At 37.2% G+C, this 144179-nt stretch overlaps 5 protein-coding genes and 1 long non-coding RNA gene across 12 annotated transcripts; 3 read left to right on the top strand and 3 right to left on the bottom strand.

Moving 5' to 3' along the window:
* Nucleotides 1–37276: 37276 nt before the first annotated feature.
* Nucleotides 37277–38016, top strand: LOC120418257 (probable 39S ribosomal protein L49, mitochondrial). The gene is made up of 2 exons (XM_039580575.2): nt 37277–37433; nt 37492–38016. The coding sequence occupies exons 1-2, from the start codon at nt 37356–37358 to the stop codon at nt 37960–37962; spliced, it is 549 nt and encodes a 182-aa protein (XP_039436509.1). The 5' UTR covers nt 37277–37355; the 3' UTR covers nt 37963–38016.
* A 56-nt stretch (nt 38017–38072) lies between these two features.
* Nucleotides 38073–39346, bottom strand: LOC120418256 (breast cancer metastasis-suppressor 1-like protein). Of its 2 annotated transcripts, XM_039580574.2 has the most exons (4): nt 38998–39346; nt 38688–38932; nt 38348–38622; nt 38073–38287 (listed from the first exon to the last, which is right to left on the bottom strand). In XM_039580574.2, the coding sequence occupies exons 1-3, from the start codon at nt 39191–39193 to the stop codon at nt 38356–38358; spliced, it is 708 nt and encodes a 235-aa protein (XP_039436508.1). In that variant the 5' UTR covers nt 39194–39346; the 3' UTR covers nt 38073–38287; nt 38348–38355. The 2 variants fall into 2 exon arrangements, with proteins under 2 accessions (XP_039436508.1, XP_039436507.1); XM_039580573.2 differs by having other exon boundaries at nt 38073–38622; nt 38998–39345.
* A 4846-nt stretch (nt 39347–44192) lies between these two features.
* LOC120418282 (protein PALS1) lies at nt 44193–112134 on the bottom strand. Of its 4 annotated transcripts, none has more exons than XM_039580609.2 (16): nt 111388–112134; nt 106794–106973; nt 106668–106725; nt 96499–96629; nt 91811–92536; nt 91571–91692; nt 65973–66103; nt 65814–65908; nt 63361–63567; nt 48939–49125; nt 48664–48878; nt 48304–48603; nt 47363–48239; nt 47168–47299; nt 46924–47105; nt 44193–45407 (listed from the first exon to the last, which is right to left on the bottom strand). In XM_039580609.2, the coding sequence occupies exons 1-16, from the start codon at nt 111439–111441 to the stop codon at nt 45228–45230; spliced, it is 3777 nt and encodes a 1258-aa protein (XP_039436543.1). In that variant the 5' UTR covers nt 111442–112134; the 3' UTR covers nt 44193–45227. The 4 variants fall into 4 exon arrangements, with proteins under 4 accessions (XP_039436543.1, XP_039436544.1, XP_039436545.1 ...); XM_039580610.2 differs by having other exon boundaries at nt 63361–63564; XM_039580611.2 differs by lacking the exon at nt 63361–63567.
* Nucleotides 49219–54247, bottom strand: LOC120418285 (uncharacterized). Its single transcript, XR_005605573.2, has 2 exons — nt 52700–54247; nt 49219–49463 (listed from the first exon to the last, which is right to left on the bottom strand). It is a non-coding gene; the product is annotated as an uncharacterized LOC120418285 (long non-coding RNA).
* On the top strand, nt 53410–70515 carry LOC120418284 (uncharacterized). Its single transcript, XM_039580612.2, has 3 exons — nt 53410–53609; nt 69942–70017; nt 70091–70515. Exons 1-3 carry the CDS (start codon nt 53410–53412, stop codon nt 70127–70129), a joined length of 315 nt encoding a protein of 104 aa, XP_039436546.1. The 3' UTR covers nt 70130–70515.
* A 1746-nt stretch (nt 112135–113880) lies between the features above and the next one.
* LOC120418232 (mitogen-activated protein kinase kinase kinase 11) lies at nt 113881–139564 on the top strand. 3 transcript variants are annotated; one of them, XM_039580532.2, is made up of 11 exons: nt 113881–114817; nt 123991–124153; nt 124230–124396; nt 124548–124723; nt 124972–124992; nt 125950–126147; nt 126217–126364; nt 128023–128205; nt 133285–133756; nt 133833–134188; nt 135397–139564. In XM_039580532.2, exons 1-11 carry the CDS (start codon nt 114133–114135, stop codon nt 136344–136346), a joined length of 3519 nt encoding a protein of 1172 aa, XP_039436466.1. In that variant the 5' UTR covers nt 113881–114132; the 3' UTR covers nt 136347–139564. The 3 variants fall into 3 exon arrangements, with proteins under 3 accessions (XP_039436466.1, XP_039436468.1, XP_039436469.1); XM_039580534.2 differs by lacking the exon at nt 124972–124992; XM_039580535.2 differs by lacking the exon at nt 128023–128205.
* Nucleotides 139565–144179: the final 4615 nt, after the last annotated feature.

Genomic DNA, 144179 nt, shown 5'->3' with positions numbered 1-144179 from the left:
TTTTCAAAAAAAGTGGTTTTTGCGAAAATCGACGAAAATGACCATTTTTCAGACCACCCTAACACGGCGTAGGCCACCCTAATGGCCAAACAAAAAAATACGGGTCTAATTATTTCGGCCAGGGAACCCCCAGAAAAATTTTGAGCCCGATCCGAGCACTTTTGTTTTTTTCCATGCTGTTTTCGTGGGGAATTGCTGTATAAGTCTACATGAAAATGTGTTATGTAGATTCGGTTAAAATCCAAAATTAACAAAATTTACTTATAGCTGATCATAAACCCAACTAGTTACACTTTTCTGCAGTGATTTGTATAATCAATGGACCCAAAACATTTCTCAAAAAAGTATTCATCAAAATAATGATTTGAATATCAAAAACATTGCGGTTTTAGGGAAAGAGGGTATGCAATTTTATCAGAAAATAACCCAAATTTCCAATAAAACCTTTATAACTTTTTTCCCTTATTTTCAATCACTTTGCGTGTTTCAGGAAAAATGTTCCCTGCATCATTTCCCATATGAAATGATATGCTCTGAACTATAAAACATGTCCATGTGGACTTATAACAATACTAAATTGCAATAGGCAAAATTACGTCCCATAGTAAAAATGTTCAAAAAGTTAAAAAAAAAAATTAAAAAATATAAATATATAAATAACAAGCCATAGTTTCAACATTTGCACGGAAAAAGTGTTTTAAAGTGCATTTAACACTGGTTCAGTTGTTTTGCAATCATTAGTTAGGCCGTTGCAAATATTTTTCAAAGTAAATGTCGCCCCTCCCCCCTTCCCCCCCCCTACAAAATTGGTCCGAAAAATCAGGGGACAAAAAAAATATTCTCAAAAAAATATCAAAAATTCTATGGAAATAGAAGTTTAATCAACCGAGAACAATCTAAAGTGCCTTTTTCTACATTGATATAATCATATTTAACATGTTTGGACTCGTTTTAAAATATGTTGAACTTTGATGGAATAACCATGTACAGCACCGCAAAAACTATTTTTTCACGCAAAAATAAAATTTTCGTCAGTACTTAGACATTTTGGAAATCAATGATTGCAAAACAACCCGAGCATGGGTAAATAACAAGAGAAATGCGTAATAATACCTTTCGCTGGTATCAAACCAAATGTTGGTATTCCTGGACCCTTTAAAATTTGTCTTAAGGATTATGCATGAGCAAAATGTGGTATCATAACAATTTAAAGTATTGTTTTGATATTGCAAAATTGCAGAATTTGTCAATGGTCGAACACCACATTTTGGTATTCTTTTGGTATTACAGTATTTTATCAAATTCTTCTGAAACTATGGGAAAACTTTGACCAATTTTGACAAAATAATTAATTTTGCGCTAAAATGATGTCTCAAAGCGAATGCTTTCATTGAAAACCGGAAATTTCAAACTTGATTTTAAACAGTTTCGATATACCCCCTAAAGAAATGACTTGAAATTGTGGAAAATTTTCTATCGACTATGTATTCCGATTTTTGGAAAAAAAAAATAGTATTGATTAAAAGATTCATAACTCGGTCAAGGATTTTTTGCACAAACTGGAAATTTCAGAAAAGTTGGAAATTGATGTCCACTAAAACGTATCAAAAAAATTAAAAATAGTGTTTTTTTTGCAAATCAAGTTTAAGAGACAAAAAGTGAAATTAAAAATCACAATTTTTTTACAGTGTATCAATTTTTTTCAGTGTTGTCCTTATCCATACCTACAACTTTGCCGAAGACACCAAATCGATTAAAAAACTCTTCAAAAGATACAGATTTTTGAATTTTCATACGTCATTTTTGTATGGACAGCTGCCAAATTTGCATGGAAAATTATATGGACAAACTAATGATGCAAGATGGCTTCTTTGGGCATACCGAAGGCACCAAAAAAGTTTCAGATGAATTAAAAAATACAAAAATTAAAATTTAGAAAGAAAGACCGAGAGGAGAATTGCTCATTACGCATTTCCCTTGTTTTTGCTCGGAGTAATCAAATGCCTAAAATTCAACAAAAACATATATTGGACCTCTTTTGATCACGCTACATCTTATCAGCAGCCAGATAGCACCAAACTATTTGCAAAAGTTCTGAATTTCAACTTATACCTATGTATTGGCTTTGAAGTTTATTGAAAAAAATACAAAGATCAACACTTTCATCTTCATTTTCTTGTGTTTTAAAAAAAAGATTATATGTTTTTATGGCCTCATGAAATAGGGTAGTCAGTCATGTCAGTATGATTTTATGTGTTATCATTTCTTGTTTTTTTAAACATTCTTAAAGAAATTTTTAATGCATTTGTAGTCATGTTATAAAAAATATAAACAAAGGAAAAAAATTATGAGACTTACATTTTTTTTTACAACATTGAATTAAAAATTGTGGTTCTTTGAAAATCCATGGCACACCATAGAGCAAAAAAGCAATCTAACTGCTGTCCTTGTTTCGATTGAAGTGTAGATTAGCACTATTGAATGGTAATGTGTAATAGTATAATTACAGTATGCAAAAAAAAAAGTATTTACACAAGGGTTTCCAGAAGCGTTTATTACTTGCCAGTCTGCCAATTAATTACTCAAATTACTGGTCCAAAATGGTTAATTACATAAATTACTTAATTACTTTTCACTACAATAAAAACATTTAATTTAAATTCAAGTACCGTAAACCGGGGTGACTTTGATAGGATTTCAATTTGTTTTTAGAATATTTTCCAACAGGTAAGGTTTTTCTCAAGATTATTATTTTTAAAACATGTACTGGGGTAGAACACACAAAGTCTATGCACTATTTCGGAAAAAAAGTTTTTTCAATAATGTTTAGAAAAATAGTAACGTTAAAAAATCTTAGTTTGAATTCCGGGGTGACTTTGATAGTCATAGTTTTTCTTGGTAAAATCATATTTAAGATGTTAAAAACTTCATTTGTACGTTAAATGTACCATCACCAAAGTAGCTGGTATAGTTTTTAAGAAAAAAAATCAATGTTTATATTAAGTTAACTAAGTGTATAAGCTTTTAAGCAAAATACATATAAATTTTAGGTAAAATTGTTAAAAAAACGGAATTTTGCCTGAAATTTGTTAAAACTAGTTTTGTTTACAAAATTATCGATTTATATTGCATTTTATACTGAACTCGAAGCACGAATCACAAGTTTTCACATTTTACATGAAATTTGTTCAACTGAAATTGCTTATAAATTTAGAGAGTTTTTATAATTGTGTTTCAAAAACACATATTATTTACTATTTTCAAACTTTTTTAACCTTCTCCTAGTGGAAAATTGTCCAAAGAATCCGAAAATTCATTCCGTTTTCCGATTAAAAATCATGTTCATTTAGAAAATCATGACACTTTGAGAAGTTTAAAATAATGACTTTCATCAACATTTTCTTAACTATAGTTAACTAACTTTTTAAACTTGTCAAAATTTTATGAAAAGTTCTTCTTGAGGTACTTTGAACACTTCTCTACCACGGTCAGTATGTTTCTAAACCATTCCTTACGTATTTTAATTGTACTCTTCATTTTGCGGAAAAATCGCAAACCTATCAAAGTCACCCCGGCTATCAAAGTCACCCCGTTTTACGGTATTCATTTCTACGGCTCAAAACTAAATTCTTTATAAAAAGCTCATTCGATAGCTCTTTCAAAAATTATGCTGTTTGTTTTTTTTTTGTACCAATCTGGATATTGTGAATTTTGCGTATAATTTTTATTGAAAATAGCTATAGGCGATCAAACGTCAAAAATGACCCGCACTAGAGGGCGCTGAAGCTTTGGGTGATGTTTACATAATATCCTACAACGAGTTAATTGGTTTGAAATTTGGAATTGTTTTTTTTATTATAATATTGACATTAGTATTTAATTATACCATTTTCAGGTAAAAATAAGTTGCTCAATTGATATGAACAATAATATTTGCTTTATGGCCAATTTAACCTGGTCATAATCTGATTCGAAATTCCATTATGTTTCACGTTTTAATCAATCGTACCCTTATCAATCAATTGCAAAAGATGAAAAAATACTGTACTGCTTTACTTCAATATATGAATTTTAATATAATTAATTAATAATTTAAAATTGTTTTCAGTTTATTGCAAGCCAAATGCCATTAACATATAGAAGTTGTTTGAAAAAAGGCCCCCTGATTTTTCGAGCCAAAAAAAAAGCTTTGACAAATATTTGCAGCAGCTCTTCATGAAAATTGTGAATTTCATCAAAATAACGTTAAGTTTTAAAATGTTCTTCAAACATTGGTTTGACATTACTTTGCATGTTTTTTTTCTCAAGCAAATTAAAAAAAATCCGTTACTGAAAATACGAATAATGTGAAATGTGACATTTACATTGGATTTAATTGCTGCATCGATTTTGATTTCGCTGAGTTTGATTTTTAACATTGAAACATTTGTCTCAGAAATATTAGGAAATTTTTCGGGAAAATAACATAGCTCTTAATAGAGAGATATTACAGAACTGTCAATTTCTGCAGATTATGAAAAAATATAAAATACATATTTTATTTTTATGATTTTTAAATGGCTATCACTTGAAATCTTAAACATTAAATAAATATTTGATCCACATAAACTTCAAATAATTTTGACTGCCTATCAGAAGGAAAAGCATAAAAAAATAATCAATTCTAATGTAGCACCAGCAAAAAAAAAAAAACATATTTTTATAATTACTGAATGAAAATGAATAGATTTCGGTTTCACAAAACATTTTTCGCTGGGTAATATGTCATGGCGTTGCCTTTTGTTGTTAGTCAGCTTCGATAAACAACATGATAAAAATAAATTTTAGGAGAGTTTTAGGTGAATAAGGCTTTCGACATACAGAACCAGTCTTTTTTAATCTTTGTGTTTCTTTCTTATCTGAAATTAATAAAATACTGTTATAATAGATTATATATAAAAAGTAAATAGTTTCGTTGTAGAAGCACAATTTAAAAACTTTACTTTAATTACTCAAAAATTACTTTAATTACCAATTTATTACTTAAAATTACTCTGATTACCATGAATTACTAAGTTATTAAAGAATTACCTAATTACCAGTTAAAAATCAAAGTAATTATTAATTACTTGCCAGTCTGAGGCTTTCCTGGAAACCCTTGTATTTACACCCCTTGGGCACTATGCACATTTTGTGATGAAACATGTAAACAATTTAAAGTTTGACAGAAACCTAGCTCTACGTTTTGTTCAGAAACTCATGCCGAACATTTTGCTATAAAAAGCTCATGAAAAGATGATTACCATAAAATGTTCTTTAACAAATACTATTACAAAAATCAAAAAAGGTGCAAACAATGTTTGTACGCCTTTTGAAAAATTTACATAAATAATGTTATTTGTTGACAAATCACCATAAATCCAGTTTCCCAACTCCAAATAGGCATCCTTGACTGATAAAAAAATAATTTGGATTGAATATAAAGTTTACTAACTACCAGGTTTATATTACTCTGGAAATGCTATATAAAACTTATCTAAACTTAATTTTGCAAACTTTTAATTCAACTAAATGTCAATATATTACCATAGAATTGCTAAATAAACATTTGGGAGTGGGTATAACACCGTTTTGAGGGTCTTTGTATCGATAGAATAGATTTGTCGTTGGAATTTCGTACCAACCCGGAATTACGTCGTCGGAATATCCGCCAGCATCCAAACCTGTCCACAATTCACAAGTCAACCTATGTGGCATCGGAAAGGGCATACAATTTCCGATCTTTTGATACCCATACATCTAGAAGACCCCAAAACGGTGTTTTACCCACTCTAGAATGTTTATTTAGCAATTTTATGGTGTTATATACATTTAGTTAAATTGAATGTTTGCAAAATTAAGTTTAGATAAGTTTTATATAGAAGTTCCAGAGTTATATAAACTTTTATACTAAGTAATTAGTAAACTTTATATTCAATCCAAATTATTTTTTTAATCAGTCAAGGATGCCTATTTGGAGTTGGGAGACTGGATTTATGGTGATTTGTCAACAAATAACATTATTTATGTTAATTTTATTATTATTATTATTATTATTATTATTATTATTATTATTATTTATGTTAATTTTTCGAAAGGTGTACACACTTTTTTTGCACCTTTTTTGATATTGGTAATAGTATTTGTTATATAACTTTTAATAGAAAACATCTTTTCATGAGCTTTTTGTAGCAAAATGTTCGGCATGAGTTTCTGAACAAAACGTAGAGCTAGGTTTCTGTCAAACTTTAAATTGTTTACAAGTTTCATCACAAAATGTGCATAGTGCCCAAGGGGTGTACATACTTTTTTACATACTGTAAGTTGTTGTGCTGTATCAATTATTGCGTATGCATTATCTACAATCTAATATTTGTTAATCCATTTGATTAATAGGTTTTATTTCAATATAAATTATCACACCTTGGAAGGATATTAAGAAGGTCTCCTCGATTCGAATGGAATGCGATCGCTGCGCAATAAAAAGCAAAATTTCACCTAACACGTAGCAGCAGCTCCACCGATCCGGAATAATATACTGCGCACAAGTGTGCAGCAGACATATGTACAAGCCAGAGTGCCAGTAAATACATGTACAAAACTGTTAACCAGCTGACGTAGCTACACCGAACCAAGCGAGTACACTCGTTCAAGCACGTTGAAAACGGGGAGCACCAAGCGCGAACTGCGCAATTTAAATCTGCAGGCGAATTTTCTTTTTTGCTCAAACATTCTACTCCATCATGAATTCGTGAAAGAGAGTTAAATAATGTCGATTGAATATTAACGATGATAGCCTTTCGCCGTTTGTAACAGAGATTGTTCCATTTTATTTAGGCGCAGTCGAATTGGCAGAAGGGAAAAGTTGTTATCCCTTTGGCCGTGAGCAGTTGTTAAACAATCAGTTTTATTTTTATTCTCCAACTTTTTTTTATATGTATTTCATGTCTCATCAGCGTGGGGGCATTCACGCTTTTTGCTGCACACAGCGATATAGAATGAGTCTGCTACTAATGAAAAGACAGTGCGATTTTTAAACGCTCAAACCGTGTTGAAGTGCCGAATGTACCTTGCTGCTTCGGACTCCTGGTTGTGTCTTTCAGTATTTTTATTTTATGTTAGAAAACATTTCCTATTTTTATGTTGATCAATGTCAAGTCATCCTGGATTTATAGTCGAGGATATAAGGGCACAATTTATAAAAGTTTCACAAAGCTTGTATTCCAATGGTTCCAATGGTTGAAATAATTATTCTGTAAAAAAATGCATTCCTGAAAAGAATCAAAGTTTGGTTACATCTGAATGAAAAAAGTGTTCCGAATTTGTGGATCAAGGGTCACACGGAAAATAGTCAATTTCGGAAATTGTGATTTGTGGTAATGAAATTGAGAACCACGAATGAATATATTCACGTTTATAGTGCAAATACACCATACTCATGAATAAGTTCCTTCACGATTACGGGAATTGTTTTTTTTGTGCAGTGTTTTTCTTCAAAAACTTGGAATAAAACGTTAAACTCCATTCCAGCTATCAAATGAAAGTAAAAGCGAATCATTATGTTCATAAACGATTTTCTATGATTTTTAAACATTGTGTGATCTGTAAACTGTTCCAAATAGGGCGTCCAATTTTCCCGGGAAATTTTTGAATCAGTAATAAAATTTATGTTTCATTATATTTGTTATGTTTTCAAGCTTAAAATCATAGAATTAGCTTAATAATATCAAATGATGATGATCCTCATTTCAATCTAAACAAAGAAGACAGTTTTAAAATAGCCTAAAAGATTTTTTTCGACCCGCCCGTGTGGATCAATCGGACCGCGCACTGGACTCACAATCCAGAGGTCGCTGGTTCGAATCCCGCGGCGGGCGCTCTAAATTCTTTGTGTAAATATGGGTATTCGGCGCCGTCGCTCCGTGCCATACTTTCATACACTTAGGAGCCCAGGGCGGCGAAGTCCTTGTAGATAAAAAGGAAGACACTAGTGGTTGGTACTAGCAATGGTGGCCGACAGCTATAAAGTCAACTTCGTTTTTAAAAGATTTTTTTTTGTCTTTGTGGTGTTTAGGATTTTATATCAACTACTATTTTTAATACTAGTATGATTAATTATTTTTTTATTTGCGAATCAAATTACAAAATTCTTGAGTTTTTTTTTGTTTTTGAAAAGGTCCAATAAGCTTTTGTCTTCCATATGTTTATAGGACCTATTAAAAAACTCTGGAATTCTTTTATATTTTTTTCTATTATATATTTTTACAAGCCTTACCCGACAAACTTCGTTCTGCCTTTTTTTAGTTTGTTGACGTTTTTTGCTCTTTTATTTTTTCAGCCTCCTGTGATCAAAATTTGATTATACGTAACTTTTCCCATACAATCGGCAGATTTTCCGGAATCGGCCAAAGTTGTAACTTTTTGGCGTAAGAACCTTCCTTGGGCCTACACGAACCTAATGCAACAAAGAGCACCCCGTTCCCTATTGAACTGATTCGCGTTCGAACAAAACCATCGAAATTTTTTATATATATAGATAGAAGATATGACATGACTAAAACAGCTTAAAAAAATTATTTTATATGTCTAAAAAACAAAAAAACGACAATAAATAAAATGATACCAGTCAATGTAAAATTTTAGATAAGTTTTGAATTCATTGTTTTATATAAAACATATTTTACAAAATATCTTCAAATTACTACTGCCAACCGAGGGAAAATCAGAATTACTGTCTAAATAGGTACAGGAGATTTTAGAGCAATACATTTGGAAGTACAAATTGTTTTGTTATGTTCCTGTTTTAACCGAAGTCATCCAAAACGTCATGCAATTATTTTTTGCTTTAAAAGCTGTATTTATTCGTTACATTTCTAGAGTTTTTTTTGATTAGGTCCTATAAACATATGAAAGACAATAGTTTATTGGTCCTTTTCAAAAAAAAACTCTGGATTTGTACTTATTTGCCCTAGATGCCGGTGTTTGATTATAAATAATTTGATATGAGATTGTTTTTTTTTTCAATTTAAAATCGAAAATATTCGTAAATATATCCAGTCTATAAAAAAAAGAGAAAAAAATTTAAAGCACTGGGCATTTCGCGGACCTGTTAATTAAAATTATAATATTTTTTCCTAAAAAGCCAATTTAATGCTGAGATTTGCTGAATACAAATTTTAATTCATTTTATTGTTCTACTATTTTCACAACCAAATCTGAATTTCCAGACCAATGATGATATGATATTTTTTTCAATTTCGGGAATTCCCGGGACAAATTATAGAAAATCCCGGGATTCGGAAATTCCCGGTTTTGGAAAAATCCCGGGATGGACGCACTAGTTCCGAATATAAGTGATGACTGAACTATATGCAAGGAGGAAAAAGAGTTCCCAAAATCGTGAACAAGCGTTCATTAAAATGAGAACCTCGAACAAAGTGTTCAAATCCCATGGTACGATTTTGAAAAACGTACCATGAAATTTGAACACTATGTTCGTGGTTCCCATTTTCATGAACGTTTGTTCAGGATTTTGGGAACTTTTTTTTCTCCGTGTGTCAGTTTGTTCTAACAAAAAAATCTAAATAAAAAAACAAATTGTTCGCTCTACAGCTTTGCCTTGGCGTTCTTGATTGCGAGATTCCAACTCTTAACTAGGTGTCCGAAGGCTTGATTGTTGAGGCAATTGCAAACCTCTTTTTACACCTTAGCTTCCATCCACCCCGGGATTCGAACTGACGACCTTTGTATTGTGAGTCCAACTGCCTACCAGCGACTCCACCGAGACAGGACCCAGGGAGACGACCTCCAGGTTAGACCGGGGCCAACATTTACTTCCCCGTTCGACGGAAGGCGTGACCAGACAAACCTCGTCTCGAAAAATGCCACCGGGACCTTCTGGGGTCTTTGGGAAAGTTGTATAACACCTTCTAGAGCGACCGAACATGAATCCGGTTTTAAAATAGCGTGACACGTGGATTTTTTAACCTTCCTACGGTATTGGGGTCCTTTTCGGCCTTTTTGAAAATTAAATTTGCCATAACTTTTACTATATACATGCTAGAGCCTTGAAATTTTCTGACATTAAATTTATAGTATAAATACACATTTCACAATACAAATAAACCTCGGCCGACCCCTAGGGGAGCATCCATAACAAAAGTTACTTTAAAGGTATTGGGGTCCTTTTCGACCCCAAACTTAAAAAAATCGGCAAAAATCCAGTTTTTGACCGATTCCGGTTCTATTGGTCACAAGTGAAAGCTTAGAACGTCCCCTTTCCGATACCGACCTGGAAACCCGGATTTGGTCACTGTGGCCACCGGGAATCGGCTACAACCGAAAAAAGGCCTTTTTGAGACCCCAACTTTGACGACCTGTATCTCCGGCAAATTTCAACCAATCAGGATGCTCCGGGTTGCATTCGACTGGAATATACCTGTACTTTGACCACAAATATTAATATCAGGGCCAGGTGACCTACCGGTTCCGGAAATCCGGAACTTCCGAAAAGTTCATATTTTACTGTTTTTCACGTATATGTGATACCAATACTCTCATGATAGTTGAAATTGATCCATAAAACTTACTGCAAATACAATACACGATTGCCAGAACCACTCTGGAGTGTTAGTGGCCACTTTCGGGTAACCTGGAACCGGTTCCCGGGTACCCGATGAACGGCCAATTTGATTTTTTGTTGAAAACCCATCATGTTGCATATCAAACTTCATGAAATTGCAAGATATGTCCATCTTTGATAATGCCGTTAATCGCTGAGCCATCCTGGCCAATCTGGAACCGGTTACCGGTGGCGCCTTGGGGACACTTCCGAAATATGAGATAATCCCTATCATCCGACATATCAAACTTCATGAAATTGAAAGATATGTCAATTTAACGTCATGCTGGAACCGGTTACCGGTGGCGCCTTGGGGACACTTCCGAAATATGAGATAATCCCTATCATCCGACATATCAAACTTCATGAAATTGAAAGATATGTCAATCTACGGTCATGCCGTTGTTCGTTGACCCATCCTGGCCAATTTGGAACCAGTTACCGGTGGCCCCTTAGGGACACTCTCGGAATATGAGATAAACCCTATCATCCGACGTATCAAACTTCATGAAATTGAAAAATATGTCAATCTACGGTCATGCCGTTGTTCGCTGACCCATCCTGGTCAATCTGGAACCGGTTATCGATGGCCCCTTGGCGACACTTCTGGAATATGAGAAAAACCCTATCATCCGCCATATCAAACTTCATGAAATTGAAAGATATGTCAATCTACGGTCATGCCGTTGTTCGCTGATCCATTCTGGAACCGGTTACCGGTGGCCACTTTGGGACACTCTCGGAATATGAGATAAACCCTATCATCCGACATATGAAATTTCATGAAATTGAAAGATATGTCAATCTACGGTTATGCCAATGTTCGTTGACCCATTGTGACCAATCTGGAACCGGTTACCGATGGCCCCTTGGCGACATTTCCGGAATATGAGATAAACCCTATCATCCGCCATATCAAACTTCATGAAATTGAAAACTACGTCAATCTACGGTCATTCCGTTGTTCGCTGACCGTTGGTTGACATATCTTTCAATTTCATGAAGTTTGATGCGTCGGATGATAGGGTTTCTCTCATATTTCTGGAATGTCCCCAAGGGGCCACCGGGAACCAGTTCCAGAATTCTTAGAATGGATCAGCGAACAACGGCATGACCGTAGATTGACATATTTTTCAATTTCATGAAGTTTGATACGTCGGATGATAGGGTTTATCTCATATTCCGAGAGTGTCCCCAAGGGGCCACCGGTAACCGGTTCCAAATTGGCCAGGATGGGTCAGCGAACATTGGCATAACCGTAGATTGACATATCTTTCAATTTCATGAAATTTCATATGTCGGATGATAGGGTTTATCTCATATTCCGAGAGTGTCCCCAAGTGGCCACCGGTAACCGGTTCCAGATTGGTCACAATGGGTCAACGAACAATGGCATGACCGTAGATTGACATATCTTTCAATTTCATGAAATTTCATATGTCGGATGATAGGGTTTATCTCATATTCCGAGAGTGTCCCCAAGTGGCCACCGGTAACCGGTTCCAGATTGGTCACAATGGGTCAACGAACAACGGCATGACCGTAGATTGACATATCTTTCAATTTCATGAAGTTTGATACGTCGGATGATAGGGTTTCTCTCATATTCCAGAAGTGTCCTCAAGGCGCCACCGGTAACCGGTTCCAGCATGACGTTAAATTGACATATCTTTCAATTTCATGAAGTTTGATATGTAAGATGATAGGGTTTCTATCATATTCCGGAGGTGACCCCAAGGGGGCCCCCCGTAATCGGTTCCAGATTGGCCACAATGGTTCAGCGAACAACGGCATGACCGTAGATTGGCATATCTTTCAATTTCATGAAGTTTCATATGACGGATGATAGGGTTTTTCTCATATTCCGGAAGTGTCGCCAAGGGGCCATCGGTAACCGGTTCCAAATTGACCAGGATGGGTCAGCGAACAACGGCATGACCGTAGATTGACATATTTTTTCAATTTCATGAAGTTTGATGCGTCGGATGATAGGGTTTCTCTCATATTCCTGGAACGTCCCCAAGGGGCCACCGGGAACCAGATCCAGAATTCTCAGAATGGATCAGTAAACAACGGCATGACCGTAGATTGGCATATCTTTCAATTTCATGAAGTTTGATATGTCGGATAATAGGGTTTCTCTCATATTCCGGAAGTGTCCCCAAGGGGCCACCAGTAACCGGTTCCAAATTGGCCAGGATGGGTCAGCAAACATTGGCATAACCGTAGATTGACATATCTTTCAATTACATGAAATTTCATATGTCGGATGATAGGGTTTATCTCATATTCCGAGAGTGTCCCCAAGGGGCCACCGGTAACCGGTTCCAAATTGGCCAGGATGGGTCAACGAACAACGGCATGACCGTAGATTGACATATCTTTCAATTTCATGAAGTTTGATATGTCGGATGATAGGGCTTCTCTCATATTCCGGAAATGTCCTCAAGGGGCCACCGGTAACCGGTTCCAGATTGGCCAGAATGGGTCAGCGAACAATGGCATGACCATAAATTGACATATCTTTCAATTTCATGAAGTTTGATATGTCGGATGATAGGGTTTCTCTCATATTCCGGAAGTGTCCTCAAGGGGCCACCGGTAACCGGTTCCAGATTGGCCAGGATGGCTCAGCGATTAACGGCATTATCAAAGATGGACATATCTTTCAATTTCATGAAGTTTGATATGCAACATGATGGGTTTTCAACAAAAAAATCAAATTGGCCGTTCATCGAGTACCCGGGAACCGGTTCCAGGTTACCCGAAAGTGGCCACTAACACTCCAGAGTGGTTCTGGCAATCGTGTATTGTGTTTGTAGTATGTTTTATGGATCAATTTCAACTATCATGAGAGTATTGGTATCACATATACGTGAAAAACAGTAAAATATGAACTTTTCGGATGTTCCGGATTTCCGGAACCGGTAGGTCACCTGGCCCTGATATTAATATTTGTGGTCAAAGTACAGGTATATTCCAGTCGAATGCAACCCGGAGCATCCTGATTGGTTGAAATTTGCCGGAGATACAGGTCGTCAAAGTTGGGGTCTCAAAAAGGCCTTTTTTCGGTTGTAGCCGATTCCCGGTGGCCACAGTGACCAAATCCGGGTTTCCAGGTCGGTATCGGAAAGGGGACGTTCTAAGCTTTCACTTGTGACCAAAAGAACCGGAATCGGTCAAAAACTGGATTTTTGCCGATTTTTTTAAGTTTGGGGTCGAAAAGGACCCCAATACCTTATGTGTAATTTTTTTTTAATACCAAGGGAAGGTTAAATAGGCAAATCCAAAAAAAATTGTCCCATACAAATTTCCATACTAAATTGAATCGCTTTGCGCAAAGTGGGGAATTTTTCAATCGTTCCCAAACTTTGGGGAGTTGTTTATGACCTCAAAAGGACTCGAAAAAATGCTATGCTGAACAATCGATTTTGATATTGCTCCCTAATGGGCAGTGTACATGTGGGTTTTGTATGATCCCCTTCGAATGTCACATATTTGATAATAATATATGATGTTTTGAGCTTTCTAAATCTTCATTTCAAAGAATAATAAAGCCGTTTCCAAAGCACTTAAGGTGAAGCCGTCATTTTCGAAGAAAATTGATCATCTCATCTCTATAAAATATTCTGTATTAAATTCAATTCAACGAATTTCTGCACCAAAAGGAATTAGCATGTGCCGGGTGTTGAGTTCTTGAAGACACTGAAAGATTTTTTGATCTAAATCTAATGCGTTTAAAAATGTATATAGTTTGGTGGAACTTCATTGACGCCCTAGTTGATTATTGATTAATGACGATTTCCATAACTTTGCAAGGAATTGGATAATCGTTACCAAAAAGTATCAACACATGTAGAGTACTATTCTGAACAACTTGTTGAAGGAAGTTTGTCAAAATATTGAAAGCGACGCGAAATTTAAATCTTTGAACGGAAAATCATGGCAATGATGGAAGTGGCAACCAGCAAAAAAGAAAAGTTCACTATTTAAGAACCCACACTATCCGGATAACATCGCATAACGGTACACAGAAAAAAATAATGTAAATTTGGAAGCTGTAATTTTGGAAGGTTGAATATTACCGCTTTTATGATGTAATTTTACCTCAATTTAGACTGAAAAAGTGACATTACACCAGAAAAGTGGTAAAATTACACATTTCCAGAGGTAAAATTACACCTTTTTTCCGACATAAAAGATGTACCCCTTCCCAGATGTAATATTACCATGATTTTTTTTCTGTGTAGTTAGGTGAGTTGTTTTGTTGTGGTTGAACCAGGGCTGGGACCGTTTGTGCTTGTGTGCATATCACGTTTCGTTTATGTAGTACTTCAGCATGCTATGTAAAAATAGCTTCATCGCAGCTCGAGCTCCAAGCACCACTTTTATAGACTCTTGATGAAGTCGAATCGCGTTGGCATGAATCATGTTGCATGGCTGTGTTTGCTTATGTGCGAGAAAAAAGCTCGCACTCTAAAGCTTTCATGAGATTACATAGGCAATGTTCTGCCAGTGATTTGTTATATTGATACTGTAAATTAATTAAGAAGTAGATTAACGAAGCCCTAAACTTTGTGAATTGTAATCACCCTGGTAAATATAATATTGAAAACAGCTTATTTTCCAGAAACTTTTTACAAAGAAACACTTTAAAATTTTGTCAGCTAATTAAATAATTTGAAATTAGTTGATTTATTGGATTTGTGACTTTACACATTTAATCAGGTCAAGGTGGGCACTTTAGGAAGTCTTGAGAACGGATTATCTGATTTCCAATCTTCCCCAGTTTGAAAATGGGTAATTCTCTACCAACTCACACGAAATCGGGAAATGTTGCCCCGACCCCTCAAACTGTTTCTCTTTTTTGCCTTCCTCACCTCAATGAGGAAAGGCTATAAAATCACTCGAAAAATGAACTTCTTTATTTGACCTCGTAGACCCACCTTCACGTATACCTATCGACTCAGAATCAAATTCTGAACAAATGTCTGTGCGTGTGTCTGGATGTGAGTCCGTGCACCGAAAAAAATGCACACAATTATCTCCGGACTGGCTAAACCGATTTGGACCGTTTTGGTCTCATTCGATCCGTCTTGGGGTCCTACAAGACCCTAGTTTATATTACTAAGTTTAGAAAAGTACTTCAAAAGTTATGCTAAAACACAATTTTAGCTAAACTTCGGAACATTGTGAAAAGGGTGGTTTTTATAAGAAAACCCATCAAAAGTTATGAGCACTTTAATGTTATGTATACACTTTTTTGTGGTCGGATCTCCTATATTTTGTTGAAAAGTTGTCCGGATCTATCATGCGACCCATCGTTAGATAGGTAAGCAAAAAACCTATCCAACGAGCCCAAAAGATTGAAGATCTGACAAACCTATCAAAAGTTATAAGTACTTTAGTGTTTTTAATACACTTTTTTGAGGCCGGATCTCAGATATTTTGATTAAAAAAAATCAGTGTTATTTATACACTTTTTTGAAGCTGTGTAGTGAAATCACTTTAAAAATGCGAGGAAGGCACCAACCACCTAAAGGTGGATTAAGTAACGTGTTTTTTTTTCGTAAAATCACTTTTTTCGTAAAATCGCTTTGGCTCGTGATGTTTATAAGCAAACCCCTTATGTTTGTAAGTCATTTTTTGTAATTGTCTGCTCTACAACTTTGTAAAACATTATTACACTCTAAAAATTTACCCTGCAATGTTAGAAAAAACAAGAAATTTTAAAATGAAAATTTTTGTTCTAAATGAAACAAATACGCCCTTCTGGGTCAATGTTGATTCAAAAAGTATATTAAATTTCCCTTCAAATGACATGTTCCAAAGTTGTGAAAAATGCCAGAGTTTTTAAACCTTTTTATTATTTTTTTTCGATGAAAAATACGTTTTGAGTAGGTCCAAATTTACATAAAAGTCCCTTTGACACCAAATTTCCATCTCATCACCGTTTCAGGCTGGAAATTATTGAAAAACACGTCTTTTTTTGCATGTTCAAAAATGAAAGGGGAACCGCCCCTCCGTCACGAGATATCAAAAAACGGACCTCGGTTTCGTGATTAGGCACAAAAGTTATCTCTTAGGACAAAGTTTCACGAAAATCGAAGAGGGATCGGGGCAACTGCTCATTTTCATTTCATTTTCTTTATTAGGAGGTGGACAAAAGCCCCCTTGAGATGTGTCTAGCATATCCAAGACACTCTCTCAAAAAGGCACAAAACCACCTCGTCTTTTCGCATCAACAAGTACACAAAACTCAAATGATACAAGACGGGTTCACTTTTAAAACTAACTCAATAAATTAACAAAAATATCACAGTGTTCTAAAATCTACGTGTGTATCGTCAGGGAAGGGACTTGAGGAAATTAAGGAAACGGATTTTGATTGTGTCGCGGGATAGGTCAAAGTCGAAATGGTCAAAGCACAAGTTAAAAATACGACACATACTAGAAACTGGTTCGTTATGTCCGTAATTAGTCAGAGCTCGGCGAACCGTCAAAAAGGAGTGGTTGCGAAGTACACGCCGGCGGGTGTTAATATTGATCAGCTGCAAAACAGCGGGTCAATCAATGGACGACTGCAGGAGGTCAGCTACAAACACTGCCTTTGCAACATCTCGTCTTACCGAGAGAAGATCAAGATTAAGCATTTTGCAACGCTCAGCATAGCTTGGAGGATTTAAAGGATCAGGCCAGGTGATGTGACGTTGGGCATATTTGACGAACTTTCGCTGCACCGACTCCACGCGTTGAATGGCGTTCTGGTAGAAGGGAGCCCAAACCGTGGAACAGTACTCGAGCGTAGAACGAACCAGCGAGCAGTAAAGAGCTTTGAGACAGCCTAAATCTCGAAAATGCTTAGCTATCCTAAAAACGAAACCTAAGGTTTTGGATGCTTTGGAAACCATATACGTAATATGGTCAGTAAACGTCATTTTGCTATCCAGCATCACGCCTAAATCTTTCACACAGGAAGTCCGAGGTATGGTGGTGTTTGAAAGTGTATAGTGAAAGGAAATTTTGTTGCGCTTGCGGGTGAAAGTGATTACTGAACACTTAGTTGCATTAAGAACCATTCTGTTATCGAAGCACCAGTTGGCAAACCGGTTGAGCTGCTCTTGAAGAAACTGGCAGTCTCTGGTCTCATCGATAACAGTGAAAAGCTTTATGTCGTCCGCGTAAGATAGCTTGTGACATTTAAGCAGAGGATGCACGTCATTCATATAGAGGAGAAAAATCAGGGGACCCAGGTGGCTGCCCTGTGGGACGCCTGCTGTGTGATTTGGCGGTGTGTTACCCAAATAATCTTCTATAAAATATCCTGTAACAAATTATGAAATATTCAAACTAATTCAGCATTCAAACTATCCCATTCTCCCCACACACTTTAAAAATTATTCCTTTAAATCAGGGGTGCTCAAAGTTTTCGAAAGGCGGGCCAAATTTGAAGCTCACATGAACTTGCGGGCCAACTGTGGAAAAACATGTTTATTTAAAAATTGAACCAAGTTGTTACAATTCATTAGACTGAAAATACATTGATCAGCTGAAATTGTTTTAGAATAATTTTAAGTATTTTTTTACATTTTCATCATTTAAATATTGGAAAGCAAAAACAAAATTCTGCAAAAATTGTGTTCAAAAAAGCTCCTTATCAGTTTATTCCAATTTATTAAAATCAACAAAACTTAAAAAAGGCAAATTCAAATTATCCATGAGCTTTTCAATACAATTTGCATGCAAACATTTAAATCAGGTTAGGCTGCTGCAAAAAACACGGACTGGTCATGTTCGAGGGGTGGTTGATAATTTTGTGGCTGGAGACGATCGTTACACAGTTCAACAAAAAATCAAATGTTTCTTGTCTCTGAGACGAAAATATGTGTTCCTAGTAGATTTTTGCCTGCTGAATCCGAATCCGGGTCCAGAATTGCTCCAAATGGTCCCAATTTTGAGATACACCCATTTGAAATGTTAGTTTAGGCAAAAATTAGCTACTTTGTTGACTATTTTACAAAAGAACTATTGAATAAACAACTAAACCAATACATGTATCTTAAAGTTCACGTTTTCCCCTTTCTGAAACACCCCTAGTTTTTAAAATTTGATTGTTTCTACGCATATTTATAGCCATTTTAAAATTAGAATTTGACTTGCATGCAAGTTGGAAAAACTTGAATGAGAACCAACTGAAAATATAATTTTAAAATGGCTATAAATATGCGTAGAAACAATCAAATTTTAAAAACCAGGGGTGTTTCAAAAAGGGGAAAACGTGAACTTTAAGATACATGTATTGGTTTAGTTGTTTATTCAATAGTTCTTTTGTCAAATAGTCAACAAAGTAGCTAATTTTGGCCTAAACTAACATTTCAAATGGGTGTATCTCAAAATTGGGACCATTTGGAGCAATTCTGGACCCGGATTCGGATTCAGCAGGCAAAATTCTACTAGGAACACATATACTCGTCTCAGAGACAAAATCTTGTTGGACTGTGTTATTTTTCAAATTTAATAAAAACAGGGGTCCCCCACAGACCGTTATTATGAAAAAAAAAATTTCCACCCAAACCAATGATTGGACATGGTTCCTGGGACCATTCTGCACCTCTGGGCCGAGTTTCAAAATATTTTCCGTCAGAAATTTCGAATACGGTCAGTTTTAGTGTTTCGAGTAGAAATTAAGGAGAAATCACATGTAAAATGCATTGGAAAAGATCAAAGTTTCAATGTTTTAACTCCAAAACATTACTGGTCATGGTTTTAAATTGTACTAACATGTAGCAGAATGATATAAAAACGATTTACAGCTCTGACTTAGCCGGATTAAGCTTAAGTGAAGTGACTTAAGTTTATAATTTACAAGTTTATACCTTAATATTTAAAAAAACTCCTACATAAAGGAAAACTAGATTGCACAAAATAATTTAAAATGGGGTGACTTTGAGCAAAGGGGTGACATTGTACCAAATTTTATGATTTTATAATAGCCAGATAGCTTAACAACAAGCTCGATAAGCTTGAATTGCAAGGTATAATCGTTGCAAATATTGTTCTTAGATTATGTTGTCCTCTGCCATAAAAAGTTCAAGAAGTACGAAACACTAAAAAATAGATAAAGCTATAGTTTCATAAGCCTTACCGTTTGACCCCGACAAGAGTTTTAGGACACAAGCCACATTGAAAACATACATCGCCTGTACATACTTGACAATACCGGGTTCAGTGATAGAGTGTTAAACGTGGTTGCCTCTCACCACAGTTTGGCTGGAAATGTTGTAGAGCGAACAATTTGATTTGATTTGATATTTTACTGTAGTATTTTCATGTTTTCATAAGATATGCCAAGCTTGTTAACAGATTGATTGTGTTTTCACATTGGACAGAAGTAGGATTTGTTTTGATGAATACTGTATTAATGAACGTTCTTGATGATCAATAATATGTTTTATTGAATCCTAATCCCGCCCGTGTGGATCAATCGGACCGCGCACTGGGTTCACAATCCAGAGGTCGCCGGTTTGAATCCCGCGGCGGGCGCTCTAAAATTCTTTGTGTAAATATGGGTATTCGGCGCCGTCGCTCCGTGCCATACTTTCATACACTTAGGAGCCCAGGGCGGCGAAGTCCTTGTAGATAAAAAAAGGAAGACACTAGTGGTTGGTACTAGCAATGGTGGCCGACAGCTATAAAGTCAACTTCGTTTTTCGAATCCTAACTATGAGTGTATCAACATTATTTTATTTTATTATGAAATGTTATTTTATTTTATTTTTTATGACGATAATTGCAATGTTGGAAAATAATTGGTTGGTTTGAAATATTAATCCTGTGGGAAGTTGAGTCATTAAATTTTTGCTAATTATAATTATTACACAGGACAACAAAAATATATGAGCTAAATGATAGCTAGAGTACTCTCCGGATTTAATTCGTAAGGTTGAAATTTGTAATCGATTTTAGACAAAAAAAAAACAATTTTATTCTAATTGTAATGTTACAAACTTGCCACGTCACAAAATTTGTTTCCCTAATATTTTGGTTGTTTTATTTGATTTCAGTGGAATTGATTCAGAACTGAAAAATGTGAGCACTATTTTCAAATTTGAAGGATTCCAGGAGATTTTAAATTTATTTTAATTATTTCAATTTTAAATCAAATAAAATAAGCAGATTTGCGTAGCAATATCATCAAATTGCTTTGTGGGAACATAAATAGACCAAATTAATCCGTCTACAAGTAAATAATTTACATAAAATTCAAGCTTATCAAAGCAATCTTTATGCGTTTATTGGTACAATGTCACCCCTTTGCTCAAAGTCACCCCATTTTAAATTATTTTGTGCAATCTAGTTTTCCTTGATGTAGGAGTTTTTTTTTTAAATATTAAGGTATAAACTTGTAAATTATAAACTTAAGTCACTTCACTTAAGCTTAATCCGGCTAAGTCAGAGCTGTAAATCGTTTTTATATCATTCTGCTACATGTTAGTACAATTTAAAACCATGACCAGTAATGTTTTGGAGTTAAAACATTGAAACTTTGATCTTTTCCAATGCATTTTACATGTGATTTCTCCTTAATTTCTACTCGAAACACTAAAACTGACCGTATTCGAAATTTCTGCCGGCAAATATTTTGAAACTCGGCCCAGAGGTGCAGAATGGTTCCAAGAACCATGTCCAATCATTGGTTTGGGTGGAAATTTTTTTTTTTTCATAATAACGGTCTGTGGGGGACCCGTGTAAAAATGAATAGAAGGTATTTAATTGAATGCACTTTTATTTACTCTAAAATTTTAATTATTAAGTGAAAGAAAATTAAAGAATCTGTATTAATTATTTTTAAATTAAATGAAAAAAAATCAAATCGTTGCAAAAGAATTTTTCAACAATTCTTCATCCGATTTCATCAAAGTTTAAATACATTTTTGTATGTCTGCATCAGATGTTAGTCAATTAGATTCATAACCCAAATGTCACGAGTTCAAATCCCGTGAACCGAAAGGTTTCTAAGTGCAAAATAAGTTTGATGCTCAGCTCATGAAAAAGGTGCGTTAAACTTTTTAATTAGTATGGAATACTCATGTTTTAGCTATTTTTACAGTTTTCTACTTTAGTAAAATTTTAACGTTTTATAACTCATTTCCAAAATTTTTTGATCATTTTTTGGACGAAATAACAATTTTTAATCACATATAAACTTGCATTAAGATAGATTTTTCAGCAAAATATTTGTGTCGTATAGTCGGGAAAAAATCTTATCTAAATCAAAGTATGGATAAACCATTTCTTTACTAAGAACAAAAATAAAATGGTTTGCAAAAAAAAAAGTTTATACTGTGAGAACCAGTTATCCTCCGGGAAGAATCCCCAACACCGGAGGGACTGCAGCCGCCGTTGCAGAGAGAATGTGCTTGCTGGCTGGCCGTCGGTCCATCTGCCGAACTGTCATTTGGCTCTATTTACAGCGGTACACTAGGGTCCTATACATCAAGGTTGGCATAATACTCACATCTTCCCTCTTCTCCGGGATAAAAGTTGAAAAATAATATTATAACAAAATAATTAAGTCATCATGACTCCTAAAAAAAAGTTATGTTGATACTTAGACTGCGTATCACAACAATGTACAAAGACGCCTGGGAACATTTTTTAATAGAAGCAAAAAAGGACAATCGTTTTATGCTACCTCCGCCAGGCTTAACCAAGATTGTCTAACCACTCTCTCTATCGAGAAAAATCTTAAATGTTACAAGTGTCCTTACAAAGCATACGTACGCGACTGTTCAAGGGTTATGACTTTTCCTTTATATCGAATCTGTTATTTGCCTAAAAAATGGAAACCATGTAAAGGCAAATAATTTTATCGCCTTATTCCAATTTTTCTATCTGTAGTTTTGATTTCTTCTCTTTGAATACTATTAGAAAACATGTTTTCTATTTCTTGAAGCGATCGTACCAGATAAAACTTCGTATAAATTTATCGACATTTTTAAGAAATTACTTGTATCTATCGAAATTGAATCACATTACTTTACCTTTGTCAAGGAAACATTTCTTATACAACCGAACTTTTGATGAATTATATGAAATCACCCCACCTTGTACAAGTAGTCCTGTTCGTCACGTGCATCTCTCTACGCGATCAATCCGTTTGATTCCCAATGATAACCAATCCTGCGTCCGTTCTAAACAAAACTTATCTCTTCCATGTATGTAGGTATCTCTCCCACGTTTAGACCGAGTACCATGATTGTGGGTATCTCTCCCACGTTAAGACCGAGTAATTGGTTTATTGGGAATTGAATCCCGACTCAGATCAACTAAACTGGAATGTTATAATTGACACTAAAACATGTTAACATTCATTGAATAAAAATTGCCATTGAATCCGCTTTGTAAATGCCGGCTTCGATACACTTCGAAGTTACAGTTCAGCAGGCGTCCTATCACGTTTTCGGTTCAACTATTACTTGTTCCATTTTGTATCTACTTTCTCAGCTTGCCGTGTAGCGCAATTCTTAAATGTGGTGTGTTTCCTATAGGCGTCCCATCGCGCTTTGTTCCAGTGAATCTTTCCTAGAAATTCGTAAATGCGATGAGTGAGCATTCTAGTTCTTTCCGTAAATGTACAATTTCTGGCGTTCCTGTCCATAACCAGTATGATTTGTTAACAGACATTTCCAAGTGACCGTCCCAGTCCGCAGCCAATCTGATTCGTGAATAGACATTTTCTAGAAGCCTTTCCAGTTCGATTCGTAAACAGACATTCTTCAGTTTTTCTTTCCCGGCGGCTCAAAGGTGTCGTCTCACCTACAATCTCGCAATTCGTAAAGGCGTTGAAACTTTCATTGGGATTTTCTTCCCGACGGCTCAAAGGTGTCGTCTCACCTCCAATCTCGCAATTCGTAAATGCGTTGAAACTTTCATTGGGATTTCCTTCCCGACGGCTCAAAGGTGCCGTCTCACCTCCAATCTCGCAATTCGTAAATGCGTACAAATTTCCATGGGACTTTTCTTTCCCGACGGCTCAAAGGTGCCGTCTCACCTCCAATCTCGCAATTCGTAAATGCGTTGAAACTTTCATTGGGATTTCCTTCCCGACGGCTCAAAGGTGCCGTCTCACCTCCAATCTCGCAATTCATAAATGCGTACAAATTTCCATGGGACTTTTCTTTCCCGACGGCTCAAAGGTGCCGTCTCACCTCCAATCTCGCAATTCGTAAATGCGTTGAAACTTTCATTGGGATTTCCTTCCCGACTGCTCAAAGGTGCCGTCTCACCTCCAATCTCGCAATTCGTAAATGCGTACAAATTTCCATGGGACTTTTCTTTCCCGACGGCTCAAAGGTGTCGTCTCACCTCCAATCTCGCAATTCGTAAATGCGTACAAATTTCCATGGGACTTTTCTTTCCCGACGGCTCAAAGGTGCCGTCTCACCTCCAATCTCGCAATTCGTAAATGCGTACAAATTTCCATGGGACTTTTCTTTCCCGACGGCTCAAAGGTGCCGTCTCACCTCCAATCTCGCAATTCGTAAATGCGTACAAATTTCCATGGGACTTTTCTTTCCCGACGGCTCAAAGGTGCCGTCTCACCTCCAATCTCGCAATTCGTAAATGCGTTGAAACTTTCATTGGGATTTCCTTCCCGACGGCTCAAAGGTGCCGTCTCACCTCCAATCTCGCAATTCGTAAATGCGTACAAATTTCCATGGGACTTTTCTTTCCCGACGGCTCAAAGGTGCCGTCTCACCTCCAACCTTGCAATTCGTGAATGTTTTTTTTGAGTTTGAGTTTGAACGGGATGATTAGTCGCACCGTGTACACGGACCACGCGAACCGGTGGCAACGAATCGAGTTTGTAGTCGGACATAGGCGAACCTGCCGCACGCTCGCTCGGTATCGCGATCTAGACTGACCAGATTCTCACTCTCTCCCCTGTTTGCGCGTGTGCACACCCGAGTGACGAGTACGCGTAGAAGCTAGGCTGTTAGTGCGTGCTCACAGAACAATTCATTACACCTAGCATTACGCTCTCGCTGTCTCCTCCCCTTTTCCAATATTCACCATCACCATCACTCCCATCCTGGTCGAGCTTTACCACATTTGCGCTTTTAAAAACTTCTACAAAACTTGGCTCATCGATCAATTAAATTTACATGGGCAGCTGAAGGTTAGTAGCTGCCAACTCAAATCCAGCATCCCAACCTATGGTATTTGAGGGTTAACTCGGTCTTCTTCGCAAACTGCAACACCTCCATGGCATTGTCGAAGATGCGCAAACCTTCTCCTCTCCGGTTCCCTTCCACTCGAGAACAACAAACACACTTACCAATCCCAAAACGACAAAGACGCAGTTCACTCCGACGCGAAAATCACTAAACGCCACAACACTTTGAAATCTCCGGGTGTTGGGGATTCTCCTGGAGTCTCCAACAGGTCCCAGAGTACCACCGAAGAACCGGTGATCAACCGGCAGGATCGCCAAATGTGAGAACCAGTTATCCTCCGGGAAGAATCCCCAACACCGGAGGGACTGCAGCCGCCGTTGCAGAGAGAATGTGCTTGCTGGCTGGCCGTCGGTCCATCTGCCGAACTGTCATTTGGCTCTATTTACAGCGGCACACTAGGGTCCTATACATCAAGGTTGGCATAATACTCACATATACTAAACCAACATTTTTCAGAATTAGGTATAAAATCATTATACAGATGGGTCAAAGGGCCACTTTACATGATCTTTCAAAATGAGTCTGCGGGCCACAAAAAATCACCTCGCGGGCCACGTTTGGCCCGCGGGCCATATTTTGGTCACCCCTGCTTTAAATTATTCCGTTCATCCATTTAGTTTATGCATCCATTTGAATTGATTTTGTGCTGAAAGATTGTTGGTCGATTTCATCAAATTTATCATGAACATGCACGGTGTATTTTTCTGAGAACATTAAAAAACAAAATCGGCTGGTCTGATAAATTACACCACGAAAAAAGAGCTCTTTCCCGACATTTTGCGGAGTCCATTGACATAATACGTCGGGAGGTCTAGAGCTACTCTAGAAGTTTTTTATTCGATTTTTAGGATTTAGAGCAATTCCAGCTCAAATCAGGAATTTTTCTGGTACTTTTGTACCCGACCCTCTCCGATTTCAATGAAACTTTGTAGACATGTTATCCTAGGCCTATATAAGCCATTTTTGTGTATATGGAGCCAATAGTACTCGAAAATAACATTTGAGAAGGGCGTAAGGTATTTAAATATTTTTGTATTCTGTAATTTAAAAATTACTGTATCTCGAAGCCATTGCGTCGTATCAAAAAGTGGCCAAAGACATACTTGTAGGAAATTGGACGGGCTTTCTGAAAAAAATACACTGAAACAAAAATACACGCCACATCTATGAGATTTTTTGATTTTTAGGTCTAAAACTTAAATTTAAAGGTGATGTCACGATTTTTTTTCGTTCAAAATTTTTGAGGAAATAGCCTGTTACCAAAAGACTGAGGAAAAATGCAGGATGGTATGTCTCTCCTAAAAAAATACAAAAATCATTTACTAAAACTGTTTTTTTGAAAAATGGTCTAAACGTCAAAATAATTGAAAACTGGCAGTGAGAATCGATTCTCCAGACAATTTTACATAAAAGTCTCCATATTGACCATTTTCCTATCTCCAATCCTTGGGCAGATACAGCGGTTTTAAAAATAAAAATGTTGAAAAAACGGGTTTTTTTGTGGTTTTTGACAATTTCTATATGACAGACTTGGTTTTTCAGTCTCGAAAATATTTTTACCGGAAAGCTCGTCCAATTTCCCATAAGATTGCCTTTGACAGCTTTTTGATTTATATCGTTTTTATATTTACGTAAGCAAATTTACTATCCAGGTTTCTACCACACTGAAAAAAATATTCTATTTTCAGTTATTAGCAATGTAATAAAGCTTATATCTGTAAGCCCATACATCCAATTGAAAAGTGTTCAAAGACAATCTTATGGGAAATTGGACGAGCTTTCCGGTAAAAATATATTCGAGACTCAAAAACCAAGTCTGTCATATAGAAATTGTCAAAAACCACCAAAAAACCCGTTTTTTCAACATTTTTATTTTTAAAACCGCTGTATCTTCCCAAGGATTGGAGATAGGAAAATGGTCAATATGGAGACTTTTATGTAAAATTGTCTGGAGAATCGATTCCCACTGCCGGTTTTCAAATATTTTGACGTTTAGACCACTTTTCAAAAAAACAGTTTTAGTAAATGATTTTTGTATTTTTTTAGGAGAGACATACCATCCTGCATTTTTCCTCAGTCTTTTGGTAACAGGCTATTTCCTCAAAAATTTTGAACGAAAAAAAATCGTGACATCACCTTTAAATTTAAGTTATAGACCTACAAATCAAAAAATCTCATAGATGTGGCGTGTATTTTTGTTTCAGTGTATTTTTTTCAGAAAGCCCGTCCAATTTCCTACAAGTTTGTCTTTGGCCACTTTTTGATACGACGCAACGGCTTCGAGATACAGTAATTTTTAAATTACAATATACAAAAATATTTAAATACCTTACGCCCTTCTCAAATTTTATTCTCGAGTACTATTGGCTCCATATACACAAAAATGGCTTATATAGGCCTAGGATAACATGGCTACAAAGTTTCATTGAAATCGGAGAGGGTCGGATACAAAAGTACCAGAAAAATTCCTGATTTTAGCTGGAATTGCTCTTTATTTAAACAAAGTCGCTGAAAATAGATAGGTTCATTACATATCCATCAATTTATTTATCATTTTACTTTGAGAGACTCTAAATTGCATATTTGACCACTAATAAAAAGTATCCCAAATAAATTTACCGTTTTTCTCAGCTTGCTGTTTTTTGCATATGGGACATTTACGCGAACATGGGCAGTTTATTACCCATTAGGTTCCTATTTTTTTTTGCAATCCTCTGCCATATTTCATTCCGTCATCAGGGGCGACATTGGGTCTGAGGGATGAGCCAATTTCACCCCCCTGAACCAATGTCAACCCTGATGACGGTTTTGAAACATTTTCGAATCAATCCATTGTATTTAGAAAACGGTTTGCAGAACATATTCTCTAATAACTAACTTAATCCACCTATGTGGTTGGTACCTTCCCCACTCTTTACCAACAATGGGTAGAATAAAGTAGGGTGGAGTAGTCATCAATGAGACAATGATAAAATGGCTCTCACTAGACGTAGTTTCAACCAATCAGGCTCATATTTGGGGTAAAGGTGTGTCTACTAGATACACGTCTGCCATAATAGTGGCTTTGGTTATGGAAGCTCCTTTGCAAAGTTATTCATACATGTTTGATTCTGGGGTGTAAAAGTAAATTATGACTAAAAATTACATTTTCGCGCATAGGCTGCAAAAACTAATATTTCTCCAAATTTCTTTCGTCATTTCACAGGGCATGAGTCGGGCTATTATGTCCTTTTATTAGGTTAGACCAACATTTAGAATATACCCAGAATCCAGTGCTGTCTCATTTTTCCCCACTCTTTTCGGCTCATGGGTTACAATGAGACACTTTGATTTTTCTTCATTAAACTTTTCAAAATCTATGGAAATCTTTCAAAACATGAATTGGAAAAAAAAAATATAAAGTTATTTGGTAAAATTTATGAATTTTACAAAATTTATATACTCTTTAGTATAACTTTTGTATACTCTTTAGTATAACTTTTTAAAACATGGAAATGAAAAAAATGCAAAAATCGTTGAAGTTTAAAAACCAAAAGTGTCTCATTGATGACTACCCTACCCTACACAGATATTACTTCAGTTGTCATAACCTTAACCATGGTTGCCAGATCTTCAAATTTTTAAACTCGTTTGAAAAGCCTTTCGATCACCTACCCAACTATGGTTCGGATGATGGATCCGGACATAGTTTACATCCATTTAAGTGAGATCCGGCTTCAAAAAATTACATACATATCAATATCATATCACACACAGACGGGTTGACATTTGTTCAATTTTCGATTCTGAGTCGTTAGGTATACATGAAGGTGGGTCTACGAGCTTTCTGTAAAAAGTTTCTTTTTAGAGCAGGATTATAGCCTTACCTCAATGAGGAAGGCAAAAAAAGTATCAGGTTTGGTCCAATACAAGCAGAGATATACCCGATTTCATAAAATAAAAAAGGGACTTTTTTATTTGTGGATTTAGGATTCCCTTTCACATGATGAACGCCGTCTACTCAGATAATTTAAATGATGGTAATATGGGATAATATTTTGTTGAAACATAAAAATAACATCAAATTTAGATCAAATTTATGAAAATTGGTTTATAATAATCATTAAAAAAAATCAGTATGTTTATCAAGTGAAAGCGAATTAAATCCGGAAATGTTGGAGAAAGTCCTTTTTTTATTTTACGATATCGGGCATATCTCTGCTTATATTGTATCAAAACTTTAACTTTTTTTAGAGAACTTGTTCTGAAAACCATTCTTTAAAATGTGATTGATTCGAAAATGTTTTAAAATGTTCCTAATGGTGTAATATGGTAGAGGACTAAAATAATAATAATATTGGGAACCTATTTAGTAATAAATAGTTGTATTTTATGAAATACTTTAAATTTAACATTGTTTAATGCTCAAATTTGTATCCTGCACGGAGAAAAAAGAGTTCCCGAAATCGTGAACAAGCGTTCATGAAAATGGGAACCACGAACAAAGTGTTCAAATTTCATGGTACGTTTTTCAAAATCGTACCATGGGATTTGAACACTTTGTCCGAGGTTCCCATTTTCATGAACGCTTGTTCACGATTTTGGGAACTCTTTTTTCTCCGTGTGGCAATTACACGGAGAGACTGTGCCCAGAAATTTTAACAATTAAAATTGTTGATTTTACTTTGGAAAATTTTAACAAAAACGTACTTGTTACTGCCTCAGGTTAACTAAAATTCAGTAATAATTTAATAACCTGTTTGTTGAAAATACTAGAGGCAAAAAGCTAACAGATTTCCCGAACTCGAATGAACGTGCTCGACTGTTAGCTTTGGTTTTAGGAAAATCATAAATTTTGTTGGTTGAATATAATTAACAATTGGTTGAATATTTAAAAGATGAACTTGGGTTTGTTTACGTCTGTCATTTGAAGTCAGGATTCGAACGAGAGCGGTCGATTTGTTGAGTTTGTGTTGTAAATTATGAAGTGAGAGGATGTGAAAGGTGAAAATTACACTATTTGATTAATGTTGAAGTGGCAAATCAAAGTGTTCGACTGGGGAGGTGGAATTGGTGAGTAGGTTTGTTGATGATTTCTTTGCAGGTGATAAACTATGAAAAGCAAGAGGACGACCTTCGCCATGAGGACCTCTAATGCGAGGGGACTTGCATAACAAAATGTTGGTTAATCTAAGTAAGTATGGGTTTAATTTTACACAACAATTTATCTATTGTGATTTTAATTAGAAAACTGGATCATCAGGAACCTTCGTGCTTACGATGGATACAATTTAAATGAACCATTATTTTTTCAGAATCATCAACCATAAAATACATGGAAATGCGTACACATTATATCAAAATAAAAATTCGATGGTAGGAAATTTCTAAAAAAAAATAAAATTTATAAAAGATATAGAAAAGAATATATTAATATTTTAAAAATGCTGTTGAAAAAGACTGCTCAATAAACTGGTAAGTAAAACTCAAAATATTGTTTTCAGGAATCGGAGTACGTTGAATAAATTGAATCAAATGCAATGAAAGTGTGTTGCCAAAAGTAGTTGTTAAATTAGTGCAAACTTGGTAAGTAGCATTATTGATATTTCTTGTTAATAATTACATTTATTTACGTTCCTTTTATCAGTTTAGAGCCGAAATTGATTTTTTTTATTAGATTAATAATAAATTTCATCTGTCTATTTGCAGCAAACGGTTCGCCTTGGTGTAAATTGTGTGTCCAACAACAAGAAAAATTACTAAACATGAGACCGTTGTAGATGATGACGACTTATCGGATGATTTCACAGTGATGGTAAGTGAATACAACACTTAATTGTATACAACATAATAAAAATATAAGCTTAAAACTTGGTGAAAATTTTACTCGGTTTCTACTTTTAAGGAATTTACGAGAAATTAAACATCTTTTTTGAACATGTTTAACAAAATTTGTAAAATGCTTTTTTTATTATAATTTTTTTAAACATTAATCAAACTTAACATGTTTTATAATAACAATTAAAAAAATACAAATAATACAAGTACAACAAATTTATTTGTGAGGCATTATTACAAAATTAACTGCAAATTCAATAAAAATATTGCTAACAACAGCTAATTACTGACTACATGTACGAATATTTTTCTGTATTCAAGTAAGACATTTGTTAAAAATATAGCTAGAAATTCGGCCCAGCCTGTATCGTTCAATAATTAAAGAAAATATATATAGACACTAACATAAATTATGTTTAAATAAGAAATGTTTTGTTACAAACCACTAATAATTTGCTGCATGCAAAAATATTTCAGTTGATACAACGAAAAAAAAAATTTTAAAAATAGTTGAAAAATATTGTCCAGCCTGTTTTTTACAGAATATTTAACAATATTTCAGCTGGAAACAAAAAAAAATAGTTAATGTTCTGAAAAAAATATTCTAGGAGTCGACTGCTAGAATTTTTTTTCGGTCATTTAACCAACAAAAATGGCAATTCTAACTATTTTTTTAGTTACTTTTACCTACTGGTGGTCAGCAATTTCGAGTTAACAAAATCAACAATCGATTGTTGAAAAAAAGCTGTGTAAAAAATTAACCCATACTTTTAGTTAAATTAACCAAGAATTTCTTAGATTTGCCCTGGCCGGTCTCTCCGTGTAGTTGCCATATTTTCATAACAAAATAGTACGAATATTTTTTTTATTTGGTCGCCTTGGTTCTTCCAGATTTGATGTTGGGATTATTTCAAAGAAAGCTAGAAATGTGGTTAATTTTGTTCAGAATTGGACAAGTATAAGTCAAAAATGTAGTTTAAACCAGACATGCATTGGCACCAGGGCCGTGTACAAGGGGGGGGTTTTAGGGGTTTAACCCCCCTCCCCCCCCTGGTCCCTCGGCCCGAAGGGCCGATTTTTTTAGCTATGTTGCTAAAATGCCAAAGAGATTTTTTTTTCAAATCGATATGAAAAATTTGACTGGAGGCGCCCTAATGACTAAAACATTTTTATGAAAACTATGAAAATTTAACTGGAGGCGCCCCTAAGACTTATTTTTTTTCAATACGAATATGCCATATAAAAATTTGACTGGAGGCGCTCCTACGACTTAAAAAAATCATGCAAATTCTCGATATGAAAATTCAACTGGAGGCGCCCTTACGACCTAATTTTTTTAAACATATTCTCAACATTAAAAATTTGACTGGAGGCGCCCTTATGACTTAAAAAAATCATGCAAATTCTCATTATGAAAAATTTTACTGGAGGCCCCCCCCCATGACTAAAACATTTTTATGAAAATCATGAAAATTTAACTGGAGGCGCCCCTACGACTTATTTTTTTCAAATACAAGTTCACAATACATACTGTATATAAATTTGACTGGAGGTGCCCTTATGACTTAAAAATATCATGCAAATTCTCCATATGAAAAATTGAATGGAGACGCCCCTACGACATTTAACGGTGCACATCAACCAGAGCTTTTGCACCCAGATTTTCGTTACAGACATTTTAGTATCTTCAAAACTACGTTATTATCGACATATTTTTTTTATTCATCCCCTCAAGTACTGCCCACAAAGTAATTTACAACAAAGTTTGACCAATTTTACAATCCCGTTGTTGCAGGATTGGGTCCGTAAGTTTGACAATTTTGGAATAAGAAGATAACAACTTCCTTCGTTGCTGTGCACCCTTAAAAAAAAAAAACATATTAATTATATTATAAAAATTGACTGGAGGCGCCCTTATGACTTTAAACAAAAACATGAAAATTCTCGATATTAAAATTTGATTGTAGGCACCCCTATGACTAAAACATTTTTATGAAAACTGAATTGGAGGCGCCCCTACGACTTAAAAAAATCATGCAAAATCACGATATGAAAAATTGAATCGAGGCTCCCCTACGACTTTAAAAAATTCATGCAAATTCTTAATATGAAAAATTTAACTGGATGCGCCCCTATGACTAAAATTATTTATAAAAATTATAAAAATTTAACTGGAGGCACCCCTACGATTTATTTTTTTCCAATACAAATTCTCAATATAAATTTTTAACTGGAGACGCCCTAACGACTTAAAAAATCAGGACAATTTTCGATATGAAAAAATGAATGGAGGCACTCTTATGACTTAAAAAAATCATACAAATTCTTATTATGAAAATTTTACCTATGACTATGAATGAAACATTTTTATGAAAATTCTCAACATGAAATTTAACTGGAGGCGCCACTACGACCTAATTTTTTTAAACATATTCTCAACATTAAAAATTTGACTGGAGGCGCCCCTGGCACTGAGAGCTCTTCTTAACGGCACACAGCTTGTTCTAGGTGGCATTTTAGTTTAAAGTAATGTTATGCTTGTTACCCGTTACGACTTGTTTTTAACAAGAACAATGTGTGGAAAAACGGATTTTAGCCATATTTTTATGTGACTGTGCTCTTAAGCTCTCAAGAAGAGTTCTTTGAGTGCACTTAAAAGTTCTTACCATATATCTTATTTGGTTTTCATTATAATCTCTCCAGGCAGGGTTGCCAGGTTGCCAGATAAATCTGGGAATGCCAGATTTTTCAAGTGTCAGCCAGAATAAAGATTTATCCTTCTCAGTGCCAGATTTTGCCAGATTTTACCAGATTTTCCACTTCATGCCCATTTTGTACAATTTTTTTGATTAAATCAAACGAATTTAATTGAAAATAAAAAAAAATAGAATGAGTTTTTCTTAGAGAAAATGTAAATTAAACATTTTTGATGGCATAAAATTAATTAAACCACATGAATTCTACAATTTTTTCAATTAATTCATATCCTCTTTCCCCTTCACCATTGAGAATGGTTAGATTTTCGTCTGCCAGATTTTTCCAGATTTTTGATCGATACATTGCCAGATTTTCCTTATTTTGACCTGGTAACCCTGTCTCCAGGTCTTCAGGAGCTTCAAAGATTAGCGTAATTAGTGTACTCTAATCACTGGCACAACATGCTTAGGATCATCTACGCGAAATGCCAAACAAGTTCTTCTAAAAGAGGAGTAAGAGCGGATGCTTGTCTGGTTCAGTCTCTCAAGGCATATTCATAAGAAATTTGATGGATACGTACATCGTCGCTGTCGTGTTAACTTGACACACGTGCATTTTGGGCAAACTTGAGTTAAGCTCGCTATTTTGTGCTGCTCACAATGCCTAACCTTTTTCAATTTTTACAGTTTTTTTCAGTTTCATACCATTGGAGGGCGCATTAGTCGTCCAATCTTTATCAATTCTCACATTATAGGACTTTCATTAATTTTAGAACAACTTTCTCGAAGACACCATATTTTTTGGATTTTTTGCTGAAAAGTTATTAGCATCTGAAAATGAAATTTTTGGCGCTCTAAGGGGCTACCTATACAATAATTTTAAAATGCACGTGCGTGCTCGCTTGCCTGCTTGCCTGCGCCTTTTATGTTGCCCCTTCGAGCCGGCTGCACAACAATGGTCCTTTTCGGAAGCTAATAACTTTTCAGTACCGTAAACCGGGGTGACTTTGATAGGATTTCAATTTGTTTTTAGAATATTTTCCAACAGGTAAGGTTTTTCTCAAGATTATTATTTTTAACACATGTACTGGGGTAGACCACACAAGGTCCATGCACTATTTCGGAAAAAAAAGTTTTTTAAATAATGTTTAGAAAAATAGTTACGTTAAAAATTCTTAGTTTTAATTCCGGGGTGACTTTGATAGTCATAGATTTTCTTGTTAAAATCATATTTAAGATGTTAAAACTTTATTTGTACGTTAAATGTACCATCACTAAAGTAGCTGATATAGTTTTTAAGAAAAAAAAAAACAATGTTTAGATTTAGTTAACTAAGTGTATAAGCTTTTAAGCAAAATACATATAAATTTTAGGTAAAATTGTTAAAAAGTCGGAATTTTGCCTGAAATTTGTCAAAACTAGTTTTGTTTATAAAATTATCGATTTATATTGCATTTAATACTGAATTCGAAGCACGAATCACAAGTTTTCACATTTTACATGAAATTTGTTCAACTGAAATTGCCTATAAATTGTGAGATTTTTTTTAAATTGTGTTTCAAAAACACATATTATTTATTATTTACAAACTTTTTTAACCTTCTCTTAGTGGAAAATTGTCCAAAGAATCCGAAAATGCATTCCGTTTTCCGATTAAAAATCATGTTCATTGAGAAAATCATGACACTTTTAGAAGTTTAAAATAATGACTTTCATCAACATTTTTTTAACTATAGTTAACTAACTTTTTAAACTTGTCAAAATTTTATGAAAAGTTCTTCTTGAGGTACTTTGAACACTTCTCTACCACGGTCAGTATGTTTCTAATCCATTCCTTACGTATTTTAATTGTACTCTTCATTTTGCGGAAAAATCGCAAACCTATCAAAGTCACCCCGGCTATCAAAGTCACCCCGTTTTACGGTAATCCTAAAAATATGGTTTCTTCGGGAAAGTTGTTTTAAATTTAACGAAGGTCCTACATATGAGAATTGATAAAGATTGGACGACTATTACGCCCTATACAGGTAAAACCCAAATCAGTTGCTTTTCTCCATACATTTTGACGATTTTCCCATACAAACTTCAAGCGATTAGAGGGAGGTGTTCCCGTGGTCAGAATGAGCTCAAATTTGGAATTTAGCCTAGTGATGATTCAATAGGGTGTAATATGGTTGTATGGAATAAAATAAAGTTGTCCAAATTTAAATTTAAAATGTGTTTTTTGCTTTAAAATCACGTTTTAGACCAGTTTTGAACACGCTGTATCTTTTTTTAGGGGCAAGCTAGCACCATAATCTCTTCGGGAAAATTGTAGAGCACCTTTCAAAGCATCCGAATATGAATCCGGTTATAGTACAGCGTCAACGTGAATTTTATAAAAATCAAAATCCAAAAAAAAAAATGGTTTTTCCCATACAAATTTATTTGGCAAATTGAATCGCTTTGCGCAAAGTGAGGACTAAACCAATCGTTTCCAAACTTTGGCAAGTTGTTTAGGTCCCCAAAAGGATTTGAAAAAGTGCTGGACATCATTATTTTTTTCCATACAACCATATTACACCCTAATGTCCCATCCCTGAGGGTCCTGGAGCACCAAAACTTCTTAGCATGGTGCTCCCAACGATGTATTGCTCTAACGTGGATCCCCACGTTTCTTCCTCCCCTGTAGATTCAGAACTGTTTTGCTGTTTTATCATTCGTCGTCAAACTCAATCCAATTCAACGAATCATCTTTACGGTTAACTTTACGCAGTTGGCCTTGCCGTTTTAACGTTTGTGATGTTTCAAAACAATTTATTGCACTGGGGCACTGTAAATGTTCATAATGTCAAGAGGATGCTAAGGCATTTTCCATGATGCCCTCGAAAGACTGGCTGCGAAATGGTTAGATAAGATTAGATCCTGATGATGACTATTCCGGATAGAGACCATCTATTAACGACGTACCGTAAACTGGGGTCAATCGGGACACATGGGGTGAATTGGGACAGCAGTTTTAACCATGTTGGAGCACAATATTTTGATTTTTCTGGTTGGTTTCGGTAAGAACAGACTCAGGCCAACAAAATGTGTACATCCGTTTCCAAATTTAAAAGCTTTAAGTGCTCTTAAAACTGCTGTCCCTTTTCAGACTGTAGTCCCGATTCACCCCAGATTACGGTACTCACTTTTTTTTGAAAATTTCGAAAATTTCGTTATAGATACAAAAAAGAGCGTGGACAATTGGGTCCTAAAATGAAGCTTAGATTGCTGATATTATTGCTTACAGCGATAAAGCTTATTTTTCTGAGTACAATGACCCTTTGTACGACCACAAAGAGTTTAAAATGGATTTTTAAATCAATTTGGAAAAGTTAACCTCGCGGTCCTTCTTGACAGTAAAGTTCCTACTTGACAGCTCGTTCCAAGGGGACCATAGTTGATCCATCGAAAAAATGTTGTCTTGTCAATATTTTTTTTTTGCATTAAAATGAAAAAAAGTGATCAGAGATGGTTTTTTATCGTGTTTTTTACCGTTGTACATAAAAATTAACATAGGGCTTTAGTACCCAATTCCCTTAAGTGTTTCCGTGGTTTATGGGTGGCCACATAAAGTCCATTCCGGGAAATGGTATTTCGGAAATTGTCGTCCAATTCTTCCTTGCCCTCATTTAAAGTCTAATAAATAGAATACCGTTGCCAAGAAAAATTACCGTTGCAAGATATTTTTAAGGGAGAGTTTGTCCAGTGGCATATGATGGACTATTTCGATGGAGACGCATGGTGGTTCTGTTAAAGTTGTTCTCCATTTCTCGGAGTGTAGGTACCACATAACGCACAACCATTTAGGTTTGTGCCTTCGCTTAGTTGTGGTTTATATGCTGACTGCTGTGTAGATTGTGTTTTTGTGGATCACGTTACATAAGAGTTTGACACTCGCACACGGCAAAAATCAAAACAACTCAACGTTTTCGACCAAAAATGATGGCCCGTGCGCTGTTCCGTTCGCTGCAGCAAAATAAACCTTCTAACTGGAGTAACCTACTCCGGAGTGCAGCGGTGAGTGTGTTTTGTGTTTTTGCAACTCAGGACAGTCGAAAATATTCTTGTTTTGCAGGCTCCAAATGTGGACTCTGTGCGACAGTCATCGTTCCGTTCCTCCGAACCCGTGGGAGATCTGGGCCAGTTTCCGGAAGTTGAGGTCGTGAGGAATCCACCGGAATGGAAGCACGTCGAGCGGTTACTTGCTCCCCGGATCGTCCCGAAGCCGCTGGCACAGGCAGACTATCCATCCGGGTGGAAACCTCCCATGGCCGCAACGGTAGACAAGAAATACTTTGTCGCACGTACGAAAAATTTTATGCTTCCGGTGTACCTGCGACGTTCGTTCCGTGGCCAACGCATCGTGACGGCGGTGAGACGCATCGACGGGGACATTTGGCTGCTGGAAGCGGAGCTGCGGTATTTGATCGAGAAGAAACTCAATAAACAGATTATCACACGGGTTAACGAAATGAACGGCCAGATTGAGTTCAAGGGAGATTTCGTGACGATTGTTGAGGGTTTTCTGGCGGAGAAAGGTTTCTAGATTGTAGAATGGAGCGATTTGTAGATAATAAAGATTGTACTTGGACTACTCTTAGTTTATTGCTAAACATGTATGCTTTTCTTCAACTATTTGAAAAAAAAACAAGTCTGTCTTAGAACGCGATTATTTTTAGCTATTTTATTCATTGCCACGTTAGAAAAAGCAATACAAATTTGACAAATTACATAAAAACAAAAAGAGAAAACTCATCCGATACACATTCACTTTTTCGTATCGAACTTATTAAGGGTTGGACTACGTGGTAGAATTAAGAATATCTTAATGTGTAATTCGATTGAACATTCTCATTTATACGATCTCTTCTCTGCTAGCAAAAAATAAATGTTTAAAATATAATCTTAAAATGACGCAAGGCGATTATTACACTAAATATCAGGTAGCTGCCGCCGTCGAACGTTTCAACGCCTTTCTTATCGCCGTCCAGTCCTCGAGGATGTCCTCTTCGCGCAGCATATAAACGACATAAGGTCCTGACACGGTAACGGCCTTCTTGCGGCCCGGGCCTCGTACCTTTGACGTTCGTGTGCTGGTGCCCCAGTCGGCCCATGAAATGTCCACGTTGTGGCGGTCCTCCTCGAGTCTTCGAATCTTCTCCATCAGCTCCTCGTAGATGGCGTCCATGGCAAGTTGCTTTTCGCTCTGCGTGCAACAAGGGAAAGGAATTAGCCTTAGTTTTGTGAATTAAATGTAAGTCCAAATCTCACCTCGAAATGCTGTCGTGCTGCCTGCAGTTCCGACTCAAACTTGTGCCGGATGTTGTCCATTCGGAAGTTCTTGAGGATTTCCGCCACCTCTTTGCGACTGTTCATTTGGTCCGAAAGCCGCTGCAGTGGCGCCAGATACTCCTGCGACCGACCGCCCCGGATGTCCTGCAGCTGCTGGTCCACCTGATTCATCTTTTCTTTGTACAGTTGTTCCTTCAGGATCGTGAATTGCTTTTCGAGGTTTGCTGCAAGTGAATAATGCTAAATGTCAAATCTCAACCCAAAACAAGCAAGCAAAATCATGACTTACTGAGATTGTCCAGACAGTCGGACCGACGCCGTTCGCACTCGCCCTCGCTCATCTCGGACGAATCATCGGAATCGGGCTCGTCCGCCTCTTCCGCCGAGGAATCGTGAGCGGATCGAGCACGGCTCGAGGCCGAGTGGTCCGACTCGGCCCCGGACATGTCGCCGTCACTTTCGCCCTCATTCTTCACTGGAGCCATTCCGGGAGGACACGTTCGAGCAGGTTAGTTAGCCTAAATATAGCACTTGTAGTAAATAAATCACTATTTTTCACTTCGATTATCGCGCTCTCCCTGTTTTAGCAGGAATGCACAGCAAAAAGATGCGTCGATCTGTCGGAGGGAGAGTTTTTGCATGACGTTTTGGGTTTGTACACGGTCGACGATAGATGGCCTTTGGTTGGATTTTTATTACTCAAACGGAAACTATTGTTGGACTGAAGAAATAGTTGAAGAGAACCTAAACCGAGTTCTTTTGAAATATATTTACATACGAAACGTGCAGATATATTATTAAACAAAACAAAATTTAACAAATTATCACCTTTCACAAAAAACACCAAAATTATTAAGAATAAGTTATACAAACTTAATATTGGCTAAACTTTTGTAAGCGTATATCAATATTGACATTTTTTAGCTGTCATTTTCTGATCGCAGCATAATTATAACGCAAGACATGGCGTTACTATTTGTAAACATTATTGTTTCGGAACGTTATGCTTTATAGCAGTGGGCCAAATTTTGTTGAAACACCATACCGTCAGTGGGGGTGACTATGGGTCAAAAAACGATACACCTCTCGTATTTGCTTAATAACAAAAACAATTTAAATAACATTGAAAATCTTTCAACGTAGATTTGTTCTTAGATAGTTTACTGACATTTTCTCAAAATATGGTGGATTTTGATGAACACTGCCTTAAATGCCAATTGTTTGAAAATTGACCCAATCTCACCCCTTAGAGGGGGTGTCATTGGGTCAAATGAAACTAAAATGATGCTCAAATACAACGATATGGTAAAAACAAGTCATGCAACAGTGTTTCTTGTTCGAGGGAAACGTATTGACACGCTACAATGTTTGAAGTGGAGATTTTCAAACATTTGGGTAGTTTTCGAGCAATTCTTCCAAAATTATTAGAAAAATGATTTTTCGAGAGGTCATTTTTGGCCAAAAACGTACCCCAACTTTAGACATCTGCCCAAATAACAGGATTTGTTCTAGGAACGAGATTTTTTCAGCGAAGTCATCTTAATATGTCCCCTACACAACCCTTTCAAAAGAATTCATTTTCATTGAGAAGAACCTGAGAAATGGTAAAATCCGTAAAAAATCACTTTGACCCAATCTCACCCCCCAGACCCAATGTCACCCCCACTGACGGTACTAAATATTTCTATATTTTACAAATTTTGCAAAATATAACTAAATTTAACTGAAATCTGAAATAAAATCAATTGTACACAATTTTAATCATTAATTTCTAAATTTAACTAACTCTAACTAAAGTTAACTGAATTTAAATAAATTTCACTTAATGTTAACTAAATCTTACTACTAAAATTAACTAAAATCAAATTACTAAAGGAAACAAATTTGAAATTAATTAAACTTATTAAAAAATGAACTAAATTAAAACAAATAACGAAATTTACATCAAATTAACTTAAGTTTACAAAATTTATATTTTTTTCTAACTTTATATAAATTTAACAATTTGTTACTATTTTTTTATTAAATTTCAATAAATTTCACTGAATTAAAATCAAATTGACAAAACTTAACACAATTTTAATTAATTTTACTAAATTTTACTCAAATAAAGATAAACTTTTTAACTTTATTCAACTTAATTATACTTAACTTAACTAAATTTAGTTGAATTCAACTAAAATTTGCTCAATTTAACTTAATTTTACTAAACTTAACTTAATTTCACTAAATTCAACTTAATTTCACTATATTTAACTTAATTTAACGTAAATTTACTTAATATAAATAAATTAAACAAAATGTAACTTAATTTTACAGATTTAACTAAATTTTACTTAATTCATCTGCATTTCGCTAAATTTAAACATTTTCAATCAAATTTAATTAAATGTAGTAAAATTCAGCTTTATCATTTTTCTAAATTTAAATAAATTTTAGCTAAATTTAACTTTATTTAGGTAAAGTTAAGTAAATTTTACTAAAATAAATTTATTTCAACTTAATATAAACTAATTAAACTTAATTCAACGTAATTTAACTTAGTTTACCTAAATTTTACTAAATTTAGCAATATTTAGCATAATTTTACTTTATTTTACTTAATTTAACTTTATTTAAGGAGTTACATACATGTAAATTGGCTAAAATGTCAGAGGTTGGTATGAGCAGATATTTCAACTTTTTTAAAATTTGTTTTCAGGGTATTAAAATATACATTTTCATCTATTAAAAATATAAATTTTAAGACATTTGGATGTATCATTGCCGAGATATATTTTAAGCTGGCAGTTTCAAAAAACGTGTGCCACGATATCTCAACCAAATCGGCTCAAAAAATTGGTGAAGACTCACTAAACGGGTCCTGTGTGCATGACGAAGGCCGATTCTCAAAAAGTTTATTTTAAAAAAAGATAAAAATATTTTTCTGTTTTTCATATAAAAAATCAACAGTTTTTGATTTTTGTAATTTTTTAAAAACCTAAATTTCAAAATCGGGCCTAAAAAACCTAAAATGCACACGGGATATGTCTTGAGAGTCTTCACTCCAAATTTCAGCCAGTATGGTCCATCCCATCTCGAGATATCGTGGCACCCGCAAATCAACTCGGTGTTTTGAGAAAAAAAACGCTCAAAAAGTTTGACGGTTCGCTTTGCGCATGGCAAAACTTTAAACTTAAATCGTCTTCGACTCACTTAAATCATGAAATATCTTTATGAAACTTTCAGGCATGATTGGAAATCATATTTTGAAAGGTTTTAGTAAATAATCGGAAATATGATTTTTTGAGATTTTTTACATGTATGTAACCCCTTAACTCAACCTTACCTTAATTCAACATAATTTATCTAAATATATCATAATTTAACCTAATTTAACTTAATTCACTATATTCAACCCCCCATCCCCTCGGACAAATTCTGGACTACGCTGGAATATGAGACGAGAAAAGGCGAGACGACAACGAGAAAGACTACATCATCTTGTGGAGAGCCCGTAAATTTAGCGTAGTTTTTCTTTTAATTGTAATTAAAACGTAATGACACCGGAGGTAGCAATTTAAAAAGGTGTAAGCCTTAAGCTATGAACAAGATTGTCCGTTCGACGCAGTGGTGAACGCAGAACGCTGTGCCAGTTCGATTTTTCCATCAACTGTCAGTCGAACAATCTACAGGGGTTGCTTTGTTCAATGGTCGATGACTCCCAGTCACGAAATATTCTAGCAGAGCTGGTTCTGTCAGAATCCTGCTAGAACGGTAGAACATTTCAGCTAGAATGCTGTAAGAATATCCAGCTCTGTAAGAACTCTGCTAGAATCCTGCTAGAACGTCGTGACTGGGCTGGCAGGCTATGATGACAGGCGCAAAAATTTGCGTTTGCGTTCAGGCCTGACGGACAATCTTGTTCTTACCTTTACGCTGCGTTTTAAATAAATAAACAAACAAACAATCCAGGTTTTTAAGCGAAGATGGCGTTCGAATGTTGAACGTCCGAAATGTCAAAATCGCACAGTAGCACCAACATTAGAAAAAAAATGAAACTGTCATGCCATGGCACACTTCTTTCGTAATGTTGGTACCACTGCGTGATTTTGACATTTCGGGCGTTCACCATTCGAACGCCATTTTCGCTTAAAAAGCTGGATACAACTCTGTTGACCCCCTCCACTGAAAGAAAGGCACATGGTAATATCACATGTTTTACACATGAATCTGCCCCATACGACTTGGCATATGAACGTCACGTGAGAATCACATCGAAAACATCCATCGCGTAACACGGCGAATTCATATGAAAATCACGTTAACTTCAAGTGTCATCACACATGAGTATGAAGAGAAAATCTTATCCAAGTGTAATGAAAATCACGTTAGCTTCACGTGTTCCTACACATCATTATTAAGTGAAATTCTTGTCTCTTTTTTTCTCGTCAATCTTAATAAATTGTGTTTACAAAATTATGTTTTTTTTTAAATATTTTTATTCAGTTTTAGTTCACATTTCCGAGCCACTTATAATTTGGAAAACACAAATAAAAAAATCCAAAAACACTCTTGAAGTTGACAATTGTGCCGGCCTTTAGCGCTTTCCCTTCTAATTTGTAATGCACCTGCTAGCTCCCAGCATAAGTACACCTGGACATAGTGGACACGTTCCGAACAGCCAAAGGAGTCAAATCAATTGACCTTGATTCGATTTCCCTGGAGTTAAATCCGCGCTGAGATCCAGCATTCCTTGGTGAATTTCTGATTTCCTGTAAAAATATTAGAAATTATCTGTTAAAACATTGGTATTAGCGGATGACAATGTAGTTAATACTTACCATGATTTTTGGAACTCTTTTTATTTTTTTCGGTACAAACACTTTCTTTACAGCAAAATCTTAAAAGAACCTGAGAAATCTCAGACCGTTCTTCTTGCTTGTCGCCATCTTACTTTGTGATTTTTTTCGCCAAAGATGTCTAAAGCCATAACACGTAATTTTAAAGTGAATTCCACTTGAAAATCAAAGGATGAGTCGAATGGGGCAAATCGATGTGCATTTCATTTGAATCTAAAGTGAACATCATGCGAAAAAAGGACGGAAGGTTTTTCGCTAACGATCAGCTGATTTCAAATGATTTCCACATCTATCTGACATGAATAATATGTGTAGGTCAAAGGAAAAGCATGTGAATTTATCGTGTTGATTTTTTGAGACACTCACGTGAAATAACACTTGAGATTACTATGTTGGATTCTTTCAGTGTCCTCCCTCTCGTAACAAAACATTCACACACAAAATGTATGGAGCGTAACACGGACTCCTCCCCCCACCCAACTGTGTTACGAAATGTGTTACGCTTCTCTACCTCTCCGGTGAGAGGAATTTGGTGAGGGTGAAAAGGGTCAACACAACTGGACAATTTGGAAACTCCAAAGTATCGGGCATTGCACTGGTATCTAAATGAAGTTTTCGGATAAATAAAGCACATATTTAACACTCACATTTTTCAGGTTATCATCATTTTTCTGACTTTCTGGTGGTTTATTATTCGTTATTACGACTATACATGCATAATATTGAGCGTAATAATTTTTTTTTTGTTTTTATGTTGTTTTTTTTTTTCACGTTCGAAGGCGGTTTTATCGGACCGGAGAGAATGTTTTTCTTTAATGTCGCAAACTAATCGGCAGCTAACTGCAAACGATCTTCGACGTTACTTGAATACGTATCAAAAATATCGATTTAAACCCTTTTTGTGGATGAATTAAGCTGGATTTTGTGTGTGTTTTTTTTTAGTTTCACTATGTTCCTTCTGTTGTTTTCTCAATTTGTTACTGCTAGTTACGGCTATTATGTTGTTCTTTTGTTCTTCTAGAGTAAGTTGTGAACACGAATATTTTTGTATGCTCTCATATATTTTTGCGAACTTGATTATAGAATACTTCGCGCTTTTTTTTCGACTTTTGTTAAGAGTGAATATTGTGTAATGATTTTTGTTTTAGATTATTGAATTTCATGTAAGGGGTTTTTCTGTGTTTGACTATTTTGTTTTGCTAAATTTATTTGACATTTAGAAATTGCTTTTATTGTGTTCAGTTTTTCTCTCAATAATTGTACAAATATATGGACAGATAAATAAAATTTACATATAAAACAATGGTTCTACGTACTTTATACAGACAATAATTCTAAATATAAAATAAACTTTCTATACTCTGTTTCAAAAACGAAAATAACAACGTTTCTTATCATAACTATTAATTGGGGTTTCTTTATTTGCGTCTTCCTTAACATGTTTTGATTTGCAGCATTTTAATCACCCCAACTGAACCAAGCAATGCAAGGAAGCAGTTTCCTTCTCAATTGTATGGGGAATATGTTGGGGATGTCTACTTACATAAATTACGTTAATTTACCTTCCATGCTCACTAATCAGTATATCAGACTTAAAGGATAAAAGGTTTTTTCTTTCTTTACAAACAACGAAAAAGAATTATGTGTAGAAAACGTATCGCTGACTTGAGTAAAGTTGTTAGTTGTGTAGCCAGCTACTTGGCACCCATTGTGGTTCCCGCTCGAGGGAGTTGATTTCGGCCAGCAGTTGATGGTAGGCCCGCTCGGTATCATTGTTGATGATGATCATGTCGAACAAGTGGCCCCACCGCGCCTCCATGTCACGTGCCGTGGCGATGATTTCCTTCAGTTCCTCCTCCTGTAAATTAGTGAAAAAAGGTGCAGGTGGTTATGTTCTACATGACCAATATGACAAAGAACTTTGTACAAAACTCTAAAAATCATGCTATTTTTATTTATATTTTTTTATTCTTTGCCGATTTATTTAATCCTGAATAATTAATTCTAATTAAATTTATTCAATCAATGGCACCTGTAGAACCTTCCCTCAGGGCCATGGCCACTCCGGGTGTGGCCAATCCTGTCAAAATGGCCATTTTCATCACCAGTATCAAAAACCATGAATTTTGATACCCATATTGCCCAAAGTCATATGGTTAGATAAATGTCCTCCCGATAAAACCTTCCCTCAGGGCCATAGCCACTCCAGGTGTGGCCAATCCTGTCAAAATGGCCATTTTCATCACCAGTTTCAAAAATCATGAATTTTGATACCCATATTGCCCCAAGTCGTATGGTTCGATAAATGTCCCCCCGGTAGAACCTTCCCTCAGGGCCATGGCCACTCCGGGTGTGGCCAATCCTGTCAAAATGGCCATTTTCATCACCAGTATCAAAAACCATGAATTTTGATACTCATATTGCCCCAAGTCGAATGGTTCGATAAATGTCCCCCCGGTAGAACCTTCCCTCAGGGCCATGGCCACTCCGGGTGTGGCCAATCCTGTCAAAATGGCCATTTTCATCACCAGTATCAAAAACCATGAATTTTGATACCCATATTGCCCCAAGTCGTATGGTTCGATAAATGTCCCCCCCTCCCGGTAGAACCTTCTCTCAGGGCCATGGCCACTCCGGGTGTGGCCAATATCCTACCAGTTTGGTCCCAACCCCATTGCCTTGAATCATTCTGGTTTCCGAGTGACCGTTCTAACAATGTTCTTTAGAACAGAATTCCTCCCAAGTTGGTGCACAACCTGTGTCTTTCAATGTGTGTATGTGTGTGTGAGCAATAAAATTACCACCGTCGATCCGTCTCTGACGGATTTTCTACTTTACTTAGATGTTCTAAGCTAAGTGATTGTAGATAGCCCATAACTGAAAATTTCAGTAGTGCAGTTTTCAGTTAACTGAAAACGAACATCAGAATTTGCTGTGTATGTTTACGTATCATGCTAAGAGGTATCAAGGCTGTATATCATAGGTACTCGCGATCTTGCTTTGCATTAGTGTGAGTGGATGACTCCGTGCCACTAAAACCAAAACAATAACAAACGAACAATGCCAGGAAAACCAAAACATAAACAATGTCAGTGTCAGTGGAGTGAGAGAGTCGGAGATAACGATTTTGACAACCGCACTACTACACACTCAATCGCGAGTACCTTAGGTAGAAAGCCATGAAGAGGTATCATGTATAACTGTTGATAGCAATCAGGTAAGATTGGCGTTGAAGTGTATGAGTTGCATTTGGGCCGGCTATCGGTGTCCAGTACACGACATCACGGAAACGGACATGAGGTCAGTGGGTAGTTGAGTGGTTAATGATCGGCAGCAATGGTGCGGCGTCCGGAACTTCGTTTCTCAGAACTTACCTTGTACGGTTCACCCGTTCGTATTCGCTTCTGGCGAAGCTTCTCCAAACTGGGTGGCGCAACCAGCACGGTGTAGGGCTTCAGATCGGATGATCGCAGCAGCTTTAGGCTCTGCGGGTGCAGGTTCAGTACGCAAATCTTTCCACTGGCCACAACGGCACGGATGGCTTCCAGAGAAGTACCTGAATAGAGAGGAACTATGTATTCAACTGAGCTTGCGGGGAATTTATATGCCATTGCTAACCGTAATACGCCTTTTCGTATTCGCCGTGCTCGACAAACTTTCTCGCGAGTATATCTGATTCAAACTGTTGCCTTGAGATAAAGTGATAGTCTTGTCCGGGTATTTCACCTTCGCGCTGGGGCCTTGAAGTATCTGGAATAGGAAAAGTTTTGGATTTGAGAAAATGTTCAAAGCGATAAGGTTTGAAGAACTTACGAGGTATGGCAGCTGCAAATCGTTCGGAGTCGGCCATCAGTCGTTGCCGCAGCTCGTGCCGCCCTATGTTGGGTGGACCAATCAGCACAATTGGTCGTTTGTGGGATGCACGTGGATAGTACAGGGCGACTTCCTCGTAGGTGAGAATCTCCTCCGGATCCGGATCTTCGGCGGTTGCCGTTGCGTACAACGGGTAACCGTGTTCGCTGCTAGGCTTCTTCTTCTTTTTCCGGCCCTTGCGAGCACACAGAAGCGTCGAACCGCCCGCTTTTCCGTTGGCGTCTTTCCTCGTTCGGAGTCCAACCTCACCGGCGATCGCAAGCTTCATCGATTCTCGTTGGTGTTGGAACGACTGACTCGGTATAAGACCGGCGAGAGTTTGGTCCTGTTCGCCCTCGCGGTATGCTTGCCACCAGTTTGGATCATCGCGAGATATCACATGCAGAACGTCTCCTTTTTGGAAGCTGATGCCCAGCTCACGACACGGAATATACAGATCGTCCTCGGGATCATAGTCGAAATGGGCTCGCACATGCAGCACCGGAGGATCGCGCATTCCCGGAACCATCGGTGGCATCCCGGCGGTCACCACGAGGAACGTCAACGTTCCACTCATGGCTCCAAGCAGGGCACAAACGTCGTTAACGGATTTACCACGCATTTCGATCCCATTGACCTCGAGCAGCTCATCACCCTCGTGCAGCAATCCGGACTTTTCAGCAGCTCCACCACGCACCACCCGGCCAACGACCACGGCCTCACCCTCGTTGCGAACGGTCGCTCCCAGTGGTTCCGAAGATTTCTCGATCTGTATTATCCTAATGTGGTCCTGACTGCCGTCCCGTAACACACCCAGTGGAACGCTCATAGGTTCGCGCTGCAAAGAGAAGATGCATTTGATTAACCGACCTAGGATCGGATCAACGACCGGGATACCGTACCTTGGCTATATTATTGTTATTGTTGTTCACTAAGCTAGTGTTATTTGGAATTGATGGCATAACTGACGTCGGTTTGACCGGAGTGGCCACCACCCCGGCCATTGTATTGTTATTGTTCAATGGCAATGGAACCACGGGACTTGCACCGCTGGCCGCACTAACGCCGAACGCCGGTGTCCGGTCGGTGGTGGACGCGATACGATCATGCGCCAGCAGCAACCCCTCCATCTCGTACGTCGACAGTAGATCACACAATTCAATTGCGGCCGGCGAACTGGATTGCGCCAGGGATTCGACACACTGGAAGTAAGGATAGGGTTAGTTTCAAGGGCTGACCACGTGGAAATCCAAACAACTTACGTCCTTGACCAGTGCCTGAGCATTTGAGCAAATGGGGTTCTGTACTTTGGGTCGCCGCCTTTCGAGGACGGCCGTACGTGCGGCGAGGGCACGCGCTATACCCGGCCCAAGCAGCAGACTCTGGGCGGCCGTAACTCTGCCAGCGAGGGCGGCCAATCCGTGCTTGTTGAGGTGACCCTGCAATCGCTGCAGTGCCGACACCAGCTCAGCGTATCCTGCAATATCAATTCATTAAATACCTAAAAAAAATCTACTTGTCCAAGTCCCAATCCTACCGATGATCTTTTCCGGCTCCTCGTCATCAGCGTACGCCTCGTTGTCCACGCCGATGGCGGGCTTGTCCGCCGCGACCGGATTATCTTGCAGTGCTCGCAGCCGCTGGGAGCCACGCAGGCTGTTCCGCAGAAAGTCATTCTGGGCGGCTATTCGCTCCTCCTCCTCTCGTCGACGGCGGAGTTGTTCCTGTTTAAATAGAACAAAAATATCTGAATTAGTGTTCAACCCTCCAAAGGTTTTTAAACTCTTTAAAGCTTCACAGAGTTTCTGTAAAACTCGCCTGTTTCTGCATGTAGAACGAGTTGGAGTGTATCAGGTTGTTGCCGCTGCTACCGTTGGCAACTTTTCCGTTGCCACCGTAGTCGGTAACCATCGTAGGGGTTTAAAGTCGATTTGTTCACTTTTTCCGAATAGCTTGGACAGCCCTATCTACTACAAAGTCTTCGTGGCACTTGGACACTGTTGGTCATTGCAGTCTCTTGAGGTGTTCAAGAAGTTTCAAATATCGTTCTAAATCCCTTTGTCTAAATACGCAGCAACATATTTTGTTAAATCATCCAGGAATAGAGTTATCTACGTGCGCATGTATTGCGTGTACGTACACGAAAAAGATTGAGGTTAAATTTTGTACCAGTCAGCAAAACAAATGGTGTGCTAGTGTGCGTGAAATCGGCCTTAGATAACTCTATATGGGTTGCTTCAACAATTCTTGACTTTTTTTTGATAAGGTCCTATAAACAAATGTAAACATTGAGTGTATCCCTTTCACACCTTATGTCAAAGTCCATCGGAGTAAGCGGGATACACTCAATGTTGCATTTGTTTATAGGACCTTATCAAAAAAAAGTCAAGAATTGATAATTATGCATTGCATCGGTAAGCTTCGGTTGACTTGTTGAAACGATATGGTTTATTCAATTAGGCATTATTCTCTACGTTTATCTCAAATATTCAAAACCAGACAAGAAATAAGAGATAGGTTTTGGAAAAAAAATCCAAAAAGCCTAACCAAGCTCGATCAAAAAAGGTAAATTTATATGTGGCACTTGTTTCTGTATGGTTGAGATGGAATTGGGCATTTTTATCATTGATGTTTTGATCATTCAAGAACTCTCAGAAACACAAAGTTTGGCTTTGAACGCCCAGCAAAAGCAAGTGGCATCGTTATATTTCCAATTAGGTTTTACGCCGACTCGATTTTTAGGTTAGAAATTTGACAGTTCGGCTGCACTGTTTACATTTTTTGCACGTGTGTCTAAGTAAAAATGTGTGTGCGTGTGCGCTCGTGACGTCACGCTGTAAAACCTAATTAGGTTTTACACCGTGACGTCATTTGACAGCTCGTGTGCACTGTTTACATGGTCTTCGTCGATTGTCGACGAATTTCCCCGAACAAAATCGACGACCGCATCGAACTGTGCTAAGTCCATGTAAACAGTGCACTCCTTTCTAACCTCCAAATCGAGTCGGCGTAAAACCTAATTCGACGCCGTCGTGCTATCATGTCGTTTGTCGCTTTTTGACGTTCCGAGCAAAAGGCGTTTCAATATTTGACCTTGAATAAACAAAAACGAGAGCTCGCAATGTAAACAATAACAAACACGTTTTGTTTGGTTGATCATTCTGTGCATCGTCCTGAAGTTTGGTTGAATTTGGTTGCCGGAGTCCCGAAGTATAAATGAAAATGTTTACGGTAGTCGAGCTCGTAGCTGTGTCAAACGCGTTCTGACCTGAAATCCCTTTGGCCAATTGTCGCACTTACATCAATTTTTTTTTAAACTTCTTTCATATGAAAGGTGACAAAAACGCACGGAGTTTTTTCGGATTTTATGGAATATCTCAGGATTGAAATCGAATTTTGAGGATCTGTGAAGGCCAAAAGGTGAAGCATTGTGAGCGGCACAAAATGGCGTTCTTAACTTAATCTGGCTCAAAATGCACGCATGACAAGTTAGCACGACGGCGACGAAATAATCTAAGTTTAAACATAAAAATTATACTGCCCTCCAAAACTGGTTGGTTATTTTATGTTAAAATTTGTGAAGTGTGAAGTTTAATCTCATAATTAGAGAAAGTAAAGTTTCGCAATTTTTTCGCCTTTCTTATTTTTTTTATTTTTTTATTTGGATGAAACCTTGTTCTTGTATTCGCTATGTCAAAAGAAGTCAGTTTGCATCATTTTTTCCATACAAATGATAAAAATTATCTATTTGTGGACCTTTTCAAAAGAGTTGGTCTCAAAATTTGAAATTATATATACTGATGAGATCAGAAAATTTCACAAAATAATGATACAAAATTGCTTCTTTTGACATAGAGAATACAAGTACAAAGTTTCATCCAAATAAAAAAAGGAATTAGGGAAAAACTTCAGTCCCGTATATTTGACCATTTGTCATAATGACATTTAGCATAACGCCGTTTGGCATAATGGCTATTTGGCATAATACATTGATTCAACATTAATTCAGTATTAAAATCGCTTTAAAGAAGACATGGTTTACTCAAAAGCGTTTTCACATCTTTAAAGAAGGAAAAATCAACCTTAAAGAGAAAATTTAACTTTGGTCATCAGTTATCACAAGGAAATGTTCCCTTTTTTGAAGAATCACAAAAAAGCGAAATCTTAACACTTCACACCTTAAAACTGATCGCTTTTTGAAATAAATAGTACTTTACGCAATATAATAAACTTTTCTGGGGAATAGAATTTTGGGGAATGGGATATAACTATTTCTAGCAGCGGCTGACTTGATGAGGAGGCACAGAATTTATATTTATAAAAACAAAACAAAATAAAAAAAAAACTTGAAAATAATTGTTTTTGCAATTCCGTCGTGAAACTAATTACTTTTCCTGTCATTCTTGAACGACGAAATAGCCTACTTTTCTGTACCAAAAATAACAGAATCGAATAGCAACACTTTTCAAAATAAATGCTGAAAAGTTCTACTTTTCAGCACTGAAATGGGTGCTGAAAAGTTGAACTTTTCAGCACTTGTTTCGAAAAGTAACACTTTTCAACATTTTTTTGATTTAAACGATTTATTGACAAAATACATGAAAATTCGACTTAAAATTTCACTCAATGGGTGTTTTTCGAAATTGCAAAAAATGTTGTATGGAACTCGTTTCAAAACTTGATTTTTTTCAGCACTCGTCGTATTTATCCAACTCGGTGAACCTCGTTGGATAAATGTACGACTCGTGCTGAAAAAATCCTCTTTTTGCAACTTGTTGCATAAACTACTATTTAACATTTTATATATATATGTTATTAAAAGTTTTTCTCACATCGATAATCTAGTTGCTGTTATTTATAAACACACTCTCGTTTTTAATTTTTTTAAAGAATAACTTTTTGTGTTTTAAACTAAACTTAATAATTTTCAATAGGAACTTCCAATTCAATTAAATACCCAACAATTTTGTCGAGGGATGCTAAATGTATTAAATTTCAGTTGTAAAACTGGTTGAACATTAAAAAAGTTTTCGAGATCTCCACAGATTCTCGATGACCTGCAAGAAGTCTTTCAATTCCAAACATAAATTAGTGTTGAGGAATTGAAACAACTCAAACCCTGATTGAACCAAACCTCAACTGTACGGTTCATAAAACCCACTAATTGCAGCTATAAAATAAATTGACACACAAACAACAAACTCCAGTTCGATATCACTCCTTCCCGTGCGCTCGGGCGCTCTCCGGATCTTAAATTTGGCAGTGACTAAGCACACACTCGCGCACTCAGGACTTAACCTTGTCGCAAATCAATGCCTCACGCGGGCTGCTCTTTGGTGTCATTGATGAATACGATTAAAACCTGCCGCTTCTACTTTGAAAAATTCCCCGTTTCCTCATGTGTTTGTGCGTTGAGCGAGGTGTTGGTCAGAATTGTGCGCCGCGACGACTAAATGTCGATCCGCGATGACGTCAGTCCTAAACGCATTCGAGAAGCATCATAAAATTACATTTAAGCCACACACTGTAAAGTGCAGGGTTGTTTTTTTGCGTTGGTCAAGTATTGCACGTAATTTGATTACTGGCGTGGGGGATGAACACTGTTGGCTGCTGGCGCCCCAATTGGGGTTGTGGGGGTGTTGTTTTTTGTTCGACTAATCACCCTAAGGAACCACACAAGTCGGCTGGATTAGACGAATTCCAAGTTTGAAGTGATTTCATTCTAGCATCAATAATTTAATTACACTGCTCGACGGTCGGCACAGCTAGTCATTGACTTGCCGATTGATTTTTTTCTTGCTTTGAAGAGTGTGTAATTCCTAATTCAATTAACACCTCCTTGATTAGAGTGTCATTGCGAGGTTCTGGAAGAGAGCTTCTTGGACGTTTGATGACAAGTCGTGGTATTGAATGGTACTGGATTTGGCCAACCACCCACGGGGTCACACGCAGCTTTCGAGGGGGAAAAAAACCTGAATCGAAATCATTTCGAACACTTTCTTCGAGGAATGTCCACAAAACTCACGAAAACACAAACGCACACCGACAAACACACGCACGTAGAGCTCAGCGGGTCACATCAGTTATATCGAGTGTTGGGCTGTGGACCAGCGAACGGACGGAAGAAAAGTGACCAGACGACAATCGCCGTGCCGCGACGACTGACTGCTGCCGTGGACACGCAGCTCAGAGCCAGCGAGAGTGGAAGGTATGTAGGTACAACAACAACAATAATACTAGCTTAGTTGGGATGTTTTGGAACAGGTATACAAAAGGGGGAAAACGGGGTGAAATAAAAATGTAAATACTACGCGCGAGAACACACTCACTCGAATGAGCGGGGGTCGTCGTCGACGGTGGCGGCGGAGTTGTCGTATGGGTGCGTTGTGAGTCGCGTGTTGAGGTGGAACAGGGGTGGTCAAATGAAGTTTGATTTAGGATTTTTGTTCTGATCAACATCTGTTTTAAATATCATTTATGTCAACTCGCCATTTCATAACGTAAATCGGAAAGATGATTCATAAAGTTTAGAATTTCATTGAACAAAAACAAACTATTTCAATCAATTGTTAGCTTGCTTCCATGACTTGGACGATTTTTTTATTTGTAGGAAACGTTGTCCATTGATTACTTGTCCATATCTGAGCAACCAAAGGTCGGATCAACAACGTCCAAGAAAGCAAATTGTAGAGAGTTTTCTCAGCTTTTGGAATATTTTTTTCAAGTTGGACAGGGATGGAAACATCCGGAAAATATAAAATTCTGTTAACAAATTTAACCTTAAAATGGCTACAACTTAAAAACTGCTTTTTATCTAAATTTTACAAAATTACATTTCGATTTGGAATTCAATTGTCGCTTGTTGTCTACTAAGGCTAGTACACATATTTATAAAAGTTTTTGTCACCCCCAATTTTATTTTGAAAAGTGTTGCTACTCGATTCTGTTATTTTTGATACAGAAAAGTAGGCTATTTCGTCGTTCAAGAATGACAGGAAAAGTAAGTAGTTTCACGACGGAATTGCAAAAAAGCATTTTTTTGCAATTCCGTCGTGAAAATACTTCCTTTTCCTGTCATTCTTGAACGACGAAACAGCTAGTGCGTCCATCCCGGGAATTCCAGGGATTTTTCTAAAACCGGGAATTCCCGAATCCCGGGATTTTTTGTAATTTGTCCCGGGAAATCCCGAAACCCGAACAGACGGTAATAACTAAATTCATGCCATTTCAATAACAAATACTGTTAAAATAACAGAAAGTGTTATGGAGTATTCTTGCAAAATCCAATTTTGCATAAGAGTTTACTAACAGTCTATGTTATCATAACAAAATTTGTTATTGGTATGATATTGATTGCAAGCCAAAACAACTTAGGAATAACATTTTTTGCAATGGAAGAATATCTCAAACTGTTATTGGGATGATCGGATTAGTTGTTAAAATAACAAAAAATAATAACATAGATTTGTTCGAAGAATAACTAAACATGATGTTAGTCTGTTATTACAATAACAATCCAATAACAAAAAAATCATAACGGCGAATAACAAAACTTGTTATAAATAATATAAAATGTTATCCCGGGCAGACGGTAATAACAAAATTCATGCCATTTCAATAACAAATTCTGTTAAAATAACAGAAAGTGTTATGGAATCTTCCTGAAACATCCATTTTTGCATAAGGGTTTAATAACAGTATATGTTATCATAACAAAATTTGTTATTGGTCTGATATTGGTTGAAAGCCAAAACAACTTTGGAATAACATTTTTTGTTATGGAAGAATAACTCCAATTGTTATTGGGATGATCGGATTAGTTGTTAAAATAACAAAAAATAATAACAAAGATTTGTTCTAAGAATAACTAAAAACGTTATTAGTCCGTTATTACAATAACAATCCAATAACAAAAAAATCATAACGACGAATAACAAATCTTGTTATAAATAACATAAAATGTTATTGGCCTAGTATTTTCAAATATCAAAAGATGTTATTCCCAAGTTATTTCCGTCTGCTCGGGATTGGCCTAGTATTTTCAAACATCAAAAATTGTTATTCCCAAGTTATTTCCGTCTGCTCGGGAATTAAAAAAAAACAAATTTTGGTCTGAAAATTCAAATTTGGTTGTAGAAATAGATGAACAGTTGAATACATAGTAAGCGATACGAATTTCAAAGCATTAAAATCTCAAAAAAATAAAAAAAGAGTATTATATTTACTTATATTTAGGATATTAAATTTAAAAAAATATCCTATTAAATTATTTTTCATCAAATACCGGCAAAATCTGGGGCAAATCAGGACAAATGTAACGAATTAAGACAGCTATTGAAGCCATTTTTTGCATAATGACTTCGGTTCAAACATGAACAGATCATTATAATTCCTAGTATTCGATTTCCAATTATATTCCTCTAAAATCTCTTGTATCTATTCAGACTGTAGTCCTGATTTTCATCAGTTGATGGTAGTAACATAAAAGTAATTTGTAAAATATGTTTTATATAAAACAAGAAATTCAAAACTTATCTAAAATTTAACATAGGCTGGAATCATTTTATTTGTTGTCGCTTATTGTTTTTTTAGACATTTTCAAAGAAAATTTTCGAGCTTTTGTAGTCATGTCATATAAAAAATATATAAAAGAAATATAATCATTTAAAACACTTATTCAATTTGAATCACATTTGAATTACAAATTTAAGTTCATTTAAAATTCAAAGCCCAACAGAGGATAAAAAAACAATTTTTAATTTCTTTTAATCTATTTCAAAACGATCGTCCTTGTTTAGATTGAAGTGTAGATTGTCACTAATTAATATTGTTCTGCTTATTCTATGATTTTAAGCTTGAAAACATATCAAATATTATGAAAACATAGATTTTATGACAGCTTTAAAAATTTCCCGGGATCCCGGGAATTCCCGGGATTTCAAAAATATTTTTCCCGTTTCCCGGGAAATTCAAAACCCGGGAAAATTGGACGCCCTAGAAACAGCCTACTTTTCTGTACCAAAAATAACATAATCGAATAGTAACACTTTTCAGCACTTGTTTCGAAAAGTATCACTTTTCAACATTTTTTTTTATTTGAACGATTTATTGACAAAATACATGAAAATTTGACTTAAAATTTCATTCAATGGGTGTTTTTCGGAATTGCAAAAAATGTTGTATGGAACTCGTTGCAAAACTTAATTTTTTCAGCACTCGTCGTATTTATCCAACTCGGTGAACCTCGTTGGATAAATGTACGACTCGTGCTGAAAAAAATCCTCTTTTTGCAACTTGTTGCATAAACTACTATTAAAACACTTTTTTCGATCAAATGTTAAAACAATGGCTTGCTATTTCAATTTATATATTTTTTTCCCCACCTCTTTTCCTTTGGATACCCCCCAAATTTTATGAAGACTTGTTTGATGAAACTAATGCTGTAAAAAGGTTTATTTGGACCAAAGGAATCGATCGTTTTCATACAAATAAAAAAAAAACACGCAATGAGAGTCGATTTGACAGCTTTGATCAAATAAAAAACGCTGTAATTTCAACATTACAAATTATAAAGTAATTAAAATGTTTGGTTCAGCGATATGTTTACAATTTTCAATAAATTGGGGTTCTTTTCAACGCCCTCTTTTAAAATGTTATGCATTGTTACTGTATGCTTCACCGCTTACACCATTTAAAACCGTGGCTAAAAAAAACAAATTTTATGTTCAAAAATCGTGTTGAATTCTGGTTTGAGAACTCTTTTGGGTATGTTGGGTAATTTTTTTCCAAAGAATCCGAGTAAAACATCTAGATTTACTGTTATGGATCGGATACAATCGTTATCAGGGTACACGGAGGTTCAATCAGGGTATTATGCATCAATGATTATCCGGATATTTATCTAGCTTAAAAAAATGTGGGGTTCACGTGAACACATGGCCTTGAGATTGTTTTGAATCAAATTGCATTCAAATTTCAATGTTTGAAGACGTGCAAAAGTGTTCATTTAGAGTTATATTTTCTGTTATTTTTGATACCTGTTGGTTCCAATGATATCCAGAGATTCGGATAACCGCATCACTAAATTTTATTCAAAGTATTTTGTTATGTTGCGATGAATAAAAATTGCGAAATTTGAAGTATGCTAAGTGTTTTCCAATTAGCCCTAGTTTTTTAACTGACGATTCTCGGCAACTCCCTATTTTGCAATCTTTCGAAAGAAAAATATTTATAAATTTCAAAATCAAGCGTAACATTTTAAAAAAGTACTTCTTCAAATCTAGATCCAGTAGTTTTGAAACAAACTGAAAGTAACGAATACACCACTGAATAATTTGAGAACCCCTGGTCTAACCCACCGTGTCGTGGTGGTGACCGACACCTGACTACGACAACAAACACACAGTCGGCCGTCCAGTCCATCTGAGTCAGAGCCACCTTAACTCTATGCTGAGCGTTGTAGGTATAGGTTGGTACCAGTTTGGAAGAGACCAAAATAAGCTCACCTTTTTGGACTGCAAGCTGACCCGCTGAAACACGTGTCTGTATGTGTGTTTGTGCACCCACTTTTGTCTCGGTCAAATTGAGTACACTAATGCAAAAGAACAATTGAAGTTATTTCATTTATATCGAAATGAGCCCAGTTGGTTTATGAATGATTTAATCTGAGACACTATACTATCACAGCTGGTTAAATTGTGTGCGTGTTCACTTGTTTGTGTGTTCGTTACAGGTGAGATTGTTTTGTTTACACACCTTTACGGCAACTTCTGCTTTTGAGTGGGGGTGCGTTCAGTAGAGTAATTGTGAGTGCGATGCCATTGCTCTAAAAATTTTGTTAGCTTTATTCTGATCGATAGAGTTTTTAATGTATGGGATGTTTGAGACTTCGCCAACACCTCTATTATTTCATTGTATTTTCAACAAAATGTGCTCATTCAAATTGATTTTATTTTTTGCATGGTGGGACGGATTCAAACACATGGTGTTCAAAAGTAAACGGTTATGGGAGCGCCAGAATCACTATGTTTGCGATTACATATCAGATTTCTCGTCAACAATATATTTATCGATCTACATTATTTAATGTTAATCTGATCCCACTTAATTTACATTAAATTTGGAGAATGTAACTTAAAAGCGTTACTTAATCCACCTTTAGGTGGTTGGTGCCTTCCTCACATTCATAAAATGAATACAGCCTCAGAAAAGTGTATAAATAACACTTACTTTATCTAAATATCAAAATATGTTAGGTTTAATAAAAACACTAAAGTACTTACAACTTTTGATGGGGACTATTTGGAAAGATCTCTTGATTACCCATCCAAAGATAGGTCGCATGGTAGATCCGGACAACGTTTCTATCAAAATATGTGAGATCCGGCCTCTAAAAAAAATCAAATTATTCGCTCTACAGCATTGCCTTGGCGTTTTCGATTGCGAGATTCTTACTCGAAACTAGGTGTCCGAAGGCTTGATTGTTGAGGCAATTGCAAACCTCTTTTTACACCTTAGCTTCCATCCACCCCGGACATAACTTTTGAAGTACTTTTCTAATCTTCATAATATTAACTAGGGTCTTGTGAGACCCCAAGACGGATTGAATGAGACCAAAACGGTCCAAATCGGTTCTGCCAGTCCGGAGATAATCGTGTGCATATTTTTCGGTGCACGGACTTACAGACATACTCACGCACAGACATTTGTTCAGAATTTGATTCTGAGTCGATAGGTATACGTGTAGGTGGGTCTTCGAGGTCGAATAAAGAAGTTCATTTTTCGAATAAATTTATAGCCTCATTCATTGAGGTGAGGAAGGCAAAAACATAAATAAATCGTTATTATAAAAATGGATACAAAACTTATTTTCAGGATAGATAATAAATAAAATATATATTTTTAAATAACAACAAGCTTTTTATTGAAAATAATAAGAATTGTGACATGGTATGTAAATAAATATAAAGTGACAATTTGTTTTCTTAAAAAACAAATATTATTTAAACCACACCTCTAATAACTAGCCATAGGCCCACCAAACGCACCCCTCTACGTAGCCCTGAGAAGACACCTTTCCAAGGGGTGAAACAGAATACTAATCTACCCCAAATAGCAACCCTCTTGCCGTCATGCACCCACACATACACACACCAACAAACCCCAGCACGGTGATGCTTGCGAAGAGGGTCGCGTACATTTTAATTGCATACGTTTTCCTTGTACGCTTTTCCATTATCTGCTGGGAAACAATCGACAGCGCGCGAAAAACGACGCAAACTGTCGAAAAAATGGAAAGGTCTACTATCCCTGGTGGGTGCCATGGTGTAGGGCTTTGCAACTATTTTTAAGGAAAGTTTAGTGCTCAGTTATAATTGCGTTTAAAAATCACGTACTCCGAAATTTAAAATAAAATATTGAGTTGCAACTTCGTTCAAATGCGGTGTCAAAAACCAGATGATTTCACTCTGAGTAAAGAAAAGGAACACAAAAAAGCTATTTTTCGTTACGTATTACGATTAGATAAACAAGTCGTGGAATTATCTCACAGAGTCACTTAACGTGGAAAGTGTCGCGTTCCCGTAAAATAAGCCGTTTAATTAATTCTTTTGTTGTTTGGTCAAAACGCGGCAGACTGTGCTGGCAAATTCGGGACCACTTTCCGAGGTGAGTCTCTGGCTTTCGTAATAAGGGTTAACATTCAGTTAGCTCAGGTTTTCTGAACTTTTGAGGGTTTTGAAATTTTGGTACAACGCTTCAGTAAAGGTTCAAATTATAAAGGTTTGGATTTTACACCCATTGTACTGTACACCATAATATTAAGGAAAATTTGGAGTGATTTTGACTAGATAATTGAACTGTTCAAATACTTAAAAAAAGAACTTTTATCATCAGGCTAGTGATCAGCTAGTCCTCTAAAATCTGCTTGAAATAAATGCAAAATGTATTATTTTAGAATTTTACTCTACACAAAAAGTTACCTTAAGAATTATCCATAAAATGTCTCTGTGTTCTCTTATGCTAACTGGATATGAAAACCAGCAAGCTCAGTACAAGAGAGCACAGAGGCATCGTATAGTTTAAATCAAGATACAAAATATTGCTCAATGCAATTTTTAGATGATTTCAACTTTGTGAAATTTAATGAAGTTTTCAACATCTGAATTTATGGGAGTGTTTTTCGTGTTGTGTTTTGTTCGCATGCAGTGGTGGTGTTTTTTTTGTCGTGTTCGTTTTGTGCTGTATTCGTGTTCAAAGCTAGCATGTTCATTGCGGTGATGGTATTGTTTTTGGTGGTGGTGGTGGTGATGGGGTAAAATAAAACAAACATTCAATTTTCTAATATTGAGTCCAAAACCTCCCAACACACATCTATACCACTAGGTGGCGTAGAAATCTCTGCGCATTCTACATAGGTGTTTACTAACATACCTTCCCATCCCCGAGGTTAGCAAGGTACCGGCCAGGAGCTCCTTATCTTACTGGGTAGTATCACACGCTCATCTAAAGATGAAAACATGGTATCTCCCGTGTTGGAATATTGTAACCGGATGAGAGTCTAGGGCTATTATACGTTCAATTACAGTTAAACAGCAAGATAAACGTTGTGCAGCGATCCAGAATTGTGCGACCTTTATTGCTAATGCTAATGTTAATATTAATTTCCAATATCTGAATTTATGGTTCAGCATTCTGCTTAGGCTTTAGAAATTTAAATATCAGAATAATTTGCTAAAACCTCTCCACAAGAAGACCGTTCTTAGTTCACCAACAGAAGAATCAGTAAAATAAGTGAAATGACATTTTATCTGTTTTCGTGGTTTTCAGCAAAAGGGTTAAAAAGGTTAGGTAAAGTTTTTTATAACATTTGGTATTGATAATATCAGAAAATAACAAAACTCCTAGGCCATTACCAATATTTTTCAAAGTTTATGCCCCCCCCTTCAAAATCGGTACGAAAAATCAAGGGGCAAAAAAATATTTTTTCAAAAAACTTTGACGAAAAATATCACTACTTGAATACTTTGCAAACTAATGATTGCAAAACAACTGGGCAGGTGTAAAATGAACACTTTTTTTATTCAAATGTCTATATGCAACTTGTTCACCGTTTTTACTAAGTTATTTTTTTACAGAGATTCAAAAATAAAACAATTGAAACTGCGTTGCGTTTTCTTCATTATATTCAACATTTTATTATCCACGGTATGTAACAATCAAAGCTACGCTCTATATTTATAATAATTGATGACACCGACCAATAAAATTTATGCGCAGGCTCAACTTGAGGAGAAGCATGAACTTTGGAGTCACCAGAAACACGAGCAATTTAATTTGTTTAAAGCCGAATGGTTTTTCTCCAAAGTTTGTTTGGAAAATTAGGACAGTCCTTCACTGTTACATGTTACAATCCAAAAATTGCGTGCAATATGTAGGAGAAGCGAACCGCCCTAAATCTTCATACCAACTTTGGAGAAAAAACATTCGGCACCGTCTAAATATTTTTTGACAAATTCAACAAGCACGTGTTTTAGGGGAACCCAAAGTGTTTGCTTCCCCTCCAGTTGAACCTACGCAATCATTTTTGTAAATTTTTGTAGTTGTTTTCTGAATTTCGTTAAAAAAAAATGCAATGTCTTATATAAATTAGATCTTAATTTATTATGCAACAATTTTAAATTTATTTTGACAACTGCATCACAAAATGCTTGTCTTGTGGTTCGATTCAATTCGAAAATTAATGTTTTGATACACAGAGGAGCACTTTTTCGAGTGATTTCACGGCCATGGCCGAATTTCACGGAAACACGGCTTCCTCGTAATCGCAAAAAATTACTAGCCTTCACTTTCATCATAGAATTGAAAATTATATTCTTTTATCCAGAGAGAGCAATTTTAATATTTTTGGACAATTATTACAATTACACCTCAAAAATACTTTAAGGTCTTGAAGGTGTAATATCGTCCCGGCCATGTGGATCAATCGGACCGCGCACTGGACTCACAATCCAGAGGACATAGGTTCGAATCCCGCGGCGGGCGCTCTAAAATTCTTTGGGTAAATATATTCGACGCCGTCGCTCCGTGCCATACTTTCATACACTTAGGAGGCCATTGCGGCAAAGTCCTTGTAGATAAAAAGGAAGACACTAGTGGTTGGTACTAGCAGTGGTGGCCAATAGCTATAAAGTCAACTTCGTTTTCAAGTGTAATATTTAATAGTGTAATTTTACCTCATCAAATTGTGTGGAGTTTACACAATTTTTAATGAATAACATATTTTTCTGACACAACATCTGGCTATTTTTAGTACTGTGTACAGTTGAAAATAAAGATGAGTGTTAGTCAGATGTAACTTGTCAATTTCCTATTTTTGATGATGTGTGCACCCGGTTTATGCTTAATTAAAATTGTTATTCAGAGCGGATTCTTTAATTCGAATTCAAACGTATTCGAATTGAAAAGCACTCAAACGTCAAAACCAGTTTTCAGACTGGTGTTGACATTTCAACCCCATTGCTTGACGATTTCCGACCTCATTCGAATTAGCTAATACGCTCTTTATGTGAACATTTATAATTGAATGCTTTACTGAAACAAATACATGCGAAATATGTATGCTAGATACAACAGAATATAGAACTTATCGTCAAAATTGATCCAGTTTTCACGAAAAAAAACAAGTTCCATGCTAGTGATTTCTTGTTCACTAAACGATACTTTTAAAATCATATCAAAAATATATTCATCTAGAGCGTCTAAGCATCTACAGCACATATACAAATCTATTTTGAAAAAAAAAATGGTTTTTGTTTCTTTGATTCGATAAGTGAAAAAGGCTTTTATAAAACGATCCTTTACCTCGTATTGAGTATCGAACAAGCTGTTAGCACAGCTCCTTTTGAGTCACTCCAACTCGCGATCACTTAAGCTAATAAAACAAAATCCGTTTTACTAACCTGGAACTTTTTGATGCTGTCCAGCTGGTCGGGCGTGGGTTCCACCACCTGGGCCACGTGTGGAAGCTGGGGTGGTGTCACGGGCACGAGCTTCCGGTCCGGAACCTGGGGAGCCGGAACGGGCGCTCGATTCGTCAGCCGGCCATCCTTCTCGATTCGCAGATGATCGCGTGGGGGTGGAATCGGTTTTACAGACCCATTGAGCTGCTGTTTGGTGGGAACATTGAGGACATACACGGACATATACGGATGCACACATACACAGTTACACAGAGACACATACATGCGCGTAAGGAGAGAAAAGAAAGAAAGAAAGAAAAAGAAAACGAAATCGTGGAACGGCGTTTAATAAGATTGGACACGTTTGTCGTCTCGCCGCAGGCAAAAAGGTCAAAACTAGTCATTCAGTGTTGCAGTTAAGAAGGCTACATAGGAACAGTGTTGGTAGGAGACTAAAAGGATTATCCTGCCTGCACATCTAAGCTACTGCCAGCGGGATACTATTGTGGGAAGGGGTGCACTATCTAGACATACTTCAGATGGAGAAAATAGATTCAATTGCAGTTGTTTGCAGATTAGCTGGCTAGAAGACTGGGGTGATCTTTCTAGACAAGGGACATGGTAATTTGGCTTAACACCTTCTCGCGAAACAATGTCTTGTTGCTGGCTTAAGTCGGCTCAGTCAGGGTCAAGTCGACGCCTCTTTTACAGCTTCAATTTCTAAGCGACACTTGATGTTTGAGCTGTATTGGTTTTTTTTAACACTGAGTGTTTAGAAATTTCTCATTACCGAAAGTTCGAAGGACTTTCGCAAAGTTATATTTTAGAAGGCATTAAAACCGGGATCAAAATGATAAATTACAATAAAGTTTAATGTCAAAAGAAGACATTTATTGTCTCTTTATTGAATTTTTTGTTTGCAAATTTTTGTGAGGTAAAGCGATTTAAAACCATGAATTTGATTTAAAAAAAGGAAAAACAAATTCACTACCGATGCAAAAAGGAATGAGAATGGCATCGTTTGCGGGAGTTTGGAGAAACATCAATCATCTTCAAATATTCATTGTAGCATACTGTGTAAAATTCTGTGTGTAAATATGGGTATTCGGCGCACTTAGGAGCTTAGGGCGGCGAAGTCATTGTAGATAAAAGGAAGACACTAGTGGTTGGTACTAGCAATAGTGGCCGACAGCTATAAAGTCAACTTCGTTTATACTGTGTAAAGCTTGTCTGAGCGACGTAATACTCCTATTCTATGCCGAATGTTTTTTTGTTTTGCATAACTAGTTCAGTTATCTAAGGTGCACGGTATCATTTTACATTCTAGATAGCGAAGCATTGACCATATTATCTTTGCCTTCCTTGAATCTTTCGCGCGTTAGCTCGAATACACATTCTTGTAGATATCGCGGCCAAGATTGAAAAAAAAACAACGGCAAATTATAAAAAGTTAATAATGACATGAAAAATGGAATGCTGAAGTGCACACAATGCAAATAATGTTTGTGAATGGGTGTTTAATGTGTCTGTTGTCTGTATCGCTGATGGCGGGTGGCGTAGGATGCAGTTATTATAAATCTTGACTTCTCCTGGGACCTATGGGCGGAGACGTCGCAGAATGCTCGGTATTGTATTACGATGCGGCCGGGAAGATTGTCGCGTGTGTGAAACATGTATGAATCGATGCTAGGAGGGGAGATTTCCAACCTCACGGGGAATAATGATGATCTTTTCTCACTTCAGTAAAGCGAGTTGTGTAGGCAGAATCTTGACGATGAAGAATGTGAGAACAGAACAGAATCGTAGGGAGTGTTGGGGATGCTCATTTTTTTGGGATTACATGATGAGGACAGACGGTGGGTGTGTGTGACAGCGGGAAACGTAATAATAATAATATGAGAAGGAAAACAATACACAAACTAAGTAGAGTAATAAAACTAAAGAAAACAATAATAATAATGAATGGATGGATGATGAAAAAATACCTCATTTCGCGTCGGTGCCTGCGGTTGTGGTTTTGGCTTATCGATAGATTCGTCGGATGAGGATGATTCTTGCTTTTTGACAACCTCTTTTATGATCAATGCTTTTGGCGGTGGGTAGCGGGGTGGTGCCTTAATTACTTCAACAAAACTATCCGGAACGTCTACTGGAAGCTCACGATGCGGACCGATGTCGTACTCGGGCGGACCGAGATCACCCGACGAGGAGCTCCTTGTACTGAACGAACCTCTTGAGTTTTTCAAATAATTGATCGAATCGAACCCGATCGACTCGCAGGCGGACCCGAGCGAGGACGGCCCCTTGCTGGAATTTTTCTTGAAGAACTCATTGCTACTGTCGAGCGAGGACGAGTTCTTATCGCTAAAGCCATCAAGAGGTTCCAGCTCCAAGGAGACTCCTCCGTTTACATGTTTCGGTACTTGAGGCATTGCATTGGAAACATGATTTACCTGTGTTGTGCTGCGTGGTGGTGGATATCGTGGTGGTGTTTTGTTGCGCGCAATAAATGATTCAGGTACATCGACTGCCCTCTCCTGATGTGGTCCTAAAATAAACCAAGAAAGCATCGTTTAGAATTTATCACAGCATCCAAATAGCAAATTTCTTACCGTTGTCCTGATTCGTTGAAATCATATTGTACATTTTAAACTCCTCCTGATAGTCATCAACGGGCAGGCCAGGCTTCAGGCTATCATCGTCGCCCAACGCAACAATGCTCGAGCGGGAACGACGGCGCACCCTGTAAAGTGGGAGAGAAAGCAAAAATAAGCGGTCAGACATTAGGATCAAACTTTTCACCTAACTTTGGTTAACATTTTAACTAAAACAAGAAGAAAAAACACATTGCCAGGCATAATCACAATCGGAGCGAGGGAGTATCAGTCGTAGAACTCAAACAGTGGAATGTCGTACATAACTAAGCCAAGCAAAGTGAGGGGCGTTTTTCGATCGACACAGTCCGACTCTGGCAATCACCATGGCGCGATCGGTGACACCATGTGAGTGAAGCACTGTGGCAGTGTTGCGATTTTGAGCGCTCATCCGCTCATGAGCGAGCATTTTTCGCTCATTCGTGAGGAGGAGCGCGACGCGAGCTACCTCACGTTTGCTCGTGCTCGTGTTTGCTCATTTATTTTATGAGCGAAAATGCTCATTGCTCGCGTTCGCGCTCATTTTTGCTCATTGAGCAAAATGAGCGGTATTTTTTTACCTGTGACGGGTAAACGATAACAACTTTTTTTTTCAGCAGAGCTTCGAGGTGTAATTTTCGGTTTAATTAGATGCACATAACTGGAGCGTCAAAACAAATCTAATATTGCGTCAAATAAAACGTAAAATTACACGAACCAAACACCAGCTGAGATCGTGTAATATTACATCAAACGACATTTTGAGAATAAATCTTATTAGAATTTGTTAATTCCTATTGGAAGAAATAAACGTGTTTGTATTTTATGAAATCAGCGCTATGTTTATTTCACCAATGATATAACAATTTTCACTCATAGATATCACTTTTCCTAAACAATTTTGAACTTTGATATTTTGGACCCCTAAAAATACTTGTTGCTATCCGGTTTTTATGTCACTTGATTTTTTATCGACCACTTTTCTCCAGGATGCATCAAGCTGAGCGAACTGGAGGGAACCCGCCTCTTGCACTCTTTAGTCCTTTCCGTGAACATTCACTTAGCATAGTAGAATAGCCAGGTCAATCAAACAACAGCTTTCCGGATCAACTTTACCTCGGTCATCATGGCTAGGATCGTATCTTGGCTGGACTGGATGGCTAAACAAAAACAAAACAGAAAAACGAAAATGAATGAACTGTGACCTGTTTTGGCACCTCAGAAAAGCTCAAACTTACCTCTATCAGATATTTTATCATCTTCTTTATACAACGGCATCAGATTTTGTCAAGAAAAATAATGATTTGAGGAGTTCTAAGGAAAAGTTGTTGCTGCAACAATTTTATTCGCGACGTTGAAGATGGCTGACGTTTTGACAATTCATCGCTCGGACAAACGTGTTCCCGATCAAAAAGCGTGATATTGGGTTTGATTTGATGTAACATTACATCTAATTTGATGCTCCAGTTATGTGCATCAAATAAAACGTAAAGTTATGTTTTTTAAGATGTAATTTTAGGTTTCGCATGATTATTTGCTGTACCAGTGTGATTTTTATCAACTTACGTCAAAAGAAGCCTAATTTTACATCGAAAATATGATTACGTGATTAAATAATACGTTAAATAAGTGTTTACGTCAAATGTAATATTAACAATTTTTTAGTGTGTATAAGGTCGTTGCAAGAATCTATGACATTTCCCCGAAACCCATATTACCGAAGGGATATTCCCCGAATGCCACTTCCCCGAAAAGACACTTCCCCTAATAGTCATTTCCCCGAATTCCATTTACCCGAATTTCCCATTTCCCCTAATCGTCCACATCCCCGAATGCCATTTTCCCGAATGGGTCACAATCCCGAATGCCACTTACCCGATTAGTCATATCCCTGAATAATCATTTCACTGAACGCCATTTCCCCGAACGCGGTCAAGCGGAAATGCCCGGTGCACCGGAGCGCGCGCGCTCCTGGGCACCGGCTAGTTATCAGAAATGGTGTTTAATCGTGTTTCTTTCCGTTGTTCATAAAAATTGACAAAGGGCTTTACTACACTGAAATAAAAAAAAGTACCAAATTCATAAATTCTAGGAATTTTGCCTCCTTTCCTTATTAAGTAATCCAAAAAACCCGATTACTAAATAAGGAAAAGTGGCAAAATTCCTAGAATTTAGGAATTTGGTACTTTTTTTTTATTTCAGTGTACCCAATTTACAACATTTAATCAACAGCATACTCGAAAAAGCTGCTTGTTCGGTAAAATTGAGAAAAAAATAAGCCATGGAAAATGGCTTAAGCGAAAATGATGATTACACAACAAAAAATCCAATGGTAAAATCGCATGCAAAAGCATGCACATCACCTTTGTGAGCAAAAGCATTTAATATTGTATGAGAAAACGTGTACACAAAAAGCATGTATGTACCAAAGAAAAAAATCAGGTCTGCTCACCCCAAAAATAACATGAAACCGGCGAGAGACATATTCAGATTACCAAGTCCGCGCCCCAACCCTCGAAGCTATCTCTTCGCTATGTAAATAGGTGGATCTTCACCGATGTACCTGTAGGTTCCCCATACATCGTATATGTTGTACATGTCACAGTATATGTTGTACGGAAAACCTACTGTTACATTGGCATTGATACGACCATTTTCACAGCGGCGAGATAGCCGAGCGGGTTAAGGCGCGGACTTGGTAATCTGAATATGACTCTCGCTGGATTCATGTTATTTTTGGGGTGAGCAGACCTGATTTTTTTCGGTACATGCTTTTTGTGTACACGTTTTTTGTATGTATGTATGTATGTGTGATCCCCATACCCGCAGGCAACTTGGTCCTGGAACACATGTGAGCGCTAGGTGAACAATTCGATCATCTTTTACTCCGTAATCTGTACACCCACGTGCATAAGTTTTTTTGCACGAATTTTAGTGCTACAAATACCGGCGCATAGAACAAAATGGTTTCCCTCTTCCCTCCCCCAAGCGCCGGAAATTTGTAGCGGGTGTAGGGACACTTTGCATAGACACCCTTGTTCCCATCACGTCACTGAGGGTATGGAGCGACGAGAAATTAATAAGCATGCCCCCTCAGTCGAACCTTCATTAGAGAAGCAGGCAATCCACAACTCACAGCGAACGACCAAGGGAACACCCTACCGCGTATTTAGTAAAATTGGCGTGGTTGGTCTTAAATGGATTGCATGAATGTTAGAGTGAGTGAAAGTATATTTTGAAATTTATACAGGAAAGATCTCACCAAATCGGGTAGCTTCAACTCCGACATCATCGGTCTTGAATCTGACTTCAATCTGCTGGGACTTCTGGCTTTGATTTGCTGGACTGCCGAAACCGGAACTGGCACATCACAAAAACAGCAAAAAACTTCCTGGTTGCCAGTTAAATCTTGAGAGGCCTAGAGCTCGAGTTAATGAGTGCTACCGATCCTGGCTGATATCCGCCGTTGCTGTTTATCCGCCGTTATTTTCCGCAATGGCCATTTCCTGTTCGCCATCCAAGTTTCACCGTTATGGCTATCACTGGCCACAAACAGATTTGCCGGCGTAATATTAGTATTTCCACTAACTTTTTGTTTTTGAAACAAGAATTTTAGGGTTGAAAAATGACAGCACGAAAAAGTTACCTGCTTTTTGTGTACACGTTTTTTCATACAATAATACATGCTTTTGCTCATAAAGGTGATGTGCATGCTTTTGCATGCGATTTTACCATTGGATTTTTTTTTCAATTTCTGAGCAAGGTGATTAATTTGTTGGCTTATTGCTCATCAGGTTCCTTATACCATCCGGGTTTATCCGCACAAAGAGTGACAATTTTCCCATGAAGTAACAATAGGAAGCAAGTCCCGAGGGATTTCGTGTAACTTTCCGAGAAAGGATAGTCTAAAAGATATAGTACCTTTGATTTACAATATTATTTTTTCAGGAATTTCCCAGAACAACAATGTGTGTACACCAAATGCTTCTTCCCGCCTGCCCGTCAAAAGGAAGGATGGAGAAAGGTGAGGGATTATAAATAAAGTAAAAAAAAACTACTGACATGCTTTTGAATCATAATTACGTTACGCATTGCAGCGCAGAGAAGCACCAGGAGAGCCTCGTCAAGTTGAATGAAACAGCTGTATAATGAACCTCTACAAATTTGGCCGACCTGCGTGCGCGTGTGTGAGTGCTGAGTCAAAGGTACGACTTCAACGACCAAGAGTACGGGGGAGGAATCACCAATTCCGTTCTTGGCCGTTTCTTTCCTTCCAAAAGCCACATTCTTGGGCACGGTCGACCGTAGAAGAAGTGGTTAAAAGAGGAAAAAGATCATATTTTTCCGTCAAAATTCACCTCACAAAGCAGAACATCCATCCGTCTAAGCGCAAACACAGACAAACAGACCAACAGACGGGCAGATAGAGCGAGAGACAAAGTCGCGAGAATCACTTGGATGGGAGCGTTGGCTTCAATCGTCGAGTCCACCACAGAAGCCAGAAGCCTCAGCGTGGTTTAGTGTGTTAGTGTTGGAAGAAGTTCTGGTCAGATCAAGAGGGGAATAGGAGAGGGCTGTAAAACACGGATGGAATACCAAATCAACCTGTATTTTTACCTGCCGCTCTGGATGGGAATCTTAAGTTACTTCGTCATTCTTGTGCTATTCCCTTTTGTGTGATTCTTTCTTCAATGAGCACTAGGGTGACAAGAAAAAAAAATAGCCCAAAATGGCTCGTAAGATCAAACTTAAATGAATCAAATTGGGCAAAATTACAGGAAAGGCGAACCATTTCAAATCGTGATATCTTGCAGTACCGTCATCAGGGGTGACATTGGGTCTGGGGGTGAGATTGGGTCATACAAAAATGCTGAAATTTATATGACCCAATCTCACCCCCCAGACCCAATGTCACCCCTGATGACGGTAATCAAAAAGTGAATTTAGCTAATTTTGCGAAAATTGCAAGAAAAAAGTTGACTGGAACTGCAAAATAACTGTCAAAATCTGCAAATGACAACTAGCACAATGTCCAAATTGGATTGAAAATCTAGAGTACTTTTTCAAAAAGTCATAGTTTTGAAAATGAACTCTAGAATGGCTGAACATTGATTCTCAAGGCTGCATATTTTTATTCCAGCAATTATGGCAGCACTGGCTTCTTTTGCCGAAATAATCGATGTTAGAGCAGTTGCTAAGGTAAGCTGCTGATGCTTTATGGAAAAACAACAATATTATTTTACCAAAAAAAATCCTGTTCACAAATCAATTTCAGTAATGGACGGTAAAAATCAATACCCTTTACTGAAGAACGGAAAATGACTGAAGTAGAACTAAAAAATGAACTGTTGTGAAATTTTTCCACAAAAAAAGAAATTACAGCGGAAAAGATAAATCAATAGCGAGTTTAATCTTTGCGTCACCCTAGTGAGGTCCGAAAACATTTACGGTCGCCATAGGAATTGTGCTGTCGCGGTCCCGATGGATGAGACGTCCCCTGCTCAGTGCCACCGGGGAGAACCAGTGCCGAACGACGATCGTAAGAGTCCGTGGAAGGGAAATAAATATTTTTAACGTCTTTTCTGCCTCTCGATCACGAGCAAACCACCGGCCCCGGCCATCAACGCGAGGCAGAAGGAGTAGTAAACCAACGATTTGGCGCTGCGAGCTGCGACGAACCGTAACGCCTGAAGTCGGTACTTCGCGGTTCTCTCAATGAATTGTTGAACAACTTTTTTTTATGTACGTTTTCGATGGAAACGCAAAATTTGCAAGCCCACGTGAGCGCACACACACACGCAAGGTGTAAGAGGTATTTTCGCTCTGTTAGGGGGATTGGAATGTTTTTTTTTCGCTTCACTTAAGGGCCTCAAAAATGTTGGGTGAAGGTGAACAGGTGAGTGAGGAGTGCTCTACGTTTGAATAATTTAATTTCGTTCAATTGTCTTGTACATTATTCAGAAGAAGACGGCGGAAGTTATGACGGAAACCGACGTTTTATTCAGTTTTTTTTTTGATAGTTGGAAGTGTAGAACACAGTGTCACTAAAATATCGAAAGTTAAATTTGTTATATGTAAATATTATTAATGTTGCAATTGCACAATAGAGTCAAACATTATGGCATCCAATATCGTTTAAATTTATTTGCCAATTAACAACATAGCTATATGCTACGTCATATATATTTCTATGATTTCACCGGATGTTAAATTCATTTGTGTACTATATTTGCTTTGAAAAAAAAAAAACAGTTTTCAAATAAACATGCTATGATTTCGTGTATACACTATTGTGGGATGGGTCAATGTTTTAAACGCTGATGTATTTAATTATGGCAGAAAAAACGATCCAACCCTGCCCTTACCCTTCGGAATACCAGACATGAAAAACGTCACAATTTTTAACACTGTTTGGGCTTTAGTGTTGACAGCAATACATTTTTGAAAAAAATCGCAATAGAGCAATTCCATGTCAAATAGGGAATCGGTTGTACCGACTCTCTCCGATTTCAATGAAACTTTGTAGACATGTTATCCTAGGCCTATATAAGCCATTTTTGTGTATATGGAGCCAGAAGGGCGTAAGTGTTTTAAATATTTTTGTAATTCGGTATTTAAATATTTCTGTATCTCGAAGCCGTTGCATCGTATCGAAAAGTGGTCAAAGACAAACTTGTAGGAAATTTGACGGGCTTTCCGAAAAAAATACACTGGAAGAAAAAAACACTCCACTTTTATGAGATTTTTTGATTTTTAAGTTAAAAAGTCAAATTTGAAGGTGAGCCCACGATTTTTTTTCGCTCAAAATTTTTGTGAAAATAGCCTAAGATGTTACAAAAAGACTCACGAAAAATGCAGGATGGAGCAACTTACCTAAAAAATACAAAAATCATTTACTGAAACTGTTTTTTTGAAAAGTGCTCTAAACGTCAAAATTTTCAAAAACCGAACACGAGAGTCGATTCTCCAGACAATTTTACATAAAAGTCTCCATATTGACCATTGTCCTAAGTCCAATCCTTGTAAAGTTACAGCGGTTTTAAAAATAAAAATGTTGAAAAAATAGGTTTTTTGATGGTTTTTGGCAATTTCTATATGACAGACTTGATTTTTCAGTTTCGAAAATATTTTTACCGGAAAGCTCGTCCAATTTCCCATAAGTTTGTCTTTGACCACATTTCAATTGGATGTATGGGCTTACAGATATAAGCTAATTTATTATCCAGGTTACTTCACTACACTGAAAAAATATTATGTTTTCAGTTATGAGCAATGTAATTAGCTTATATCTGTAAGCCCATACATCCAATTGAAATGTGGTCAAAGACAAACTTATGGGAAATTGGACGAGCTTTCCGGTAAAAATATTTTCGAAACTGAAAAATCAAGTCTGTCATATAGAAATTGCCAAAAACCATCAAAAAACCTATTTTTTCAACATTTTTTTTTTTTTTTAGGTAAGTTGCTCCATCCTGCATTTTTCATGAGTCTTTTTGTAACATCTTAGGCTATTTTCACAAAAATTTTGAGCGAAAAAAAATCGTGGGCTCACCTTCAAATTTGACTTTTTAACTTAAAAATCAAAAAATCTCATAAAAGTGGAGTGTTTTTTTCTTCCAGTGTATTTTTTTCGGAAAGCCCGTCAAATTTCCTACAAGTTTGTCTTTGACCACTTTTCGATACGATGCAACGGCTTCGAGATACAGAAATATTTAAATACCGAATTACAAAAATATTTAAAACACTTACGCCCTTCTCAAATGTCATTATCGAGTGTTACTGGCTCCATATACACAAAAATGGCTTATATAGGCCTAGGATAACATGTCTACAAAGTTTCATTGAAATCGGAGAGGGTCGACAAAAAAGTACCTAAAAAATTCCTGTTTTGGGCTGGAATTGCTCAATAGTCAGAATGACCTCTTTTAGTGCGTTGTATAGAATATCCTGTACCCACTCACAGTTCAAAAAAACATTCCATCAACGTAATGCATTTACCCTGGCTCCTCCGGGTTGTTTGTTTTTTCCTTTGTTTACGACGCATACCGAGATTTTCAATCCCACCGGATAAAATAAAAAAAGTTTCACGCAAATAAATGAAGAAAGGTATGAGATTTCGTCGAACGGAAGAATCCATTCTATCGAAACGAATAGATTTCATGATGAAACATGAAAAGGACATGGGATGATTCTGGAGAAGAGAAAAAACTGTTTGCCCGGAGCGACTTCCTTTTGTTCATCACGGCCAAGGGAGGAGCAGCAGTGGTAAAGTGTGTGAAAAATTCTTGATTTGCAGAGCAGTGTTGGTTAAACAGAAAAAAAGTAATGGTTCATTGATATTACGACATTTGCAGTTATTATGCAGGTTTGTGCGATAATTTGCGAACTTAATTTTCTCTAGAGTTTGATTTTCCTGAAAATTATACCCTGAATTGTGATTCTGGTTGAATTGAAGTACTTGCCTGAATAGTGATGTTCATGTTTTAGGTGGAAACAAAGCCAGTTTAAGTAGCAACATAATATTCTTTATTGAACATGAGAGGAAGTATGATAAAGTGTTAGGGATACCGCATTGACGGAGGGGCGGTACGGCCCCTTTCATTTTTGAGCATGCGGAAAAAGATGTGTTTTTCAATCATTTGCAGCCTGAAACGGTGATGAGATAGAAATTTGGTGTCAAAGGGACTTTTATGTAAAATTAGACTCCCGATTTAATGGTGTAATCAGAATTCAGAAAAAACGTATTTTTCATCAAAAAAAAACACTAAAAAAGTTTTAAAAGTTCTCCCGTTTTCCGTTACTCAACTGTAAAATTTTTTGGAACATGTCATTTTAAGGGAAATTTAATGTACTTTTCGAATCTACATTGACCCAGAAGGGTCATTTTTTCATTTAAAACAAAATTTTTCATTTTAAAATTTCGTGTTTTTTTCTAACTTGGCAGGGTGTAGAGTGTAATAATGTTCTACAAAGCTGTGTAGCAGATAAATATAAAAAATATATATATGAACATAAGGGGTTTGCTTAAAACATCACGAATTATCGCGATTTTACGAAAAAAAGTTTTGATCATGGCCGTTCATCGTCACCCGCGACAGTCACGGACGACGAAACAAAGAGACACGCAAAAAGTAACTTTTTCAAAACTTTTTTTTGTGAAATCGCGATAACTCGTGATGTTTTTGAGCAAACCCCTTTTGTTTACATATCAAAATTTTTGTAATTGTCTGCTCTACAACTTTGTACAACATTACTACACTCAAAAAAATATCCCTGCAAAGTTAGAAAAAACACGAAATTTTAAAATAAAAAAAAATGTTCTAAATGAAAAATTTATCCTTCTGGGTTAATGTAGATTCGAAAAGTACATTAAATTTCCCATAAGATGACATGTTCCAAAAAATTTTACAGTCGAGTAACGAAAAATGGGAGAATTTTTAAAACTTTTTTGATGAAAAATACGTTTTTTCGGAGTTCTGAGTACGCCATTAAAGCGGGGTAGGGGCAACTTTTCCCGATTTCGTGTGAGTTGGTAGAGAATTGCCCAATTAAAATATTCAGTTTTTTTTTCAGAATTATTAGATTCTTTTTTTAGATTCATGTTAATTCCCCAATTAAAACATAACTTTTGAAAATGCATATGACAAAGCAGATCGATTTTAAATATATTGTGAAAAATCTTGATTTCTTGAAATAAAATTTTAAATTATCATTTTAAACTGTGTCCTTGATTAAAACAGTCAATAAAACGCTTACATTATGCAACGCCATCTGACCAATTCGATAACTTTTACTAAATGTATTTGCAATAAACATTTCCAAGGTTTCATCCTTTGGTAGTAAATGCACAATTGTGCACATCAAAAAGGTTGCATCACAGTTTGACCTTTCGTAATTTACGACTCTTCGTTGTCTCCTGACAACTGAATCATTTTCAAGAGAAATACTCGACGTGGTAATCAATGAGTCAACGCATCGCGCTAATGGATACAGGCATGATTATGGTGGCAAGGAAGGAAAGTGAGTTGTAATTTACCAATTTTTCAAAATCCTCATTTTTGCTTTTTTGCCGTCTTTCATCGGCTCTGGCAGCTACGCGGAATTCAATATTTTCCTTCTTGGCGTTTGTGCACTTTGCACATTGACTTTCTTCTTCGACGGGTTTCTCAGGTGAGCAGCAGCACCAACGATATCATTTCCACCACCAGCGCAGCAGCAACCACCAATAACACCTTCCAGCATCCAAACAGCAGCAGCTGCACCAGCACCAGAAGCCGTACCAAGGCACGCGAGAGAGCAACTTTTCACCAAACAAACTGCATCCACGCAAAACTTTGTCTTCGCGCCGAAGCCGATTTGTTTCTTCCTTTACCGGTCACAACACAACTTTTTCAAGTAATTATTCACGCATATCGATATCCTTCATTGCATTACTGCTGCACATCGTGATCATCACCGAGGAATCGAAAGTTTCACTGAACCACGGTGGTGCTGAGTTGTTGTGCTCCTTCGCGAATTCACCAATGTAGGCTACTACTGGCTGTTACTTAACAGCACTCTCTGGTGGAGATGGTGAAGAAGCAAAAACTAGTAACTTGATAGTGACTGGGGGTGCCGCCACTCAATCATCATCGCTCAACTGGGAAGGAAAGAAAGTCCCTTATAGCGTATATTCACTTTGATTTATCATTGGTCACTAAACGGCGTTGAGCGATGGTTGAGTGACTCTGAAAGCCAAGCCAATTAGAAGAGGGATAGAGTTCACTTGCAATTTACGATACTGCTGATAAGTCACATGCCCTCGGCTTTCTTCAAAGTAGCCCCCCGAAAATTCGTCCAATCTCCTCGTTAGCGCTGTCGTCAGGAGAAAGATTTGAACGAAGTATTAGAAAGTTGTTATGTTTGCCAGAAGGTCTGACTGTGAACCGCTCAGGAAGTGCTCTGAAAACGGCACACAGCAGAGGCCATTTCCAGTGTGGCAGTGTCCGATCAGTGTCCGGCCAAGTAAACAAACGACCACGTCAACGGCGACGCTCTGCACTACAAACCGACAGCCGAAACCGGTCCCGTGTTTCTCCCCTTCAGTACCTACTGAGAGGCAAGCACACTGCCATCGATCAAACATAATGCTGCTGACTGTGGCCGCGGCCACGGTGATGAACAGTGGAAATGGCCGATCCGATGCAAAAAGTTGGTAGAAAATGCTAACTAAAATTTCTTTTAATTCACATATTTGGTAATATTTCGCTATATAAAAATTATTGGTGGGAATCATTTTGCCAAAAAACGGTAGAAAATCAAAAGTTTGTCTGCAATTTGAATATTTGAGTTTTAATCAATTAGTTAATGAATGGCATAGCACAGGGGTGCCCAAAGTATGGCCCGCGGGCCAAACGTGGCCAGCGAGGTGATATTTTGTGGCCCGCGGACCCATTTTGAATGATCATGTAAAATGGCCCGTTCACCACTTGTAAAGTGATTTTATACTTTTTTCAAAATTATGGTTTATTTTAAGCTTTTATATGCTAATCTTTTTTTATTTTTTTGTTAAGGCTGGTACAAATATTTTTAAAAGTTTTTGTCACCCCCCCCCCCCCCTTCAAAATTGGCCCAAAAAATCAGGGGGCAAAAAAAATATTTTTACAATAAACTTCAAAATTTCAATGAAAATTCAAGTGCAACCAGCTGAAATCAAATTGAAATACATTCTCCTGCGTTTTAAATAATTTTTAGCATGTTTGGGTTTATTAAAAAATCTTAAGATTTTTTGAAAATTTTCGATGCAAAATCTTTTTTTTTTCGATAAAATTTTTGTTTTTGTCAGATCTTAGATTTTTTGTAAACTAATGATTGCAAAACAACTGAACTAGTGTAAAATGCATTTTAAAACACTTTTTTCATTTAAATGTGAAGACTATGGCTTGTTATTTAAATTTTTATATTTTTTTATTCCCCCCCCCCCTTGACCTCGGCCAGGGCCGAGGGACAAAAACTTTTTTAAATATTTGCATCGGCCTCATAAAAAAACTTATGATTCATCAATATTTTAATCCCCACTTTAGGATACAAATAATTTGTTCAAAATATTTTATAATTCAAACAATTTCACACGTTTCAATGTGAGTGAAACTTGTAAATATCGTCAAAACTTTCATCAAACATTTTTAGAATTATAAAAAAAAAAACCTTCAAGTTTGATTTAGGTAGAATTCTTTAAAAATTGCAAAAATAAAAGTTTTCTTTATTAATGTGCAAGTCACCTCAAAATTACATTGCACTTCTTTAGGGATTTGAATTCATTACAGTTAGATAACGAATCTGATGGACCAAAAACTGATTCAGGCAGACAAAATGTTGAAATCGGAGGATCAAGTTTGCAGCAAATATTTTACAAAGCTTTCGTCGATCCACCATTATTTAAAAAAAATACTCGAAAACCCATGAGCAAAAATATATTTTCAAAAAACTAAAAAAAATGAAATTTAAGAGCATTCACAATACCGATAGAAACTCGTTATTTTGTGGTTTCTATTATTTTGAAAAGACATTTTTTTAAATAACAGAAATGTCCGATCTTTTAAATTAAATTAACGTAATTTATTTTTTTAACAACCTTTTTTTATAAATTTGGCCCGCAAGCTCATTTGAGCTTCAAATTTGGCCCGGCTTTCAAAAACTTTGAGCACCCCTGGTATAGCATGTTATTCCTTTTTATATTCTCCTTTTTTAAATCAGGAAAAATAAATAATAAAGCCTTAAACAATGGATATCAATTTTCTGGTAAACTTTCCGGTATTTACTTAACTGGTTTAAATAAAATTTTCATAATTTTTAAAATTTTAACCGCAGAACAAAAAAAAGTTTGGTAAAAATGTGCAGTTTCCATGAATCAATAAGTAGCATAGCAATTATGTGATTCGTTTTGCAAAAAGTTTAGCGAATAAAATATACAACTAAAAATAGTTTATTAGATTATAAATTAAATAGCAATTTGGATGTCTGCGAATTTCTGAAAAACCAACACTTCTCCATAATTTTGATTAATTTAATTCATTTTAACAGCCTTTGAGTTGAGTGCCCTTTCCAACTTGAGTGGTAAATTTCAGCACTATCATTGGATCGTCCTTTTTACGGCCACCTTTCATCCCACTATGCGCCAACTTGATAGGAAGTTATGTTTTCGCGCGAGCATGTCTTCTTCGCGGAAAATATCTCCCACCTTCCCTACAAACCTTCCCTCCTTCCAGGGCCAATGTTGCGTGCCTTCTGGCTGTAAGTGCCACAGATGTGTGGCCGGTTAACGGGCAGCGACAATCTGGTCCAGAGGAAAAGCAACAACGGGGCCGTCATTTCTAAGCAGAGTGATCCGCCGCGGACATAAACCGGTTCCAGGGCGATGGAGTCACCGTTGGAATCGGTCGGTCAACGGGCGGCAGGTGGGGACGGAAGAAGCATTTAAACAGCATCAGTGAAGTGAACAATAAAAATTACTGATACCGTACGCCGCAGATGATGATAGTCGTGGACTGTCATGTGACGACAACAGGTTAACAGGTGTTCTTTTTCAACCAACAATTTTCAACAGATGGTTACGATAAGGGTTCGCTTTTCCGATTATCGAGGGCACACTACAAATTCATTCTTGAAATCGATATTTGAAAACTTTTTATTCAAACCAAATGCAGGTTTATAATGTTATGAGTTCAGATCGCAAAAAAACCATAATTTTCCCAAAAATTTTAAACATTAGTTTAAATATTAGTTTGAAACTTTATTTTTTTTTTAAATCAGTTCTAACATTTGGAAGGATTAATATGAAAGTCCAATCATGAATTGAATTAAACTATCCTATAGGATCGATGCAAGAAATAAAAATCGTAATAATATTGAAATTTTCTTACTTTTAACATCAAATAGGAGTCCTTCGACCGCATTTTTTTTAATTAGAATGGTTGATTGCCCTTTGAATTACCAAATGCATTTTTTTTTTTAATATTTCATCACCCCTATTTTGGCCGCCAACTAGGATCTAAAAACTCTAAATCCCTAAATTCAATAACTTTTAACCAATAAAACGCACATTGTTTTTATTGAAGAACTGCTAATCTTCCACATCCTTTTTAAAAGCATTTTTATTTTTCATTTTATGTTTTGTGCTACACAACTCGGCATCTTCGAAGTTGTAAACGAACAAATAAAATTGTAAATTTCGTGTTTTACTGATAAACGTGGGCGAGTGAAAGTTTGATTATAAAATATTGTTTAAGGAATGGATTTTTATTTTATGTCATATTCTTACAAAAACTTCAAAAACTTATATTTTGTCATATTTAGGTCGCCAATTTAAGATACTTAATTAAAACTCTCCAAACCAAACTCCAAACTCTATAAACCGGGACCGTGGTGTAGGGGTAAGCGTGGTTGCCTCTCACCCAGTCGGCCTGGGTTCGATCCCAGAAGGTCCCGGTGGCAGATTTTGAGACGAGATTTGTCTGATCACGCTTTCCGTCGGATGGGGAAGTAAATGTTGGACGCGGTCTAACCTAGAGGTTAGGTCGTTAGCTCAGTCCAGGTGTAGGATTCGTCTCCCTGGGTCCTGTCTCGGTGGAGTCGCTGGTAGGCCGTTGGACTAACAATCCAAAGGTCGTCAGTTCTAATCCCGAGATAGATGGAAGCTTAGGTGTAAAAAGAGGTTTGCAATTGCCTCAACAATCAAGCCTTCGGACACCTTGTTTCGAGTAGGATTCTCGCATTCGAGAACGCCAAGGCAATGCTGTAGAGCGAATAATTTGATTTTTGATTGAATTAAAACTCTCTAGAGCAATCAATAATAATTTTAGATGTAAAAGCGAATTATTATGTTCAATTATCCATTTTCGATGCTTTTTGAACATTGACCGATCTGTAAACTGTTCCGATTATAAGAAACGACTTTACTTTAGATTTTTTAGTTTATTTTCACATAATAAAAATCAATTCTGAAACATATTTAAAACGATGGCTATTTTCCCATTTTTTAAAGTTTGTGAAAATGAAACTGTAAATAAAATGACTCTTTTTTACCCAAGTGCATTTCTTGACTTTTATTTGAAAGGTTCTTCAAGTTATGGAATTTCCTAATTTTATTGGACATCAAGATTTGATGTGTATAGCAAACTAATAATTGTAAACACACAGTCCATCCCACTTACGTTAGTGAATGTTTGCATTAAGAATGAGCAGGATAGACTGCCCATTCAGGATGATTTAAAGAAATGTTACAAAATTAAATACCCCAACTAAACTTTTGAACAACATCCATGGCTCCGTTCCACCCTCCAATTAGAAGACACGAATCAGAGCACAACACGCCTCGGCGCGGTGGCAGTGCAAAATTTGCCCAGATTGCACAAAACAATCGGCCGCTCTGTTCCGTCTGAAATTACGTATGCGCTCGACCAACAAAGTTCAGTTTTCGTTTTGGCCGTTGGTTTCGGGTGTGCACGCCACCGGGTGCTGGCACACCGTACCATGCAACCTGACCGTGCAGTTTGTGCCTGGCCAGTGGCCATCAATAAGCCCACTCAAACCAGAGCCAAACCATCGCGGCAGTGTGCGTAAAATTGATTTCGTTAAATAGTTTGTTTTGTGTTCTGTTTCACTAATTCCATAATCAATTTTTTTTCGTGTGAGTGTTGAACACTCCATGCTGCGTTGGACGGAGCCAAACCTCAAACCCCTCGAGTGGCACATAGTATCGTATCGGGTTACACCATCATCCGTCCGTCCGTCCGAGGCATCGCGCACTCTATCGACTCTTGGCGCGCGCAATCGGAACATGCCGGCTCGGTTCGGTTCGGCTTTGTGGCAACAATTGGCGGGCTCTGAATTTCACCGACTTTGCGCCCACCACGTCATAATGCATGCATGTAAACATAATCGCACACTTATATTGCACATTTTGCACAAAACCACCACCGCACCGGGTTTACTACGGCATAACGATCGTGCACGGCAATAAGGCATTCCGAAATTCTTCGCTACCCTCGAACGACTTTGGCGCGCAGGCAAATATGACACGTGAAAGTAAGTCTTTCAGTAAACAGCATAAGTAAACAGTGAAACACTATCCCTCCGTGTTGACAATGGCTTTGTTGGACACTTGATCGGACATCGGTTCCGCCGAAGTGCAACAACAAAATCTTCTACGAAATGTTGAACCAACCTAAAACCTGACTAGTCGTGGACTAACCAAAAAACGCACAAATCCACAAAAAAAAACAGCTAGTTAAGTGCACATTTCACGGGAAGCAAAAATTACACACGACGAGTAGCATTAATTAACCGACGACGACGACGATCGCACGAGACGACGAGAAGCACTTTGGTGAAGAAATTCAACCGTTCACTTTCATTCTTCTTCCAAGACTGACGAGCAGGTCTGCCGGAAAAATGTACCTGCCTTAGCCAGCAACCATCGGGCCAAGTGAAGCGAGAAAGACACTAGCATATACACAAAACGGCGGCGGCGGCGGCTCAGCCGAGGCGAATCCACCAGCAGCGAAGAAACCTTAAACCATCGCCATCGGTTGAGAGGGTATTTTTTAGAGCTGTTTGCGTTTGCGAGAGTTACTGCTGCAACACGGCCGGCCATTGCCGTATGTGTGTGAAGGGTGTGTGGAGGGACCATAGAATTTGAACACGGGAAGTGGCCAAGGAAGGCCGAGGCAAGAAATGAAAAAAAAGTAAAGCGTATCTTATAGGTGTGTACCAACACAGACGCAGGAAGGACCAGCACATGAGAACGATCTTCCACGGAAGAAAAGATGAGCCTACAATAACGTTTCTAGCTAGAGCTAGTTTCTGTGAAGAATAGAGTAAACAGAATACTGAGCAATAAAGAAGGTTGAAAAGCCACAGAAAGGTAAGTCTGGAGGCAGTCAGTGTTTTTGGGTCTTTCGCAAATGACGTTGTTCAGTATATTGAATGGTGTCTTGGGAATATTGATCCACAGGCAAACGGACATGAAAAAAAAATCATAGCTTCATAAACGATCATTTCAAATTCGCAAATAGTCGTAAACGAAAATGATAGATAGATGATTACACGAACTTTTGATTATAACCCAAATACCAAAAGCTAAGCATCATTCTCCGACAATCATGGAATCCATTGTTACACTACATCAACAACTTTGACATGGACACTGGACAATGTAGCTCGTTTATATCACACACAAAAAAAAAATTGAATTTTGGATGCTTGAAATTTTGATGGTTGATTTTTAACTCATTCAGTTCAAATTAATTTGTAAAAAGTGAAATTCAATAGAAACATATGAAAAGTGTGTTAAATTGCACATTTTTCGACACAAAACCTTTCATGAAATCAGTCCAGGAATTTTGGAGAATCTCGATATGAGCAATTCTCTACGAAATCGGTCTTTTTTCTTCAATTTTAATTTTAGTATTTTTTAATCCGACTGAAACTTTTTTGGTGCCTTCGGTATGCCCAAAGAAGCCATTTTGCATCATTAGTATGTCCATATAATTTTCCATACAAATTTGGCAGCTGTCCATACAAAAATGATGTATGAAAATTCAAAAATCTGTATCTTTTGAAGGATTTTTTTGATCGATTTGGTGTCTTCGGCAAAGTTGTAGGTATGGATATGGACTACACTGGAAAAAAATGCTACACGGTAAAAAAATTTAGTGATTTTTTTATTTAACTTTTTATCACTAAAACTTGATTTGCAAAAAAACACTATTTTTAATTTATTTTATTTTTTGATATGTTTTAGAGGACATAAAATGCCAACTTTTCAGAAATTTCCAGGTTGTGCAAAAAATCATTGACCGAGTTATGAATTTTTTAATCAATACTGATATTTTCAAAAAATCGAAATATTGGTCGCAAAAATTTTTTAACTTCATTTTTCGATGTAAAATCAAATTTGCAATCAAAAAGTACTTCAGTGAAATTTTGATAAAGTGCACCGTTTTCAAGTTAAATCCATATTTAGGTAACTTTTTTGAAAATAGTCGCAGTTTTTCATTTTTTTAAATTAGTGTACATGTTTGCACACTTTAGGAAAAAATATTTTTGAAAAGCTGAGAAAATTCCCGATATTTTGCTTCTTCGGACTTAGTTGATACGACCTTTAGTTGCTGAGATATTGCAATGTAAAGGTTTAAAAACAGGAAAATCGATGTTTTCTAAGTTTCACCCAAAAAGTCCATCATTTTCTAATGTCGATATCTCAGCAACCAATGGTCCGATTTTCAATGTTAAAATATGAAACATTTGTGAAATTTTCCGATCTTTTCGAAAACAATATTTTTAAAATTTTCAAATCAAGACTAACATTTCAAAAGGGCCAAACATTCAATATTACGCCCTTTTAAAATGTTAGTCTGGGTTTCAAAATTTTAAAAATATTGTTTTCGGAAAGATCGGAAAATTTCACAAATGTTTCATATTTTAACATTGAAAATCGGACCATTAGTTGCTGAGATATCGACATTAGAAAATGATGGACTTTTTGGGTGAGACTTAGAAAACATCAATTTTCCTGTTTTTAAACCTTTACATTGCAATATCTCAGCAACTAAAGGTCGTATCAACAAAGTCCGAAGAAGCAAAATATTGAGAATTTTCTCAGCTTTTCAAAAATATTTTTTCCGAAAGTGTGCAAACATGTGCACTAATTTAAAAAAAATGAAAAACTGCGACTATTTTCAAAAAAGTCACCTAAATATGGATTTAACTTGAAAACGGTGCACTTTATCAAAATTTCACTAAAGTACTTTTTGATTGCAAATTTGATTTCACATCGAAAAATGAAGTTGAAAAATTTTTGCGACCAATATTTCGATTTTTTGAAAAAATCAGTATTGATTAAAAAATTCATAACTCGGTCAATGATTTTTTGCACAACCTGGAAATTTCTGAAAAGTTGGCATTTTATGTCCTCTAAAACATATCAAAAAATAAAAAAAAATAAAAATAGTGTTTTTTTGCAAATCAAGTTTTAGTGATAAAAAGTTAAATAAAAAAATCACTAAATTTTTTTACCGTGTATAATTTTTTTCCAGTGTAGTCCATATCCATACCTACAACTTTGCCGAAGACACCAAATCGATCAAAAAAATCCTTCAAAAGATACAGATTTTTGAATTTTCATACATCATTTTTGTATGGACAGCTGCCAAATTTGTATGGACAAACTAATGATGCAAAATGGCTTCTTTGGGCATACCGAAGGCACCAAAAAAGTTTCAGTCGGATTAAAAAATACAAAAAAATCGAATGACCGAAATCCTAGAGAACTGCTCATATCTATTTTACGAAACTGCGCACATCCATGTTAATCCAGTAGGCCAACATGGGCAGTACAGATGATTTTATTTTTGCCACGTGTGTGTGTTTTTTTTTAAATCAAAATACGAAGTTACGGTGCCAAGATATGACGAAATCGGATGGATTTGGGCTATTTTAAATGTGTTAAATGTGAATGACTCCACACTAGGGTGCAAAGAATATGGGACTTTTTCTCAAAACCTCGCTCCACAAGCCGAATATTGTTCCTTAAGCCATTTTAGGACTCTGGGCAAAATCGGTCAACATTTAGCCATTGATAATCAAAGGTGAAGTTTGTATGGGAAAAATCGAAAAAATGTATGGAAAACCCAATTTTCTTACGTTTTGGTCTGCAGGTGGCGCTACTTTCATCAAATTATTCCCAAAAGTGAGATTCTAATTGGAAATTTAATGCACTACAACTTTGTAAAATATCAAAGCTGTAAAACTCGATCCTGGAAAGTTATCAGCGATTTAAAAAAGTCATTTTTGAATGAAAACTGTTTTTTATTAACAACTCTAGGCTTGGGTATCGATGGGTTAGTCGCAACCAATTTCGCTCAAAATTTGCACAGATGCTTAAAATAACCAAAACGCCCATTTTTGTACCACCCTATATCAGATAGGTCCTCCCTAATAATCAAACAAAAAAAAGTTCAGGTCTAATAATTTTGACCAAAAAACTCTCATGTAAAATTTGAGACAAATCAGAGCACTTTTGATTTGGATCCTACTTGTTTGACTCATAATTGGGAAGAAGACTTGCAATTGTAGTCCTGTGTTTTTGCCGATGGCCGATTTAAAAAAGCTTATTTAAAAAAAATAATATAATCTAATCTAAATTACTGGTACCACATTACTAGTAGACTACATTTAAATGTCGACTTCATCCTGCACACGGTTCATCTCAAATTTCCGCCAATTTGGTTCAACATAACCTAATCTCATAGAGTGTCATTAAAACAGATTTAATGAAAATCATTACAGTTTTTAGCATCATTTTCTTGGAGACAATTCGTCATTGTCGTTATATCTTGCCGCACGTGCATTTTGGGCCAAATTGAGTTCAGAACACCATTTTGTGCAGCTTTCACTGCCTCACCTTTTGACCTTCAAAGATCCACAAAATTCGATTTCAATCCTGAGAAACTCCGTGCATTGATGTCACTTCTGGAGCAACACGAGAAAAGGGCGGATAAGCATTATGACAGCTGGAACTATTTTGCAAATTCCGAGCCAACAGGTAACTTTTTCACAAAACTCGAATAGTTAAACAATAGTTGGCCTTCTCAGCTACCTTTTTACACTGCGGGTTTTGTCAAATAGTTACTTGTTGGCTCGGAATTTGCAAAATAGTTCTGGCTGTAAAAATGCTTATGCGCCCTTTTCAAATGTTGCTCCAGACTTTTCATATGAAACAAGTTTCAATCATGTCGTGCTATCCTGACACACCCTGAAAATTGTTGTAAGTGCGACAACTGGCCTAAAGAATATCAGGTCAGAACGCATTTGAAACACGTACATGCCCGACTACGATAAACATTTGTAATTATAACTCGGGACTCCGGCAACCAAATTCGACCAAATTTCGGGACAATGCATGAAATGGTCAACCAAACAAAACGTGTTTGTTTTTGTTTACATTGCGTGCGTAGTTTTCGTTTACATTAAAACATTAAAACGCGTTTTTCTCGGAATGTCTACGTGTGATAAGATAGCATGACAACGTCGAATTGATCCCAAATTTATGAAATGAAATGCTTATCAATAGTGGAAAATGTCTGTTCTTATGACTACCTATTCCCAACTTCGGAGAGCCTATTTTTTACAACGCATTTTTTTGTTATTTATTAGAGTGTAACATTCAAGGGTGAGCATACTGAGCCCAAATCCCAAATATGAGCTTGATTGGACGTAACAGGAGCTGGCGCTCCGCCCTTCAATTTTAAATGGGATTCAACCCGGAAAAAAAGATTTTTTCAAAAATGTCAAATTTTTAATAAATTAAAACATGTTGTTGTTTTTTTTTTTACAACTTGTCCCATCGATAGTGAATCCAAAATTTTGCCAAGCTGTTCGTGGGAATCAATAAAAAACAGGAAATAAAATTTAGTCAATTAACAAATTAGGTTGGGAAAACGAGCAAATTGCCCAGCGTTTTACGGACGACCTGCGACGTGACGGGCCAACGAACGTGTTGCCTTAAAAGTGATGCAGTTTATTGATCTCTCTCCGTCCAGCTAATTATCCAATCGACCATCGATTCCCATTGTTTCGCGATTCTGATCGTTTCGCGTGTCCCAATACCTGGCACCGCTTACACAGCGCATTAATCCACGTAAAAGTGTGCATTTTTCCTGAATATTTTTTTTTGTTATCCAAATAACACTTTATTTTGAAAATTTCCAGTGTCTAAAATATTTGGTGTGCTATAAATCTTCATTATAGGAATGGTTGAAACATTGGAATCGTAACACTTTTGGAAGTATTCCGTTTGAGGTTAAACCTCAATTAAAGGTTGGCTAAGAAAACATTTTTGTTTCGACACGTGAGAAAAAAACGTTCAGGCACAGAACCTTGACACAACTGTCCAAATAATGGAGAAACTAACATCCAACACCAGCCATCAGATCTTTTTGAGACAACTCCCATGATGGAAATTTGCTCCCACAAAGCGTCATTCGGGCGATGATGATGATGATGTGTTATTGAATGAATTGACTTGACACACATCTTCCACCCACGCCAACGCCTTTTCATCCTTTTGTTGGTCCTAAATTGGAGGAAATGTTTGCATTCCTTCTTTCAAAGCGAAATGAGAACATGCAGAAATGTAAAATGCATGATGTTTGAGCCGGGCGAGCTTGAAAGTAGGTACAGGGTGTAACAGCTGTGGAGAAAAACACTATGCTTTGTAGTTTCAGGGATGAGAAAATGATTTAAAATTAACAAAAATTCACCACATAAAGTGTATGCTAAGAATCAATTGATATATGTATTAGTAAAAGTAAGATATGCTATGTATTAAAAAAAAATCAGAAAAAAAACGTTGGTAGATGCATTTGGTCCCATTTCTGTAATGTCATATTTCACCTAGTTTTACCCCTTTTTGCTTCATTCATCAAGCATGTCATTGACTCTTGCATTAGCAATGATAGTATGTTGATTTTTTCTGGAAATAAGTTTTTGATGATCCAGCTGAGCACTTCAAAATTGTTTTTTAGATTTTGAGTATTTTTTCCGAAAAAAATTTTTTTTTGCTTAACAAACATTCAGAATCAGTCAGCCATGCTTGTTTACAAAAAAAACAGTAATCAGGAACAGAAACAATCTCAATATAGCGGGATTGGTTGATGTTTACAGAAGTACGGCGAGAATAATCTTATCCTGCGAACATGAAAACAAACATTCAGCATAGAAATCAAAATTAAAACTTCGGTGGCAGACTGGCAGTTACATTCTTCTGGCGTCCACTTTTTTTTGACAAACTGTTACTTAACCATACCTCTACAAGCGGCGACAAAAAAATATAAAAAAACATTACTTAATCCACCTTGAGGTGGCTGCAGATGCAGATACAAATACAAAATCAAACATCATGTACTCATATCTTCTGACAGGGTTGGTGGATCTTTAATATCCTACCATGATTGATCCGGACTTCATTTTCATAAAAAAAATCTAAGATCTGGCCTCAAAAAAGTATATAAATAACACTTAAGTCATAACTTTCAATATGGCTATCATATCTTCGGCGTTTTAGGCTCAAAGATCTTACAAATTCCTTTCTAAAAATATATAATGACACGGGGTTTCTTACAAAAACCACCCTTTTTACAACTTTCTGACCTTAAGCCATAATTGTTTTGAAGCATCACTTTTGAAGTACTTTTCTAAAGATCGTTATATTAACTAGGATCTTATGGGACCCCAAGACGGATCGAATGATACCAAAACGGTCCAAATCAGTTTAGCAAGTGAAATAATTGAGTGCATTATTGGACAGACATATGTTCAGAATTTGATTCTGAGGTAGGTAGGTATTAGGGTGGGTACGGATTTTGAAAAGTTTTCAAATCAAGTTCTGGTGTGGTTCCCCTTGTAGGGCATACCCATAGGGACTCTCACGCCAAATTTCAGCTCTTTTGGTTGAAAACTGGCTTGTCTCAAGCGGGTTCAAGTTTACATGGAAATTACTATAGGAAATTTTGAATTTTCGTTCATTCGCTCCTACAGGCCTGGGGAAAACATGTAGAAACTTCTAGGATGGCCAGAAATGGGCGGAATCGTCTGGAGAACAACTTTCTCTAAGAGACCAGGTCGATTCGTTCAACCCCCATCGAGCTCAACGGCAATACATCCGGAGTTTACGGAACCAACGGTTTTCACCAGAAAAGCATCAAATTTTCCTTAGCATGCTATGAATGCTTGATGTACACCGCGACGCCACATGTCAAACAGCTACCACGTGATTGTAAAATTTGCACCATAAAAGTTGTTTTCTTACTTGGAGGTTTAGAATACATCTAAATAGTATCAGGATCACCATAAATGATAATTCTATAGTTCAAAAAGTAATAAAAAGTATTTTTTTATAGGCGATGCTTGTCCACGTGGTAGCTGTTTGACATGTGGCGTCGCGGTGTTCATCAAGCATTAATAGCATGCTAAGGAAAATTTGATGCTTTTCTGGTGAAAACCTTTGGTTCCGAAAACTCCGGATGTATAGCCGTTGAGCTCGATGGGGGTTGAACGAATCAACCTGGTCTCTTAGGGAAAGTTGTTCTCCAGACGATTCCGCTCATTTCTGGCCATCCTAGAAGTTTCTACATGTTATCTCCAGGCCTGTAGGAGCGAATGAACGAAAATTCAAAATTTCTCATAGTAATTTCCATGTAAACTTGAACCCGCTTGAGACAAGCCAGTTTTCAACCAAAAGAGCTGAAATTTGGCGTGAGTGTCCCTATGGGTATGCTCTACAAGGGAAACCACACCAGAACTTGATTTGAAAACTTTTCAAAATCCGTTCCCACCCTAGTAGGTATACATGAGGGTGGGTCTACGAGTTCGAATTAAGAAGTTCATTTTTCAAGTGATTATATAGTCTTTTCTCGGTAAGGTGAGGAACTCTTTTATTTTCAGTTTTTTTTAAATAGATACAAAGCATACAAGATAAAAAGCAGTTTTGTAATAGCCTAGTTCAGAATTTATTGCATAGTCATAGTTTAGAGTTTTATCTGCCATTTGAGGATTTAGTTATTTCTTTTAAATAAAAAAAATAATAAAAAGATGAGTTGAGATATTAAAAGTGATTCATAATTTTGGTTGGTTGACGAGTCCATAAAAAAATTAAATGAGTTTTAGGCCAGCAGGTGCATTTCATGGGTCAACTATTACTAATTGATAACAACAACGTTTATTCACGTTTACCATCATATGGTTTATTCCAAAACTAACTTCATTCTGCGCATTTCGATGCCAAATTTATTACAGTACATTCTCGCGTACCTACTAACAAGGCATTCCAGCCAGAAATAGTAGACCAAAATGTATTGCAAAGCTTTTACGTGAATACAAATCATATTATAGCCTTGTGCAGTGCTACACGCACATGTGGTCCATTAACGTGACACGGGCCAATGGGTGGAAGTACTTTGGCCATAACGAATTTCATTAACTGCCGTAAGAGCCAACACTGAATGTAAGCCCTACTCATAAAAATAACTATTTTTTTCCATGAGTTCACATAGATACACACACTTTAGGGTACAATGCAGCTGCGTTTAACTATCCTCGGTCCCACCCACCTGCTCTGATTCAATACCACTTGTGGACGACAACTCATTATGATACACGATATATATACGTGTGACACATTTACGAACTGCAAGTACAAGATTCAGAACATCACCGGCGGTGCCGGTGCGACGATGACAGACAGGAAATAAACATCAGCCCCGCCGGAAACATCGTGTGTGGCACACGTTACGGTTCTCCGGGCCGGGCTCCCACTTTGGCGATAAATTCATTGGCAAAAGTGCATTATATACGACTCATCTATTCATGTTCCCGTGTGCTGAATAGTGATGTTCCACATGGACGATCTGGCACTCCGTGGTGTATTTTTGTTCTCATTGAAGCCATGCCTCCAAACACTTGTGGCTTGGGTTGGAAGCATTGAGGTTCTTTACTATTGGAAATTATAAATATGAGATTGAATAAGAATGGTGACTTACTGATTTCCTTGTCGTAAGCTTTGGTCGCCTAGTAGTACTTCGGTGCCTCCCCTTGATATGTTACTGCTCGTCTCATACGGCTCCTCCTGTGGCTCGAGTTCACCCTCGGAGAGTGTGGCCAGCTGAGGAGGAAGGTATGAAAGATATATATAAGAGAGTGCACGGTTTAAACATTAAGTTGTACAACATTTTTACATGCCGTTAGTAAAGGTGATGGTTAATACGGAATTATGAGATTACCTCTCGCTTGGGACCGTGACCGTTCGTAATGATCGGATTCGTTAGATTACTGTAATAACTACCACAAGAACTGCTACCAGCACCAGTTTTACTTATATTGCTATTAATGCTGTTGTTGTTTAGGAGACTATGGTTCAGGTTAACAATATTGTTGTTGATGGCGTTAGTGTTGTTATTCAGATTGAATTGTTGCTGTTCGTTAGGTTTGAGTATGGTCCCTGCGGCCCCTGCCGGTGTGCCACGGAACGTGGACGTCGATGCTACGTTAGGTGTCACGACGGCGGAGGAGGCATTCGGCAAACGGGCGGACGCCGACGAGGAACCAACATTCGTGTAGATACTGACGTTGGAGGACAGAGGTGCAGCTGATTGGATTTGATTAGTGGTTGGCTTTGGGCCGACGTTGGAGTTGATCACATTTTGAGCAGTTTTCGCCACAGCTGCTGCTGTTGACCCAGCCACCGGATTAGTTGCGGTGAGAGCGGTCAACGCGGTGGTTGCTGTTACATTACCTATTTGTTTCACCGTGTTATTGTTATTGGTTGCAGTGTTTTGTAAATTGGACCCAGCTGAGCAGTTCGACTTCGTTCCTGCCGTTACCGTTGTGCTGGTGTTGGTTACGGAAACGGTGTTGCTCGAAAGTGACGTTACGTATATTGGCGAGGCTTCCTTCAGGAAACTTAGATCTTGTGTAGTACCTCCTTTTGCTTGACTTTGCTGATTCAGCTAGAAATAAAAAAGGAAGGAAAGCAAAAAAAAAAATTGAAAATGTTTTAAAACAACCCAACTTTTTTTAAACCACATCTGCGCTTTAACCCTCTACAACCTAACCCCGCCTCTAGACGGGCTTCGATCTAAAAAATCGCCAAAAATCCATTTTTCAACCGATTTCTGATCTTTAAAAAGCATTGGAAAGAAGAACTCTTTAAATTTTAGAAAATTTCAGGGTTGGAAGTTAAACTTGTTTTATGTGACTTTGCCAATGTTTTTAAAAATGTCATTTTTTTAGGGGTCAACTTTGGCAGTGTTTTTTACTAACATTTCCTATATTTTCAGTAAAAAGAGGTATGCAGTAATTTTTGTAGTGTCCCAGACTATGCCTCTACGCATTCTTTTGCAATTTAAATGATGATGGTGTGATTCTATAGCAGAAAATGTGAAAAACATGCAAAAAATTGATAAAGTGACTGTAAAAACATGAAAAAAATAGATAGGCGAAATGTAATTATATTAGGTGGTAGAGTAGGCCAAATACTACCAAAAACAAACATAAACTAAACAAGATAAATGCAAATTAAAATACTAAAAATGAAACAAGAAAAACATAAAACAAGAAAAGTAAAGTTTTTCGTAGAACAAAAGTTGCTCAAAATGACCTCCTAAACACGGGATAAATAAATATTTTCGAAAAAAAAATTTGGGCAGTAGAGGGTTAATCTATTCTGATCACATGCTATTTACTCAAAAATAATGAAAATACATATATGAGCCTGCATTCTTAAATTGGCTTAAACAGATGACTCAATGCACCCCATGTGTCCCGATTCACCCCAGATGACGTTAGATTTTACATAACCTATACAAAAACAGTGAGCCGGGACCGTGGTGTAGGGGTAAGCGTGATTGCCTCTCACCCAGTCGGCCTGGGTTCGATCCCAGGCGGTCCCGGTGGCATTTTTCGAGACGAGATTTGTCTGATCACGCCTTCCGTCGGACGGGAAGTAAATGTTGGCCCCGGACTAACCTAAAAATAAAGGTTAGGTCGTTAGCTCAGTCCAGGTGTAGGAGTCGTCTCCCTGGGTCCTGCTTCGGTGGAGTCGCTGGTAAGCAGTTGGACTAATAATCCAAAGGTCGTCAGTTCGAATCCCGGGGTGGATGGAAGCTAAGTGTAAAAAGAGGTTTGCAATTGCCTCAACAATCAAGCCTTCGAACACCTAGTTTCGAGTAGGAATCTCGCAATCGAGAACGCCAAGGCAATGCTGTAGAGCGAATAATTTGATTTGATTTGATACAAAAACAGTGAAGTTTAATCAACATGATTTTGAGATGCGAAAACAAAAACTAGGTTTTTTATGCAACTCGCGCAAAACCCAGAAAACTGAAAAGAAATAATAGATTTTTTTCTCGCTAAAACAACGATAACTTGATAAATTATACGATGACCACTTGTTGTAATTTTGGATTGACACCGTAGAAAAACCTCACGACGCGGTTAGTTATTTAATGCACCGACCCACTCATTGGAGGAATAGTTGAAATGTATACGAAAGACTATTTATCCTAAACATATTCTACTAAAAAAATGAGGTTTCAGCTTTTGATTCATTTTATTTTTTCAGATACTGATAGGATCCGCATGGTATTTATTTTTACAACATTGGTCATTTTAAAATTAGTAAGATTTTACTATGTAAAAAACCTGGGTGATGAATAGAAACAATGCGTAACGTGATTTTCGAATGATTCCATTTTGTTTACATCTACAAACTAGGAGGCTGTTCAAGCACAAGCATGACTTTTTTCTTAGGTAGATGAGCTGTTTTATAATCAGTGGTATGCGTTTTATTTTGTCTCGAGTTTTGTCTAATTTTCTACATTATTTTGCTGGAAAATTGTATGTGTTTTCAAGTTTCGTTCGGTTAGAAGAGGTTTTTCTTTTTCACGGGTGACGAAGAACTGCGACCAGACAATTAAGAAGGCTTCTGGATGGTACAACCGCATCGACTCTATAAACAACTTTCATTCATAATTATAAAAAAAAATGATGATCTCGCCTTCAATGTTCTTAAGATTACTTGACTTCAACTTCAGGTCCTCAAAAGCAAAAAAAATCATTCTTGCAAAAAAAAACAATGTTCGATCGATAACAATACTCTCCACTTTTGGCGAACAGTAAATTGGTTCCACTTTGACAGTTCAAAATTGAGGCCGTTTTGCGAACCACTATTCAGCACCCAGTAAAAAACCCACTATTTTAAAAATTTCGATTCACTTAAAAAACAACAAACACACAATAACTAGTTGCACACTGTTCAAAAATTGTACAATTTGAAGAAAGGAGAAAAAAGTGAGCCGGTAAGATGTTTTCTGTTCTATTTTATGCTTTTGTGGAAAATTTGAATCAATTCGATCAAAATAAACCTTTCAATCACTTCGATCAAAATCAATCCTGAGCAACTGGGAAAATGAAATATTCTTTTAACTCTAACCAATTCATGCATTTTTTTTAAACGGGACTCACACTTACAATCAAATCAAACGTATGGTGGTCAGTGTAAAGAGGGTTTTAAACTAAAAGTAACCCGGTTCGTTCGACAACAATTAGGTTTTACAGCGTGACGTCACGAGCGCACACGCACACACGTGCAAAAAATGTAAACAGTTTTGATGAATATTCATCAGGTTCACATTTTTACACATTTTTTCAGTAATATTACTCAAAAATAGAGTTAATATTCAACCTACCAAATTTTCAACATTCCAAAATTCAACTTTTTTCTGTGTATAATAAAAATCAAACAAACTTATCCAAAGTTCATTTCTCTATGATTTATGATTGCGAATGTCAAATGATCTTGGCAACACTGTCATGATAAATCTGGACTTAATTTAATTTATGTAGTTTTTAATTGATTTAGTTAAAAAACTCGCAAACATTATTGCATAAAAACGAATTGAACCTTGTATTTACAATTACAGAAATTCAGAGATTTTATTCATCAAAAGAGATTCAAACTGTGTTGGTTGGTCTCCAAAGATTAGTTTCACTACTTCATATCACCAAACACGGTCGATGCCTTGCATAACTTTGAACAATGCATTCTTATCTGTACGGAAATATGTAAGTAAATCTACGCTCCCCACACAGCGATACTATGTCACATGGACAGGAAAGTGAACCGAACTCATGAACATCGACCCACAGTTGTCTAGACAGGTTAAAGAGCCAATACACATGCTCATTATGAGCCCGTTGTGATAATAGACATTGAACAACGCAGCAAGTATAAAGTTGGAGGAGGTATCACATACTGCTTAGGCCTTTCTTTGTCACGTACCGGCGTGACCGCACTTTGTTTGTGAGTAAAGTGAACATGGTAAAGAGACAGTAAGAGCGGCCAGTATCAAGCAGAACGCGGTGTGAGACAAAACGTGAGACAGATATACATAAAAGTATAAAGCCATCTGGAAATCAAACCAAAAGAAATTGAAACTCATTTTATTGCAAATATTTTGAATCATTTTGAATGTTATAAAATAAAAAAAAAACAATGCAATGTTGATTTTTAGTTACAATTGATCAAAATATGAATTCGTTATTCGAAAAAAGAGTAATTTCGAAGTCACCCAAGTCATAAAAAGGATAGTAAGGAAACAGATTTTCACAGTGCTCAGGATTCGGGAAAAACAAATCATTTGCATTTGCAAACTTTAACCCTCGTCTTGGCAAGCCCTTGCCCCAGTGCTCCCAGTTAATTTGAACATTCCTCCAAAGGATATTCCTTTCTTTTTTTGTATGAAAAAATATTTCTTTGCAGCTTAAAATAAAGAAAAAATGATGTCAACTCAACATGAAAAAAGTGTAGAGAAAATTAAAAAAAAATATATCCTCCAGTATCATCTCCCGTAATATCTAGAACACAATGTTAAGAAAATAGCCCACATCGTTGTCCGGTATTTTATCTTACCTTTATAGAAAGTTGGGACATGTCCACTGGTGTGATCCGTTTGAGGGCTGACAACCGCTGCAGCCTTTCTCTAGCTTGCTGTTCAACTGCGATGACGAATGCATCTTGAACGGCGTTTCCCAACTCGCCAGCTGGAAAAGGGAAAGATGAGAGAAAAAAATCTGTCAAACCGAGACAAAAGAGGAAATTAACTTTCACGATGACAGCAAAAAAAAACTAGATTATGTGCGACATACACGTAGTGGCTAAACCACCTTACATGAGGGCCAGTGTTTTGCGGACAGAAAACGCAAAAAATAAGTTCCCAGTAATGACTCGCAGAAGATATTATTGAATGGATCAAATTTCACACAGCCTCCATCCGAGTTTGGTTCACACGAGAAAAATGTGCGAGCGCGGAGGACAAGTGTTTTGTCGAATGTTTTGCGGTTTTGTGAAAAGATTAAAGATTTTTGAAATTTAGAAAAACTATTTATTAAAGAAACCCAATATAGCGTACATAGTTCCTTATAAATAAATTGCAAAATTAAACCGGAATGCACCTTTATGGTGTAGTGGAACGATATTGAACAATTAATTTTTGCTCACGGTTAGCGGAGCCACACGTTTGTTATGTGTTTCTTCGGTTGATTGTGGAGATACATGTACAAACAAACACGGGATGAAGATAAGTGGTAACATACAAAGCAATGTAGGTTAATAATTTGCACTGGCCAATTTGTTACCGGCTTATTATATTGAATTTGCTCGTGCCACAGTTATTTTTTCATTAATGTTTATGCAAGCCATCCAAGTAAATCACTGGAGGAAATATAAGAAGAGCAATGACATTAGGGAAAATACAACTAAATAAAATAGAATGGTTCTAATAAAACAACAACAAAAAACTATATTTTTGCTACGTTTTCACGGTTTTGTGGGGGTGAATATGTGTAAAAAATGATGCACTTCTCGTAATTTCTGAATAACAATAGTAGTTTATGCAACAAGTTGCAAAAAGAGGATTTTTTCAGCACGAGTCGTACATTTATCCAACGAGGTTCACCGAGTTGGATAAATACGAAGAGTGCTGAAAAAATCAAGTTTTGCAACGAGTTCCATACAACATTTTTTGCAATTCCGAAAAACACCCATTGAGTGAAATTTTAAGTCAAAATTTTCATGTATTTTGTCAATAAATCGTTTAAATCAAAAATATGTTGAAAAGTGTTACTATTCGAAACAAGTGCTGAAAAGTTCAACTGTACATCCATTTCCAAATTTAAAAGCTTTAACGGTGCACATCAACCTGAACTTTTGCACCCAGATTTTTGTAACAGACATTTTAGTATCTTCAAAACTACGGGTACTATCGAAATAATTTTTCTATTCATCCCCTAAAGTACTGTCCACAAAGTAATTTACAACAAAGTTTGACTATTTTTACAATCACATTGTTGCAGGATTGGGTCCGTAAGTTTGACAATTTTGGAATAAGAAGACAACAACTTCCTTCGTTGCTGTGTACCCTTAAGTGCTCTAAAAAATGCTGTCCCTGTTCAGACTGTTGTCCCGATTCACCCCAGATTACGGTAGTTTACCAAAATTTTCCCAAAATATGGTGAAATTTGATGAACTCTACATTAAATGCCTATCGTTTGAAAAAATTGAACACTCTCACCCTTTAGAGGGGAAACTAAAATTACCGATTCTTAGTGGTGTAGCACCAAAATGTAACTCTTTTCAATTTACTATATGATTTTATAAATAATAGATTGCATTTTATTATGATTCATTATTTGCAATGAGCATTAAATGCGTTTTCTTACTGCAAACGCCAAAAATATTCACCAAAAGAGGAGTTTTTTTTTTTTTCATAAATCTGCTTCTTTCGTTGTCCCGTCACGCAAAGAAATGGCTGAAAAACTCAAATTTCAACCAATTCGTTCAATTCAAAGAGCCAAAGATTCGTTTTCCAATTTGTAAGAATCAAGCTGGTAAAACTGTACCGATTGTTTTGGTGTGCCTTTTAAAAGCCCAGATTTATGATGATGTCACTACAGCCTAAACGCTGAGAAAAAATGATTTTTTTTAGGAGTCGAATAATCGGTCAAATTATGCTCAAACATGAAGAAAGGGTCAAAAGAAGTCATCCAACAGTGTTACTCGTTCGAATCGTATTCACATGCTTCAATGTTGGAAACAGGAGATTCCTAATAATTTTTCGAGCAATTTGAAAAAAAAATCTAAGAAGCTACCAAAATGGCAGGAATTGTTCTAGGAACGAGATTTTTTTCAGCAAAGTTTTCTCTAGATGTCCGCTTTAAACAGAATTAAGTTTAATTGAGAAGAACCTGAAAAATGGCAAAAAGATTATAATGAAAATTGATCTGCAAATAACTGTTGCAAACTTCATGCGAAATATTTTTCATGAGTACGAGTGTTCAAAGAATCAGCTGTATTATAGTACCATCATTCGGGACGACATTGGGTCTGTGGGGTAAGATTGGATCATACAAAAATGTTGAAATTTGTATGATCAAATCTCACCACCCAGACCCAATGTCACCCCTGATAACGGTAGTCTTATAAATTTACTCTCTTTTAAAAATCCTTTTCAAAACCCTTGATTATATTTTTGTTCTAATGGTTTGGAGTAAAGGTTTTTGTAAGTATTTTTTTGTTTATGTAATGATGTAACATTTCATTTCAGTTTAAACTTAAAATATGTTTTGTTTGTTTGTTTGTTTATTAAGTATCAACAGGCCACCAATGACCCCAATGATACTGTGACTATGTTACACAATAATAATTTAATTACATCTAAAAAACTCTAAAAATTGCTTTTTCAAAATATCACATGACACATTAAAATCAAAAATTGAGGCTACTCGATTGAAGGTCCGTTTAAGTCCGATGATGGAGCCGTGTGCACTGTAGTTGGCAGCTTCAAGTGGGATTCGGAAGAAGGCACCTCCGCGCAGCACACGAGATCTAGCTTGCAGATTCAGCTCACCGAGTAGGGAGGGGCAATCAATCCTTGATGTGAGCAGGTCGGCAACAGCGGTTACACGTGCGGCGTTGCGACGAAGAGCCAAAGAGTCCAGATGGATAAGCTGACATCTGCTTTCGTAGCTTGGGAGACGATGGGGGTCTCTCCATGGAAGCAAGCGGAGTGTTTTTAAAGGTGCTTTGGAAATTTTGAATTGCAAGTATTAAATTTGTTTGCTTATTTTGAAATCCATCAACAGCAAGTTATGCTATACGGGAATCGACATAACACCTTATAATGTGGCCCTCTTAAACCTTGCGGTTTCGTCAACGGATCCACAGGTGTGTATCGTTCTTTTTGCGACAAGACTCCGCCTCCAGGGTCTCCAAAGTGTGAAGGTATGGCACGGGGAGAGGGCACCGAATACTTATAGTAACACTTAGAATTTTTGCACCTGCCTCGGGATTCGAACCGGCGACCTCTGGATTGTGAGTCCAGTGTGCGTTCCGATTGATCCACACAGGCAGAACTTATGTTATAGTTTTATTTATGTCATACTCATGAAATACATGTCTTTTAAAGCTTTCAACAGTAATGGACTATAACATTTTCAATTACAAAACATGTTTTGTATCCTTACAACTGGTTTATGCTTGGTTAAGGAAATATCAAATTTATTCTTAAAAATCCAGTAACAACATCTTACTTGACAAAAAAATCAATTATATCAGCTAAATCATGTTATTTAATATTTGTACACAAAACAAATGTAAATGATTTTCATTTCAGAAGTAATCCCACATGTTCAAAGAGTCAGCCAAGAAAAAAATATTTTTTGTCATGTCTTATTTTGCAACCTTTGACGAGTAATTGACACATGAAAGATAGCATTTTATAAGTTTCCTGAACTATTTAAAAAGTTCTTAATAAATAATGTCTGAAAAGCCTTTTTTAGAAAATAGGCCGTGGGTTTGATTCAGTAAAAGTAAAGTATAGAAAATTTTTCTCATGACCCATGAAGAGTATCGGGGACGCATTTACAAAGCGGTTTCAGTGGCTTTTTCCTAACTAAATATTAACATGTTAAGGTTAATGCCAACATTCCGTAGATCGCCTTCCCTAAGGTGTCATGATAAGGTTCAGCTAAGCTAAGCTCACCAGTTGCATTGGTCCGAGCCGGGATTTGATCCCCGATCTACCGCTTACGAGGCGGAAGCGTTACCGCTAGGCTTCGTGGCTCGACCGCTTATGCCAATGAAAATAATTTGTAAGGCTATTGTCTTTTTTTTTTGCCGGGTCCGGTAGTTTAGTGGTTAGCGTGGTAGCCTATCTCCTCAGTAAGGCCTGGGTTCAATCCCAGATGGCATTTTTCGAGACGAGATTTGCCTGATCACGCCTTCTATCGGATGGGGAAGTAAAACGACGGTCCATTTGCGTAAAAGACGTTTTGGGTGACTCACCCCACATAACCTTCGGACGCCTATGCCATGGTTTCAAAATGCTTTTAGCTTCTCTCGTTTTCTAAAATTTCTCAAAATTGTCATCATCATTTTTTTTTCTTGATTAGGACAGTACATATATATCGAAATTAAATGTGCCTTGTTGGAATATTGGAATTATTTATTTTGTTTTCATTACTTTTACCTTCAAGTCCTATCAGAGCCAAGGGACAAAACCTTTGTAACATATTTGTAAAGGCCTTAATCTACAACTCAAAACAACTGTGTAATAGCAAGATGATTGATACGAAAATTTGTTCACATCTTTATTTTTCTATTTTTTTCATGTTGAAACTTGTATTAACTCACTGAAAACCAAAAAATGTTTTTTTTTATTTCAACTTTTCTTGACTTGTGATGGCTTTACAATGATGATATTTAATTAAACTGTCCCGATTGTCGATTCTCAATAAGCAGAGCAGAGGTAAATAATAGGGGAAATGCGATCAATCCTTAAAACAAATGTTAACATTGAGCTATCCCCCTCACACCTTATGTCAATGTCTGTCGGAGTAAGCGGGATACACAAATTTGTTTATAAGACTAAAAAAATCTTGAATTGTTCCTTTTGCCGCATATGGCCGTTTGCCCCACTTTCCCTACTTATTTTTTCAATCAAATAATTTCAGCATTATCATGTTAGATTTAAGGTGAAGCCGTTGATCATTTTTGAAGAAAATTGATCATCACTATAAAATATTCTGTATTAAATTCAATTTAACGAATTTCAGCACCAAAAGGAATCAGCATGTGCCGCTTGTTGCCTTCTTGAAGCCACTGAAAGAATTTTTGATCTAAATCAAAAGTGCTTCAAAATTTATATAATTTTGTGGCACAGTCATTGACGTCCTAGTTGGTGATTTCCATAACTTTACAAGGAATGGGATAATCGTTACCAAAAGGAATCAGCATGTGTAGGGCACTATTCTAAACAACTTGTTGAAGGAATTTTGTCAAAATATTGATAGCGACGCAAAATTTATATCTTTGAACGAAACATCATGGCAATGATGGAAGTCTTCACGCTAAGTCAAATGGAAATCATTTTAATTATGAAATCGGCTGTTATCATTTTGATCTAGCATCACTGTTAATTCAAAGTAGTACAAAAGTACGGTCCACCATACTTTGTCATTTAGCTTATGAAACGCGCGACGGAGTCTTTGAAAGGAACAGTAGCAGAAGCAGCAGCATACCTGTATAGAGTAGTTGCAGTGGTGATTATTTCAAGCCCAACACACCACCAATCGTCATTCAATTAGTTTCGATTACACTCTCGTTGTTCGGTGTTAATTCACACTCAATGCACGTAAAGGCTTCTGCTGCCTCCAGCAGACGTAAACACCAACACCACGATACGGAATTCGTCGGAAAACAAAAACACAACACAACACTTCTTGCCGTTGAGCAACTTGACGTGGATGCACACCAAAATTTCATAACATTTGGTTTCCTTTTCGGTAATTCTCAGCAAAAGGTGCCCGCACGAAACTTATGCTACTTTTGGAAAAGGCAAAAAAACTGCAAACACAGACAAAAACCGATGTGGTTTAGCGTAATTAAAATATGCTTATTTTACTGTGCGACACGTTCTCACTACAGCAAAATTCACGATTAATCATCGGTAAAATATTTTCCTTACATTTTTCTTCGAACGCAAATCACACCCTTTGGTACCTATTAGGTATCTCTCATTTAGGAATGGTTGTAGTCTGGAAATCCATCGGGAATTGGTGACGACGACGAGTTGTGTGTTTCGCAAAGTGAGTCACACTTTCCACCTCGTTGCAAATCACGCTGATCACTGATACACTGAATAAACGATTTGTGGGACAATTTTCCTTTGGTTTGCCAAATTAACTTTTAACTTTTTCGCGTGTGACTTTTCGCACAACAGCCCTCCAGCACCATTGAGGGGTCTGCTCATATTCGGATTAAGTGACGTCGACAATTTTTACAGAAATGGCCCGTTTTCTCTCGCGCACTCACTCACTGAAGATCAGACCGAACGCGCGCCACTCGGCGATGATGATGATGTTGCGAGCTTGGAGAGTATGTGTGTTAACTTTTCCAGCCTCTCGCCGTTGTGTGTTGATGTTCCTTCTTCTTTCGGGGGGAGGTCATTGGTGAGCTTTGCTCCTCCGTTCACCCCATGCGCGTCCCACTTGCTTATACGCCTCAACCATGAGCCCAAAAGCAACACAGATAAACCAGGCTTGGAGATGAGGAAGAAGCTCTTCTTTGCTAGATAAAACTAGTTACATTCTTATTTACGAGAAATTCCACACACGTAAACCGACCGCACAACCACCTCTCTTTTCTGTTGTTCTTCCACATTAGCTTTTACGAGTTAAAACCTACCGTTCGAGATGAGGAAAAAAAACTCGAAATTCCTCTAAAGATTTAACTTGCTTTTCAACCTCTAACTAGGACCGTTTTTACACGCAAATTGACGAACTAAAACAAATCACGGATCCAAACTAGCAGGATTTTATCAGCAACCAGTTGCTGCACTCCCAAATAACAATTAAAAAAAGCTCGCTCAAGTTTCACCGCCGTAGATCGCGCTCCCGTGTCGCGGCCTCGATTCGCTCGCCAAACTTATCTTACTGAGGAGGTGCAGCCAGCAGCACTCACTCGCGAGTCGTGTACAGCGAGATTTGTTTGTAGGCCAGCCAGGCCAGCACACCGACCCAATGTTGGCTGTGAGCGTTTGGGTCGAAAAACATGATACACTGACTGTTTGCTGCTACTGTTCTTATGGGAGGTCACCGCGGAAATGTTTTATTCGTGTAATCGTGTTATTTACGACTTTGCTTCACGGGATATTAATATTGAGCGTTGGATGAATTTATTTCTGCATCATCGCTGATTGGAGGGCACGCCGGCGTGTTAGTTCGTTAACACTGGAACGCCCAAAGCACGTCAAACTTACACGGACGCCCAAGCCTCCAAGTTGGAGCATAACTCAACAAATCGGAACGATTATTTTTTCCAGTGAGGATGTAGGATGTCTAAATGATCCTAGAACTTTGCAGAACTCGACTTATTTTTTATTTTGCAGAACACGACATTAAAAATTTTTTGCCATTAAAAACATAGTTCCACATTTTTTTCCGCGGAATTTTGGGCGAATTGTGTTTATGAAACGAAAAACTATTCTACTTGGAATACACTACCTGCTAGCATGAAAGCTAGTACAAATATTCCTTGTTTTAAAGATGATTGCTGAACATGCTCAACGATTAGGATTTAATAGTGTTGAGGCTAAGTAGCTGTGAATTTATCATACTAAATCAAGATGTAATAGAACATTACATGAATAAACAATAACAATAATAATAATTGTTCTATAACACATCATTGTTGTAGTTTTGAAATTCCCACCAAAAAAAAAAATTTTTTTTTAAATCGAGCTGAATAGACTCATACTTACTATACAAAACAAATAAAAATGTTCTTAAAATTGAAATGAAATATTAATAGTCAAAATACAATCTTTCAAAAATCTAAAATCATTCCAAATATGTTTTGTTATTTTGGGAATTCAAATAAACAATGTCTATTCTGAATCTTGTGGGCGCTCTTATACTATCCATCAACACAGAAACCCAGGCAAGCGGAGACATTCAGTAAATTTTTAGTTTAAAATTTGTGATCTAAAGAATCTTCACCCTAAATTTCAGCCAATTTGTCCCATTAAGTCCCCTCAAACATTTGAAACATTGTATTTCAAACATGTGTTGATTCTGAATTGGGAATCAGGTCTCCCACTCTCCCCTACCCATGAAAATCAAAAGTTCAAAACGATTAATTTTTTTTCCTGAACTCTCTACCGTCTCACCCTTGTTATTATTCTGTGGTAAAAAATATGCGGTGAATGACTCGCGAGCGCAACAAATTGGGCACTTGTGAACTTTTAACAACTTTTTAATTATGTGAAACATGAAATATTTTCATGAATTTGTTGATATTTTTCAGATTTTGCCTTCCTCACTGAGGTAAGGCTATAATCCTGCTCTAAAAATGAACTTTTTATTAAAAGCTCAAAGACCCACCTTTATGTATACATATCGACTCAGAATCTAAAACTGAACAAATGTCTGTGTGTGTATGTGTGTGTGTGTGTATGTGTGTGTGTATGTGTGTGTATGTGTGTGTATGTATGTATTTGACCAAAATTCTCACTGAGTTTTCTCAGAACTGGCTGAACCGATTTTGACCAAACCAGTTGCATTCGACTTGGTTTAGGGTCCCATACATCGCTATTGAATTGTTTGAAGTTTCGATAACTAGTTCAAAAGTTATGTATAAAAATGTGTTTTGACATATATCCGGATCTCACTAAAATGTATGTAAACGATGTCCGGATCCATCATCCGACCTATCGTTGGTTAGGTAATTGAAAGACCTTTCCAACGAGTCCACAACATTGAAGATCTGGCAACCCTGTCTCGAGTTATGACCTCTTAAGTGATATATTTGTACTTTTTTGATGCCGGATCTCACTTAAATGTATGTAAACGATGTCCGGATCCATCATCCGACATATCGTTGGTTAGGTAATTGAAAGACCTTTCCAACGAGTCCACAACTTTGAAGATCTGGCAACCCTGTCTCGAGTTATGACCACTTAAGTGATATATTTGTACTTTTTCGATGCCGGATCTCCCTTAAATGTATGTAAACGATGTCCGAATCCATCATCCGACCTATCGTTGGTTAGGTAATTGAAAGACCTTTCCAATGATGTCCGGATCCATCATTCAACATATCGTTGGTTAGGTAATTGAAAGACCTTTCTAACGAGTCCACAACATTGAAGATCTGGCAACCCTGTCTCGAGTTATGACCCAAACCACTCATATTACCCATTGTTGGTAAAAAGTGAGGAAGGCTCCAACCATATAGGTGGATTAAGTTAGTTTTTTACAGTAAAATGACTGTTCTTATGTATAAATCCTATTTGATCGAATCTTCTGAAAATTAGGCAAGAAATTATGTTCAAAATAATTATTGATCGTATTTTTGTCGACCATTAGTTAAATAATTGGATTCCCCAGATTTTGTAAAATAAAGTTACTTAACTATTAAATTTTTCTCCCTCAGCCCCATGAAAAGTTTGTCCCCCACGACAGGTGAGTCAATCTGAAAATGCAATTTTCCCTGACCGTCGATGTCTTTTGTCGATGCTATATGTACCTATACGGTTCAAGTATCCATCGAGCGAGTGAGTGTATAAAGCTGCCATCGTGTTATGTGACTTCAACGCTCAACTCTTTTTTTGCCTTTTCGATGTGTTTGTGTTTGGCCGTACGATCTCGGTAAATTCATGCCACTGACGGCAGGTTACGTGCCTCTGGCTGACACTGACCATTCACTTGTATAAGTCACCGTAGTGCTTCTTGTGCTGCCCAGACGTGCTGGAGTTAATTGCAATACAACCTTAACTTAGTTGGAAAACTTGTTTCTGGCTTCCAATACTAACTCAAAGTTTGCTGGAAGTGTGTTTGATAGCAGAACATACACATGCAGCAGTTCAACACAGCTTTACAGGTTGGGTGCTAACTGCCAGCACGAATTCCCACAATTCACAGTCAGTGAAAAAGCATTGAGAAAGACTCGAGAAAACATAGAATGAATATCTAATCGCTCGTGCTGCACTCTATGTTTCAATACAAAAAGCTTTTCAAACTTACCCAATCGCGAATCACTTCGTCTTTTAACACGAAGTTTTATCATACAGGATTGTATGCACTGAAAAAGAGAAAATGGGACATTAGATATCGCAGTACGATTGAATCAATTTGTTTTTCTTTGATTACCTCATGTATGTGTTTGATCACCTCTGCTCTAGGCGAATCTTCCAGCTTTCGTTCGTTAACGTCCAATATTTCGTCCGCGACCTCGAGGTTGTCCTTATCGGCAGGACTGCCGTACAGCTTAATTTTACCATCACGACTTTCCACTAAAATTATTACATATCCGTTCAACTCAACAACTTGCTGTAAATAGAGAAGAAAAATATAAAATAAAATAAAATTATGCCATTAAACTTTTTTTTTACATTTTCATTTGTAAAATAAGATCGCAGAGTTCTTACAGAGCTGGTAATTCTTACAGCCATCTAGCAGAAATGTTCCACCGTTCTAGCAGGATTCTGGCAGAACCAGCACTGCTAGAATTTTAAGTGACTGGGATGTATGTAGGGTACCAAAAGTTGCGTACCGTAATCTGGGGTGAATCGGGACTACAGTCTGAATAGGGACAGCAGTTTTTAGACCACTTAAAGCTTTTAAATTTGGAAATGGATGTACACATTTTGTTGGCCTGAGTCTGTTCTATCCGAAACCAACCAGAAAAATCAAAATATTGTGCTCCAACATGGTTAAAACTGCTGTCCCAATTCGCCCCATGTGTCCCGATTGACCCCAGTTTACGGTATTTCAATTACGAAAATTTTGGTACCCTAACATGTACATGTATAGGTCATCGCTGAAATTTTTAAGTTATCGCAGTTTTAGTTTAAAAAAGTCGATTTTTTGCCGTTTTCGCCATATTCCAGTTTTTGCGCGCTGCGCGTCGATAAACCCAATTTTTATTTTCAAAAAATCGTATCTCGGAATATTGAAAACATAACTTCACAATTTTTTGATATGTGATGTAAAATTTTCCGAGGAATCTTATAAAAATATTTTCAGACATAGGCTCTTTGGCCTCGAGACCTTCAATAGAGCATTTTATGTTTTCATTTGACCTATTAAATGTTAGGCTAGATATTTGAAACTTCGAACTATTTTTCCTTCAAAGCCTGTTTAATACCCTTTCGTTTGCGCTCAAGACAGCTGAAATCAGTTGAAATGGTGCGGCGTTAAGTTTTTTTAAATGAGCTTTTTGCAAAAAATCGACGAAAATTGCCATTTTTCGAATTACCCTAACACGGCGTAGGTCACCCTAATGGCCAAACAAAAAAATGGGTCTAATTATTTCGGCTAAGGAACTCCCAGAAAAATGTTGAGCCCGATCGGAGAACTTTTTTTTCGAATCATGCTGTTTTCGTGGGGAATTGCTGTATATTAGGATGGCTCGAGATTGACGATTTTTCAGAACATGTTTTTATCGGTTGTTTTAAGGCCCCTAAACGAGTCCCCGAAATTTGGGAGCGATCTGTTGTGTCCACACTTTACGCATTGCATTTCAATTTTGTATAGGAATTAGTATGGAAAAACCTTCTGTTTTGCATATTGATTTTTATCCTTTTTTATTTTCCACTAAATTTTTCAAACCAACACAATAGCGTTAAAATTGAGAAAATTTTCAAAATGCTACTTTGTTCCTGAAAAAACGTGTCAAACGGTACTGTACATCGAAAATTTTCAAAAATTAAAATACATGCTAAACATGATTCTAAACGCCGGGAAATGCATTTTAAATTGATTTCAGAAAATTGCACTTAAATTTCTTTGACATTTTTAAGTTTTTTGAAAAACATTTTTTTGTCCCCTGATTTTTCGGCCCGACTTTAAAAGGGGGGAAAAAAAAATGTATCAGCCTAATTGGGAATTAAATTAAGCTCAAATATGTGACATTATTGTTCACAACGATAAAGCCTTTTTTTCTGAGTACAATAACCCTTTGTTCTATCGCAAAGCATTTAAAATTGATTTTTTAATCAATTTAAAAAAAATATTCTTCATGGCCCTTCTTGACAGAACAAGTCCTACTTGACAGCTCGTTCCAAGGGACCCATAGTTGATCCATCGAAACAAATTTTTGCATTAAAAAAAAAATGTGATCAGAAATGGTTTTAAATCGTGTTTTTACCGATTTAGGGGAAAGTGGGGCAAGACAACCATATGGGGCAAGGTGAACAATCGCTCGTACGATCGTTAATCTTACAATTTCCAATATTTCCAATATGAGGAAATGTTACTAGCAATGCAATTAGTTAATTCTACTACCACATAACTGCCAAAACGACGTAACTAACTAACTTTAGCGGTACAAGGAAAATTAGAAAGTGCTAAAATTGGTTATACTAATCTTTCAAAGCTGTCACACATAAGGTAATCAATAATCAATTTTCTCCTAAAGCGTACAATTGCTGTTATTTAAATAGCCTTAATTCTAAGCAGAAAACTTTAGAAAGAACCTTCAATTGGCGAAAATTGAGGTTTTCAGAAATTACTTATTTTTCATACAAACGGTGATTAACAACTCTCAAACTATAAACCTGGGTGATGAATAGAAACAATGCGTAACGTGATTTTCTAATGATTCCACTTTGTTTACATCTACAAACTAGGAGGCTGTTCAAGCACAAGCATGACTTTTTTCTTAGGTAGATGAGCTGTTTTATAATCAGTGGTACCGTAAACTGGGGTGACTTTGATAGCCCGGGTTGACATTGATAGAAATTTGATTTGGTCACTAATTTTGATACATCCAATGTAACAGTCAAATTTTTGCACATACGTTAGATAATAACCTATCCCTAAATGCTTACATACTCAAAATTCTCAAAAATGTTTAGATATTGATTTGACGGGCATTTGAAAAACCTATCAAAGTCACCCCGGGCTATCAAAGTCACCCCAGTTTACGGTATGCGTTTTATTTTGTCTCGAGTTTTGTCTAATTTTCTACATTATTTTGCTGGAAAATTGTATGTGTTTTCAAGTTTCGTTCGGTTAAAAGAGGTTTTTCTTTTTCACGGGTGACGAAGAACTGCGACCAGATAATTAAGAAGGCTTCTGGATGGTACAACCGCATCGACTCTATAAACAACTTTCATTCATAATTATAAAAAAATGACGATCTTGACTTCAACTTCAGGTCCTCAAAAGCAAAAAAAAATCATTCTTGCAAAAAAAACAATGTTCGATCGATAACAATACTCTCCACTTTTGGCGAACAGTAAATTGGTTCCACTTTGACAGTTCAAAATTGAGGCCGTTTTGCGAACCACTATTCAGCACCCAGCTATAAACCAGTGGCATTTTGTATTATCAGTTACGAGAAAACCCTTTTTATGTCTTTGAATCCGTTGTTTTTCAAACTGTTTTTGGTAAGTTACCATGCGCCTTCACTTTGGAAAAACATTGAAAGTTACTTCAAATTTACGAAAACTTTGGAAAACTTTTGGAACCGGTGAACCACTACACTACGAACAATTTCCCAAAATTAGGTTGAGTATCAAAAACCCATCTCAGCCTATTATTTCCTCGACATACTAGGTCGAAATCTTGGAACACGATAGCAAACATAATTTAAATGTGATTTTTTATAAAAAAATTTAATGATATAAAAATGTCGAGATTTCAACCACTTTTTAGTTCTATTAAATTTTCAAATTGTCTATATTACTCAAAATAATACGGTACTGTGGTAAATGCATTGTTGAGCTTAGATGTCTAAAAGCATCTAAAAGCATATCTTTATCCCTATCAAAAGTGCTCCAATTGAGCTCAAATGCAGTTTATTTTGTTTTGGGCGAACATGGTTGAACTGTTTTAGATGGAAACTAGAGTGATCTTAGCTTATATAAGGTGGCTCATAAATTTTATTAAATAATGTGTTTTTTTAATATTCGCTGGGTCTCGTGGCGCAGGGGTAGCGGCTTCGGCTGCCGATCCCGATGATGCTATGAGACGCGGGTTCGATTCCCGCCTTATCCACTGAGCTTCTATCGGATGGTGAAGTAAAACGTCGGTCCCGGTTTCTCCTGTCTCGTCAGAGGCGCTGGAGCAGAAATCCCACGTTAGAGGAAGTCCATGCCCCGGGGGGCGTAGTGCCAATAGTTTCGTTTTTTTTTCGGTAAAGAAAACGAAAAAAACATTGAAAAGAAATGCGAATTGACTTTTTTTATTTGTCCAAGCTTTCCATATGTCAGAAGAAGTCAATTCTGGATCATCAGCATCAAACAAACTCTCAGAAATAAGTTTTTTGGGCGTAGAACTTCAGGATTATGTTTTGGAGCAAAGTGTTTTTCTGAGCACTATTGGAGTTCACCAAACCTTTTTGATGTTGAGAAATCGATTCTGGACTTAAGGGTCAAAAGTTACAGCCATTTTAAGGTAAAACAGGTGCAACTTTAAAACCTAAAAATATTCCTGGATAGTTAGATTTTTTAAAACACCCTAATCGTGAACTACCTTCCCATTTGCAATCGCCGCCAAAAGGTTCATTAATAAAGTTATTGCATGATTTCGATTGAAAGCTTCCAAATCCAAATTTCGGAGATTTGCCTGAGCACTGATATAGTATCGCATAAACCTCAGTCCATCTTAACGTATACAATCCAGTGATCTACCAGTGGATCTACTATATTGTGTATGTATCTTAATCCCTCGCGTGGCAGATAGAGAGTTTATGATGCTGAGCAGAGATATGAACTAGCAACAGCTCTCCAATACTAACCTTTCCTGAGGACGACGAGGTCTGCGGACCTGCCACAGCTGTCCTTTGTTGCATTCTTAGCAGGCAAACAAGGCAATCCTTATTACCGTTTCACCTCATAGGTACGAATCTTCTATTGATTTTTTCTTTTGTTGCTTTCCTTACATAAACACTTTCCCCTCACTTGTTAAATATTACACCTATCTGGCATAAGTTGAGGCTAAAACTTTAGAACCGAGCTAGACCTTGTACCTTAACTTTTATTTTTCCTTTGTATTGCTATCACAAATCGTGGGGGTATCAATTTTCATCGCACATTATTTACACTCGTTGGCATTTTAGCAAAAGCACTTTCGGAAAACACCCACGGCTGCCATTTGGCCACATCCAACGCTGGCAGCAGCATCCATCATCATTTCATCTGGAGCTCACATTTATTTTTGCAATGGAGAACCACCACTACAACCAGGCCCGTCTGCTGACTGGGGCGACTTTTCTTCAGCTTTCCACCTTTCGTAGGATAGATTTTTCTTTTGCACCCCCAACAACAATCACACTTGGCACACTCGCGCGGAGGAACTGATTTCTGAGGTGGAGGGTTTCGCAAAGTTTTAAACGCCCGATTTCCCGATTTCTGGATCGACACTTTGATCGCGACCCGGATCTCGGTTCGGCCGCTGGATGCTGTTCTAACGGTGACCCGAGGCTGCAGAACACTTTGATAGATTGCTTTTCTGCATTGCCGTCGTTATCTGCTAGGAAAAATCATGACGTTCCCAAAAGCTTTCCAGATCAATACTCTGCTCTCGGATGGACCTTTACGTACACAGGATGCTTCTAGGCAGGCAGAGGCCAGTCCGCGTATGTGCATGTGTGTGTGTGTGAATGTGGGGGAGCCTTGGAGTCTCTTCCCGGACAGGGTGGCCTAATACTCAAACCAAGACTCAAACAATTGATCAAATAAAAAAAATAGACTTATTATCAAAATCATCTCAAAGTACTTGTACATCACTTAAGTAAACTTAGATCTGCGATACTAATTGCCAATTTAAGTTTGTATCTAAGGCTTCTCAACGATTGTTTGGGTAGCCACCCTGCGAGAGAATGGTCCTTTTTTATCTCGGGGATACTCTCGCGCGTTCTCTCGCCGGATACATTTATCCTCAGTCAAATCATGAGTCCCCTCTCGATTGGCATCGTCTGGTGGACGGATTCGGATGCTGAATGGTGTGTAGCGTATTTTGCGTTTGTGTCAATGTTGTTGCTTTGCTCTCTCTCTCTCGAAAGCCGCTTTTGCAGTATGGGTGACACAAAAAGGACCTGTGACTGTGCCAGACGAATGAGGAGAGATCGCAAAAGAGAGAGAGAGAAAAAGAGAGCGTGCGCGGGTTTATTTGCAAACCGCGTGTTGTGTCTATTCTTCAATGAAAAGACACACACTCACACACACGCACACACACACAACGGATCGGTAAAAGGATCCGTATATCTTCGTCGGAGGTGTACCTTTTTGGTACTATTGAAATCCTGATTTTTTTGAAAATGTCCTATAAGCTATTGTGTTTCATATGTTTATAGAACCTATTCAAAAAAAATAATTCAATGGAAATAACATTAAAATTCTTTGTGATTACATTTCGTTCTTTTATAATGTATAATATCCAAAAAAAAAAAAAACACACAGGTTTACAAAAGACTTGAGAGCTGTAGGTTTGTTCTTTCTTACTAAATCGTTTCTGTTTTGTAAGAAAGCCGATAGTATGAATTTCAATTAATTGTACACTGCATGTCTTTGATACCGCCTTAATAGTCAGGACCCGGTGCCTGCAATCCCTGTTATAGTTCATATGGAATTCCAATAAGAATGTAACAGAAAAATCAGGCTTCGGGTCCAGACTGTTAAAGCGATCCTGTAGGAATTTCACGTTTAAGTCTAATTAGAATCTAAACTGAAACGAGAATTTCATAGTTTCTTCACACATAATCCAGTTGCAAGAACTGCATCGTGACCAGGCTGTCATGCTGTCATACCAAATCCCGTTGGCTACCGAACTTGTTCCTATCAATCATTCAAACAGATTCAAACATCAAATGGCTAATTGAAACAATGTTACAAATTTCAAATGATTGTGTCCTTTTGAAAACCAACCAGAGATGTTATCGGATTCGAAACTATCTAAATCTATAGATGGCGTTGCAGAACAATCCAAGACTCACACCGAAAACTAAAGCGACACCTATCGATATTTTTGTCTCTCATTCTCGAGATGGCTCTTTGTCAAACATGCAGTGCTGCTAGAGATTTTGTTTGCTTCATGAGGCACTAGATATTGCTGAGCAAAATTGGCTTAATATGATAAATTTATTGATTTCGAATTAAGTAGTACATTAACTATATTTTCTAATAATTAGAACGCACTTTTGACTAAAGAAAATTTTTTAAATTTAAATAAAAAATTGGTGTTTTGATTAGATGACAATCTGGTACTACTCATTCACAAAACACAACTGGCAACTCTGGTGTCAAATATGGTTGCTGAAAACAAGAAAAAAAAATGTTGCGAATGATGTAGTTTTTTATCGAAAATAGTGCTGATTTTTGCTTCTTTCGGCAATAAATATTGTGCAACGACATACTTTAAGTGCTTGGGATCGCGGAAATCGAATAGAGACGATTTTTCGACGAATCGTGTCGCAAAAGTTCCAGTGATGATGTTTTCGTTGTTTTGATTGGGTGCCACACGAAAAGAAGAAGAAAAAAATCGAATGAATGTTGATAATATTGGCAGGGCCAGGCGAATTCACCAGAACCTGCTACGAGATCCGGCCACAATGTCACCATTGTGGACTGCAAAATACGACTACCAAGCGCAGGGCGACGATGAGCTCTCGCTGCGGGTCGGACAGATCGTTTTTGTGCTCTCAATGGATAGCAATATATCGGGGGATGAGGGTTGGTGGACGGGTAAAATTGGCGACAGAGTTGGGATTTTCCCATCTAATTTCGTCACGAATGAAGATCCAGCGGTGTTGAACGTACAGCCAGTGGAAATAAAGTTCGAGGAGTTAAGCCTCAAGGAGGTAATTGGTGTTGGCGGCTTTAGTAGAGTTCATCGTGCTTTCCTTAATGGAGAGGAAGTGGCAGTGAAAGCTTCGCGGCAGGATGAGGACATCAACGAAGCTCGCGAAAATGTACTGCAGGAGGCGAAGCTCTTCTGGTCCTTGAAGCATCCAAACATTGTTACGCTGCGTGGGGTGTGCCTCGAGCCGCCAATTCTTTGTCTCGTAATGGAATACGCGCGCGGAGGATCGCTGAACCGGATACTGGCCGGCCGTAAGATTCCACCGAACGTTCTTGTGGATTGGGCAGTGCAAATTGCTCGCGGAATGAAATATCTGCACTGCGAGGCTCCTATTTCTGTAATCCACAGAGATTTGAAGAGCTCAAATGGTAAGTAATGGTGAATTAAGTTTACTTTGGCCTAATTCAATGTTTTAAATTCGATGCACCCGTGCACTCTATAGATTGTTGTACGAAACATGCTGGGGTTCGTATTTAGTCAGTACAGAAGTGCACATAGGTATCGATACATCGTTTCTAAATAAAACATTCTAATTATAAAACATCATAAAAATTCCAATCTTTATAGTGCAGACCTGTATGCTAATACGCAATGTATATCGTCTCATAAACTTCTCAAGGGGGCAATTGATTTTGAAATCTGTGTTTGGGAAATGGGACTTTTGTTGGAATTAACAGAAATACCGCTGCCGATGAATAGCACATGAGGGAAGATTTCAGGAGAAAACAAAACAATTCCACGACATAACCGGAATAATCTAAGTTCACATTCCTGTTAAGGAAGCGCGTATTTGTCATTTTGCTTAAAAAATATCTGTATTCTGGTAACACAAAAAAGAAAGATAATTGTACCGATAGTGACATTATTTTGCAAATGTTGAAAGTCTGAATAATATTTGAATTGACGGTGGATATTTGATCGAAGGAGCTCTTTGAGTCATGCTAAGCGGTTGAACAATATTTTTTAAAACGGCATTTTCAAAAAAAAATCTTAACAAATGTTATTTGAAAAATAATTAAAAACTTCAAATATTCATATGAAAACCAAAGTTGAGCATGTTTACAAAAGCTGATATTTTTTGTTCATAAAACATTTGAAGAATTCTTCAAATAGCAGAAAGTCATCTTCAACTAAGCTAAAGAAAACCATGTACAAAAAAATTAATCTGTGAATTAAACTTAAGGCTGGTTTCAGTAATTGCAGCAAGTTTCAAGTCTCCCTAAAGGCACTTTCATTAAAAAAAAAAAGTAGGACGTTAAATTTAACATCAAGTGCGTAAGGATTTTTCAGTTGATAAGTTTATCAAACACTTCACGCACAAAAAAAATATTTTTAATAAATTTAATAATAATAAAATAAAGATTGTTTTTTCTCCGTGGGCTTTGGTGATGAAAGCTAGTCTTAAAGTCTTTACGCTTGGGGACGATAAGATTGGTTTTCCCAGGTCCTGTGGGTCGTCAGGACTTTGGCAGCCCTACGGCGCGTGCCTCCGGGTGGCGGATGGAGGATAAAGGGATGAGTTAACTGTAGTGACAGGCTGCAAGGGATCCGGATCCTCAGCAGTCTTCAAAACGGTAAGCTATCCTATGGGCAACGCTTACAAAGATGTTCTCTTAAGAACAAAACGACCTCTTTGAAGAAAAGCGCTCACGCGGACCAGATCACCACATGATGGAAAGTGCTTTTACTCTGTAGTACTAGCGCGAGTACTCACACGATAAGCTACGATGCGCGACGAAATGTTATTGTTGTCATATTTATGTTAGTTTATTTTCGGAAGATACTGCTGTTCTTTTTGTTCTGTTCTTTTCGAACCAGTTCCAGATCATACAAGCAGCCATGAATGAAAACATGAACAGCCAAAGAAAGCAGCATACACCAGAAGGAAGGAAGACGAACACTAAAAGGACGATGAGAAACTACAGCGTCTGCGTGATGTTCCGGATGCGGCTGTAAGCGATTGAAACTTCAACTTGGGGATCGCCAAGGCATGTAGGCCATCAAGCAATTGCAGCTCCCGCAAAAAGTGCCTTTTCCAGTGAGCGGTAAGATGGGTACTACCCAAGGTATTACCCATCATCAGGTATGTGACTTTAGTTGTCTTTATTATTTATAGACGGCTCACTGGTTGTCAATCTCTCTATGTTTTCCTACTTCTGTAGAAGATTTTTTTAGTTCTTAAATTTTCATATTTCGATGCTTTCTTTTTCCATTTCTTTTTATCCCAACTTTTCTCTATTTGACGGTCTATCTGATTTTATTTCAACTTTTTTTTTGTTAATATGATCTCAAAATGACGATCATGCTTTGCTTAGATATTCTAATCGAATCGGCTTTTGGGTTCTTATTTTATTTGTCTCGTAGTCCCTTAGTTATTGACAACCGAGAGTCGACTCTTTATATTTTTCTTAACTATTATTAACTTTACAGGTATATACAATAATTTCCATTTAAAAAAAGTTTTGTTGGCATTTTCCCTTAAAATTAATTTTGCGTTTATTGCTTTGTCGGAACAGTCATGTTGTCAATCAGTAAAAGTCCGTTAGCGTATGGAAAATGTACTACGTTTGCAAGTGCTACTTGATCCTGGTTTTGAGAGTTTTAAAAGTTTTACTTTTAACAGTTAGAACCTTCAAAACTAGTTTTGGGGAGCTCTTGCAAACGGTGTTTTTATGACACTGTGGGGAGCGGCGATAGAGAACGAAATATGGACTAACTTGATCCTAGCTGTCCTACCTCGCTCCGCAAAAAAAAAATATATATACTTGTGTTGATAGAAATCACAGCTTTTATAATATGTAAAATTACAAGATATTGCAATTTTTTATTCGAGTCTCAATATTCTTGTTCGTAAAATCTGTTAGAAACAACAGGTTTAAAACTGTTTGAAAATGGGGAGGAATAGTTAGTTTTTTGTAACTTTTTCTAGGTTGTTTAATAATTCCAGACTTCAGTTATGTGTAAGCCAGTTTAGTAATGCTATCAGAATTTCTGATTTCAATTGAAGTGGTATACTAACCATTCTGAATTGTCAAAATTTCCATAGAGTCTCGATCAATCAATAATGAAATGATATCGGACAAAATTCGTTAATCTGTTGAACTAACGGTTTTCGGATTATGGTTGTATCGATCATTGTTGCGAATCGAGAATCTACTGGAGTTTTGACGATCAAATAGAGCCTAACATTTCAAAAGGACACACAGGTGTGAACAGGATTGTGTCTCTTTCACTCAAATTACATACGATATATGATAGGGATACACTCTTGTTTGCAGAGCTTGTGTGCCCTAATGAAATGGAAGGCACGAAATAGTCGTCTTAACAACGAGTGTTCAACTTGTAAAATATGAACGTTTCATTAATGTTTATTGTTTTTGGAAGCAGCAAGACAGGTTTTAAAAATAGGCAAAGAAATGTTTGGCTTTGTAATTAAAATTTCGGGGATTTGAGATTCAAGTTACTTTCAGACAGTTTAGTTGAGGTTGTTGTTTCAAGTTAGTTAGTTTTTCTGAAATGAATAATTGGACATAAATGATTAGTTAAATTAAAGTTAGTTGCAGTGTACGACAAGACAACTGACGGACGCGACAGGTCGGGGTCCAGAAAAAATGCCCTTGACAAGTTAGTTTTCATCTTTCATTTTCCAGTTAATTTATTTGATTACCTTTAGATTTGAAATACATCATTGGTTTCCTTTGTATAAATCTCAATTGAGTTTTTGATTGAATCATAATTTCAGATTTCCTATATTCAGTTTTAAAGTTAGATTAACGTAACTGCTTAAGTCATCCAAGTTCTTACTACTCACACCTACACTAATTTTCTTTCACCTTCCCCCTCCCGATCCCCTATATCTTCCGGTGGTGTTCATTTGGTATGCAATACTAGTTCGGCCACTACCCTTTTTTCCACAAGAAACCGGACTTGGACTGACTTGAGGCCGCGTCCCCCACCTTGCTCCGTAAAACGAAAACGAATAAAATAAAGATTGTTTTTTCAATATGTCGTCTGTTGTGTGCTTGTGACAAGGATCATTTTGGTCGAAAATGAGTTAATGATGACGCTTTGTTAAACTCAACAAACCCTACAAGATGCTTTTAACCGATCTTGGAAATTCGCAATACACACTTATGACAGACCAATTCATCATCAAACGTGCTATCTTGTTACACATCATACAAATTTTTGGGAAATTCGGAAAATTTCACTCATTTTTCATAAATTTTTGATGTTACACATTTTTTAAACAGCAATTCCATCTTTTGTTTCTGAAAATATACTGATCAGTGTTCCCACGAGCCTAAGCCATCGGCTCGGCTAGGTTCATTTATCTGGTTCAGGTTCACACCACACGTCGGCAAGCATCGTCGGCTCAGGCTCACCGAGCGCCGTGAGCCATGGTTCATTTGGTTCAAACCAGGCGAGCTAGCCAAAATGAACCATTGGCTTGAACCAGGCTTGAACCAGGCTTGAACCTGATCAAAGAATGTTAGGCTAAACGGTGAGCTCTGATAGACCGTGACACTGTGCAACCCTAAATCTACTACTCCGTAATATTTGTTACACCGTAACATTGTTACACCGTAACATTCGTTTCACTGTAATATTGTTACACCGTAGCATTGTTACACCGTAACCGTGTTACACCGTAACCGTGTTACACCGTAACAGTGTTACACCGTAACCGTGTTACACCGTAACAGTGTTACACCGTAACAGTATTACACCGTAACAGTGTACAACGTAACATTATTACGGTGTAACGGATGTCACAGTGTAACGAATGTTACGGTGTAACGAATGTTACGGTGTAATGAATGTTACGGTTTAACGAATGTTACGGTATAACGAATGTTACGGTGTAATGAATGTTACGGTGTAATGAATGTTACGGTGTAATAAATGTTACGGTGTAATGAATGTTACGGTGTAATGAATGTTACGGTGTAACGAATGTTACGGTGTAACGAATGATACGGTGTAATGAATGTTTAGGTGTAATGAATTTTACTGTGTAATGAATATTACGGTGTAACAATGTAACGGTGTAACAATGTTACGGTATAACAATATTACGGTGTAACAATGTTACGGTGTAACAATATTACGGTGTAACAATGTTACGGTGTAACAACAATACAGTGTAACGAATGTTACGGTGTAACGAATGTTACGGTGTAACCATATTACGGTGTAACGAATGTTACGGTGTAACCAAGTTACGGTGTAACAATGTTACGGTGTAACGAATGTTGCAGTGTAACCATTGCCGTAACATTTGTTACACCGTAACATCCGTTACACCGTAATATGGTTACACCGTAACATTGTTACACCGTACCATTCGATACACTGTAACATTGTTACATCATCAATTGGGTACTAAAGCCCTATGTAAATTTTTATGTATAACGATAAAAAACACGATTAAAAACCATTTCTGATCACTTTTTTTCATTTTAATGCAAATTTTTTGTTTTACTGGACAACATTTTTTCGATGGATGAACTATGGTCCCCTTGGAACGAGCTGTCAAGTAGGAGCTTTTCTGTCAAGAAGGACCGCGAGGTTAATTTTTCAAAATTGATTAAAAAATCCATTTTAAACTCTTTGTGGTCGTACAAAGGGTAATTGTACTCAGAAAAATAAGCTTTATCGCTGTAAACAATAATATCAGCAATCTAAGCTTCATTTTAGGACCCAATTTGTTACACGGTAGCATTGTTGCACCTTAACACCTATGCATAGTCATGGTTTTCATTAGCCTGGCTAGCCTGGCTTAAGCCATGGTTCATGGTTCACTGAACCAGGATTGAACCACAAAGGGAGGTTTAAGCCGAACCAATTTTATTGGTGAACCTAGCCTAACCGGTTCATTTGGGAACTCTGATACTGATCAAGTCGGTTATACTATTGATTAAAGCTTATTTTAGTTTGTATGAGAATTCTGTGCACACTTGTGACACGTACTTTTCTGATTTTTGTTGACATTATTTACTGTATCTTTTAACTAGTGTAACCAAATGAGTTGAAACTTAAAACGTTTGTTTAGCGATAGTACAGTCATCCCTCATATTCGGAACAGTTTACAGATCGGCCAATATTCAAAAAATCATAGAAAATCATAATTGAACTTAATGATTCGCTTTTACCTTCATTTGAAAGCTTTTCTTGCGATCTTTCGAATGCTGTATCGCACAACTGCAAATTTAAACTTTTATATCAAGTTTTTGAAGAAAAACTTTGACCCTTGAAATCCACAAATTCGGAACATTTTTTTTTCTTACGGATGTAAACAAACTTTGGTTCTCTCCATGAGTACATATTTTTTACAAAATTATGACTTCACGCACTGAAACTAACGAAACTAAAGCACAGTTATGTTTTATGAATTATCTGATAATCATTTTGTGAAAATATCAGTTGAATTCAGGTGTTCCACAATTGTGGAGGCACAATAACATCCCACAATTATGGAACAGGCAATTTGGAGGCAGTGTTTTGCTGCTCTGAATAAAATAATCTCAAAATGCAGCTTTTTGTTCAAAAAGATCTACTTTTACTAGTGAAATAGCAAGAGAATGTCCAAATAAAGGTTCTAAAAATAGTAGGGTCGACAGAAAAGATGCATTTGGCATGCTATTGACAAATTATCACAAAAGTGTTCCGAATTTGTGGGTGTTCCGAATATGTGGGATGACTGTATACGAATCGATCGCTTCACAAAATGTAACTCCATCATGCATAGCTATGAAAATATTTGCCATCAAACATTAAAATTTGGGTTTCTCGAAGTACTAAATGGTCGTTGTCACAAGATAGCAGACAACAGGCGATGTGAAAATGTGTAGAATAAGTGCAAAAAAATCAAATTGGCTCAATTGTAGTGGTGATTTTGGTATAATTTTTCATAGTATATTTTTCCGATGTTATTTCTTCCCGCCACATATTCATTGCATTTGATAATGTTGTCAAGTTTTTGTTGAATTTATTATGACCTTATTCAAAATTTCAGATTTTCTTGAATTAAATATTTAAATAAAATACCTCAAAATCGAACACAACTTTTGCTGGAATTTACAAAAACCAAAAATGTCGCGAAAAGTTAACACGAAGCCTTATGTGTGGGACAAAGATTCCTTGCGTTTTTTAAAACAATTTTTTCATATTAAATTTCCCCTAAAAAAAGACTTTGATTAACGTTGCTGAAGAACCTGTTGAATTACGTTATCCAACGTTATTGCGGTTATCTCAACGGCTTAATGACTTTAACTTGACAGATTTTTTTTTGTTTTAAATAAGTAATGTTTCAATTTAAATAATAGTTTCCATCTGTCGGCATTCTTGTACATTATGACAATGATACAGTCATCCCACATATTCGGAACACCCACAAATTCGGAACACTTTTGTGATAATATGTCAATAATATGCCAAATGCATGTTTTCTGTCGACCCTCATATTTTCAGGACCTTTATTTGGACATTCTCTTGCTATTTCACTAGTAAAAGTAGATCGTTTTGAACAAAAAGCTGCATTTTGAGATTATTTTATTCAGAGCAGCAAAACACTGCCTCCAAATTGCCTGTTCCATAATTGTGGGATGATATTGTGCCTCCCACAGTTGTGGAACACCTGAATTCAACTGATATTTTCACAAAAAAAAGTTATCAGACCATTCATAAAAGTATGTACTCATCGAGAGAACCAAAGTTTGTTTACATCCGTAAGAAAAAAGTGTTCCGAATTTGTGGATTTCAAAAGTAAAAGTTTTTCTTCAAAAACTTGATTAAAAGTTGAAAATTGCGAATCTTGAAAAATATTGATTAAATTTTCATTCCTTTGTGGACCACCGATCAGTGAGGTACTCCTGGATATTAGCTCCTGAAAAGTGCTTTAAAAGTGCAAAAATGCCTCACGGCAAGAAAAAGAGGCGGTCCTCACCAGCAGGATCGGCAGATTTGAAGATGCTAAAGAATGCCGAAGCGCTACCTGCAAAGCCAGGCAGTTTGAGCAAGGACGCTCAAAATTCTTCTGGAAACCAGTTCGCTACCCTCCCTGTGGACGTGAGCGAGAAGGAAGAATTTGAACGACGGTAAAAGTTGCCACCCATTTTTGTGAAAACATCGTCATCGGATTCGGTGCGAAAGTGGCTGACCGGGTTTATCAAATCTGGTGCTTTACGAGCTTCCATTCGCTTGTGTGCTGATGGACTAAAAATTCTGCTACCTACCAGAAAGGATTACAACTACGTTCGGGATTTCCTGAACAACACAAAGATTGAAAACTACAGCCATGACGATCCAGGTAAACGCCCCATGAAACAGGTCCTCCGAGGCCTGTACGATATGGATGTGAGTGTGCTGAAAGAAGAGCTCAAAACTCTTAAGTTGAACGTGATCGAAATCTTCAAGATTGATGAGACACAACAAGGACATCAAGTATCGTGATCAACTGTACCTGGTTCATCTCGAGAAAGGATCGACAACGCCGTCTGAGCTGAAAGCAGTTCGGGCAATTTTCAACATCATCGTGACTTGGGAACGTTATCGTCCAGTGCACCGTGACGTGACGCAATGTTCGAACTGCTTGCAGTTTGGCCATGGTGGAAGGAACTGTTTCATCAAGAGTCGTTGTGCAACTTGCGGAGGTGAGCACAAAACTCAAGCTTGCGAAACAATCAACGAGAACATCGAAGCCAAATGCTTCAATTGCGGCGGCGACCATTCGACCAAGAATCAAAGCTGCCCAAAACGAGCTGAATTTGTAAAAAATCGGCAGCAAGCGACGACGAGACACCAACCAAATCGTCGCAAAACACCACCAGCATACACGGACGTGGATTTTCCTGCTTTGGCGTCACCAGGAGCAGGATCTGCTCGAGTGGTTCCAAATCTGCAGCCATTGCCGTTGAATCAGCGGCAAAAAGTTGCAGAGAATACAACACCTCCAGGCTTCAGTCAGCAACCGAGGGAAAACCAACCAGCATCAACGGGTGAAGGCAGCAGTGACCTGTTTTCACCACAAGAACTTCTGAACATTTTCATCGAGATGACAACAACACTGCGTGGGAACAAAACTCGCCAGGAACAAGTAAGAGCCCTTGGAGCATTCATCTTGAAATACAGTTCATAGTTTACTCGTTCTAGTGATATTGAATATTTCAATGATTTTTTTTTTAAGTTTTATGTTAGGATTAGTTGTTAAAGTGATTTTTTTTCTTTTTTACCCAAATGTATTCGATTTAATGCAATAATGTAAAACAATTTGAAGTAAATAAAATAAATGTGAACAGTTAATAATAAAACGAAAAATACAACAAAGATGAAGAGCATTAGGCCATACCACTTAGCATGTAAAAGAAATGTAATTATTATAAGAAAGTTCAATAAAGACATATTAAATTAAAAAAATATTGATTAAATTTTCCGTGTTTCTTTTGTATTTATTTGGTTATTCCGAAATATTTTTTAGTCATACATTTACGACTATTATTTGAATAGGGCTTAATTTGCTTTAAACAACTTTTTTTTACAGTACTGATTAGTGAACCGGTATCGAGTGATGATTTGAAGAACAAAGTTCTCAAGATAACAGATTTCGGTCTCGCACGTGAGGCCTACAAAACCGAAAGGATGTCCGCCGCAGGAACCTACGCCTGGATGCCACCGGAGGTCATTCGGGATGCCACATACTCAAAGTAAGTTGCAGAAATGAGAAAGGGTCAGATTCGAGCGGGGATCATTAACGGATTATTTTTCTGTTTTCTTCCTCAGAGCCTCGGACGTGTGGAGTTACGGTGTGCTGCTGTGGGAATTGCTTACCGGCGAGACGCCATACAAGGGATTTGACTCACTGTCGGTCGCGTACGGCGTGGCCGTCAACACTCTAGCCCTGCCAATACCCAAGACTTGTCCCGAGGCGTGGGGAAAGCTGATGAAGTGTGAGTAGCGACTCCGTGTTTGTTTGCCGCCCCATCCACGTGGCAAACGTTTATAGTTTGCGAAAGTGAAATTATTTTCCCCGTCAATAAATCACTTTCTTTGCTTTCTTTTTCTTCTACTCTGTTCCCACCCCTTCGGTCATCTAATTAGCCTGCTGGGAATTGGATCCTCATCGGCGACCCTCGTTCAGGGATATCGAGAAAGATTTAGATATTATCGCACGGTCTGGATTTGCGCAAACACCTCACGAATCATTCCACACGATGCAAGCCGGCTGGAAAGAGGAGATTGCCGAAGTGCTTCAGGAACTGCGTAAAAAGGAAAAGGTGAGTGCGGGGACTATCCTTCTCTTGTAGGCACGTGAAAAGGGGGTTGAGAAAAACTTTTCTCGTTAATCGGTTATTAGGCTTAAATGGGCGGTTTATTGTCTCAATTGTCGCAAGACTAGAGCATAACTTTCGCGAGTTTAGCTCATCAATTCGGTTGTTGTTTAATTTACGGCAGATTAGTTTCGTTTACTCTGTTTATATATATTTTTTCCCTTTATTCATTTATCCGCCATTTCCTGTTAAAGGCCTTTAAACCTTTTGAGGAGGTAAGATCTAGAATCACTACCTTGAGTTTACTAGAGTTTTCAAACATAATTTATGTTTCTTTTGTTTTGAGTTTTGTGAGTGACAGTAATATTGTAAGATTTATGACGAACTGAACAATTTCAAAATGCTTGAGAAATGAAATTACAGAATTTAAACGCAAAAATAGTCGACTTCTAATGTTTTTTTTAAATAATCTCGTGATACAAACATTTAATGAAAATAATAAATTTGAAAACTTTGTACTTGAACAAATCCAGCTCTTTGTAAATTTTGTCTGCACTACACAGCAAAAACAAGTTTAATTTTGGAAAGTTGAAATATGATGGTTGTTGTGTGAATTTCATAATATCTAAATAACTCAAACATATATCAAAGAATTTGCTACTTGCACATGTTACATGTCAACATATTTTTACATCAATTTCAAACAACTGTCAAAAAACATGATTTTTGCCATCAATCGATTGCTTGAGGTTTATTATTTGTTCTAATTAACTAAAAGATGGGCTGATTCAACAAAAAAGGTATTGCAACCTTGTTTTATTCGTAAACTACAAAACTTGTTAGCATACTCTACTAGAAAAAGTCCTCCCCACAGATGGTCCTAAGAATCATTCATGAATTGCACTTGTCCAATTTCATTAAGTTTGTATTAACCAATAAGATCATTACAATAAGCAGTTCAGCACATATGTAGGAAATGAATGTAAAAAAATATTCAGATTTATGCATATAAAAACTCTCAAATTTTAAGTTTTACAGACGTGCAATGTACTTAATTTTACGTGTTTGGTTTGGTTTGAGTGTTGAATGGTTTGCATCATAACCTAAGATCTTTTTTATTTTAATTATTTTAAATAATTTTCATTTTGGTTTTGTACTGGATTGCAAAAGGATTTCACTGTCAACAAACTGTATTGATAAGTTCTTGTTTCCCGTTCTATCACCCTCTCTAGCAACTACGCAACAAAGAGGAAGAGCTCAGCCGCGTGCAGCGTCAGCAGCGCTGCAAGGAAGAGGATCTCGAGAAGCGTGAAAAAGAGCTGAACGAGCGCGAAATCGAGCTGCTGGGTCGTGAGCTGAACATCATCATCACGCAGAACACGCCGACTCCCAAAAAGCGCAAGGGAAAGTTCAGCAAGAGCAAACTGAGGGTAGGTTTCACGAAAGGTTAAGGTTTGGATCGGTGCGCAATACAGCAAAGTGTTTTAATTTGCTTTCAGTTGCTGAAGCGAGAACCGGGCCAGATATCCTTTCCGTTGGACTTTCGTCACACCATCACGGTGCAGCACACGACTATTCGGGACGAGCCCCGGCAGCGCACGGACACTCCACCGGGCTCGCCGGCCACCAGACTGAGAGCCATAGCACGTGAGTAAAGTTTGTTCGTTTTCTATGACATTTCAAACTTCACGAAAGTTTGGTATCTTAATTCGGTGCCAAATATTTTTTTTTTGAAATATTTCTCTTTTGAAAATTTCAGTTAGTTCAAAGTGATTTTGGAATATATACACACTCACTATTTTTTGCAAAGCATTTTCTAGTACTTAGATAAACACATTTTTCTATTGTTTGCGCGCCAGTGATGGTCCATATTGCAGACCAGTGGCCATTCCATTGCCAAATTTTCGTGCATGCTTTTGCGATATTTGATCTTTTTAAGATTTATTCAACTCACTAAAGTTTCAAGAGAGTGTCGTGCTATTTTGATTTTGTGGTAAAATTGATAGATTTAAATTCTCTTCTTCGGCTGATGTTTATTAGCTTAATTATTGTACTGTCCGACACTGAGTGTAGTGAGAGGAACTAGAATGTTTTAATCCAACATTTCTTTGGTAATTAAAAGATCATATTCTCGTTCAAATATTACAAAGTTTGATGAAGCATTTGCATTTTAATGTTGAAATCCGACAAACATTTTGGAATAGTAGTTATATTGGTAAGAATAGAATAGGTTTAAATTGTTTATGTAGCCGTTATCTACAGGCATGTAGCACGCCAGCACAGCGTAGATTTTCAATTCCATAATAACTTTCCAGTAGGGTGTTGTATTGTTTGTTTTGTCTTAGTTTACGACATATTGAAAAACTAGTACGGATTCAAAATTTCACGTGAATCACTAAATTACGTACTTTTTCCATTGAAAAACATCACTTTCATTTTCATAGAATAAAATTAATATGCACGAAATTAGGGTGGTTCACAATCACGGTGCTCCTGTAAATCTTATTTTCAAGGAATAATTAAGCTCAAAAAACAAATCTTGATTAACTTCAGGAGTTTCAATTTCACTAGAATTGTTGCAGGTAAAACTTCATACGCTACAAAATGTGCTGGTACTTTTTGTGGATGACTATAAAACGAAAAACTTTCAAATTAAGTTTTTCTAACAGTGAGACCACTGCCATTTCTGCCAAAACTCTTCATCAAACTTTGTAACATTAATTTTCTCACAGGGTGTGAACCCATTCAAGTATAATTGTCCAATGACACACTACACTGCCGCTCAAAGCAAGTCCATCCCATATATAATTTCGTCAATTTTGAAGTAATTATGCAGTTTAGTTCAAAATCATATGAACTATCAGAAACACCAATAAAAATTTGTACTTTATTCCAGGAAACCGGAAAATATCAGGTTTTGACTAGCGTTTTTCTCGGCTTGCTGTTTTTACATATGGGACAGATTAGATTAGAGCGGCAGTAACACGTCACATACAAACATGGGACAGTTACCCGTTGAATATACTCTCATTCATGTTCTAGTTCCTCGTTTCCTCGATAAGCTCTACCTTTCTTATTGTTTTGTTTTGCTCCACAAGTCTTTTTTTATTAGTGTTTTAATTTTCATTAGAAGTGAGTTTATTATTTTAAATTACAAAACAAAAATATCACAGCAAAGTGTTTCAAACGAAAACGTTGCACACAATCATGAGGGTGTTCATCCATTTCATTTATCATGCAAAAAAAAAACACACACACAAAACAAATCATTGCACAACAACTGACTTTTGAATCAACCAATACAGTTCCGGCCGATGGTATCAAGGGTAAAACCTGGGGACCATCGACCCTGCATCAGCGCGAGCGAGGTCACTTGCCGGCACTGCGCACGACGGTTCGGACGCCTCATTTCAGTAAGAGTGCCCCCAATCTGGACAAATCCCGCACGATGGCGATGTCCGCGAGCTCGTCGCGTAATGAAATACTAGGTAAAAGTCACGATGGGCTTAGCACCATCAACAATAGTAAACACTATCAGCAAGCCACTTCCTGTACTCTTAATCTTAAAAACTACGTTAGTAATAATAGTACCAATTCGTCTATCTCGAGCCGTATTAGTGATAAGCGTAATCGTAGTTTTGATAGTGATAATCAAGGTACCAGCGTCGTTCCAGAGCAATCCGACCAGAATGAAGTTATATACGATCGTGCCTTTTATCATGCAATGCAGCAAAGTTTGGACAATATTTTCTCAAGAGAGAGCGAGCTGGACGAGCCCATTTCTTGTATAAGTAGCTCAAAGTCCAGTGATAACCTTACGATGTATGCCAGCAGTCGTTCCGATTCGACAATCGTCGAAGATTCCGCATATAAATTCCACCGGTTCGGTTCCGGAGAGTCCAAATTCAAACGCCAGTGCTTCTTGGTATCACAGTCCAAATCAGTGAGCGTGGACGATAGTCAGAGTACCAGTACCGATGTGCACAGTGACTTGCACGAAAGTTTCTCCACCATGGAGCTCAGTGAGTCCAGCAACGAGGTGGGTTCGTCCCGGAAAAGTTCCGTTACATTCCGAACCGAGGTGGACGTCAAAAGTGACTACGAGCACTTGTGCCCGCAGACGCCATTGTTCCGTCCGTCGGAAATCTACAGTGACTATAGCACGGCCATGCAGGACTATGACTCGAACACTTCCTCGAGGTCCAACTCCTTCCGGAGCAAGCTAGACCGAACCAAGCGCAAGTTCAAGCTTACCAAGCTGTTTGGCTCCAAGAAGGAAAAGGGAGGAAAGATTAAAACGCGCAAACTGGTCCAGCACACAAATAGTATTTATCTGAAACGAAACGCCGGAAACCAGAGTGAACGTGAGCGATTACTACTGGCCGAAACAGAGAGTAATGTGATTGAGAACGAATCGCCATATGGCAGGATAAGACGAACAAAAAACTATTTAATAGTTGAGAACAATGATTCGTTCGAGTCATAAGTCAGCAAACTTCCGCTGCACTTTGGCCTAGATTATTTCTCACACACAGACCACCATCGTACTAAATTGCATAGTCGACAAATAATGGCTTTTGTTTGATGACGATCTCGAATCAATATTCCTTTTTAGTTTTCAAAATTCTAAATTTTATTTTGTTTAGTTTTGTTGATTGAAGGTCGTCATCACACAGAAGCCTTTGGATGAAATGAATTGCGACGAAGTAAATTCCCAGCATTATCCGCACTACATTTTCCCTTGAATACCTCGATGCATTTATGTATAGCTATATGTATCTATTAGGTAGATTAAATAGTTTTACACTTGCCGGCGTTCACTTTTCAAATGTCAAGCCGATCACTGGTTAACAATGTTGCCATTATCTAACAAACTTCTTCAAATCAAACAGACTCGTTAAAAAAATCATTCTGGTCCCAAATCCGAACGTTTTCTGGTACTGCGATTATTCACTATTTTCCATCTGTCACGCTCAGAGATGGAGTGGTTGCGAAAGTTACCCAGCAACAGTTCTGTTTCTGAGTGTTTCATGTTTACAAGTTCCCTGCGTTTGTTTTGGGCCCGGTGAATATTCGGTTATAAGTGGTTGAAGAAAACTATTAAAACAGCTTCCAATCAAAAGTAACTTAATCCAGGATCCTGATCCGCTAATCAGTCTCAGTAATCTCTAATAAACACGAGCCAACCGGTTGATATCCATTGTGTCTCGGTACGATATTAAAAAAAACGGAAAGATCCATCCGCTTAAAACAAAAACAAAGCAATCCTTGTAAATAACAGAGCAGGTTAACGAGAAAAGTAACCTAAGTTTCAGGCCACCCCTTCCACTATAGTGTTTCGTTTAATCTTGCGGTTTCAGAACAATGGAATTAACTTGGTGTTGGATAACGGAATGCCATACCTTTTTCAATTTCCAAAACAAATGTCCCACAATTTGGTAGCAGCGTTTCTAACCGCAAAGAAGTGAAGCTTAGGCAAAACTGAAGATCTGCTATTCGAAAGAAGTCTCATTCAGCAAAAAAGAATTCTGTTCGTGAATCATCGCTAAATCTGGCTAATCTTGACAAAATTGAAAGCAAATAGAAAAAAAGATTGTTGCACTATGTCGATGGATTAGATTGATTGATTTCCCCTATTTATTATTTGAAGTTTTACCGTAGCATTGTGAACGTCATTAAGTTTTAGTTAATACTAGGATATGTTTTAAATTTTATTTCACAAGTAAGCTTGATTTACTTTGGTTTTATTATATGTTTAATCCCTAGTTCTCGGTAATAAATCCACCCATTATGCGAGAAACAAAACTCTGATTATAATTTCATATACAATAAACAAAAGCAATTGAAAATGGCAAATCGTACTTTTATTTATTTCATTGTTTACTCCTTGTTTGTTTGAATTTTTTTCTGTTTGATGAAGAAAATAGAAGTATCTTTCTTGAGTAAATGTTATCCTTTTATTTCTGGTGAGTTAAGCTTCATTTTTCTGCCGTAGCCGTTTTTATATGTAAGTTTGATTTTCTGTTTCTACTCAAATTATTGCAACGCATTTGCTGGTGGCCATCTCACGTGTTTTTAAGGATTATATATAGATAAATATCTAGAGTATTTTTTCAAAGGCCCAATTAGCTATTGTGTTTCATATGTTTATAGGACCTTTAAAAAAAAACTCTAGATATATTTGGTGTAACATATAATGGGAACAAACATCTATACGGGTAATTCTCCGCCAACTCACACAGCAGTTGCCCCGACCCCTCTTCAATTTGCGTGAAACTTTGTCCTAAGGGGTAAAACTGAAAAAGTTTTAAAAATTCTCCCATTTTCCGTTACTCGACTGTAAAAAAAATTGGAACATGTCATGTTATGGGAAATTTAATGTACTTTTCGATTCTACATTGACCCAGAAGGGTAATTTTTTCATTTAGAACAAAATTTTTCTAACTTTGAAGGGTTATTTTTTAGAGTGTAACAATGTTCTACAAAGTTGTAGAGCAGACAATTACAAAAAAATTAATATATATACATAAGGGGTTTGCTTAAAAACATCACGAGTTATTGCGATTTTACGAAAAAAAAGTAAGGGACAAAAGTTACCCCTTAGGACAAAGTTTCCCACAAATCGAAGAGGGGTCGGGGCAACTTTTCCCAATATCGTGTGAGTTGGTAGAGAATTACCCATACAATATTTTTTTTCAATGGAGCATAATAATTTGGATTTGATATTTGCGGTCGCATTTTTGTTATTCATCAATATGTACCGACTTCATTTTTTTTAAATAGCTGTAATAAGTCTCTTACCAATTTCAGCTTTCCCTCTTTCTTAAGATAGGTTATTAGGCTTTGAAGCAATAATAACATCGCTTTTTAAGATCTCGGAACCAAAAAGCCTTTGTCTGAAAACGTCTTTGAATACTTTAAAATATGTTTTCAAATCATGCTTTTTGGTTCCCAACCCCTGAAAACAGTTTATTCTTTTCAAATTTTAAAACAGATTTTGCCCCGAGAGTGAAAGACACACGGCCTTAACGTAGCTGGTTTCATTCACTCTTGAATCAATGACTGTCAATGATGGCTTTGGATATAGAGCCCAAAAATAATAAATTGGGACAAAACATAAATCACGTTACGTAAAATGCTTAATCAATCACCGCTTAGAAAACCAACTTTGATTGATATATTCTGAATAAAAAAAATAAAATAGCCGACCGGGAATGATAACTCTTACAGCCTTAAAGCCCAACTAGGGGAAATTCGCGCTCCTAATTCCGTCCAATTTGCTGAGGCACGATTTAATTAGATGCTGTTTCCCTAATGACTTTTAAGTTGAAAGAAATTTGTGTTATGTATCAGTGTTCATACAATTTTGCTGGTTACTATTTACTTTATAAAAACATTATAAAAATACTAAAATTTCCCTATTGTTGAAATTAGGCAAGGCAAAAAAATAAATTGCACTTATTTTAATGATTCTAGTTTTGATGAACTAGAAGTTCAGGACATGCTTCGTTGTGGAGATATTTAAGCAAATAATTTTTATTTTTAAAGGTCAATGTTAACATTGAGTTATCCCTTTCACACTTTATGTCCATGTTCATTCGAGTAAGCGGGATACACTCAATGTTAACATTTGCTTGTGGACCTAATAAAAAAATCTAGAATTCAACTGACAGAAATTCTTCAAAACTTGCCAAGATTAATCCAATACTCCTTTTTTGAAATAAATAATTTGTGTAAGTGGGTTTTATTTTGTATCTTGAACTACTACTAATTTTAAAGCACTTTTCTGTTATATTGCTAAAAGAATACATTTTTATGTTTATTTTGAGCAGTTTTTAAAGTACCGTGAAATTGCCGTGAAATTTCATTTTTTTGTAATTGTCATGCCGTGTAATTTCGATTTTTTGTCTTGAAAAATCACAAGCAGTTAGGGGACGTTCTTTTACTACGTAACGCAAAAAATCTAATTTTTAGACCCCCTCCCCCTTCGTAACAAAATGTCCACACAAATTTAAAAAAATGTATGGGGCGTAACACGGCCTCCAACCCCTCCCCTTCCCCCCATTTATTGTTTTCAGAAAAGGTTTCTCAATCGATATGCTGCAAATGTAAACAAACTTTGCAAGGAATTGCACAATACATATGTGTTACAAAAATGCCGACGTGCCCTCTCCATAATAGTAAAAGAAGAGTAAATTATGCTCCCAACAAATGGCCATCAGCAGTTGCCGAGCATTTCAGCTCAGTCTGGCGTACCTTTCAAATTACTGTCTAATTAACACAATCACAGCATGGTAACTTTCCAATTAGCAGAGCTTCTGCCCTCTAGCAATAAATCTTCCCCTTAGCAGTGCTTGTAGAAACGTTTAGTGACCTTATTTCTCACCACTGTGTTTGCTATTAGTTTGTTGTAGATACTTGTGCTTTGTAACAATTGTGACTACCAACGCTTCCCTTTCTATTTCTCAATGTATTTGACTATTAACAACCAATTAACCCAGTAGAAGCATTGAATAAGACAATGGTCAGTAAAAATTGTTATGTTTGTGGAACCGCGTTCAATTTAGATTATGACACGGACGAGTGGTACCCGTCTAATCTTACGGTGGCCGGCGACTCCTCGCTGAATACGCCCCTTTGCACTAGTCTGACGCGGTTCAGTGGCCTTCCGAGCACGATCCCGATGCCAACGCTGTATGCTTCCGAGGGACAGCGCAAGCCAAAGTTGTCGATCATAGAGTTAGTGTTGTACAATATTGCTTCGATGTTGGCGGGAGTCGCCTCCGGATACGACGTCCGGATATCGAACGTAACGCCTCTCCATCCACGGTTGCATCCCTCTTCGGGCCTGAGTGAGGGGTATCAATCCCTGCCCAGTCCCTACCACCAGCTGCGACTCGCTCCGGAACAGCTACCCATACTTCCATTACCGCAACCGCTGATAGATGGTAACGTCGAGGAGGAATACACCGATGTACGCAACGAAAAACCAATTCCATACACCCACAACACTTATCACGGTCCGATAAAACACAGCAGGTAATAAAGTAACACTCGAATCTCACTATATCCACCCTAACTTCCTCCATTTACCCCAAATTAAAAAAAAAAACAGAACACCCCTTTCATCGCTAAGCCCGCGCCAGGACGATCGGCCACTCCGGTTTACCGATTCCCCCCAGCACTATCTACCCTCGATGATGTCGACCACGAGCGGCCTCGGCTCGAACTACACTCCGTCCGGGCCGAGCTCATCGCTGAGTGGCGGAGGAGGCGGTGGTGGATCCGGAACGCAACCTCCGACGCCGTCACCGCGGAGAAAATCCAGCACCACTTCCTTCATCGAGTACGGCGAACTGCCGGAGGAACACGAGAGTAGAGCGGGTCTCTACATACCCGGAGATTACGTGAACTATCCGCAGCAGAACAACGCCGGACTTTACACCGCCGGAAGCAGCGCGGGATACTTTGGTGAGTGATGTAGATGTATCCGGCGTCCATTCTATATACAATTCTTACTTTATGTTACAACGGTTTTAAAAGAAAACACCTAAATATTTTTAAATATTCTGAAAATACGATAAATTTTCCATTAAAAAAAAACTTTGGGCGTGACGTTACAACGGTGGAGAATTTGTTTTTTTTTGCCTTCCTCACTTTACTGAGGAAAGGTTATAAAATCGCTCGAAATATGAAATTTTTAATTAGACCTCCTAGACCTACCGTCATTTATACATATCGACTCAGAATCACCAGCTGAACAAATGTTCACAATTTGCAAAAAAAATGGTTTTGCATGGAAACCTGCCATATTACATATTTTTAGAAAGGTTACAAAATAACAAGCAGTTTAAAAAATGCTCTGAATTTACATAACCTTAATCTATTTCCCAACGGCGGGGTATGCACAATCTTGACAAAAAGTCTGTAGGTAGTCTGTTTTTTTTAACTCATCACTTATTTATATTAGGACCCCTTTGGTGCTGCGATCACGTTAGCGGCAATCCATAAACTATGTGGACACTTTAGGGGGGTTGGAAGCACTCTACAAATGAGAGGAAGGCACCAACCACCTAAAGGTGGATTAAGTAACGTTTTTTTAAATATTTTATTGGAAAGGCTGTGGTTCTGCTCTGCTAATCAACATACCAGATGCATTCGACGGGAAATTTATACTATTGTCAGGATGTGATCAGCTTTGGGAAAATGGTTCTGGTTTCCGGAGGTTGTTTTGGGGTGTTTTTTGCTGATTGAGGTGCCTGAAACACGATATTTTGGTGTTTGCACTTGAGTCAAATGTGGCGGTAATAAATCTTTTAAAGTTTGTAAATGTTGGTTTTAGGAGCCTGAATTTATTTATATCACAACATCCATTTTTCCATAAAACTAAGTTTTAAAATTTTCCCACTTGTCATTTTTCTGTTTAAAAACAATTCCAGAGCATATTACAAAAAGTTTTTCACTTCTCATTGACGATGAAAATGTTCTCAAGAGTATCTCATACAAATATCTAGCTTTAATGTATTTTTCCCTTAGTTATCTAAGTCCCCGAGTTAGAAGAGCCTGTGCGAATGGGTTATTACTTTGAAAATCAGTATGGGCTTTTTGAGGTGTCAATTGTGATCTTTGTTAAAATATGTAAACTAATGAATCATTTCAATTGTGTCTTTTTTATGCAGGCTCAAGTTATTTCCCGTACCGACCTGAAATTAACTTTGCTTTCGAGCGAGAAACCAAGTCCTACGGAGGCGAGCCAGTGTACGAGGATCACCATTACGACAGTGCGTCCTACCATGATTATGCGTACGACGGAGCGAGCAGCAGTGGCCGGTTCAACGTCCCAACGCGTGTTCCGGCGATGGGTGTCAGCGCCGCGGGTCATCGGCGAACTTTATCGAACGTTTCCAACCCGCCCACTACCAGCAATATCAACCAAGGGTTTCATCTTGATCAGGACGACGATGTGGAGTTGGTAGACGATGCGATTTACGGTTTGAACCATTTCTACATCGGCAGTGGCCAGCAACAACAGGTTGCCGGTGCTGCCAAAGTGCCCGACAGCACGTTGATTCCTAGTCGTATGCACGAGTACGAAAACATTCCAAACTACTTTAAGAGGCAAACTAGTCTAAACATTGGATATTCGGGTCATTTCTCCAATGAGTATGTAAATATTAGTAACCACGAACGGCCTGCTAGCTTAGGATTAGAACACGGTGGCTTAGCACAGACTGCTGGGGCAGGTTCCCAGGTCAAGTTACGGTCTAGTTTGAAGAAGTATAATAATACTCAACAGCAGCAGCATCACAGCAAATACAGCACCGGGTCAAGTGGAAGTTGTGGCACGCCAATGACAGCAAATCCTACGCCACCGGATAGTCTCACTAGTGATGACAGTTCGTACCTTAGTGCAAAGGATAACTCGTCTTCGGTTTCATCTCAAAGTCGCGTTCGGTTCACTCCTGAACTGCTGCTGGAGCCACAACAGCAACAACATGTGCAGCAACTGGATCTCGTTTCACACGTTCCACTCAAGCGGAGGTCATCCGCCGGGGCTGCGACGGTGACGGCAGCACCCTCTGCCGCTACAGGACGACGTTCCAATGTGAGCGAATCCGGACAATCCTAGCAGTACGCCAAGACCTATATGGTGTAACTTTTGATTTTCTCCTCCCTTTTGGTGCACTTATTGACTTGCGCACTTTTTATGAGCAAAAAACAATGGGAAAGTGATAAGAGGATTAAGAGATCAGAGAGGAACGCCATTTCGCAACCGACGAAGGAAAAAGATTACGTTCTTAAAGTATTTTTTTATTGCAGTATTTAACGGAAAACGATTGCATATAAAATCAGAATAACTTTAGCTTCCAGCCATGCTAACCGTGCTCAGCGAAAATTAATCAGTGCAGTGAAGAAGACACGCGATGAATGCTTCCTTCTCTTGAAGCGGCAGGTAGGTAAAGTGTAATAACTTTGTGTACACTCAGCCGAGAAGCACTTTGCACCGAGCGAGTCTTTGCATTATGATGGAAACGGGAGCCTTTGCAGCTTAGTTTATGGTCCATTTTCGCGCTCTTCCGAAGCATAAATAACCACCTTTTAGATGGTAAATTTGCATCTCCAAAGTCTCCCGAGAAGAAGCTGCTGCTCATAATCAAGCATTGGATTATCTTAAGAGGATTATTTCAATCCGACACTTTAAACTTCTGCATCGATGCTCGACAGAACTTTGCTCTGCCTCTGCTGCTGCTGCTTCGTAAAGCTGCTAATGGTTGCCACCGGCGGCCACGTATATCTATGCTTATATACTTCGACTTGCAGCCAATCGATAAATTAATTTGGCAAACTCTCTTGTAACGATGCGCCAAGTGCCGCCTCCCCGACAGTGGCGACGCTCGAAAACTTTGGAATCTTTCCGTTCAATTTGCTCGCAGCTCCTCGGCATCAGCATTCAGACGAAGAGCGGGCAAGGTTTAAGCCTTGTTTCACTTTTGTTTTACGGGTTTAATGGCGTGCCACGTGTTATTCTCAACCTTTGGCCCACACCCCGTTCAGCAGCAGAACGTGAAGTAATGGAAAGTGTACATTTTCGCAGCACCATTTGACCCTCGACGCCCCGGGTTTACTGTCAATACATGTTCCCGAGTTGTGGCTTGTTTTTTTCTTCACTTTTTCCCTTCAGTGTCACAAACACACTTCAGCATGGTGCTCACGTTATGCCATCCCCCTCCCACCTCGTGTTGTTTGTTATCGGTTTGGTGTATGATTGCAGCAGCAGCAGCAGCAAGAAAGCTTTCCCGAGCACACTTTTTTATGAGTCTTATTTTGATGCTCCCACTTGGGTATGGCGAACACGTATCGCATTCGCTGCAGAGAAGAGAGAGAGACCGGCTGCAGCTCGAGCAATTTTCCCACGCGGATCGCACTCAACAAGTTGCGTGAGGACGAGACGCACGCGAGGACGTAATCCCGCGTTTGTTGTGTGTTTTTCAATTCCCTAAGGTAAATGTTCCATTAGTGACGACAGTGGGTGCCATTATGGCTAACGCGTTGTTGGAAACAATGCTTATTCGCCGAGGAAAGGTGTTACGAGGTCGTAAAACGCATTAAATATTTGATTTTTTTTTCATTTTCTCTGCATTTTGTTTTTTACGATATCTTTAATTAAAGGCCCATATATTGTCAATTAGGGTAATCAATGAAAAAAGTCTAAAAAAAGTTCTCAGATTTAGTGCTGAAAAAACATGGTAGATTAATCGAACTCGAAGACTAATGAACGCCATTAAAGTTAATTCTAATAATTAAATGTTGGTGGAGAAGCATGATTCCTCAAGTTATAAACCTGAACCTGGGATTTATAAAATATCTCAGAATTTTGCTGATGAATTTATTAAAGGGTCGAGGGAGAGAGAGCGTCAAACAAAAAATGTCAAGTTTCAATCCCTTTTTCGAAATTTTATAGAAAAAACTATCTTAAAACGCTTTATACATTAATACACTTATGCTATTACCGAAAATTTGCAAAATATCACTGAATTCATGAAACATAAATTATCTGTTTTTTTTTTATCTGTGGTCCCAAATCAAAATTGTATAAATGCCAAAAGTGCCCTATTTGATAAAATACAAAAATAAACGTTATAAAATGTATTTCAATAATTGACAATCAATGACACAAGTTTTTTCAATGAAAATGTAATTTTTCATCAGTAATTATTTTTTCGCCTCCTAATTTTTGGAGGATTTTTTGAAAGTGGTGAGGGACAAAATCAGAAATAAAATTAGCAATGGCCTTATGATATTTTAATAAAGCTGTCGGTGTAATTATTCGACCACTTACCCTGACGCGGAGGACGAGAGCCTTTCGGTACACATGCGTACAACAAGAAAATTCTTTATTGCCCGATCTAATAGCGGTATAAGCGGATTTATGCTTTGCCCCGCGTATTATTTTCCGGGTATTATTTTCCGGGAAGCTCACTTTTGATTAGAATGAAATTGTTTTCCGTCAGCTGCTAGGAATTGACAATAACTTGCAATGTGCAAATATGAAAACAAAAATCATAAATTTGTGAAATTATTTGAAGCAAGTTACGTTATTTTGATGCTATGATTACGATTTGTTCTCGACTATATTGGAATTAGTACTTATGCAATAACCACAAGTCAAAGGAAATCAAAGATTACACTTGTAATTGATTGTAAATATCGTAAGTAGCGCTTTAAAACAATTCCACGTGCGGTGTCGAAATCGGCAAAAGCTGCAATAAAAAAGCACTGGTTAGCTCTCTATATCGATAATGGCAGACAGTAGCAGATACAGAGAAGAGCCGCAGTTGGAAACAAACCGAAGCACAGCAGCAGAGCAGCAGAAAGCTCTTCCGGATTTATTGCAATTTGTCGACTTCTAGCTAGTTAGGTAGACCCTTAGTGCACATACGAGGGCTCTCTTTTGCTCGCCTGGAGAAAGCATCTGTACCGACAGAACGTATAGAACAGAACCGTTTGTAATTAGTTTTATCCAATTAAATTCGATTGTAAAGAGTATTAAGTGGAGAATAGTGGTGAATGCTGTAAGCTTTAGAAGCGAGCGAAGAGAAAGCGGGAGGTCAATGAAACAAAAAAGGCACTTACTCTAGTCGTTTAAGGTTTGATAGTAGCATTTTTGGTTTTTAATTAATTTATATTTATTATTGAGAAAGAGAGATAGCAATCGTTTATAGCGTTTTTATTTTTTGCCTTGCTTCGGCACTTTATTGCAGTGAACGATTTAAAAACATATAAGGACAAGATCACGAGATTGTGTATCTTTGAGCAAAGAAAAGGAAATAAATTGATGATAAATTATTTTCTTGGTTTCTTTCACCGCCCTCAACAAATAGCCCGGGATGCTTCTCTTCTTGAAAAATATATTATATCCCATAAATTTTCTCTTTAATTATACTCTTAGCTTCGGCCGTGCTCCTCCCGTGTCGTTTAGAGTCCGCGTGTCGTGTATCCTCACCAACGAACGAACAGTCGCCGTAGTCTCAATTCATTATGCTAGCTAAGAAACGTCCCTGTTTCCTATATGTGCTGAGGAGTGTGGCACACGTGGCTTCGGTAGGGATGGGCCATTTGGTGAAATAGTCCGTTTGAATGCATCATTGAGATTCGTTTAGTTTGAATTAAAATATATCTACCATAAACTACATAACTATTGTTTAGCAGGTAAGTTAAATAAATAGTTTTTTTGCAATTCCGTCGTGAAACTACTTACTTTTCCTGTCATTCTTGAACTACGAAATAGCCTACTTTTCTGTACCAAAAATAACAGAATCGAATAGCAATTCTTTTCAAAATAAATGCTGAAAAGTTCTACTAATCAGCATTGAAATGCTCTTTTTGCAAATGTTGCATAATAGTAGTTTATGCAACAAGTTGCAAAATGAGTATTTTTTCAGCACGAGTCGTACATTTATCCAACGAGGTTCACCGAGTTGGATAAATACGAAGAGTGCTGAAAAAATCAAGTTTTGCAACGAGTTCCATACAACATTTTTTGCAATTCCGAAAAACACTCATTGAGTGAAATATTAAGTCAAATTTTCATGTATTTTGTCAATAAATCGTTTAAATCAAAAAAAACGTTGAAAGTGTTACTTTTCGAAACAAGTGCTGAAAAGTTCAACTTTTCAGCACCCATTTCAGTGCTGAAAAGTAGAACTTTTCAGCATTTATTTTGAAAAGTGTTGCTATTCGATTCTGTTATTTTTGGTACAGAAAAGTAGGCTATTTCGTCGTTCAATAACGACAAGAAAAGTAAGTAGTTTCACGACGGAATTGCAAAAACTACTATTTTAAATCAAATTTGCAATCGAAAAGCAAACACTTTTTTCCATTAAAAGCACTGTTGCAATTAAAAGCCATTTAAGGGATAAATACGGTAAACAAATTATTTTAGATTTTATAAAAGAGTGTGCATGAATGTTAATTTTCAAAAATATTTTTTTGCAAAAAAATGAAAATGTTTAAAAATTGAATTAACGAGCCATGGTTTCAACATTTGAATGAAAAAAAGTGTTTTAAAAGGCATTATACACCTGTCCAGTTGTTTTGCAATATTAGTTTCCAAAATATCCAAGTATTGACGAAAAATTTATTTTCCGCGAAAAAAAAATTTTTTCGGTTCTGTGCATTGAAACTCCATAAAAATTCAATTTTTTTTAAATCCAACCCAAACATGCTACATATGATTATCAATGCAGAAAAATGCACTTTAGACTGTTTTCAGTTGATTTAACTTCTGTTTTTATTAAAATTTTAAGGTTTTTTGAATACATATTTTTTTGCCTCCTGATTTTTCGGATAAATTTGGGAGGGGGGGGGGGGGGGGGGGGGACATAAACTTTGAAAAATATTTGCAACGGCCTAACCCAATCTCACCCCCCAGACCCAATGTCACCCCTGTTGACGGTAGTCAATATTTTTGATCTTTTTTTCATAGGCAATGTTAATTTTTTTCTTTTTATAACATAAATTAGTATGTTTACAGACTGATTTTCAATCATCAATACGGCTGTTTATTCCATGTACTTAACACAAAAAATTAATGACCTCAGAACAAAGAATTTCAGCTATCCATTCTATCACCTGAGCACCTCTAAGGACCTCATTTCGACACCACCACCACCATCGCCACTAGTTCTGGTGGCTCGCCTCCCTTCAGGTGGTGTTTGCAGCAGATTTCCGTTTGAAAAACGATACCCCTTGTCGGTGACATCCACTGAACTTGTTGAGCATCGTGGTATTACGAAACGATTATATTAATTATCCTCGGTGTTTTAGTTCGATTGAAATATGGTCGGCAATTTGTCAGAGTACGGAGTGTACGACGTGAACATATCCGATCACGGCGGGACCCGGTCCGTGTGTGTGGGTTTGCCGCCGTGTTGGATGAGCTCAGTTTGTCAAGCCGCGATATTGTTTGTTTCTCATTATGGGGGGAGGCTTTATTAAACATTATATTGGAACATGATTACCAACTCGCGGACGAATCTGGAATATTGAACATCGGTTTATGTGCTTGGGATAACATAAATTTTCGTTGAAGCTACACGTGGATTAATTGATTTTCAGTTTGAAAGATGTTATTTTGATATTGCAGCTTTTTGAAAATCAAACAGAATTTAATGAAACAACCATTCAGAAATGCTAAAACATCATTCCTTTGAGGACCACCAATCAGTGAGGTACTTCTCGATATTAGCTCCTGAAAAGTGCTGAAAAGTGCAAAAATGCCTCACGGCAAGAAAAAGAGACGGTCCTCACCAGCAGGATCGGCAGATTTGAAGAAGCTAAAGAATGCCGAAGCGCTACCTGCAAAGCCAGGCAGTTTGAGCCAGGGCGCTCGAAATTCGTCTGGAAACCAGTTCGCTACCCTCCCTGTGGACGTGAGCGAGAAGGAAGAATTTGAACGACGGGAAAAGTTGCCACCCATTTTTGTAAACATCGTCATCGGATTCGGTGCTAAAGTGGCTGACCGGGTTTATCAAATCTGGTGCTTTACGAGCTTCCATTCGCTTGTGTGCTGATGGACTCAAAATTCTGCTACCTACCAGAAAGGATTACAACTATGTTCGGGATTTCCTGAACAACACCAAGATTGAATACTACAGCCATGACGATCCAGGTAAACGCCCCATGAAACAGGTCCTCCGAGGCCTGTACGATGATCGAAGTCTTCAAGATGACGAGACACAACAAGGACATCAAGTATCGTGATCAACTGTACCTGGTTCATCTCGAGAAAGGATCGACAACGCCGTCTGAGCTGAAAGCAGTTCGGGCAATTTTCAACATCATCGTGACTTGGGAACGTTATCGTCCAGTGCACCGTGACGTGACACAGTGTTCGAACTGTTTGCAGTTTGGCCATGGTGGAAGGAACTGTTTCATCAAGAGTCGTTGTGCAACCTGCGGAGGTGAGCACAAAACTCAAGCTTGCGAAACAATCAACGAGAACATCGAAGCCAAATGCTTCAATTGCGGCGGCGACCATTCGACCAAGAATCGAAGCTGCCCAAAACGAGCTGAGTTTGTAAAAATTCGGCACCAAGCGACGACGAGGCACCAACCAAATCGTCGCAAAACATTACCAGCATTCACGGACGTGGATTTTCCTGCTTTGGCGTCATCAGAAGCGGAATCTGTTCGAGTGGTTCCAAATCAGCAGCCATTACCGTTAAATTAGCGGCAAAAAGTTGCAGAGAAAACAAAACCTCCAGGCTTCAGTCAGCAACCGAGGGAAAACCAACCAGCATCATCGGATGAAGGCAGTAGTGACCTGTTTTCACCACAAGAACTTCTGAACATTTTCATCGAGATGACAACAACACTGCGTGGGTGCAAAACTCGCCAGGAACAAGTAAGAACCCTTGGAGCATTCATCTTGAAATACAGTTTGTAGTTTACTCGCTTAAATGATTTTGAATATTTCAATGAATTTAGTTTTTTAGTTAGGATTAGTTGTTAAAGTGTTTTTTTTTTCTTTCTTTTTTACCCAAATGTATTCGATTCAATGCAATAATGTAAAACAGTTTGATGTAAATAAATGAATGTAAACAGTTAACAATAAAAAAAATACAACAAAGATGAAGAGCATTAAGCCATACCACTTAGAGTGTAAAATAAATGTAATTATTATAAGACATTTCAATAAATACATTTTAATTTAAAAAAAAATGCTAAACATCAAAAAATGTATGTATGAAAATTGAATACGACATGAAAAATGCTTCAACAAACAACATTTGGGTCATTCTCCGCTAACCCACATAGCAGATGCCCTCATTTGCGTGAAACTTTGTCCTAAGGGGTAGGTTTTGTCCCTGATCATGAATCCGAGCACGACCCCTTCCATTTTTAACATGCGAAAGAAGACATGTTTTTTTTTCAAATAATTTGCAGCTAAGATGATGTTGAGATGGAAATTTAGTGTCAAATGGACTTTATGTAAAATTAGACGCCCGATTTGGTGGCATACCGTAAACCGGGGTGACTTAGATAGCCCGGGGTGACTTTAATAGGTTATTCAAATGCCCGTAAAATTAATATCTAAACATATTTGAGAATTTTGAGTATGTAAGGGATTGCTTATTATCGAACATGTATGCAAAAATGCGACCGTTACATTGGTTGTATCAAAATTAGTAGCCAAATCAAATTTCTATCAATGTCACCCCGGGCTATCAAAGACACCCCAGTTTACGGTACTCAAAATTCCGAAAAAAACGTATTTTTCATAAAAAAAAACACTAAAAATAATTTCAAAACCTCTGCCATTTTCCAACTGTACTCAACTGTAGAAAAATGGAAACTTGTCATTTTAAGGGAAATTTAGTGTACGTTTCGAACCTATTAACCCAGAAGGATATTTTTTTCATTTAGAGCAACAATTTTCATTTTAAAATTTCGTGTTTTT

This window comes from Culex pipiens, chromosome 3 (genome assembly GCF_016801865.2).
Source record: "Culex pipiens pallens isolate TS chromosome 3, TS_CPP_V2, whole genome shotgun sequence".
Classification (NCBI taxonomy): Eukaryota; Metazoa; Arthropoda; class Insecta; order Diptera; family Culicidae; genus Culex; species Culex pipiens.
The sequence above is the reverse complement of the archived record's forward strand: the minus strand, read 5'-3'. Positions and strand labels throughout refer to the sequence as shown.

What these genes read in the sequence shown, in the direction of transcription:
- LOC120418282 (XM_039580609.2), bottom strand. Translation starts at nt 111,441, where the DNA reads ATGCAACAAAGGACAGCTGTGGCAGGTCCGCAGACCTCGTCGTCCTCA. An exon ending in ACAGCATCAAAAAGTTCCAG is followed by an intron (nt 49,126 to 63,360) that starts GTTAGTAAAACG and finishes CTATTTAAACAG; the next exon opens with GAACAACTCCGCCGTCGACG. An exon ending in ATTTGCAGCTGCCATACCTC is followed by an intron (nt 47,300 to 47,362) that starts GTAAGTTCTTCA and finishes TTCCTATTCCAG; the next exon opens with ATACTTCAAGGCCCCAGCGC.
- LOC120418284 (XM_039580612.2), top strand. Translation starts at nt 53,410, where the DNA reads ATGTCCACAAAACTCACGAAAACACAAACGCACACCGACAAACACACG. An exon ending in AGAGCCAGCGAGAGTGGAAG is followed by an intron (nt 53,610 to 69,941) that starts GTATGTAGGTAC and finishes TTATTTTTTCAG; the next exon opens with GAATTTCCCAGAACAACAAT. An exon ending in AAAAGGAAGGATGGAGAAAG is followed by an intron (nt 70,018 to 70,090) that starts GTGAGGGATTAT and finishes TACGCATTGCAG; the next exon opens with CGCAGAGAAGCACCAGGAGA.
- LOC120418256 (XM_039580574.2), bottom strand. Translation starts at nt 39,193, where the DNA reads ATGGCTCCAGTGAAGAATGAGGGCGAAAGTGACGGCGACATGTCCGGG. An exon ending in CGACTGTCTGGACAATCTCA is followed by an intron (nt 38,933 to 38,997) that starts GTAAGTCATGAT and finishes ATTCACTTGCAG; the next exon opens with CAAACCTCGAAAAGCAATTC. An exon ending in CAGCACGACAGCATTTCGAG is followed by an intron (nt 38,623 to 38,687) that starts GTGAGATTTGGA and finishes TGTTGCACGCAG; the next exon opens with AGCGAAAAGCAACTTGCCAT.
- LOC120418232 (XM_039580532.2), top strand. Translation starts at nt 114,133, where the DNA reads ATGAATGTTGATAATATTGGCAGGGCCAGGCGAATTCACCAGAACCTG. An exon ending in AACTGCGTAAAAAGGAAAAG is followed by an intron (nt 124,724 to 124,971) that starts GTGAGTGCGGGG and finishes TTCCTGTTAAAG; the next exon opens with GCCTTTAAACCTTTTGAGGA. An exon ending in GTCGCGTAATGAAATACTAG is followed by an intron (nt 128,206 to 133,284) that starts GTAAAAGTCACG and finishes CGTTCAATTTAG; the next exon opens with ATTATGACACGGACGAGTGG.
- LOC120418257 (XM_039580575.2), top strand. Translation starts at nt 37,356, where the DNA reads ATGATGGCCCGTGCGCTGTTCCGTTCGCTGCAGCAAAATAAACCTTCT. An exon ending in ACCTACTCCGGAGTGCAGCG is followed by an intron (nt 37,434 to 37,491) that starts GTGAGTGTGTTT and finishes CTTGTTTTGCAG; the next exon opens with GCTCCAAATGTGGACTCTGT.